The sequence below is a fragment of the Amorphotheca resinae genome (genome assembly GCF_003019875.1).
Source record: "Amorphotheca resinae ATCC 22711 unplaced genomic scaffold M430scaffold_5, whole genome shotgun sequence".
NCBI classification, from domain to species: Eukaryota; Fungi; Ascomycota; class Leotiomycetes; order Helotiales; family Amorphothecaceae; genus Amorphotheca; species Amorphotheca resinae.
The window spans coordinates 110,321-226,883 of NW_020194475.1; the positions used below are offsets into that span (position 1 = coordinate 110,321).

Here is a 116,563-nt window from a genome sequence, read left to right on the forward strand (position 1 = left end):
TAGTAGCTCTTACTACGTACACCCTAGAGGGAGCTAATATAGTAGCGACATAATAAACAAGACTTAACGATTAACTACACGTAGGTTATAGTAACGCTCTAGTATACTTATTAAGGTAACCTAAGGTATAAGGGATCTAACTACTATACCTAGCTAATTAAGGTTATTACTTAAGTAAGAGATCGCTAAGAGAGAGCCGTAGAGGTACTAGGATAGAGCTAGACCCTAATAGACAAAGAACTAGTAACGATTAAGGCTAAGAGGCTCTACCTTTCCTTAAAGCCGCTAGACACACCTTATAAGGTCGATAAGGTAGTTAACTTACTTACCTCCTAGCTTATATATATTACAGATATATCTACCTTAAGGAAGAAGGTTAACTAAGGGCGTACTAAGCCCTAGTAAAACAGTAAGGTCCTTAAGGCCGTCTAGTAAGTACGGGTAGCGCGCTATTAATACGCTACCGCCCTAACTAAGCTCTACTAGCACGACCTCTAGCAGGCTAGTACCTATTAACTCTATATAATACAAGACGTAAAAACTAGGAGCTAGCGTAGCGCCTTTACTATTACCTTAAAGGACTAACGGAAACTATAGAGTCTTAAGAAGTAGGCTAGGCTCTATAGCTATGTACCCCTAGAACCGGCCTTACTCTTACCTCTTTAAGGCGCTAACAAGAAGGTACTAGTTACGAGCTACTATAACAAAGTAATAGTGTTAGGCCGACAGTTCTTTCTAGAATTAATAGCTAATCTTAGTAACGTTATTCTAGACCTCTAGAACAAGTAGTACTAATAGTTTACTATTAACGACACTATAACAAAGGCAGATATTACTAACGTTCTCTAAAAGACAGGTACCTAAAAGGCGCTAGGCCCTAACCTACTACCTACTAGCTTCCTTAAGGCATACAGGCGCCCCTTAGCTAAGCTCCTTATAGTAATAGTAACTACGAGCCTTTAGCTAAGGCACTTCCTTACGTAGTTTAAAGTAGCGAAAGTAGTAGTACTACGTAAGCCCGGAAAGACCCTTAAGTAGTAACAAACCGCTAAGGCCTACAGGCCGATATTACTCTTAAACGTAATAGGCAAAGTAATTAAGTTAGTAATTAGCCGGCGCTTTACTAAAGCTATAGAGTCGTAAGGGCTCCTTCTAGAAACACAGATAAGGAACCGGCCGTAGCGCTTAACAGACCTTATAGTCAAAATAGTAGTCGACACTACGTATATAGCGTAGAGCTATAAGGCTGTAGCGTCCCTTTTTTAACTTAATATTAAAGGCGCCTTTAACATAGTAAACTATACACGCCTTCTTTATACTCTCTAGTACCTAAGGTTCCTTATATAGGCCGTACAGTAGGTATATAGCTTTCTTACTAATCGGACGGCTAGTCTCTTCTTTAACAAGGAGGTAGCGCCGCCCTAGAAAGTTACTATAAGGGTACTATAAGGTTTACCCTTCTCTCTTATCCTCTTCCTCTTTTATACTACTAGCTTGTACACGCTACTATAAGGTTATACAGGCCTTATTATAGTAGGGTTCGCTAACGACCTTAACCTCTTAGCTTTTAGTAGAGATACGATAGAGACACGCTAGTACCTTAAAAGGGCGTAGTAGATATATAGCTAGTAGTCGCGTATAAGAGGGATAGAGTTTGCCTTAAAAAAGAGTAAGCTCCTTTACCTTACTTATGCTTACACTATACTAACGACGCCTGTCTACCTTAACGACTAGGTTATACCCCTAGTCTAAGAGGCGCGCTTTCTAGGAGTTTAGTTAGACTAGAAGCTTAGATAAAAGGGCTACCTTAACGCTATTAAACAAAAGTTTACTACCTAGTAGTTTGCGCTTATAAGGCTTACTGCGTTCGCGTAAAGATATAGCCTGCTACGCGTAAGAGAGATCTATACAAAGGTAATCTAGAGTACTATAGTATATAGCGTAAGGGTCTAGTACCGCCCCTCTAGGTAGCGAGCTAAGAGGATTATAAAGGACCTCGCTATAAAGTAGTTATAGTGCCTTTACGTTATCGTAAGGACGTACTAGGCGACGCCTGTCTAGTTCCTTAAGTCTAAAACAGCTACGCCCTTACTTAACCTCTACCTTAACAAGTAGGTAACAGACTTTAAATAACGTCTTAAACGTATAAGTAAGAGAGAACTTATATAGTCTATTTATAATAAGGTAGCGGCCTGTCTTTAACAACGCTAAAGACACTACTATAGCGCTACTATAGCGCTACCTTATACGTTACTTAAGTATAAGGCAGGCTAAGCTATATAAGTAAAGGACTAGTATAAGGACTCTCCTTTAGAGAAGACCTTATAAGGGAACTAGAAGGCACGATAGTCTTAACACGATAGCTTACTAGTATACTACTAGGGCGCCGCCCTAGCCGCGCTACCTACTCTCTTAGTAGATGCCCTTAAGAAGTACTTACTCTTCTATAAGTACAAGAGCTCTCTTTTAATATAGATCTATACTAGTAAAGTTAGACTCTAGGCTTTCCTTTTTAAGTGTAGAGTACTAGAGGTAGCGACCTCCTAGTGCCCTTATAGTAAGGCCCTAGAGACAGTAGCTTACCTAGTCCTTAACTACTAGTAGCTAGATTAATAGCGGCAGGCCTTATAGTAAGCGCTTTACCTAAGAGCGCTATAGACGTTCCGCGACTTTACGGTAGTAACAAAGAAAGGTAAGAGCGCTTGTATACTAATCCGTTAGCTACTGTCTACCGGCCGATTCCTATAGTTCTGTCTAGCTAAGTACTACCTAGTAAAAGAGTTATAAGAGAAAGAGTAGCCCTAGCTAGTAGCCGGCGCCTTGCCGGCGCCTTACTAGCGTCCTGTTAGTATGTTTAGTATTACTAGGCTAAAAGGTTAAGTTCTAGTAGGGTAGCGATAAGGACCCGGCGCCCTAGTAGCGCTATAATAGTATAAACACAAGTAGTAGTACGTAGGTTTTTACCCGGCTTTAGCACGGTTTTACTACGTGATTTATGTAGTATAGAGGTTCTACATGTAGTAGGTATAGGCAGTAAGAACAATAATAATAAAATAGTATTTATTAAGGTATACATAACAGTAGACTTAGCTATAGTAATCGATTTCTAGGTTAACTACCTAGTACTAATTTTTAGGTAGCTAGAACAAGTATACTTAGACAATAAAAGTCATTTTACTATAGTTAAGACCTATACTTTATTTAAATCCTATAGATTATTTGTAGACTACGTACTTATTACCTATCTATAGTTAGTTAGCTTAATCAAGTAATGTGTTTAGTTAGTTTTAGTATAGCTTAGGAAATAGGTTATTAAGAAGGGGCCCTAGTCAGTACTAATATAGCCCTTTACCTTAGGAGAAATCTCTTTAGTAATTAACACTAGGCTAGTTAGGACACATTCCTTTTCCTTAGCTAAAATAATACTTAGATATATCTTAACATAGCTATAGATACTAGAAATCAAGCGACTAGTAGCTCTTAATAACAATAGGCATAAGGCTAAAAATACGACTAACTACACTAATTGTTAACTACATTAGTAAGTTAACTAGGACTATTAATCTAATATTATTACATTATTAGTAGTCCTAAGAGAGTATTAGTTATTCCTTTAAGAGAAACGTAAAGAGTTAAGAGACCGAGTCGTAGTATTAATCGCCTATACTTACTTAAAGTTAGAGAATATAAAGAATCCTAGGTTCCTTAAACCCTTATAAGGAGATCTAGTCTTTATACGTAACTATTAGCTAGACAAAGAGAAAGGACGTAAACTCGAGACACGATAGATAGGTCCTAGACTTCTAACTAGAATAACCTTAGACATCTTAGCTAAGGTAACAAACATATATAAAGACAGTCGAATTAAGAAGTACTATCTAGACGATTTAAAAGTATATATGCCTAGAACTAATTAAGCAGGCGTAATAAGGTTCTCTGTTAATACTAACTAGACCTATGATATAAGGATAGTATTACTTAATATTAACCTAGTAGTAATAAAGTTCGCTAGCTAACTAGGAACGCGATACTTAGATCTTACTAACCCTTACAGCTTCTAAGTTTAGTCGGGCGACTACCTTAGTAGGCGGGTAAGGGATTATAGGTACTAGAATTAGCTAGCGAATTACTATTATAGGATGTATACAGGTTACTAGAATAGTTTGCTCTTCTTTTATCGATCGTAGGTACTTACTATAAGTCTAGGGGTACCTTGTAGCGATAGGAAATAGTTACATGATAGTACTATTATTTAATAGGGTTCGCTTAGCTAGCTATAAGCCTACAATGGTGGCACTCTCCTACTTAGAGAATACAACCTACTAATAAACACGAACTCCCCCCCCCATTACAGTACCTAAGGTAACCCACGACCCATGCCATGCCTAAGCTTTAGGATCGGCAAGCTACAGATTTTGATACTCAAAAATACACCATCCAGGATTGTGGTCTCGACTGATAATCCCATCTTTCGTAAGGTGCAGGTGTGTAATCCATTACTCGGCATTGTTGGCTAAGGTAAGACCTTGGCGGACGACCCGACTTGACTTCATCTACTCATCTTGAGAACACGCTATGCGCTAGGTACGTACTGTCAGATCTCCATCTAATATTCCCCAATTAGACGAACCGACGGATATAAAATATCCTTACGGCAGCACCACAACTACCTAGCACCGCTGCAAGTCGATTGTAGACTCTCGGAAGTAATCGAAGATATTAATGTGATAAGGATACATGATCAATAGAAAGCGTCACAAAGGGGAAAAGCAAAGACGAGTTGAGAGAGGGGACCCACTAAAATAGTTTCCTTATATTAGCAGAGGTATATATCTATCTCATGGTTGATAAAGACCGATGAACTCCACACGCCATCCCAGCTGCTCTGAATGATGCTGCAGACATGGTCTCTTGGGGTTTTCATTTCAGACCGTCGACTTGAGGTTTTGTCCCCTGACCTGGGGGGCCAATCTCTCCTCACTGTCCTCAGTTGATCCATTCAGGTTTGTAATCTCTACTGTTTCTATTGCCAGTTTGATCTGATTTCCCACACTGTATGGTGAACGAAGAGATAATCGCAGAAGATACAAACCGAGGCTGTGGAAGTGATTGCGTATAAGAAGAGAAGCCGTGCTTGCGGTGCGGCCAATAAATCAAGGCCGGGAACAACAGACGGCCCAATTGCTATCATCCTTCGGTTAGAAGTCTAAATTCTTGAGCCCTCTACCGAAGCGCCCTACAAAATTTCACATAAATGCACCTGTGTTAAACGCGTTATTGAGATATGTAACAGTTATCTATTTCTAAGTAGCCTGGTTTATATACAGTAGAATAATACATTTGAACCTACCTCCATATCTAGACACATATTAGCAGATACTATGTGTAAGTCGTATCATTGGCTTATCTCAAAGCCACCCTCAATACTCCTGACGAATTCCATAACTTCAAAACCTAACCGCCTCGCGGTCTTCTCGTCCATCTTCCCCGTTTCAGCTACCCTTACTACAATCCCAGCACAATCTGCTCGGATCTCCACGCCACCATACCTTTCCATTTCTTCCTTATCGACCCTCTTCACGTAAACCGTAAGATCTGGGCCAATTATTCCCCGCCAGAGAGTAGCCATCCATTGCCAGTGGTCAACTGGGGCATAAGAGTCGTTGATAGGTATCCGGAGAGCAAATGTGTCGGACGTGGTGAGAGAGAAGCCCTGTGGAAGGAGAGCTATAGGAAGAACTTTCGCTGCAGGGGATTGCGGCGAGGATGCGCTGTCCAGATCAGCTCCGGGAAGAGCAGGAGTGGTGGTGATGTACTTCGTTATCTCCCGGGACTTTTTGTGCCACTCGGATATTATAGATAAATATTCAACAAAGGGTGTCTGAGTTGTATCCTCAATTGGAGAAGATTTATTAGAGGCGACACAGGCGTCCGTCATCTCTGTGTCGACTGCTGGGGTGGGTGCCTCCTTCACGGAGGGCGTGGAGCTAGTCCAGGTCTTCATGGCACAAGAGCTGTCCCTGCCGAGATGTTCATTGATGAAGGAACCGACTTCAGATAGAAGCGCACTGTCTGCACCTTCAACTGCAATCACGGCACCACGGATTTGTTGGGCAGGACTCGTGGGGCCAGGTGGTGTAAGGGGAGGAGAAATTTTGGTTAAAACCTTGATCTTATTAACATATGGTATTGTCATCACCATTGCCTCTACGCTCCTAGCCTGGCTATCGCGGTTCTCCGCCCGTGGATCTGTTCTATGAGAAGAGGGCTGGTTTGGACCTGAAAGTTGTGTTTGCAAGGGTGGCAATCGGAGAGATTCATCGAAAGTGTCTGAGCGACTCGGATACTGATGGCGTGACTGTTGGACCATGAGGGACTGTTGCGGAGATGCACTAACATTTCCAGTTCGGGAGAGCATGCCTGGACCTAGTAGTTGCTGTGGTCTATAGCCCGTAGCGGGCATTTGGACCCCACTACGGGAGAAAGCTTGTGGGGCTGTATGAGATATCGGCGACGAGGATGGATAGCCACGTTGGGGCTGTGGCTCGGTATTGTATCGACGGCGCTTTTGGTCTGATGATGGACTTAGTAGGTCCATATCCTCGTCTCGTTCACGGTGAGTTTGAAGCTGCTGCGGATGTGGATACGGAGCACGGCGATGGCCTTGTTGGTGCAGGGGGCCTGCTCGTGGGCTATCCATCCTGACGTTGTCCATCTGTGATGTATACCTTGGCTGCTCCAAGGCCGTGCTTCGAGAAATTGCTGGCGGGGTGAACGGCAGAGGAAGACGCTCGTTTCTGGTGGTAGATCCAACTCCAAAGCCAGGCGTGAAGGGGGTCAAGGGTGTACTTGGCGTGGAGATGTATCTGCCACCGCACTTTGGGCAGCGCACTGAATCATCGGCCGAGGAAGCAGAAACTGGACGTGCTCCGTTCGGTTTACCTGCACGTCGAGGTTGGTATCGATACCCTGGATATTGTCGCTGATGTCGTTGTTTTTCTTCCTTCTCGATGACGGCAATTAGCACCTTCCACACAATGCAGGTAAAAAGGACCTTATCTACTTCAGCTAATCTTTTCCAGTCACTCTTCACTTCAGGTGCCTGTTCTCTCCATCGTTCGCCGATTATCTTTGAAATTTCAGGGTTTGCAAGGCCTGGATTTTGAGCGACGACCTGCGCCTGATAATGTTGACGGTAAAGAATGAAAGCTACGATCAGGCGTCAAGTTAGCTATGGAGTCTGCATCAAAGAGCCTTTGAGGAGGTATGTAACAAAGGAAAAGATTGAAGCAATCCTTAGAAAGGCCAATCAATTGAGAGAGCCATCAAAGAGAGCAGGTCACGCACCGTTTCGTGGACGAGGGATCTTAGGATCGGGTTGACAAAGGCATACTTGCTCTCTTGTCAGGTCAGACGTGACTGGTCCTGTGGTACTCGCACTGTTGAGAGCAAGGCCTTCTATGTTCGGAGGAAGGTTTGCAGTCTCAGCATGAAGTGTTGCTGCTCTCTTCCTCGTCAAACGGGCGGGCGGAGAAGAGGCTGTTGGTGGTTCTGCGTGCTTCTCAGGGCGATGTACCGGCTTGATTGAGCCACGTCGGCTAGGCTCTGTCGAGATGCTTACAGGTGATCGAGGAGGATCCAGGTTCGAGGAGTCCAACACAACCGTATCTGGCATGATGGTGGATCTACTTGGAGAAGATGTTGAGGGGAACCTTCAGATCGCAGAGTATGGGGGAAGGATAGTCAAAAGGTCGGGCGTTGAAGAGGGTGTGAATGGGCTTCTTCTCCTTGTTTTGAAGACCCTTTGTATGGAGTGGCCATTGATGGAAAGGAAAACAATGATCTTTCCTCTCAACGACGCCAGCCATGGACTAACGGGACCATTATTGCAGGTGAGATGTCTTTGTTGTCTCGGGAGAGCCGTGATAGCTGTAACTGCAGGCGCAAGGGGCCACTTTCCTTTGTCCTCAGGGCCTTTCCCCAAGACCCAGAGGTAGGATACTGCTTCCAGACGGGACGTGATGTGCTGGTGCAACTTTTGCTGAGCATGCCCACTGGAACACGCCAAACACGCCAAAATACTCTCTGGCATCCATGTTCATTGAAAGGCGCAAAATATGCGAGGGCTGGCAAGTGAAGAATGTGAATAGTTGAACCCCGATTTGGTTTACCTCGCTTACTACAACAACAGCACGTACTGTACATACCAAGTACAAAGGTACTTCCCATTCCCCGGCCCACCCACCGCAAACGACCATCTGAGACAGGACAGGCCTTGACGCCAAACAAACGACACGTACCAAACTTTTTATAATGAACTACCAGACCAGACCAGACCCGACCTGTGGCATGACCGCCTGTTCGTCTATGAAATGAACCCGTTCTCTATCTGGGCGTTGTTCACGATAGCTGCAGACCGCCGAGCATCAATGAATAAATCCTCGCACTCACCCACATCCATCACATCAATCTGATTGCGCCCGCTTACTCGCGCAAGAATGCTGGATGGCGTGAGAAGCTGCAGCGCATACCTCAGGCTAATGCGGGAGCCGTGGTCAGCGATCTTATCCAGAGCAGCCTCTGTTATCGCGAGGCCTTCCACCGTAACTCGGATCCGTATGATTCTCTTGATTTCTTCAGCCTCGTAAGGGTTTGTAGGGATGATCAGGAGTCGGGCCAGGAGATCGGGAGGAATTCCATGGGCGGAGATTAGATCTTCGGTGCCACGGATGGTGCACATGCCACGGTTTGAAGCGAGAATGACGATAGGTGAGATGCTGGATTCGAGTGCTCTGTTGAGATACGTGAAGCATTCGATGTCAAGCATGTGGACCTATGGATAGTACTGTCAATGGTTGGACAAAAATAAAGCGGAATCAGTCATATACATACCTCGTCGATGAACAAGACGCCAGGCACAAGCTCCGCGACACCCTGATCGATGTACTTGTTGACGACCTTATTAATCTCTGTTCGAAGCTTTTCAGTGATCTCAGTCATCTTTGGTTTCATCAATTGACCCATCATGCTCATAATATCCTGTCCTCCTTGCGGTCTTGCGTTCGCAACGTCGAGATCGTGTAATGTGACGTCCTGTACTATCTCCTTCTTCTTGTGCACATCTCCTTTTGGTATTGGCACATATTCCTCGGCTTCTAGATCGAACTCCGTAGCGTATGCATCAGACCTTCCAACACGCTTGCAGGCTCCAGTGTTCGCTTCTATGTAGATGACATCCCCAACCGTAACTCTCTCCTTTTGGATGGCCTCATAAATGCTGGGATCTAATCGTAGCTTCTTCTGGCCCTTCGCACTCTTGAGACCAATTAGCAATGTGCTAATCGTCTTCCCATAGCTGCCCAGAGGATTTTCTGCTTCCTCCGGTGTCAACTCGGTGACTTCGCCTTCGTAAACCTCCTTTGTTTCGCGGACCTTCAGACCAATGGCCCTTCGAAAATTCTCCATCAGGGCTTCAGTCTTTTTGACTTCTGTCGAATATAGCTCGCTGCCAACAATCGGACAGAACGGTACCTTCGTCCCGAGTTCTTGGCTTATGGCGAGGGCAAGAGCTGTCTTGCCTGTTCCAGGTCCTCCTGCAAGCAATATTGCCCTGCCAGCCATCTTCTGTGCCCGAATTAAATCAACCACTACGCCGCATGCCTATGGAAAAGAAAGTCATCAGCCCATCTGCGAAGCTTTCGTCGGGGGAAACGTAATAATTCCTACCTCCCGAGCTGCAACTTGACCCACAAACCCAGCCGCTTGTCTCTCCGCAGTACCATCAGGTCGGAGACCAAGCCCCTTGATATGTGTATGCGCGAATGTACGGTTGTCGCGGGCGTTGCCCTTGACTTCGCTGATCTGAACCATGGTGTGGTTGACAATACGGGTATTGGACTGGAGAATAGGACGACTTGGAGGGAAGCGACTAGCAGAGATTTTCAAATCTCGAGGAAGGGCTGCCTGGTAAAAATCGGTAACGCGTTAATGCAACAGAGGTCGTGGATAATAAGATACTTGCGTTGTCGCAAAGTCAACGCGATCTAAGAAGAGAGCTCGAATTTCTGATCTAGCGGTACAAGTATTGAATGGCCTGTGGTCGCCTGATTTCGAAGGCATGAAAAACACGAGGCTGAGGCGGCTGGGGCGGCTGAGGCTGAGGCTGCGGGGCTGGCAGCTCCATTGGGTGAGCGATTACTGTACCTAGGTACCTTACGTACCTATCAAGTATATATGTACTTTTCAGAGCATCTATGGCTACCAAGGAGCAAATTCCTATCAAGTAACATTACTATTCATATTCATCACCATGGCATTCTCAAAGTACGATGATATTTTTAGTCATTATCCTACAGTACACACAGTCTTGCTCCCACCCTCAATTATAAGCATGACCCAGGATCAGTCCTTACTATAACCCTGCTTGCGAGGGTATGTGTCTGGTAAGGGCATTATTATACGTAGAATTCAGCAGGGAAGTCTGCAAGCGCAGAGGCATCAAGAGCATCCTTTGCGAACCAGCTTTTCGGCACTTCAATACCTAGGTTCCAGAATTGCTAGAGCACTTTCAATGGAATGGCTAACATCAACCAGGAGCATAAAGGCGGGCACTTTAGAAGCACGCATGAGGTAGCCTATGAGCAAATTGTTGGCTTGGCTTGCTAGCAGAGCAGGATAGCCAGAGATTGCACTTGAAAATCATTGCAGTCATCGTAATCATTGCAATCATGTACGAGGTGTTGAGTCGAGTGATGCTGAGATCAAGATCATGTCAATCGAGGTCAGAATCGTCAGATAGATCAATACGCGTGTAGTCGAGCTCCTCAGCAAGACCAAAGATCAATGATCGGAATCGAGGCTATCATCGAGGCATGTCAATCGTGGAGAGCAACATCCAGGGATCTAATATCCGGGCGTGAACTGCGAGAGCAATTGGAAGTAAGAAATAAGGACCAGTAAGCAGGAAATATAATCGTCATCAACTCGGGCATCAAGTGCATGCAGGCTGTCATATCGATCCATAGTCGAAATCATGGTCTCAAATGCAATCTCAGGCGAAGGTTTATGCGAATCATGCAAGTCAAGCAGTCAAGGGTGTTGTCCACAATCGAGGTCAGCGTCGTCTTACGAGGTTCCGGGTGGTTTGGAGGGATCGCCTTGGGCCTGGCCCGCCTGCTGTTGTTGAGCCATCGCTTGATACCAGAGCGCTACATATGCTTGGTATCCGCCGTCTAGATCTATTAGCATCGGGTTCTAGATAGGCGGCTATGGGGAATATCATACATGCTGCATAAGGATCATCTTGTCCAGTTGGAGGAGCAACCTGGGACTGCGCTTGCCCTTGAGGTTGAGAGTAAGATGAGTGAGAGTAAGCCCGATCGCCATAGTCGTTTTGGGGAGCACGGCCACGGCCGGCCCCACCACCGGCGCTCTTCTGTTGCTGCAAGAAGATCAATACATTGCTTGCAAAAGTGACATAGTCTGCTCACCACTGCTTCTACTTTATCTTCGATGGCACGCTTGGCGGCAGCGATTGCGTCCCGAGAGCCAACAAGGCCAATTTCACGCTCAATTTCACCTGGTCCTGATGATGGCGAGACATTTATCTTGCAGCCGGTAGTGCTCTGCATATCCTTGATCGTTTCTCCACCTTTGCCAATGATCATGCCAACAGCTTCTGATGGTACGAATATGGAATCGTTGACTTTATCCAAACCGCCTCCTCCGCCATGTCCACTCCCATAGCCCGTATCTCGAGCCTGATCTCTCTGCGCTGAAGTGCGATCTTTGCTTGTTGTACCCTTGCTATCGCTCTCGACGATTTCCATAATTAAATCCTTTGCACGAGCAGCTGCTTCCCTAGAGCCAATAAGGTTCACTGGTCGAAGGCCGTTAACACTCTTCTGCTCTCCAACAATGTTAACATGACAACCACTTCGTTCCTGTAGGTCTCTGATGGTCTCTCCGCCACGGCCAATAATAAGGCCAACTGTTCTGTCCGGAACCATAATTTGCATACTGTCTTCGCCATCCCTCAAGGCCGGCTGGTGTGAGGAAGTCCGTGCAGGTGGAGCATCTCGGAGTGTCCTGTCAATGGCTGCTCGTGAATTACCAGCCATGCCGCTGTCGTCAATAATACGGTTTATCTCAGCTTTAGCTTCAGCTCGGCGTGCTCGTGGCCCAGTGATTTTGCATTGCCTGTAAGGGCCAGTCTCATCAGGGCCAGTTATGAATTGCACTTTGCAACCTGTCTCAGCTTCGACACGCCTAAGATTCTCGCCTTGCCTGCCAATTATCAACCCAACAAGGTTTGATTCGATAGAAAGAGATTCAACATTATCTTCTCCGCCACGGGCTGGCGATCGCTCGCGAGGAGGAGCGTAGGCACCGTTACTGTGAGGAGGTGAGAAGGTACCGCCTGCTCCTCGTCCATGCAGTCCAGGAGAGAAGGAGCGTTCACGGTAGTCTCTGGCCGGTGGGGCTCGGTCGCCTCTTCGCTCGTCTCGATATGGGTTGAAGTTATCTCGGAAGGCATCGCGACGGGCGGGAGGCGGAGATCGGGATCGCGATCTCGAGCTTCTGTACGGTCTACCTGTAGCAAGTCGAAGGTCTGAGCCGCTGTAGGAAGAGGGTCTCTCGTACGAAACGCCCTTTTCTGCCGCAATTGCCTTTGCCTTCGCGATAGCATCAGCGATGCTGACGGTCCCCGAGTTGACAGGCTTGATGCTACTTAGGTCCACGCTACCGGAATTTGTAGGCTGCGGCAGTGCATATCCACCAGGTGGTGCCGCATAGGGGGCTTGCTGCTGGGGTTGCGCCGCTTGTTGGTATGCAGGTTGTTGGTTTTGAGCAGGTGCTGGGTTAGGACGTTGTGCCGCTATGAGAGATTCAGCTTTTAGAAACCAATATAGAGATCCCAGAGTTCTACTCACCCAGAGCAGCCAGAATGGAGCTGATGCTCGGTTGTTGGTCTGCCATGCCGTGAAAGTTAGTGTGCAGGTGCACGAGTGAGGGTGAGCAGAGATAGGCTGATAGTGTCGTCGAGAAAGAGAAGGCTACCGCAGGAGAATGGCGCAAATATGAAGGGCGAGTTGTCGCAACGGCAAGTCCTGTAGGGGACAGATACCCGAGTCATCCAGGTTTGCTTGAAAGCAAGAGGAAAAGCGTGTCTGTGTCTTGTGGCACTGCGCCTTGTAATGTTGGCCTTTGGGCTTTGCAAGAGTTCTGCTGTCAAAGTTTTGGAACACTTTCATGAAGTGGTGTAGTTCTAGCCGAATTCGGCAAAGTTCATAGAATAACTCCAGGGATACCTTGAGCCTCACAGTATAAAGAGCTAGGCGTTCCCAGCTTAACGACAAGCCTCGCCTCTCAAGCTGGCATGCCTTTGCATTCCAGTTTACATTCCCCTTTCTTTACTACTTGATGCTTGCTGTGTTTATTGTTCTTCTTGATGTTCAGGATGACACTTTAGTAGTGCTTGACCCGACAGATCTTGCCACGGCTATACCTTCAACTGTTTTCTCTAAGGCGATATTCACCACACATACCTCGCTACCTAGCTCAGCTATCATATCACCTTTAAAGCCAAGTCTTTGTAAAGCCCTAGTTTGTTATTGTTTGCTGGCAAATTGACTGCTTTCGTAAGTCAGTAGTATATGATGCCTGTCGTTGAAAGTATTCCAATCTACAGGCCCACCTGTGCTAAAGGTCTACAATTTTCACCCCCAAGTGATATTTGTGGTCCTAGACTGGCACTTCCACTATTCCAAAGCCCCTGTGTTATAGGTGTTTCTTTGTTCATATCCAAATTACGCAGCTCAACCCGCATAAGTCACTTCTGTGCTGGGCAAGGGGGTTATCTAAGAGGCTGTGTTGTTGTGAATAAGGGTTCATAAGTATCACTTTACAGAGAGGTCTTGGCCAACCCTAGGGATCTGAGATGGCCCGCAGACAATGTGTCTCTAGTAAAGAAAGGAAAAGGAGAGGAGGGGAGAGGTAGGTCCCATCAGATCCTGGACTTTTGTAGCCTCTTCTCGGCCCTCTGAGTCCACAACAGTCTAAGTTAATGTTGTTATTATTAGAGTACTTGGATATCAATATACTTTGGACATTCTCATTTTAGTGAGGGAAGGGAACGTAGATACAGATGCCATCCTTAGTCCCTCATCCTAGGATCGCTACGTTCTCATAGGAGCCCAAAGTTTGACGCTTCTCCCTGCTGCTAGGCACGCTGTTAGTAAAGGCTGTGCTATGGCTTAATTTCGCCTTCCTGTGTCCGTGTCTGTCCTGTGCCCGTGGCGTGCTAGTGATACAAGGATCAGGACTCACGTCGATGCTAGAGAGGAGGGAGATAAAGTGAGCTTCTCAAGCGTCACCTCGCTTCGCGCGCGCGCATGTAATATACCTAATAAATTCAATGCTGCGCGAACACCAACCTCAAGTTCTTCGTTCTCCTCCCCCCCACCAACTGAAATTTCGTAACACACCATCTGCCTGTCAACAAACAACGGTATCGCGCCCCAACTATGGAGGTAAGGATTCAACTCCTAGCTGTAGTCAACTGTCGTCAGGACGACAAGCACATCCAGAATGGGAAAGCCAAAAGTTCTACCCGATCTTCCACACTATACTAGACCACAACCCAAATCAAACACGTAACTGCATACTTACCTCCCTGCTAACTGTTCTTTAGGGATCATCAATTTGGTCGTCTTCAGAAGGCGCCACTGATCTCTGCCGGGAGGCTGACAGTGCGGATCGAATCCACGCGGACACGCCAGAAGATCAGCTTCTGCCATTGGCTTCTCTCCAATACCATTCTTCTACTCAGACTAGCCCATCCCAGCTTCTCCACGACTCTGGAGAGGCGCTGGCTTCTTCGAGCAATCCTACGACATCTCACAGTATCCTACGCGATCCCAATTTCTTGGATCTCGTTAGATCATCAGACGTGTCTACAATTGCTTCTGGATTCGGCTTCGCCCGCAGTAATCAACATCGCCAGTAAGTCATCTCTAGGACCTATGATAAGCCTGAGATCTTTGTGCCATACAAAATATCCGTCTCTAGCTGCTAATGAGTCTAGCAGTGTTGAATCCCTAGAGCCAAAGGATTTTTCTACCGGGGCAGACTCGGCCAATGATAATAATCTGACAGAGTCAATCTCCTCAGCACAGCTGGGAAGGTCTGAGTTCTTCGCCTCGGTCGATCATCGCAACAGGACGGCTGAAGCTATCTCTCTTGAGGAGCTCATTCAAAACACACTTCGCTCGTCGGCGTCAGCGTCAGAGGCTCTACGCCAATTTACTGTCCATCGACTGTCCTCGTATCTCGCAGACCTACCCCCCGACTGGAAAGCGATGGGGCTCTATTCGGCTTTCTTAGTGAACTACTCCAAAACAGAGCTTGCACTCCCAGAGGGCAAGATGTCAATTGAACCAAAAGTCTTTGAGGCTGTAAATCTGCTCTCCCCTTGATGTGCATCCCCTGCTAATGTATCAAAGGGTTTCAACACTCGATTATGCACTCGCTCACTGCGCCTTTACCCAGATAAACCCCCTCCGATGGTTAGGTATAAGCTTCATGGTAGTCATAGACAATTTGCCGCCTTCATGGGAGAAGAGACAGTGCACATGAGAGGGATAGCAGCATGGAGTGTGCTTGTCGGTGCGTTTTACCTCATCAGAATCCATTATCTTCCCACTGATAATCAGGTAGATGTTATGTCCGAGTCGTCCTACGTCTTCCCATTATCGCCAGGCTTCGAAAAACTCGCCGCCAATTTTTTCAATGGAAACACAGTACATGATGCGGACTATTACGAATCTATATCAGATGCAAAGCAGGAAAACGAGCTAGAGTCTGGTCCCCAAGACCAAACTTTATTACATGGAATAAACTATGTCATTACCTACTACCAGGGTGACTGGAGCGAGATTTTGAGGGGGGACGTCATTCACCGCGATTCGGTACTTGCCATATTCCTCCAAGATCTCATTATGAATAATGAGTTGGAAGAGTCCGTTCGCCGACGCTCTCCTTTTCAAGGTCTCGTGGTGCGGGAACAGACACAGCTCATCAAAGCCGCCGAGCGAGATTTGAGCGACGAGGCCGTTGCTTCGCAACGGACTGTTAGTACTACTGTTGATCAGACTAATGACCCGGTTACAGATACGACTAATACCTCCGCCGATAAAGCCAAGAGTATTGTTGCTAACACTCATTTCCCTTCTGTCGTGAACGAGAGCAACGATAGCTTTTCCAATGGCAACAATGGCAGTAAGAAAATTGCTGATAATACTGGTCATCTTGCTCTTGATCTTAGGATCAGTCATTCAATGGGCACTGCTGATTCATTGGCCAAGGATGAGCCTATGAAGATAAATCAGGCCGATGGAAAGACGCGTCGGAAGAGAAAAAAGAATAAGGGCAAATCCAAACAGGTCCCGGCGTCCGAGACAGCATCTGACACCAAATGTGTTCCTAGTGGATTCGCAAGGTCATCGTCTCACAAGCCCTCTGAGGTTGGGACATCAAAAGAAGACCAGCCTGGTACATCTGATCAACCATCAAAACAAGAACAGCCTGGTACATCCGATAAGCCACCAGATGATGAGGAGGGTGGGGCTTGGAGCGTTGTGCAGTCTAAATCATCTCGAAAGTCGAGTAAGCTCACACGAGGATTAGGAAAGTCCACAAGCTCGAGACACGCATCAGACCACTTGGCGGGACAGTCCTTTAAAGACGCAACAACACTATCTAATCAGAGCTTTCAAATGGTATGTAACTCGGTGTTACCTCGTATCCTGTATTTCTTGCTAATCTTTGCTTTAGAATCCCCCCCAGCAGCCGTCGCGACAGTCGCGGAAATATGGCACCTCACTAAATCCTCAGGGGCCCCATAGAGAGCAAAATACATCGACAAGAAAGGATGCACACCTTCAGAAATCCCGCAAAAGTCAAGCGACGTATAAGCCAGCTCTAAACCCTACAATGGGCCAGACAGAGAAGCTAGTCGCAAATATGGAATCTGTCGTAAAGGGTGTTGAAAAGAACAAGATCATCAATTCGGATGAGTTCTCTGCTATACCTTCCAAAGCTTCAGCATCGCCCACCCCAGCCGAGCAAGAAGTTTCGAAAGACGTAGAAGAACCACACCATTTCACAGCCTCTTCGTGTCCAATGAAGGATGCCAGCAGTGATCGAGGTACCGACGACAACAGTTCCAAAGGCAGTGGTTCTGGACCAAGCCACCATATTCCCACATCAATCAAAGATGTTGAGGATGGACCACACGTACATCTTGCTGCAGCTGATGGGGTGGTCGATCTCCCGGAGGTTCCAAACGAACCCCCTCCCACGGACCAGGACTTTCAGCATAGCCCTAATGCTTCATATGGCGGAGAACACGATCACGTAATGAGTGCTGGCCGTGCCAGTATCCCTACTGGCAACACCGACAACCACTGCGCACAAGATTCGTCTCTTTCGCATATGACGGAAAACATGGAAGCGGGTCTTAACCTCAACCCTGGTGTTTCTGGCCAGACTCCCGGAGCCTCTTACACAACCTCCCAGTACGTCGATCAAACATCTGGAACGAATGTTCATAATTCCGACGGTCACAATACAGGAATCAGAGCTCAACCTGATTCGCATCCTACTACCAACTTTCCCACGGCAACGGAGGCCACAGACTACCCTCATCCTCGAAGCTTGCCCGGCCATGGACATCAGCAGCGTGGTACGGTGCCGATGGAAAGTAGTTATTCTGTCAAGGAACCCTCGAACGAAGTTAATGAACGCCCTCGACATCAAGCTCCAGATTTTAGTCCTGTTCCATACAATTGCACCTATTGTCAGGAACGTACAATTGCTAGCAACGAAAACCCCGTGTTTTTATGTTCAGGTTGTGGTCCATACAGCAATATCCGATACTGCTCCATTGCCTGTCTTCTGGCCGACGCTTACGGTCATTCGCAACGCTGTACGCGGTTGTCAGCGTCCGAGAGATATATGACCCACGATATTCCAGAACCAACCTACGAACCGAATTCGATTGTTCCGCTGTCGGGTTACGACGAGTCGGCAGAGAGATTCCGCCAGAGGGCCTTCTCGGTGTATTGCTCTTCTGGAGACTTTCCTCGGTTATTCATGGCTTGGGCAAAGAAGTTCAATTACACTCGCCCACAAAGCTTTGATGTGAGCGAGTCATTCAAGAGAACCGGCGAGTATGCTGTGTTCAAGTCCAGAGCTACTGGTCCAGCACAGCGGAGCAATCCACATGCTGATGTGATATACACGTAAGTCCTTTTCGATTTGCACATTCCTTCCTACAATTGTTAAGAACCATCAGGATAAAACTCTTCAGCGGTGATCCGAAGAAGGAGGCTCTCAAGCGGACTCTTAATGCTTGCTTTCTGCTGTTCGATGTCCGCATTGTAGAGTTCCTATTTCGCTTGATCCGCTATTTGATTCTCAACAAAGAATACTTCGAGTTTTTCAAATATTCAGAAAAGCCGCCCGTTGTCTTTCAAGAATTCCAGCATCAATTTTGGCGCGAATTCAATTTTGACGCTACAATGCAATCGAATCCGTCAGATGTTTTCAACTTCGACAGAGAGTGGGAGCACGCAGAGCATCTAGTGGAAGATTTGGAGCGCAAACATCCAGTTTTGCAGCCTGGATATGGACACTAAACTGTGATTGGAGATGCTGTTGTGAGTCAAGGTTGGATCCCAATTGTTCCGTGCGCATTCCCCGTGCTTATGCAGCGAGTTACTTGAACAATGCTGCGGTCAGCTGGCCCAGAGTTTACATAGCAGAGGAGGTATGGCCAAAACTTTCCGTTACTGGTCTACTTATGCATATGGAGATGATTCCGCAGGCTGTCTGATGGTTTACTAAAGGGGCGTTTTTTTTTATTTCTTTTCACTGGCGTATCTTGTGCAGGGAGTGTTACAGATTTGATTCTAGAGACTCCGAGAGAGTAACCTTCCAGGACACCTAGTCTCTAAAATCAAAGGCATCTGAATGGGAGTCCCGTTTGTAGAAAAAATCAGGTTAACTCTCCAAGAATGTGATGCCAACGCATGTGCACTATTCCATCTATCGCCGCATTTGCTCTTGCCCATTGTCGTAGATATTTTTTCACCTCGGAGAGCACCACCACAAGTATGAGCAATCATTCTTAAGCATTGTGTCCTTTTTCCACACCCTCCAACGACGGTCTTCCGCTGTTTGAAGCCCTCGAGGCAGTGCGGCTGCGGATCAGGCTGATGCTTGCTCTACGCTGTTCCTTGTTGCTTGCACGCTGCTCCCGAGCTTCCTGGAGAGATGGCGGCGGATTCTCGCGCTTAAGGCGTTCAACGACTGCTGTCATGTCCTCGGCTTCCGTTGCAGCATTGCTGGACTCAGCGGCGGTGAATGATTTGGATTTGTGGAGAGAAGGTCCTTGATAAGATGGCAAGCTTGGGAACTGTTGTGTATTGGTATTAGAAGATGGTAAGGTTGACTTATAGGGATTCGAGTCTAACTTTCTCGGTCTGTGTATCCTCTGCCTGGGTATGCTCGGTCTGGGTAGATCCCAAGGAGGAGCCTTTGCCCTCTCCAGAGATTGCAGTGTCTGAATGTGGATTCAATTATCAATGCTCTGCTCTGCCAGGGGCCAAGAGAACGTACCGTTCTTGCTATCAGACATACTGACTCTGTAGAGGGGCGGGCTTTTGGGTACTGTAGCTTGCGTGATGTACCCTGACTAAAGATCAGAGAGGAGCATCCAGGAGTAGGAGAGCGGAATGGATGAAGGACGTGTCGATGATAGACTGGGTGCCAAAGACGATCAAGAGAAGCTGTCGACTAGATAGGTACCTTTGAGATTTGTGCTTGGTGAATTGTTTGAATATTTCTCGGCGTGGTTACGATTGTGGGTTGGCTGTGAGGTTACGACGAGGGGGAGCGGGGCAGAGCCATTGTATGGTGCTGCGAATAGCCAAAATAGAGTCTTCTTGACGGGTGAACTTTGACAGCTCTAAGTCTACATTATAAAAATAGTTGAAAGATCTATCCTTTTGAAATAAAATCAGAGGAGACTACCATGTTGAAACACAGACTTGCTCTTTAGACAACCATCACGACCACGGTCTTCGATAATCAGAGAGAGCCCAAGTCCCAGACTCTGACCAGAGTTGATGTGTTCAAAATAGACCTTTCAACTTGTCTGTTAGCCTAGGAAGATACCAGGGAAATATCTCAACATAGACACTATGACACTATGTGCTGGATAAGGAGTCCAAGCCAAGACAACATGAAGCACAACACTTCCCACCCTGTCGCTAAAGAAAGGGGTAAAGGGCTAAGCGAGCATGCGCAATCCATCTGCGGATTAACTGTTCTGCCATGGCCGGTGTACGGACGCTAAAAATTTATTTGATCCGACCTTCACCAAGCGATATTGGGGCTCGCATTAACTACACTCTCTTCATCAGACACGCGACATCTCACAAATCCCACACCATAATACCCGCCATGATCCAAAGAACATTACTCCGAAGTTCCCGGTCATTGACCTCATGCAAACCCTCTACATCCCGTGCCTCCTCGTTGATCAGACCCCAATTCAGAGCAGCATTTGCGCCAGCGTCGAAGCCGCTCATAGCTTCAAGATGGTACGCTACAGAACCCGAGTCGAAGGAGGCAGCAAAAGATGAAGCCGCTGCTCCGGAAGGGAAGGGGAAGGAGGCCGAGGCTGGAGCCGAGGATTCAGCGAAGGAGCTGGAGGCGAAAAACAAGGAGATTATTGAGCTCAAGGTTTGTCTCCTGCTGCCTACCCCGACCCTGATATTGAGATCAGCACCATCTAACATAAGATTTTTTATAGGACAGATATCTGCGCTCAGTAGCAGACTTCAGAAACCTTCAGGAGCGGACGAAGCGTGATATGCAGGCGGCGAAGGACTTCGCTATCCAGAAATTCGCAAAGGACCTGGTCGACACCGTTGACAACCTGGACCGAGCATTGGGGACGGTGCCGGCAGAGAAGCTGAACGCGAAGGACAAAGAGGAGAATCGGGACTTGATTGCTCTCTATGATGGGCTTCGGATGACCGAGACGATCCTGATGTCCACGTTGAAGAAGCATGGGCTGGAGAGATTTGACCCCAGTGTTGAGGGCGAGAAGTTCAACCCCAACGAGCACGAAGCAACATTCATGACGCCTATGGAGGGTAAAGAGGATAACACGGTATTCCACACACAGCAGAAGGGCTTCAAGCTCAACGGCAGGATCTTGAGAGCAGCCAAGGTTGGTGTTGTGAAGAACAACTAGGTCTCTTGGACGTCTGGTTATGTAAATGTACGAGTATAAATCTGGGTCGTGGTTAGGGACGCGGCGTTGGATGTGTGTAGATATCATATCATTGCTCCTCTCATAGCGGTTGCGCGGGATGTATACAATTGCCATGGTATCTTGTAGGGCACAACTAGGGCTTATCGAGCCTCGAAATCTAATGTACAATTCGCATCCGGCCTAACCTCTACCGAGCGACTTATGATATCCCATCGATATTGTGGAGAAACCAAGCCCCTAAACCAATTGAATTATAGCCAGAGGGCAACGGCGGTTGTGTAATTCCAGCAATGTCCAGCCTGCATTCATCAAAAGCAGACTGACTACTTTGCTAGCTAAAGAATCAAAAGTAAAACCATCAGCGATAACCTCTTGAACGAAAGCTGTGATTAGGCATCTTAGACACGGGGCCCTCTCGCCGCTCTCCGAGGAATGCTGTCCCTAAGTCTGGATTTCTTTTCTTTCAGGGCAGAGGTTGATAATCTCATCCACGTTCTCCACACCATGTAACTGAAGGAGCTTCTCATGTATCTGGAGCAACTCACCCATGCCTTCCTGCATTGTCAACATATCCTGATCCAGTCTTTGGTTAGTGAGTCGTGTCCTCGCGATACCGATTTGTTGCCGCTCTTCGAGTTCATCAAAATATCTTTTGTACTGAGTGCGTCGTGCTTGCCGCTGTGCAGACTTCCTTAATGGAGGAGGATTGGCTTCTGATGGAGATGTATTGACTCCCGTTAGAACTAGCCTAGGTTTTGGCAGAGGTGGTTGTGCTCCTGTGTGTTCTTGCTCTTCAAGTTTCAGATTCATGAAGAAGACCTCCCTATGTAGCTGTACGTATTTTTCCTGGTATTTATTTGTATGAATGTACTTTTGACGATTCAGTGAAAGACCCTCCTGATGCTTTTGGTGAAGAAGACTGAGGTGCTCCCTCTTCTGATCGTATCTGACCTGTCCGCTTTGAGGATCATCCAGGCTGGCAAGGTCATCGCAGACTCCTTCCTAGTTGAGAAAGTAAGCAATATGATAGGAACAAGGAAAGGCTAGATACTGACAGAATTGAAAACCTGCGGTGTTGAAGCAATGCTTGAAGAAAGCCACTGGCGTACATGTTCTATACTTTGCGCTATATATTCAGGAGAATACAAAGCTGCTCGATCGAGTTCAAGATTATCTCGTGGGTAGCTCCTTGCAAATTCTAAAGGACGTTTGACCAGATCAACTCCTAGGCGGGTTATCAGAATGCGAACCTCATTTGGAAATAGAAGGAACAAACCTCGAGCACTGTAAATCAAGCTGGGTTCTGGTTCTTCGTAGATGCCGGAAAGTACAGATCCCGTTTCGATATCGAATTGTGGCTGTCGATATATTTTGGGAGGCATTGTGATAGTCTTAGAGCGACGTCGGCGGCTCAAAGGTTCATCCTATTTGTCAAGTTAGCAATAACACTCGAAACCAGCAGGAAATTGGTGAGATTGGACAGAACTATAAAGAAAGTCCTTCATCTGGGAAATTTCAGGGTCACTTACTTTTATTTCCACCTTTGTTCTCACATAGCTATCCCCTCGGCTGACACCAGCAGCCCAGCGAGCAAAGGTAGCCGGTGATATGTACAGAGCACGAGGGTCTCCCTCAAAATCTCCAAAGTCTCCTGTGAATATGAGATCCCCGTATGGAGATCCTGGATCCGGTACGTCACAGAATAGTTCTTTGTAAAGGGCGTTCATTTGGTCTTGCGTCATGGAATATGGAGCTGATATCTCTATCGGAGCGTTTTGGAACTGGGAAGAATCTGCATGGCTGTTGAATGCATCAAATATTTTTCCTTCACTGTCAGGATCCACCCATTGGCCATTGATCAAGATATAGCCATAGTTCGCAAAGCCCTGCTCTCCACTATAGTGGTTTGGGTTGGATCGTGGCGGGTTCTGTTCTATGTGTCTGTCGAATATCAGCGGGTGCTGCCTTGGGCTCTGCGGCTGGTTATAGTCTCCCGATGCTTCGGATTCCCTTTGCTGTGCTGTCGGCATAGTAGCCGGGGAAGAAGGATCCCAGAAGAAAGTTTGCTGGTTGGAAATTCTGATCAGGCAGGTTTTAGAATCGCAAGCAAGTATATAAATGGTAACAACTCACCCTCTTTGAATGTACTCCGACCAGGACATCTTTGGCAGGTAGATTTGGCCCTCAGCCTCTAAGCCTGAGACGCTTCTAAGATCCAAGTAAAGGGCGTCATGGAGAGGACCATGATTGGGATTTTGTTTGTCACTATTGCCACGCATAGCATTATATGCATATAGCATACTATTCGTCACCACGACCCGTGGAGGGCGGTGCCCCAGAAGAGGACTAGACATCGGATAAAGCGCGACGAATTGACCGATATTTGTTATAGTATCTTGCGAGCTTTCGAAGAGACCTTTTGAGGTACTAGAAGACCTGGGTTTTCGTTGCTCCGTCCGGGGTGAATAGCTTAATGCAGTTGGAAGTTGAATTAAAACGTGCAGTAATCTTGATATCAGTCGCTTTTGTCAACTATTTGAAGGATAACATTAGTGTTGAGCAGATCGATACTCAATGTCCAGACGATCTTTTGGTATGTTATGAGAAAAAGATCAAGGAAGCGAACGGGCAAGATACCAAGGAGTGAGAGATACCTGGGATTCGGTGTCTTTAGGGCTGCAGTCTGTGCAAATATTGTGTAGCGCAGATCGGTCTTCTCTGCAGTGGAAAGAAGCCGCTGAGTGATAGAGCAAAGATAGGGGAAGGAAATTCAGTCTCGTAACGTCCACTGTATTGGGCCTCTTGTACCGCAAAAAGCAGCAGGCGAGCAGGAATATCTTTCCGATTATCACTGGTAGCAAAGCAGTTGTGTTTTAAAAGAGGTGTTTTAATTCATCGCTAAGAATTGTAGAAAGGGATCGATACATTATTCCTTCCAAGGGCAACAACCAAACGAGTGGTATTCAATAACTAATACACAGCAGGCAATGCCGAGGATTTCACTAATTACCTTATTTAGCTGGTTGCCTGTGACAATCTCAAAACCGTTCAATGCCTTGACCGCACTATACAACGCGAGGACTCGGTATAAATTGGAACTGGTGGCAAAGAACAACAATCAGCACCATTGAGAAATACGATAATACCAGGATTCGAAACTGAAAGGGTGTCCTGGGAGTCGGGCATAATTCAATAATACTCAGATCACTCGACATGGTCGAGGTCTGATGAAGAATCCGAGGCATATCGTGAACATTGGGCCTATGGAATTCTCGAAGCCGCTTGTGGGAATACATATCTCGGTTTACAGCAGACGCCTGGCCATTCGCTACAGGTAAATCCTCCAGAAGTCGAGGAGAGGTTAATCCATCGCAGGACGAGATGATGCTGGAAGTTGGTCATATGGGCAAAGCAGCGACATATTCCAAAGCCATATCTAAGAGCGACGCGGAGTAATGAGACAACCTTGTAAGCATACGGTAGCTAGTTAGGAGACACGCCCAAAAGCGCGGCGGCTGTGGTCTTCATCAGCCCTGGCCTAGAAAGGAATCCCATCAAAACAAAACAGAAGCTAAGGGCAATTGGCAGGCTTATCATCAGACTGCAATTCGGCGGGACTCATACACGAATCACACATGGCCCAACTTCGAAAGCTTCTTGATGATGTCCATAAATTACCAGCCCACTGTGCTACATGAACCCGCAACCTTCCTCTGACGGTATATGCATCGAATCATGAGGTAGGAAGCCAAGCATGCCGAGAGAGATCACAGATGAGTACTGACTCTCCGAGGCCCCCTAGGTTTTGTAGCATATTCAACTCAGCAACGCTTCCTTCGCGGAGACGATACGGTGCCACGACCCGCCCATTCGATAGCCGCCCGTGCAAAAAGGCACAAAACACACTGCTAATAGCGCGTACGTGGAACGAGGTAGAACAAAGAGTCAGCGTCAAACAGAAACGAACAGGAACGAAACATAGTAATTCGCTGGACAGCCTCCGGGATGCGCAAGGGCAGGCAAACAGCAAGAATACCACCAGCTCTTCTTCCCCCACCCGACACTATCGGTATAAGGCACTAAGCATCGCGGTTCATTCGAGTATGTACTGCTTTTTTAGGCAGCGTATGTTCCCGTGGTCTTGGCCATGCTCCCACACTTGTTTTGACCGGTACGGCATGTCTGCTATCGCGACCTAGCGTGATGGGCCTATATCTAGGTAGACAAGACTATAGACATGCAAGTTGAATAAGTAATGAGATGGTTGGTATCTTGACAGATTTGCATGTCTAGAGGTTGTGGATAGGTACAGCTAAGGTTAAGTGCGGGAGGTTTGATTAGAGTTGATGATACAGAGACACAAGCGAGGATGATTCGGCTAATCAAGAGGAACGGCAAAGATTGTAATGGACAAGTTATTGTAGGGTTAAGAATGTGTATATATTTGTAGGTACCTAAGGTACCTATGTATGGTATATATATCTGTCTGCGTTAAGCTCTTATATCATACCAGATACCAACGTTACTCCCCCTATTACCCGAAACCCCTCCTCACCTCATCTATCCATCCTATCTACCCCCATACTCTACCCCACCACCACATCAACATCCACCACCATCACCAACTCCCAAATCAAAAAAAAACCAAAAAAATGTCTTCCGCCTCATCCACGCCCCAGAGCCACAAATCCAGCAGCAAGAGCAAGCCATCCAAACCGTCATCCGCACGCCCACCCCACTCCCCGCCCCTCTTCACACCACGCATGCAAGACGCGCAGGCGCGGAACAAGGACCCTTATGCGTCGTCGTCTAGTGAGGGCGGGGTCGGCAGCGGCAGCGGGAGGAGATACGATGCGTGAGTTTTTTTCTCCCCCCATGCCCATCATTTGCAAGAAAGAAAGAAAGAAAGGATATATCATATATAAACCTCGGGAATTATATATATCAGATGAGGAGACTAATGCATAGATAAATATCAGATACGGCAACGATACCTACGAGAACATAACCAAGCGCCGCGAAGCGGCTATTATCCTCGACAGTCCCGAGTTATTGATGATGCATGCGCAGGCTCGGAATGATGTACGTTTTTCTCCTTCTTTTTCTTCACGCAACCCCCCTTTTGCCTCCCCCTCATCTTCAACTTCAACTTCAACTTCAAGATCACATGATCGCGATATAGATGGGGACGCTGGCTGAGACGCAAACAGAGTATTCCTGGGACGCGCCACTATTTCACGAAGCAGCTGTGCGGGTTCCTGGATGAGGAAGAGAGGGAAGAGGAAAGGGAGAGGACGAGGAAGGGAGGAAAGGGGAAGGGGCTGGGGTAGAGTGGTTTGGTTTGGACGCTTAGATTTTGTGTGAGAGGGAAGTGGGGGTTTCTTCTTGATCGTGATGATGGAGTTTGGGAGGGATTTGCGTAAGGTCTTCTAGATGCAGATGTAGCATCTAGTAGGAGGAATCCAAGTATTGGACGAAAGAATTACTTGGTGATGCAACGACAGATACATAGTAAGATAAGTATGTTGCGACTAAACACTAGATGGTCAACTGTACAGCTCCCACTAATGCGTACCAGAACGGAACTTCCATCTATCCAATCCAAACCAATTCTGATGCAATCCCGTATCCCAGACATGCCCTATGCTTCTCAAGAAAAACCCCCAACGCCTGAATCAAAACCCAAATCCCAATACTGTCATTACGCATATCTGACGCTTGGGCCCGGCTTCCAGGCCTGCTGTGGCGGTTGCGGTTGCTGCCACGGCCCCTGCCCATTTTGCCAGTAGTTATTAGCGACATTTGAGTAGCCATTGTTGGGGGCTTGATAGCCCCTCCCCCCTGCCATCTGTGGGGGAGGCATCCAGTTCCCAGCCCAGCCCGAGGGAGGAGGGACGACGACTGGCGGAGGGCGTCTCCCCACGCGTTGCCGCCTTCTGTATCGACTCCAGCAACATGATAGGATGCCAAGTATGAAGAGTCCTCCAAGGACGGATGCCAGAGCAATGACCAGTGTCTTATGATCGTCAACCCAGCTCTTGATCTCTTTGCCGACACTTGAACCTGTGCATTGCCCATTCTGACACCGCCCTCCCCCTTGGCAGGGCGTCCCATCGAGGAAGTTCTGCTGCATGGAATAGCAGACGTTGGGGCCAAATTCCGGGGAGGCGCAGGAGATCTGACAGCCCGAGGATGAACAGGCGTAGGTGTCGTTTCCTTGGGTGTTGGAACCCATAATGGCTTTGCATTGAGAATCACGCGAAGTGCACTGCCCTGATGCACATGACAGCGAGCTGGAATCGCCACACGATGTTCCTAGGATCTTTTAGCAAGGAGGCATTTGGGGGTAGAGAGTTGGAGGACTTACCATCAGGTGCAGTCTTGTCAGCTGGGCAAGTGGCAGCGGTACCACTGCACACCTCCTGAGGATCGCATGCTCCTGTACTCGGACGGCAAACGGTGCCATTTGAAGCGAATTGGCAACTCGATGTACAGCAATCCTCATTGCTGGGGTCGCAGACAGAGTTCGTCGTGAATTTGCACGTGGTTGGGTCGCAGCACGGGTTATCCCCGCAACTACTGGCCCCGCCACAATCACAGTCCTCGCCGGCCTCGACGATTCCATTTCCACATTGGCTGCCGCTGATCGTGCTGACATCCTTATTCGCGACAAGACAGCTCGTCTTGACGCTATTCCGGCCCATAGCAGAACAGACGTTCCCAATAGTGCAAGGGGAAAACTTCTGTACGTTACGTGCCGTGGGATTCATGATAAACTGTCCGCCAGCATCGCAGGTTGTAGTGCTGAAGGGGCAGCATTGTTGGGCTGCAACAGTGTGGCCATCGGAACAAGTCTCTGAGGTACAATCATGCTGTGAACCTAGGAGATGTCCAGTCTCGTGTGCAAAGACTTGCCACTCGGTGCTCGTTCTGACAACTACATTCGTGCCGCTGACAGTCTCGTTGGCGTTGGTAGATGAGGCTACTTGGCACAGCTGTCCCAGCCAAGCTAGCCCAACGGCAGACTCGGTAGGGCACGTGCTCATGAGAGTCCAGTAAGCATTGGTGTCGAGCCGCTGGCCACGCCACGCAGAGAAGAGGTTAAGTCGATCTTGAATGGTAACATTGTTACTGCAGCCTACATTCCAAGGGGCAGACGATGCAGCAGTAGCCGGGCAGGCGGCGTCGCTGATGGTGAGATTCTGGAGGCCCAATGTGATGTTGAAGCTGTCCTCGAACTGTACCGAAGCCGAGTTGATAACAGAGATAATGTTGGCCCGGGCCGATGCCGAAGAGTTAAAGGCGGCCGTGTAAGTGCAATCCGTCGCCACACCGACAAGAGCAACCTTCCGGGTGGTTGGGCATCCGGCCGTCGAACCAATCGTGGAAGCCAAGTTCACACCGGCGGAGTTTCCAGCAGTCGTTCCATCGATCTGCCTCCCAAAGATGGTTCGAGTCGAGATCGATCCCCAAAAACCCTCGTCCCGTTTCAGCATCGCCCTGTAAATCGGATGATCAGGCTGGGTATTGAAGGACAATACATTAGCAGAACAGGAAGGCTCTTCTTCAGCCGACCTCCTCAGCTCATGGTGTAGCAAGCCTTCGCTATCCTCGCCGAAGCCTGAAATGATATCCGAGTCCCTCCACACGACCATGTATTCCTCATCGGAGGGTTCCAACTCTGGGTCCAAGGGGTGCCTCGTCTGCAGGAAGTGCGTCTTCGTCTGTACATGATGGTGCTCCCCATCAATTCTAAACGTGCCCTCGAACAACGGATTCTCTCCATCGCGGTGGATCATGATTCTCACCCACCCCACATGCGTCCACTCCGCGCCCTCGTAACGTTGCAACCAGGCCTGACCCTTGAAGACCCTGTAGTCCAGTCTGTCCAGCGGCTCCGCGCTCCGCACCGACCCGTCCGCTGCGAGGTGCTCCACCGTCGCTCCGTCCGCGATGACATCGTGGTTCGGCGACAGCGTCAGCCGCACTGTTTGCGCCCCGCCATGGAGGTCGAACGTCAGCTCGAAGCTCGAGAAGGCATGCACCCGGCGCGCGGGGTTATTCAGGCGGGCATTGTCCACAATCGACACATAGGACAATGGGTTTCGCTCATTGGAATGTGCTGGGAGGCATGTCAGTTAGAAGGTAGCGAGGCGGATGATGATATAGTCTCTCCTCTGATCTTCTTACCTTGTGAGGTCGTGAAGAGGCATGCGGTGACAACGGCGGCGACGATGCTCTTCAGTATATACATATTCCACAACTCGCCGGGGAAGTATTCGAGTAAACCCGGCTCACATTCGTGGTGATGCAGCCGCGAGCTCGTCGTCGTTCAGTCCAATCTCGTCAGGCTCTCATGCAGCCTCGCACAAATCCGGGACCCCGACGGCTATGGGAACGAGAGAAAGCCAGTAATTCCTGGGATTATCTGGCAAGATTAAGTAGAACGAGTGACTGTCGTATATTTATATACAGGTTCAGCGTACGCGGTGCTCGTTCGAGCGAGAGTCCGAAGTGAAGTGTGGATCTACACTGCTACAGTAATCCGAGTCGTGAGCTAGGCGGGGGAGATTATAACAAGGCTCGGCGCGCAGCGAAAGCAACAAAGAAGAACGCACGCACTCGGCCAGTAACAACAAAAACCGATCAAAGATGTCGATAATCAAGAGAGGCAAGATAAATACCAGCTGTTGGGTATTGAACGCTTGAATAGATGAACGGATGAACAGTGTCAGAAAAGCGTTTCGAAAGACCAACAGAGAGTTATACCCCTGTTCACCCGGAAACGCGAGGCATATCTTGGCTCAACATCAGCGTCGAGTAAGCGGCCCTCTACCGTCGAAAAAACACACACAATACGAGGATCTCTGTATGGATTCTTTCCCGAGGCCCCCGAGCTGCTGTTGTTATTCGTCTGGGTTGCCACAGTCTATAGTGTACACCGTAAAGTCTACAGTCTACGTCACTTGGCACTCTTGGCCCTCTTGGCTCGGGTACAAGATTACACGTACGAAGGAAAAGAATTGCGTACGCTTAGCCTCCTAAGCTTCTTATAGCTGATAAGTGCCGGAATCGACCTTTCTTGAAAGAAGATAATAGGATTTCAATGGCGGATTTTGGAGTACATGTTATAACCTTCCCTTCCCGCAGACGCAGAGACAGATAACATGATAAATAGCGGTGCGGTACATCATCAACATCAACATCATCAAAGATAAGAGACAGATCGACAGTGAGAAAGAGACTCCTTGCTAAAAAAAAAAATGATTTCTTTTGCGACGCTAATCTTCTGCTAACTATTTCTTCCTAGACTCATGAACAATTGCGATAATCTTGTCGACGACGGTTGGATCCGACAGCTAAATTCACTCTCGTCAGCCTTGCTAGGAGGCATAGCGGATGGGGCATTGAAAAAACTCACAGTTGAAATATCACCAAGTTGGTCTTCTTCGCCAGCGAGGACCTTCCGCAGAATTCTCCGCATGATCTTGCCGCTTCGTGTCTTGGGCAGATCTGGGACGACAAAGATGGCCTTGGGCGCCGCGAAGGGCCCAATGCTCTTCCTGACTTGCAGGATGAGATCCTTCTTCAGGAGTTCGTTGATCTCATTGCCCTCCTTGATCGCAACGAAGGCGTTGACCGCTTGTCCGGTCAATTCATCGCTGATTCCAACGACGGCAGCCTCAGCCACAGCCTTGTGCTCGATCAAGGCGGCTTCGATCTCGGCGGTGGACAGGCGGTGTCCACTGACGTTGACAACATCGTCAACACGGCCTCGGATCCAGTAGTAGCCTTCGTGATCACGTCCAGCTCCGTCACCGGTGAACTGCCAATCATCAGCACAGAAAATCCCAAAATGAGAAGTGGAAAGATTGGACTCACGTAGTATCCCTTGTAGACGTTCAAGTACGTGTCCATATACCTGTTGTGTGCGCCCCAGACTGTGCGGGCCATGCTAGGCCATGCTTGCTTGAAGGCCAACACACCCTCGACATCGTTACCGAGAATTTCTTCACCAGAGACGGGGTCGATGATAGCCGGCTCGATACCAAAGAATGGAAGGGAAGCACTGCCTGGCTTGGTGGGAGTGACACCAGCGAGAGGAGTGATAACATTAGAGCCGGTCTCGGTCTGCCAGTAGGTCTATAATAGATTTGTTAGCATTTGCTCCTCCTTTTATTTCCTGATTTGTTTCATTTTTGTATCTAATAGCTCTTCTCTTCAAATGTGGAGATATATACTCCAAGATCCAGGGTTTACTTACGTCCACAACGTGGGCCTCCTCCTTTCCAATAACCTCAAAGTACCATTTCCAGACCTCGGCCGCAATTGGCTCTCCGACGGAACCCAAGACTCTGAGATGCTTCATCTGCGCCTTGACGTGCTCGTCTCCGGCACGCTTGAGTAACCTCAAGGCTGTAGGAGCGACGTAGAATTGAGTGACCTCGTGCTTATCAATGACATCCCAGTACCGCGAGAAGTTGGGGTAGGCAGGAGTACCCTCGAAGACAACCGTGGCGACACCGAGGAGCAGAGGAGCGTAGACAACATATGTGTGCCCGGTAATCCATCCGACATCACCACCGCAGAAGAACCTGTCGCTGTCGTGGATGTCGAAGACATATTTCCCGGTCATGGCTGCGCCGAGGAGGTAGCCAGCGGTGGAATGCATCACACCCTTGGGCTTCCCCGTGGAACCAGAGGTGTAGAGCAGGAAGAGGGGATCTTCCGAGTTCATCGGCTCAGGCGCAATGTACGAAGGCCACTTCGCAACCTCCTCGTGCCACCAGTAATCGCGGCCCTGGGTCATCGGCACGTCGGCGCCGGTGCGCTTGTATACCAAGCAGTGGGTGACGGCAGGGCATTGCTTGAGAGCATCATCAACGATCTTCTTGGTCCCAATCAACTTTCCTCCACGCTTGCCCTCGTCTGTGGTGATGATGACCCTTGATCGAGCATCGACAACACGGTCGCGCAGGGAATCACAGGAGAAGCCGGCGAAGACGACCGAGTGGATGGCACCGATGCGCGAGCACGCCAGGAATGCGATGAGGGCCTCGGGAATCATGGGCATGTAGATGGCAACCGTGTCACCCTTCTTCACACCCATCTGCTTGAGTACGTGCGCAACCTTGCAGACCTCCCTCAGCAGCTCGCTGTATGTCAGGGTGCGGCCATCAGCGGCGTCGTCGGCCTCGTAGATAATCGCAGGCTTGTCGGGATTCTTGATCGCATGGCGATCCACGCAATTGTAGGAGGCATTGAGCTGACCCTCCAAGAACCACGCATTGTCTCCGCCAGCCAGGGTCCCGGTGTGGACGGTCTGGAAGTCCCTGGACCAGGTCAGGAGCTCTCGCGCGCGCTCTGCCCAGAACTTGTTTGGCTGGGTGATGGATTCCTTGTAGAGCTTGTGGTATTCATCAAGGCCTAGAGGAACGCACGATCAGTCTTGAGCAGAGGCGGAGTGCGGGGGGGGGGGACGCGAGCGGGCAGGTGACATACCGCTCAAATGAGGCTTGCTTGGATGTTCTGTTACAACTGGTTAGTTTGCCGGGTCTACGAAGAGGTACACAGCGGGCACGCGACTTCGCGTGAAGCGTTGCGGCGTAGGAGAGGGGAGGGGCTTATAGTACTGGCGAACATCTTCTGGGGCGGGTCTAGAAATCCAACCAGTCAGCATGAGCGCATTTCCGGGCAAATCTCCACGCCGGACTCACGGAACGTATCGACCTCATGGGCCTCCGCGACCACATGGGTAGTGGGCTTGACATCGCCTTCGGACATGATTGCGTAGATCTCTGCTCGAGTGTGCCCTCTTTCTAACTTTGCGGTCTCTGGGTCTCGGGGGGGGGTGGAGAGGGGTTTTATGCCCTTTTGAATTCCGATCGAGGTCGCCGATCTGGGGGGTCTGGTTTGCCAGGAGCTCTCGCGGGGAGCGGGGTTCTTTTTTCTACTGGCGAGGTCAACACACGTCAAGCTCCGGCGGGTGCTACAGGGACCAACACCAGAGAAAGGGTACGGCAATCAATGCAGAGAGCCGACGGAAAAAAAAGGGGGATTGCGTAGATGATGTCTGACAACCGTGGCGGCGGGATGGCAGGATGAATGCGGGAACTCACTCTGTGAACAGGAGGACGCTTAGAGGCAGGTAGGAAGGTTGAGAGAGGAGAGGAGAGGAGAGGAGAGGGCAAGAAGAAGAATTGAGGGGAGAGCAGAAGAAAAGATGCAGATGCAGATGTAGATGTAGGAGAGACGGAGGGGGGTGAGGGGTGGAAAGGCTGATTGATACGTACAGACCAAGGAGAGTAGAGTAGCGGCCTGCTTGACCCTTTTGTATTATCCGTGTGGTAAGGTCTTATAGCACCGGTCGATTACGTCTGGCTCTGGGACTATGCTGTATAGTCCCGCGTACCGTAAAACGGGGCTCTGGGTTGTCCTAGGCGTCTTTCTTGGGAGCGTCCTGGAGCCATTCGCAGAGCCCTCGATGCGAATTTATGACCCTTTACCCCGGCTATGGCTCTCGCTGGCCCACCAGGATGTTGTGTAATGCCTGCGACCGCGGCGCTGGCTGTGGTTGGCTGGGGTCTCCCTCGCCGCGGGCATCTGGTCCCATCTGGTCCCATCAGGTATCCATCCATCAATCCGAACGAGGGCGACTTTCTCGGTGTTGGGGCTTTAGTTCGGGGTTTGAACGAGGGGCGGTCTTCGCGGGTATGGCTGTTGTATCTGACTGTGTTGAGAGAGTGGAAGACGATGGGCTTCGCAGAGGATTTACCGGATGTTGCCGTATCTACCGTATCTACCGTGTCTACCGTGTCTACCGTCCATTTCACTCACCTCAAGGTACCGAATCTTTTCCAAGGTAAAGGTACCTGAAGGTATTCATTCCATCACAAGGTTTCTTATCATGGATCCCATCTTCTACCAGCACATCGTACCCTGTCCCCATGTCGGGGAAACGTAACAATTCGATTATGCACCGGCAGACGCATCCAACATATTATTCTGGGGATAGAGGCATGTACTCTGTAAGGTACCCTTGGTCCCATTCGGCTCCAACTACTCCCTTCTCTATTCCTCCATTTCTCCTCTCCATTCATTCATCTACTCGGTCCTCTACCTAGATCACACAACCTCAGCGACGCAGGACCCTCTCTCGTCATCTGCCATCTACAGTTCTACGAAAGAAAGTCCTCCCTCCGAGCAACAGAACCAAGCAACAGAACCACACGCACCACCACCTCGAATAAAAACCATACGCGATATGGGGTATGGGGGCTGTGGCGGGGTAGCAACGAGCAAGGCTGATATCAGATGGACGGACGGATGACGTTGTGTGCGGACGGCCTGAACCCCGCCCGCCCGTTTCTCGTGCCAGTCGAGAGACAGCATTAATAAGGAGGGACCATATATATCACCCTATCCAGTGCCGCCCATTAGAAAGGAGAGGAGGGGAGAGGAGGAAGGAAGGTAAGAAGGAAAGGAGGCAATGAGGCAAGAAAGGAAATACAGAATGAATGAGACAAAGAAAGAAAGAAAGCTACAGCTGCTCTCTCTCCCTCCCCCCCTTTCTCCCGGTAAGCAGCGCAGTGCAGCGCCTCTCTTCCTTCAGAATAACAGTAACAGATAGAAAACAAAGTAGACAAGGTAAACAAGGTAAATTGCAGATCTGTCTGCGCCGTAACAATACAGTAATTCCTAACGTCCTCTCTCCCAATTACACCTTACCTGACTGCTCCCTGCCGATTATCGCCCCTCCTCCTCTTATCCGTCTCCCGCCTTGCTGCCCCTCCCTCCATCCCTCCATCCCTCCATCCCCCCGTACCCCGCCGCTCGCCCGTGTGACGCCCCGCTGCCGAGCTACAGACCGGAGCTGGAGGGCTGGAACAGGTCCCCTCGTATCCTCATCTACGGAGTAAAGAAACACATGTCTCAGGCTTGCTTGGCGTGCGCATTAGCCTCTCTTGAGCCGTCTACGAGATGCACAGGAAGAGGCTTTGGGACTCTTTGAAAGAAAGAGATGTGACGGATGCATGAGCTGAGGATATGGTGGTATGGCTCGCGGGGTATTGTATTGTACAAGTAAATGCCTGGTCGAGACATGAAATATACACACGTATAGTACAGATTCGAGGCTCAATCCCAACAATCTCCCATCTTCCTCGGTTCTTCTCATCGTAGTTCGACCCCCAGCTTCTCCACCAGGGCGTTCCTCACCCGTTCGTGGAACACGTTCGCTTCCTCGTTCGTCAGGGTCCGCTCCAGACTTCGATAGTTGATTCGGTAGCAGAGGCTTTTCCGCCCCGTTTTGGGATGCGTGAATTCGTCCACCTTAGTCACGTCCTCGACCACATCGCCTCCGATATCCCGAACAATCTCCATAACATCGTTCTCGTGGAAGTCTTGCGCATTGGCCCTCCCACCACCCCCAGCTGACGATGACGATGAGCGAAGCCAAAACGCGACATCCTTGTAACAGGCCGGGTACTTCGAGAAGGGCACGAATCGTTTCAGGTTATTCAGGTTATCTGAAAGTCCTTTGAACTGGCTCAGGAATCTCTCGTCCTGTGACCAGAAGAGACGGATGTCAGGGATCTCAAAGAGAAGCATTGCAATACGTTCCAAGCCTACTCCAAAGGCCCATCCCAGTTGTGATGGCACACCAGCCTTCGTGAGGATATCCTGCTTCACCACACCACACCCAAGAACCTCCAGCCAATCTCCCTGCCAGAAGATCTCCAGCTCCCAGGATGGGCTGGTAAATGGGAAATACGCCTCGACCCATCTGACCTTAAGTTGCTCATCCACGAAATCCGGGTTGGCGGCGATCGCCGCAGTCTTCGCGCGGGAGAATATCTCTGCGACGACCAGTTCCAGAGACCGCTTGAGATGTGCTGCAATCGCTTCTGCCTCCGCCGCAGAGTGTTCATCTTGCAGAGGGTTCCGTTCTGGATGGGTGGGCGGGTTTGGATCTTCAACCGTCATCGTATGTGTAGGGAGGCTTTCCAGATCTTTCCAAACAGCTGCGGCTATATCCCCATTGGGCACCTTCTCTCGATCCCACATTCGCGCTCCCTCCATCTGATGAAATATGGGGTAATGGCTTCGGTCAATTGCATCTCGACGGTAGACATCCGCGCTGATGAGGAAGCCTTCGCTCTCGTTCCTCCGGAATACGTCGGCTTGATGCGCACTGGTGTGGGTTCGTAGAACGGTGTCTTTGTTGACATAGTAAGTGTCCGTCTTACTCCGTCCGGGATGATCTGCTGGGAATCCCAGAGAATCAAAGTTTTGGTATGTAGAGACGACGGGGAAGAAGGTGTTATGGTATCGATAGGTCGGGGCGGGGAATTTGGATTCGATGATAGTTCGAGTTATGGAGATGGGGTGGTCTTTTTGGATATGCAGGCGCCGCGAGGCCGACGAGATGATGTTCGGCGTGAGGTTATGCCACTCATCTGTATCATACGACTTGCCATCTATACTGACGCTGCGCGGAGAGGGGCTTGCTCCTAATCCACGTCAGTAGAGCTTCCAGCTCGCGCACTGTTAACAAACCGGTCGAGCTGTATCTGCATTGGGAGTAGGGCTTGCAACTCCGCAAGGCCGCATTGCTCCAGCCGATGAGCGCGACCAATGCCCTACCACCACGCGTGGATAATCGGGGCGTCCTGGTTAGAGAGCTCATGTTGGGAGCTTTGGACCTCCTTTGGCTCTGAAGAAAGCGCAGCAAGCAGAACAAAAAGATGATTACTAAGCAGCTGCAGCACGGCGTGACTGCAGTAAACTGCACCATGTGGATGATCGATGCCGGAATGGTTTGGCGGTGAGCCATTTCTCGGTTCCTCGGACCTTTCTTCCGAATCGCGGGTACCGGGATCGGGCACCAGTGGTCCGATCGACTGCCGATCGTCCAGTAGAAAGAAGCACAGTCAGATTTCGGGAGCAGGGCCTCGGGAGACGGCGGGTAAATGCACGTGATGTAGTACCTCGCATTAGGTGCCTTATGTAATCAGCCGCGATGACCCGTAGTGCGGCGAACTTGAAGGAAATTTGATCTGAACGGCTATACGCGCTCATTCTCTGCAGGGAAGATAGGTAGATAGGTACTATACTGGGAAACATCCTGTGAGGGAGCTCTCTTTCAAGTGAATTTTTGTTTGTGCAATTGGTGTATCCACCATTTTTGTAGAAGTGTAATAGTCGGTGGAGGTTGAAGCTCTCTCATCGGAGGTAAGGCCTTCTTAAACCCAGGATCACTGGACCCGGAGCCGCTCTGAAAGTTTCAAAACTGGGCTGCTGTTGAATTGGACTTTTCCTGCCACCAGCCTCCCCCCCTTTGCTTCACGCCTTTACGCCTTCACGGTCGCGACTCCAGCGATCCGGAATGTTCTAACGAGGCCAATTGCCATCATGTCGTCGGCCCAGGCCCAGGAGCAATCGCGGACGCCAGCCCGCAAGAGGGAGCATGTGCACTACCCATTCTGGTTCGGCGGGAGCGCAAGCTGTTTCGCCGCCTGCGTAACACATCCTCTCGATCTTGGTGAGTTTGGTTCCAGCATCAATTCCCACAGCTAAGAGCTAACAATGCTGTAGTAAAGGTAGGTAGCTAGCCGGCCTGCCCTCCTCGCAGACGCAAATCATCCCCAAGAGAAAGAACCCACGCTGATAAGCCTCCTCCCTAGGTCCGACTGCAGACTCGTACGGGCAATGCGCCTACATCCATGATCGGCACCTTCGCGCATGTTTTCAAGCACGATGGCATTGTCGGTCTCTACCGCGGGCTCAGCGCCTCCCTGCTGCGGCAGATCACTTACTCAACCACGCGCTTCGGCATCTACGAGGAGATCAAGTCCCGACTTACCACCTCGACCTCTAGCCCGGGTCTCCTGACCCTGATCGCGATGGCTTCGACGTCCGGCTTCATAGGCGGCGTAGCGGGAAACCCGGCAGACGTGTTGAACGTGCGGATGCAGCACGACGCCGCCCTCCCCCCGGAGAAGAGACGGAATTACAAAAACGCAATCGACGGCCTGATCCGCATGTCGAGGGAGGAAGGCTTCAAATCGCTCTTCCGCGGCGTGTGGCCGAATAGCATGAGAGCCGTGCTCATGACGGCTTCGCAGCTTGCTTCCTACGACGAGTTCAAGCGCCTCCTGCTGCACCATACACCGTTGGAGGACGGGCTGACGACGCACTTCTCGGCGTCTTTCCTGGCAGGGTTCGTGGCCACGACTGTCTGCAGCCCCGTCGATGTCATCAAGACCCGCATCATGAGCTCACACGAGACGAAAGGCCTGGTGAAGCTCCTGGCGGACGTGTATAAACACGAGGGTGTGGCGTGGATGTTCCGGGGGTGGGTGCCGAGTTTCATCCGCTTGGGCCCGCACACGATTGCGACGTTCGTGTTCTTGGAAGAGCATAAGAAGATCTATCGAAAGCTGAAGGGCATAAGTGCCCCGGATGATGTGGTTTGAAGAAGCAAAACGAGAGCGGTCATAGAATGAGCGAACATAGACCAATAGACGTAGAGCATAGACGGACTCGGGATCCTGGAGATGGGGGGTTTAGTTGATGATATACTATACTATGTTCATAGGCGCTGCATCTTATTCTCGAGGACATATGGGTTGGAGTTTACTAGAACGTAGAAGCATACTGCGGCGTTTCTGCCTTTTAGGGTATCTTATTATTCTCGACGGTTTATTTTTGGCCCGTCAATCCCCCCTGTGCCTGAGCTTTTCCTCCAACGCCATAAGTCTTTATGCAAATAGTGATACATCTGAACCCCTTTGACACCTCCCGCGGAACCTCGAATTACTAAGAATTACCTTCCAGGTAGACATCCTAAACGAAAGGCCCGCCAATACTGAAGTGCCTTTCCATTCAGACGGCGCGTGATAATCGAGAGGGCATCTCTTCGACGTTTCAACTCCATCCGTCCGCACCATTCTGTCCATATGGTGTTGCTCCGTACGGCGTAGCTGCTCCAGCACCCCACGCACTCGCGTTTCCACCATTGCCATAGGGCGTGGTGTAACCCGGATCTTGCCATCCTTGGCCATTCATTCCGACATCTGGGCTTCGCGGCGCATCATAGCCGCCATTGATACCATTGGCTGGTCCGTCGTTCTCAGTCAGGTCCTGAATCACGGCAGCTAGTTTCTGCTGAAGAACTTTGATTCCCTGCTGGATTATTGCATCCGGCTCCAGATTCCCGATGCTTTCAACCTCGAAATAGAACCTCTCTGGTACAGCATCATAGTCAAATGGTTCGCCTTCTTGAGGCGGCTCTTCCCATTCTGCGTATTTGCTCTTCGGCCTGGGAATATTAGAATAAAGTCCTCCTCAAATAGGCTTACCAATCACTTACCATTCTTTGGCGGGATCCTCCTCATACCAAAGGTCCAGGTGTCGCAGCTTGTTGTGAGGATCGTATTCGAATCCCACCGCAGCAGTTGGTGCCCATTTGGCATGTTCCTTTGCGATACCCTTCTTGGCAATGCACTTCATCCGCAACTCCTGGCCTTTTCTCAGTTTGCAAATAACAGTCCCCAATCCCTCTGGATCCGTGATGACCGGGTTTCCAACCCACTGATTTGCGCGCATATTATCTACAACCAGATCTCGAGCGTAGACCTTCATGATCTCATCGCCAGTGCACCGAGCATGCAGGGTTAGTGTGACGCTGCAGAGATCGCAATATTGGTCGCAGTCGCAGTCGCGGGAGTAGATCACGTCGTCCACATTCTTCGAGTTCAAAGGGATCAGACCGAGTCGATGACAGATGAACTCGTCAGCAAGCACAGACGTATTCGCCTCTATTTCCACCAGGTCGATTGCCATTGTTGGGATCTCGGCAAGCATCGTTCTGCGCAGGGAGTTCGCAAAGGCGAGGTCGACGTTTTGCAACTCGAAATCAACGTGTTGTGCGCCGGCCTATGATCATGTGCATGAGCTTCGGGGTCTATGAGGCATAGCTTAGCAAACTAAGATTACCTCTGTGATCTTGACAGATGGGCCAAGGGCCTCATCCATTACCATAGGATCGTAATCCATTTTGAAGATAAGAACGGGGGGTGAACTGCGCAACGATCAGGAGCTCTGCCAGGAGATGCCGCGTACTAGGTCGGCGGAGCACAGGATTGTTCTCGAAGAAGACAGAAGACAGAATACAATCCGCCGGGGTGACTGGTTCAGTGTACGAAAAGCGTGGAGAGGGTGAAGAGTATGAAGGGGAAAAGATGTTGCGGCTGTTCGAGGGGGCAAAGCGTGGAGGCTGAATGAATGCTCGTAAGTTCTGGTGAACCTGCAAAAGTGACTAAGGTAAGGAAGGCCCATCAGGCAGATCTCGCGTCGACCGAGGATGTGCCGTCAGCAACGTCAAATAAGCGAGTCTATCTGATCACGTGCACATGACGGATCTGTGGCTTGTCGTGGGCGCAACTTGGAAGAGGAAGAGAAGTGGCAGAGCAGATTCCAAAGGCTTGCCCTTCAGGAAAGATGGGATGGGAGGATTGGAGGCTGAAGGGCCATAGGCCGCTGCTCCATGGATTCCATGGATAACAGTTTACCACGCAAGCTGGGGATAGGCAAGGCATGAGGAAGACTCCTTGCTGGAGGCTGGACAGAAAAGGGGGCGCGGAGTCCACGACAATATCACAAAGTCAAGTTGCGGAGCAAGACCCAGACTCAAGAGAAAGCCAAGCAGAAGGCCGACGGAATATGACTGTTGGACATAGTGCCATTGGTATGGTAGCATCTGGCATTACTGCGCCCTCAACAATCCATAAACTCCCAGATGAGGGGCAGCTGAGTTCATTAGCCAGATACCTTAATCAAATAACCTATCCGCCAAGGCTCAATCAAGGGTCTTGCTTGTCTACGTCTTGACCAGAGGCTCAGCGGAGGGGCTTGTTGACCTTGTCAGTCGTGTCTCCTGTGCCGGGGAAGAGGCTTAACAAAAAGCGTCTGAACACCAGGAGTAAGTATCCACTACTTCCTCAATCCCGTCAGTCCTCCACGGATGACACCGCAGCCGCGCACTTCCTTGCGGAGTTGACCCATCGAGGCGCGAGCCAATAGTCGCAATAAAGCGGGTGGCTATGTTGGGCGGTCGAGCTTCTAGCAATAAAAGGCAATATTTCTCCTAACAAAGCTTGAGTTGCGCAGCCCCGTTCGCCACAGAGTGCCTGGTACCTTCGGCTAGGCCGACATCATATCTCTGCAGTTTACCCTTTTATCTGCCTCGAAGGAACCCTTTTTATTCAAACAAACCAGCTCTGCATTCACTCTTCAACTCACTCTTCATCATCAATTCCCTCTTCCTCTGAGTACGAATACAACCTTTAAACATTCGAGTTTTTCAGAGCCTTCTGTCCAAATCGAAGCTATCCAGATGTCGTCCTCAAAGACTTCACCGCCCTCATCGCGCCCCACCTCCAGAGATTCGCGCAAGACCATGTCGATAGATCTCTCAAATGTCCCTCCTCTGTCGATGCCAACACCTCCCTCAAATACTCTCCTCATTACAAACCTCCAGGATGCCGCCATCTTCCGCCCCGACAACCTCCAGACCATCAGAGACCTCATCAACTCCTCAGCTCCAATCCATGCCTGGGCACCCCTCAAGTCCTTCCGCCGCATCATAGTCTCCTTCTTCGACGAGGCCTCCGCCATCCGGATCCGACAGATCCTCGATGGAGAAGCCATCATGGGCGAGATCGTGAGAGTCTACTTCGGCCAACCGACCCCCATCGAACCTAAAGATGAGCATCTCAACCTGCCCGACGCGGGCAAGCTATTCTTCATCTCGCCCCCTCCATCGCCGCCTCACGGCTGGGAAATGAGGTTGGAAGATGCGCCCAACAAGCAGGTTCACCCGGAGGATCTCGCCGAGGCACTGGCCAAGCTGCACCATAGACCGACGGCGGATTCGCCAACCAGTCCCACGAGCATCGGGGGTGGAGAGGGGAGACATAGGAGCGGGAGCAGCACCACGATATACGATCCGGAAGAACATGGCCATAGCCCGAATCTGCCAGCGATTGCGGTAGAAGACATGACGGGCGGGAATGATATCAGTCCGATTGAGCAGGAGAAGCCCATTTTTGCACATACGTCACGACCACCGGTTGAGTTGATGGAGCAGTAGAATTGGGTATGGGTTCTTCTTGGAGCATGTTTTGGCGTTGTGGCATGGCATGGCATATGGCATTCTAAGTGGGGTTCTGCCCCTGCATTAAGCATTGGTGTACCGGCGTTCTACACAAGAGGGTAATTTCTAGAAGTTGTCATTTTTAAGATAGATATATTGATAAGGATGGGTCGACGTCACTTGCTGAAGGCCCTCAAGATCATGAATTCAATTCGATTACTTTCCAAAACCCTATCATCCGGGAAACAACAAACCTTTGAGAAAACCTACCACCCTCCATGTGACCTTCATCCAGAAGTATAACACTACTGCTAGAGATGCACCCGCTATAATCAGAGTCCTGAAATTCCTCCTCTCAACCCCGCTCTTCGCCAAGCCAGAATCCTCATACGTCCCCAGCTCTGTAATCGTAGAATAATTCGGGACATACTTGAAGTCAAAATTCGTCTCCTCTCCTAGACCAAAATCCTTATTCTCGATAATCAAACGATAGAAGATCCTTCGCAGCGCCTATGGGTATCAAGTCAGATGCGTGATGGGATTAAAAGACGCAGGCGGGACGAACCTTTATCTTACGCCGATCCAAATAGGGGATTGAGCGGTACGTATAACAGAGACACATGAAGAAGACGCACTGTCCAGCGACGAGCGCCCAGTAATAAAGACTCGGATGGTCTAGTCCCAGGGCGTCTCCAAGCTCGTTACCGTTGAGCCATCGAGCACTTGCTGTCAGGAAGTCGCGAGAGGCGTAGGCTGGGGGCTGCCCCTGAAGAGACAGGATGATATTGTTCGCTAGGATCTTCGAAGTCTCTGTTGGGCGGATCTCAGAGGCGAGGAGAGACTCCATGAGATACCTGGCTTGCTGGGGAGTCTCAAAATCAGCCGTGGGAGTGCCGAGATAGTAAGCTACTAATCGCCAGAGAGCGAGGTAGTCTAAGATCTCTTGTTGCCGCAGGAAGATCCCCTGCCGGGGGAGGCCGACCCAGATGAGAGCTGAGGAGAAGGTGTTGATGGTTGCCTTACAGTCTAGGTCGTTGATAGGGATCCCGAGGTCAGGGACGGAGTAATAGGAGGGTCGTTCGGCTGCTAGCTTCATGATCCTCCTCCTGACAGCGGCATGGAGGAGCCGGACCCGGACTGACGAGGCGTGGCCTGCTCCTCCCGGCTTGATAGACTCGAGGGACTGCGTGACCTGCAGAATGTGCTGTGTCGTCTCGTACATTCGGTGCCTCGCAACCTTGGTAGAGAAGCCGCCGGTGCGAGCCAGAACCTCAGTCACCCGGGCAGCACCCATGCCACCGAGCAAGGACTGGTACGCCAGCTGTTAATAAATATCAGCTCTAGAGTCCTGCAACGAGGGGAATGGGTCGTACAGCAGTTAACGCTGCTCCACCATACCTATAAAATACATCCTGGCCCCGTGCTATCTGGTCCCAGTCAACCCAGGCCGGAATCGTATTGACCTCCTCCCATAGCTCTCCCAGTTTAGCATCTTCTGAGGCGTGCTCTTTCAAGATAGAGTACAAGTCTCGTTTTGGTCCACTCTCCCCGTTTCCTTTGCTTGGAATCCGGCTCTGGTTACGAGGCAGCTCGCCCGAGGTGGGTGGCGAGATCTCGTCCAGGCGATCCAGGCATTCTTCTCCTAATACATCATACGAGAACTTCAGAGGATGCATCTGCTCGGGAGCCAAGTGGTGCGGAGTCCATTGGAACGAATAACCCCAGAGATTCCTGGTGTTTTCATTGCTGCGTCTGAAGGGGGTTGGCCATGACATTGTAGATGCAGTGGCAGGGGGGTTGCTGGGCACGTGATAGATAGTGTTAAGGGGCTCTCGATAAGGGGGTCCGCGCAGCCTATCGCAGAATCGAACACGGCAATTTTCCAAGAGCCTCGACTTTTTCAAATCTTCCATCCACAGCTCACCGGTCAACAACAGGTGCTGCAATGCCTTGTCTCTGTACTACCAATACTCTGAAGTTGTTTATACGAACCCTGACACAGGTCGAGGTTTTCCCTTCGGCAATACGCGCCTCTGGGTTTTCGCAGAGCGCTGCGGGCAGGAGAATCGCGCCAGCCCGATCAATCCGCGGGCTTCACTCAACTCCCGCCAGGCTTGATTCTACACCCCCTGAACCAGCGGCTGCAGCGACAGAAGAACCACAAAGTCAATCGAAACAATGGACTGAAGGTCTTCGAGTGGAGAAGGGCGTTAATCTGAAGGATCCGGAGAGCGCTTTGGTCGAACTATCCCCGGAGGCAATAGACGCGATTGCGGCAGAAGTTGTCAAAGACACTACACCCTATGAGACATCCTCGACAGAACCCCCCTCTGAACCCACCACCGCGGGTGAGCCCGTGTCGAGGACAACCATAAGAAGAACCAAAGTCCAAAATACAGGCCTTGCAATACATTATAGCTCTCCAAGAGCATCAACGAATGCATCGTCAGAAGATCGCCCTGACTCCGGATCCTCAGACGATAAAGCTTCAGCGAAGTCCTCTAGCAAGGATGATTGGAAGCCCCCACCTCGCGAACCATGGCAGATATACAAACAGGCTCTGAAGGAGAAGTTTCCGAATGGATGGAACCCGCGAAGACGTTTGTCTCCAGACGCCCTAGCAGGAATCCGGGCCTTACACGCGCAGATGCCAGAAGTGTACACGACGAGCGCTCTCGCCGCCAACTTCAAAGTCTCGCCAGAAGATATCCGAAGGATCCTGAAATCCAAGTGGACTCCTGATCCGGAGGAGGAGTCGGATCGCCAGAGACGGTGGTTCAACCGAGGCAAGCAAATCTATGCCAAACATGCTGCTATGGGCCAGAAACCACCAAGGAGATGGAGGGAGCTTGGTATTGGGAATGGGAAGCCGGAGTGGATGAAGAAGAAGCAACAGGCTGCGGCTCGGTTGCCCGCACTCATCACCACTGCCAAACGAGCGCCTCAACCTTCCGAAGGCAGTGTTGACCCAGATAGCTTTGCAGATAAGATACTGTGAAGGAGCTTTATGCTATTGCCTGATGGATGTCATATCCAGCTTTATGGATATGGATAGGGGAGGGGGGAAGGCGTGCAAAATCGAGAAAGAAAAGTATAAGTGTATAATATAATCATTGACCTTGTTAAGGAAAGGTGCGGTACCTGAGACAGCGGGGTAGTCTGTAAGATAGGTAGATAAATATATGGCTACAACCATATCGCTCTCTCTTTCTCTCTCTGTACCTTGTAGAACATCAGGGTTGAGTTTGCCGCCGACAGGGAAGAGACCATCTTGGTGATTAGGGAGATTTGTATAATTTATATGATTTACAGATTTACATGATTTGCTTGATTTATACGATTTATCTCACAAAAAGGATGTGAATCCCTGGGGCAACCCTCCCCAACAGGTCTAGCGGGGGTGCACAGACCACGGGGCGACCCGAGCACCGTCAAGGCCATCGCGCGTTTCCCGTATCGGCGTGTCGGGGGCCGCATTGGCCCAGGGAGAGCGAAGAGCTGCATCTTCATCTTCATCTTCTCCATGGCATTGCAAACCTTCCATCGACCGTGATATTGGATCTCTGACCTCTTCTTTTCTTCTTTCATTTTCCTTTCCGACGCTCCTTGATCCTTCATCAGTCACTCGTTCACCACTTCATCAACCCCCCCGCCGTTGTGAGTTCCCTTTGTCTCTTCGGTCCCTTTGTACCCCCCCAGCCTCACTAACGATAAACAGCATTTCTCTCCCATGTTTTCCTCGACCAACCTGATCCCACCAAGACGGCACCACGTCCATATTTCTCTTCCACGACGCTTCTCGAGCTGCGACTACTCACTACTGAACTGGGACTTTGGTTTTTGATCTGATTTCTCCGGATGCTCATGGCTCATTATGTCGTCAACTCCCGCCAGCTCGAGGACTTTCGCGGCGAACACAGGACTTGGACTCAAATTTACCCCATCGAATTCTCCATATCCGCGCACGCCTAGATCCCCATATAAACCCCGCAGTCTTTACGAATCTGGCCTGTCCCTCAAACGAATTATAGGCACCACTGTCTCTTCACCGACCGCCTTCGATTGCCTCTCTTCTCGAATATTTGCCTACACCGCTGGCGCAGCAGCCGTGGTCGTCAACATCGACGACACATCTAATCTCTCCCAACGGTTTTTCAGGGCGCGCCCTACTGCCATTCCGCTTAATACCATCACTACTTCATCATGCGCCCCTGCTACCCCTACAAATACTGCCAATGATGGCAGAAACAGAGCCGTAGCAACCTTGAGGGATTCCGCGGTGCCCTACTCACCATCTACACCACATACCAGTCTCGAATGGGGGGACTCTCCAAGTTCGAAGACATGGACCAGTCGGGAGAGGATCAAGGCAGCTACTTGCCTTTCTCTTAGTCGGGACGGAAGATTCCTGGCTGTGGGTGAGGTATGTGCTGGGAATTGGGCACGCAAAACAGGTTCAGCTGCTAATTGATTTTGTAGACTGGATATTCTCCCCGAGTCCTTCTCTTCTCTTTACAAGACACTTCCTCGGATACTCCCTTGGTGATCCTGAACGAACATACCTATGGCGTTCGTGCGGTTGCCTTCAGCCCGGATCAGAAATATCTTGCGAGTTTAGGGGTACCAAGTGATGGCTTTCTTTACGTTTGGTCTATCAATCAGAGAACCGGTGCAGCAAAAATGCAATCCAGCAACAAGTGCACGAGTTCTATCAAGCAAATGATATGGCTGGGGAGTAGTATAGTTACGTGAGTATCCGATAGAACCACTTTTCTGCATAAATGACTTATTTCCCCCAGTATTGGCACCCGGCATATCAAAATTTGGAGGGTCGAAGATAATCGAAGCGTATCGCCATCAAAACAGAGGTATGCACTAGATGGCACGCCACAGCCTGTACCTACTCCGCCAGCACTTAAGGCTCTGGCTGGACGAAATGTGCTGCTCGGGCCGCTCGTAGATGCTACCTTCACAACTGTGGCAGCAATCTCTGATCATAAGGCGGTTGTATGTTCTGAAAAGGGAGACGTCTGCCTCCTAGATGATAGCGAAGGGCAAAGGCTTGTGAAGCTTGCAAACACCGGATTCCCAGTCACATGTATCGCGATCGATATCGAGACTCGGCGAGTCAGGATAGGAGGACGAAATGGGGAAATGAAGTCTCTGAGTCTGGAGGACCTCCTTACGCCGAATACTCCCCCGGAGTCTCCGGTTCCGCTTGGAGATTCCGCACCGAAGAGTGACCGTGGCCACCTGTGTGCAATGGGATATTCTGCAAGGTGTTTGATCACCATCGACTCGAAACATTCGATTAAAATATCAAGTCCGGACTCAGATCTTGCGGATCCTAAGATGCAGAACACACCATTCCCGGCTCATGGTGATTCGGTCTTGGGCGTAATGTCCCTGTCCCAGGACAATGAAATGAAGGCTGCTTTTTATACGTGGTCAGCCAACGGAACGGTTGTCTTCTGGGGCCTGGATGGCAGCAGCAAGGCGTCCTTGCAGGTCGAAGTTGAGCAGAGTTCTTCTGCCGATGAAGACCTAGTCAACCAATGCCAAATTGTTCGCGCCTCCAAAGGAGCGGCATTCATCGTCACTGGAGACAAATGTGGGGTTTTGAGAATTATCAATCCATCCACCCAGGTTTGTTCTTTCGAGGCTAGGGCACACATGTCTGATATTCAGGATATTGCCCTCTTCGAAAGTGATGACACCACACTGATCGCTTCGTGTGGACGGGACAGGACTGTTCAGCTATTTCGACGAGTCTCAGAGCAGTGGACTCTCATCCAAACATTAGAGGATCACTCAGCTAGTGTTTGCAGTCTTTTCTTTGCTGAAAACGGCAAGAAACTGGTCTCTTGTTCTGCAGATCGCACAATACACATAAGGCAACTTGTGAAAAAGGAGGTTGGTGGAGAGGATGTCATGGGAGCAGTGCCGAACCGGATCATCACGTTGAAAGCGACCCCGGTCTCTATGACAGCTTGTTTAGATAGTGAGAGGAGTAGCTTCATGGTCTCCTTACTAGACCGCACGGTCGCTACGTATGAGATCTCTAGCGGTCGACTTGTGAACTCCTTCCGGGTGACGGATAGCGAGGGAGCTGATTCAGTTGTTCTGGACGCACTTGTTATGGGTGCCCCCAGTCCTGTGCCGGCAAGACCTACAATACTTGCTGGTATATCCGGCACTGATAAGTCAGTGAGGGTTTATGATGGAATTACTGGAAACTTCCTGGATCGTGAATGGGGCCACACAGCTTCTGTAACGGATGTGGCGCTCTTGGAAAGTTCAGACTCGGAGCAAAAATTCCTGGTCAGTACTGGATCAGATGGTACTATTATGATATGGGATCTTTCGGCAAGACCTGCCGAGCCCCAAGACCCAGCAGACCTGACCCGGGAGCCGTCGCCTCCAAAGGAAGTCGCATCCTCCAGACCGCCTCTGAGAAGAGTCCTTTCAAGAGCCGAATTGGCAGAGTTCCAAAAGGCATCACCAATCTCGACACCAAGCAATAGGCAAAGCTCCCCGCCACGAGTCCTCCGGAAGAAGACATCTAGATATGGACTGTCTACTCAATCGCCTACTCTAATGCCGCCTATGCCGACTGTGAACCCGAGGCACTATGCCTCGACTTCCGATGACACCTCATCACGGCGAGGCTCCCTCCGTAATCGATCTCGAAGTCCTCCACCAAGTCCAAGGGCAAAGGAAACGAGCCGAACTTCTGCTACGCTCGAATTCCGAGGACGCACGAAGAGCACCGGAAACTTTAGTGAGTTTGGCTCACTCAATATGGCTACCGAGCAGGCTTGTCGTACATTACGAGCTTATAGGAAGAAGTTGTTGTCATCAGAGCCAGTGAAAGATGAGGCACTGAAAGAACTAGATCAGGAGCTACGGCTCACTGCAGTGGCGCTTGGGGAGAAAAGTCTCAAATCCAAGACGATCAGTGAGACAGTTCTGACCGGATTACTTGACCAGTATTCGGAGAGGCTAGTTTCTATGTTTGATGAGAAACTGAGGTTGACGAAATTTGTATCCAACGGAGCTTCTGAGGCAGGAGAACGACCGAAAACGTCGGGAAATCCAGTCGTTTCTACAGCTGGCGAACTTTGACTTTAACTTTTAATTTCTAAAACGAGGCGGGTTCTCTGGGGGTTTCTAGCGTTAAGTTATAGTGGCAGGAGTTCCGGGGTTGGTTTTGATATTTACTGAAGGCGTTGTTGGTGGGGGGGTTAGGGGGTTAGGGGGCCACACATTCCATTCTCGGAAGTGAAGCTGCTTGCTTACTTGCTATATTTCAAGGCGTCGAGCCTGGTGGTCTACCACGGTTGGGATTTGAGACGGGAGGTCGGGGGGGCTCTTGCGAGAGCGGGGGCTTGTGTAAGATTTTAACCTGTTTTTTTAGATATACACTGACCGTATCGTATGCTGGGAAGGTAGATGATGATGTATAATCTGAGTTCATATGACAATCCAAGAACCGCGTTTTCATGTAAATAGGAGTGAATACCCAGAGTGAGGGACCGAGCACAATAGAAAGAAGAGTAAGGTTGTTGACTAGGGGCGACGTTGCGATAGATAGATAGATATCTTTATTTATATCTATTTTCTTCGTTCATATCTATCTTCATCCTATTATTACAGTGAAACTATACATACAGGACCAGCACGACGCAGCACCTCGTCCACGAAACATCTGATCTGATATACACAGGCATTGTGCACTATAGTGTACTATGCCTATCTACTCCACTCCACCACAGTTCCCCCCGCCGCGACAAACTACAAACTACACTTGTATCTTCCTCACCCTACCGGCCTCCGAATCCTTCTCCTCGACCGTCGTGCCACCGAAGCCCAGACCCGAGGTCTTCTTCCTCCGACCCTTGCGATCGCCGTACTTCTCGTCGAACTTGCGGATCGCCGCCAGCGTGCTCATGTCCTCGCTGATACTGGCGCTGATCTCCTCCATCGCCTTGTCGAAGTGCTTTTTTGTCAGGAGGCGCCTCTCGGGGTAGACGTACGGCTCATCGCCCGTGTGCTTGGCGGCCATCTCGTTCTCCTCGCGGATGCACGCCAGCGCGGCGGCGACTGAGACGTTCTTGAGATCGGAGCCTGAATAGAAGGGGGTGTTCTTGGCGAGCTCGGCCAGGGAGACGGATTCGTCGAGGATCTCGTCTTTGAGGTGGATCTTGAGGATCGTCTCTCGGTCCTTTTCCACAGGGAGGTCGACCAGGAGGCGGCGTGGCAGTCGGCGGAGGACGGCTTCGTCGAGGTCGAAGGGTCGGTTCGTGGCTACCATGATGAAAGCCGAGAGATCGTTCATGCCATCCCACTCCCGGAGGAATTGGTTGATTATCTCTCTGTGAGAGCCAGCCCGTTTAGATTCTCCACGCGTGGCGAAGATAGCGTCAGCTTCGTCGATGAATACCACGCAAGGGCTAAGTTTCTTGGCCAGGGAGAAGATGGCTTTGACGTTCTTCTCACCCTCGCCCACATACATGTCGTTCACGTCGGCCCCACTGACCTCGAGCATGGTCGTACCACACTCTTTAGCCACTGCTTTTGCAAGAAGGGTCTTTCCGGTTCCGGGGGGACCGTAGAGAAGCAACCCGGGGATCTTGTCTGTGGCAAGTACACCGTAAGAGAACGCTTCTGGACGGATCAACGATAAAGTCGTCAAGGTCTTCAAAGCCTCAACGGTTTCTTTGGGAGCATGAACGTCGTTGAAGGTCGTATGGAGATCAGATGGAATTATTACTCCGCCGAGTAATCGCTTCTCATAAGATGTGCAGTTCTTCTTGATTTGTTTGATCTTGTCCTTCGTAATTTGACTGGTTGATTTGTTCATATCTTCCAACATCTCATCAACCTCCTCGTCTTCCTGCTTCAGTTCTGCCCCACCCCAAGAAAATTTGGCCTCGTCACTATCAGCGAGCAACTTCCAGGCTTTGGTGAAGACAGATCCATCAATGTGTGTCAGGGATGTGTCGAGTCCAAGGATTGTAGTCGCAAGTCGGTGGACACGAGCGTACGTCCATACAGAATCTTCCAAACCCGCAGAGTAAGCTATTGGATTCTCCAGATTTTTCTCGATGTCGACGACCAGAGGGGAACTCGGATTTCCGTCATTCAACTTCATGATCATGTCTTCAATATGGCGAATGTTCATTTGTCGAATGCGGGCTTTCTCGTCGGCATCAAATGCAACGTCCTGTTCTTCCCTGCGATCAGGAGGTACAAATATGGTCCTCCTATCGCCATCAACGACATCAGATTGAAGATGCTGAATCTCGCGTCTTGAAAGACCAACATCGCTACTCGCACTTGTTCCAACCAGTATGATATTTCTCCCTTCATGCCAGCGCTTATTGATAACAGAACGAAGCGTACGTATCAATTCGGGTCCTTGTTCAGTTTCACTCAGCTCCCTGTAATCTTTGAGTTGAATGATAAGGTCCCTCGCTGGAGGGTCTGTGTCGAGAGTTTCCGGGTTCTCTGGTTCGGCGGACGCAAGCCGTTTGGAATCCGCAGCACCTATCAGGGCATCCAAGGCAGTTGCTACCTTCAAGTCGTTCCACTGATCTGTCCCAGACTTTAAAGGTACTGAGGAACTTGGATCACTCCCTATGCCGAAAAACTCAAGTACTGGTTGTCCGGAAGATGCCTTTTTAGCTGATGAACCAGACTTTATTGGTAAGAAAGCTGATAATCCTTTCCTAAGGTATTCAGACGGATTAGACCCCTTGTCTGGGAAGGCTGCCCTGCCTCTCTTCAAAAAGCTGGGTATATCGTCTTCATCCTCTTCCCCCTCAACTTCTTCCGAAGAGTCCTTGTCATATGCATCCAGTTTTCCAGCAATCTTCTGCGTCTGGTATCCTAGAAGGGATGTCTGAGAGCCAGTCCAGGCCAGATTCTCATCGACGTAAGGGCCGACAATCTGCGCGATGTCCTGTGCGTCCATGCGTACGAGATCTGCTCCAAGCTTGGTCGCTATCGTCTCCACAATTGAATCCAGGTAATATGTCCCCCCTTCTTTCGGACATTGCAAGAGAGTGACCGGTCGTTGAATGGTCTTCCCAGTACGTGGGGGCCGTAAAGACAATGCAGCCTTTAATGAGGATAATATTTCCTGGTAGATGTCCACATGTAGTGTGTATTTCGCATCTTTTAGAGGAGGTAAACCACACTCAACAAGGGCCAGACTTTGACGTTCTGCTTCTGCCTTCAATGTGCCATCTTCTTCAGGATAACTACCAGCCCCGAATACAGTAAGAGCTCCACTGAGAGCAGGATCCTCGACGCGCTTGACATTTCTATCCCAGAACCAATCCGGCAGAACCACTGGCGGAAGTCCTTCAGGCTGCCTTTGTCGATTCACCCTTAATCGCCCCGACCCAGATTTTCCCTGCCTCGCCTTCCTAGCAACCCCCGAGCTCTCGATGTCCGCCGGGGAAGTCGAAGCGCCGGCCGCATCTTGCTCCACATTTCCCTGAACTTCTTGTTCCGGTACGTCTGGCGCTGCGTTTTCTCTCTCTGATCCTCTCCCACGATTGTCCTCTGGTACCCCGTATGAGATTGCTGAGCGGTTGAAGTTGCGACGGGGGAGTGGATGTCGTGTCCCTGCTACTATTCGACAAGCGGGTCTGGAGATTGGTCTGAGTGCCGTACGCAGAGCGCTGGATACTATGGAATGCATTCGGGAGAGGTTTGCGCTCAGACGAAAGAGCGTCGGAGCACAGAATACCCAAGTGTCGGTTCTGGTGGTTGATGCCGATTTGAAAGGATGGAGGCTCTGCGGCGGCCGACCAGGTCCGCACATGCTGACTAAGCCATATATAACGGAGTTTGCCTAGGTACATAGGAGAAGAATGGAAGATCAGGGAAGGCTTTAGTCATCCCATTGGGCATGGAAAAAGAAGGGATGAATTTCCAGCATATTATTATATTACATGTTGTAATTACATGCTGTGTAATATGTGTGCTACAAGGCAATGAAACCTGTCACGTTCTTCAGACCACAGTTGAGAAAATCACCCATACCTATCTATCTACTTCCTTCAGAGGCTATTCTGAAAATTCGAACAGATTCCCACAGGCCCCAAGACTTGTTACTACCATAGAAATGTCCACCTCAGAAGAAGAGATCTGGGACTGATCGAGAAGGCTCAGTTGAAGTGTCTCGCAGATTCTCAGGTAATGGACATGGATGCCCAGTCTCAAAGAGTGGTCGTCCAATTTCCAACACTTCTCGCAGAGTACAGACCCATAACTGTCCAAGGTTAATGCCAGCCCTCTTGGTTTCCTGGACACCAAAACCGCCGATGGATAGTCGACCACTGGCCGATAGCATCGCCGTGTCCATAGCTTGGTCCAAGCTCCAATTCTTGTGATCGTCCATGATCAAGCTGACGATATTCTTCACATGCGGCCCTTCAGCAACATCAAATGTAGCTACTTCACAACTTCCTTCACAACTGCTACTGAATGCTCGAACTGTCTGTTGAGAGAAGGTATTGAGAGCAACGTTGACCTCGTCCATAATTACAGCACCATTTGCATGCCGTTCGACGTATCCTTTGATAGCAGGGACAAGTGCAAGCCAGAATTGGCATGCAACAGCCATGATGCCTCGATTTAAAGGATGTATACCTTTGATAGTCGTCTGCCACAGGGAGTAATGCTTGGCAAAGCCATTGATAATAATTTTTAAAATATTCGCCAGATATCCGAGAGTGGCCTGTGCCTCAGAGTCGTTCCTCTCGAGAAGTCTGGAGGCGCGGTCCGCGAGAGGGGGCAGATACGTGGAGGGAAGAATCCAACCGAATTCCGAATTGAAGCCGGCATGAAGAGCAGCCGGAACAAAATTCGTGAGTATGAACTCGGTGAAGGCCCAGTGCTTCATGCCTTTAGTAACGTAAACAACATGGTTTTCGAGACGGCCGTTAATGAGATCGCTTCTCCAACCTCTGTATAAGTAGTGGAACAATTCAGATGACGTTCTTCCAGGCTGCTCGCGAAGGCGAAGAGAGTAGGAGATGATACCAGCGGCAAAGAGTTTGGGGTCACCTTCTTCTGGCCAGTAATGGGCAGAAGATCGGACAAAGAAACTTGTCAGAGGAAGAATTTCACTTCCACGAGATCGGATATCCTCGGCAACACCCTGACAGAATCCTACATACTGTTCATGGAGGACCGACCCAGGCGTCATTAATTCGAGCTCACGTTGCATTGAATCCATGACTTCCTTGAGTACGGAAGAGAAGTCTCTCCTTGCAATCCTGTTACCGGATTTCGCATTACCATCATTAAGCTGAGACGGTCCCTTCGAACTCTCTCTCATCGAGTCAATAGCGCCTACAAGTGTCATTCACGGCCATCTAGGGAGAGTATTATCTGAGCTTACCTTTGACCAAATGTCGAATCAACCAGGCGTCTGCACATAATGGAGAACGCAACGTCGCCTCTATCCCATTAAACGGCTTGATCAGAGGATGCTTTTTCTCATACATGGACAAGGTAAGACGAGTTAAAGAAGCCGGCTCTGACAGGGGCATCGTGAGTGCCAGCAGCCATTCAAGTCCTATGTCAAATCCAGCAGCCTATCTCCAAGTTAGCTAGAAGTCGGATGTGTAGTATTTGTACTACTTACTGCGAAATCTTCAATCGTCTTATAGTGTAGCAGCTCGCCAAGGAATAATGGCCAGTACTTATTTGCTCTTTCAGATCCGCGGCGACGTACAAAGACTGCGCATTCGCCACCTGGGAGGAAGGTTTTCAATTCCTAATCTCTATTAGCAATACCAAGGGTATTAGGATTATGGCTGACTTACAGAGGACTCCTCGGTGATAAGGGATACCATCCGAGCCCAGATCTCGATGAGAGTCTTCATGAACCTAGGCTCTTTGGCGGAGTAGAGACGGCACTCCAATATCTGGCGGACCATTTGGCAAAGGCGAGGCCGGATTTCTTCATACAGTGGCTATTTGGGTTAGCATGTTTATGCCGCGAGGAACTACAACGCCAAAATTTACTCACATATATCATCATTTGTCGATCTACATCCATGTCTATATCAAGACTCCCCTGACTATCTCCGGCGGAGCAAGGCGCGGATTGGAGTGGAAACGACGTAGGGGGGTGCAACTGCTGAATGCGATCCATGTAGGAGCCCAAGGTATCCAGGGTGTCCATAATGAGGCATTCGCCTAGATCATCACGACGAAAGTCTTCCGTATCTAAAATACCCTTTATGATGTCTATTGAGAGTCAGCAAGTACTTTCTTGTCTTTTTTTCTGTGGCATACTGGTATTGAAAGCCGCCATGACCGCATTGGTGCTTGTAGCAAAACCGACAGCGTAGCTGGTTGCATGTACACTAGAGCGCAACAACGCCATTGTGCTTCTTTTATTCTTGACTATCGTCTCCTGTAGGCGAGTCTCTGAAATCTGTGCTCCACCAAGTAGTGATGCCTGTCTCCGGGCATCTGGATCTTCTTCGAGATACTGATTCAGAAGTTTAGAGAAGAATGTGTTCTGCCAGAGAATGAACGGTTGGAATGCTTCTGAGGCTGTTGACAGTGTCAATACAAAACGAGCCAGTTGCTGCCATGCCCTTAAATTTATCATGCACGCTGCATTATGTGAACGATTTGCAATAACGAGTTCTTGAATGAGGGTCAGCGAAGGTTGTTGATCTGGCGGAGCGGCCCAATAGAGGGTACACAAAAGGTCGTGGTGATTCCTTAGGGACGCAAGGTCTCGTGTATCCAACTCCTCTTCCTTGGGATATTGTCGGTCGTGGTTGGGTAGTAATCGAGTAACAAGATTTCGAATACCCTTTCCCTCACCTGCTTGACGCATGTGCTTGACCCCAAGAGCAACTATCTTCAGAAAAATATGGAAGCAACGGTCTTCAGGTTCAACCGCTAGAGAAACGTCCTTATCAAGCTCCTCCAAGAAATGGGGTGATCTGTAAGCCTCCTCATTGCGTAAATGGCCTAGATTTTGAGACGCAAAGAAATCAAATAGGACACCGATGATTCCACTACATTTCCACCAGCCCCATTCAAGCATTAGAAAATGACAGCGGCCGACAAGTGCCCTGCAATAGTCGTTGAAGCTCGGAGACTGCCTGGAACCCGACAAGTACAACGTGAACACACTCTTCAACATCCTCTGGGGGAGTAGCCAATTGTCAAAAGAAGCCTCTTGTCGTTGTCCCGGAATAACAACACCAGACTCATCGAATTCGCACAAGGGAAGTAGAGAAAACATGGAATACCACAATTTTTCCATCAGCCGAGCGTCGTTCATGCTTGGCATATTGATGTCCAGCAAATGCGTGTTTGCCACGTCCCAGAATGACCCTCTGGGAATCCGCGCTGTGCCCAAGACCTTTATGAGGATTACCCATGCCTGAGCAGCATACCGGTCTCTCTTGATCCCGTTTTGACGAAAGGAAAGATACTGGAGATCATCATATAGCCCTCGAATATTCTCCAAGCCCTGGCGCAGAAGGAGTCTAACGCAATGGCGTGAAACTTCCATCAGAAGACCTTCCAGCCTTGAAGTTGTTGAAGGTTGCTTTATCTGGTTTCGGGAAATCTGGAGAAGTTGCATGACAAGAACCGTCCATATTGACATAACTTCAACTCTGTATTGGAATTGCATTTGATTCGCAGTATCTGCACCCAAATCGAGCCGAGACGAGAACTCACTCACTACCTCTATCATTCTGGAGAGAAACACACTTCGGTGTTGTAAATCAGCAAAACTCAAGTGGTGTTGCACATAATCAACAACATGTGTTGCTGCCCCAACTACATCGCCTCGTGCAGACGAGCTGATAGGAGATGGGCATTGAAGATTGAGCTGGTCGAGAACCCAATCAAAGCATACGCCAATATCGGACGAGACATCATCATTCCACGGACCCCATCGAAATTCCTTGTCACCCAGATGACAGGATATATATGGCCGGAAGACATCAGATGGGACAGGTCCAGGACTCTTAAGAACCTTCGAGAGACGCCCACTTCCAATAAAGGTGCTTTCATGAAAGAATATACCGGATTGTAGAGGAAATACGTCGAAATGAGTCGTATAATTTGTCCCAAACTTGCCTAACCCCTGAAGTCTATTGTCATCAATAGCTTCTTGTGCTTGCGTTAGGGCGAGAGACTCCAGAATTAATGGCTCGCTGGGCTGACGATACACTGCTGCGCCCACATCTATGCGTTGTGGAGGTCTCTTCCTGCACCTTGGGAATCTTTTTGCAAAGTCCGAATCATTGCCACCAATTCCACTAACCTCAGGAAGGGAACCAGTCTCTGCCGAGGGCTCAGCAACATCATCGGCAAGGAAACGGTTTAATTGAATATTTGATTGCGGGGCATGGCGTTTTGGGGCATTTCTGTACAGAGTATCGAGCGCTTTCTTCCTTGACACAAAAGCAGTAGCGGGATGTCGATGAGAATATTCCATCTCCGATAACTCGAGCTGTGCAGGTCTCGACTGGCGTGATGCGAAGGGAGGTCTCGACTGGCGCTTTCGAATGATATTTGCCCCAAGTTGGGCCGTTGCATGTTGGCCGCGTTGGTGGGGAGAGGGTCGCTCCGTAGTCACAAAGTCATTGAGAGATTTCTGTGTCCTTTTTGAAACGACAAGCTTCCGTGGCCTACGAATGTGCTTTTGGTCTAGATGTGGAATTTGGGCCCGATGCTTCATTTTAGCCATTGGTGTATGTAACATCGTCTGCTGATTGTCTGCAATTCGATTTAGGGGGTTCCTGGAGATTTCCAGGTCCTTTCTGACGGGATGATCAAGGTCTTTGGGAACAATCTTTCCATCCTTCCAATCCTGCAATACCAGATGGACGTCAGACGTATCCTCGCGATTGGCTAATCGGATGAACTTCTTGGATGGACTCTGTCTTCCATGATCCTTTTTGTGCTTTACGGTTCGGGCAGCGATCTTGATAAATTGCGGCAAGTCTCTCTGCCCCTGACCAATAACGTCCAATATCCCAAGTCTAGGAGGCGCTGGGCTCTTCTGATCACCAGAAATGTTCTGTCGAGAGGCTTTTCCAACATATCGATTGCTGATACCCTTTGAAGTATGCGACTTCCGTGGCTTAATGAGGTGCTCAGTTAATTTTGATTGGTGTCGATGCATTTGTCCTCCTTTTGGAAACAATGAAGAGGATCCTGACCGCCTCTTCTTTCTGGGTCGAGCGTCAGGGCCTCGTCCATGGCGTTTGCGGGGTGGAAGCATAGCATCGATTTTATCCTCCTCTTCCGCAAGCCCCATACGTTCCTCTCCGAAAGGGTCTTGTAGCTCGGCGCTGCTATCATCATATATAAAGCCAGATTGGTAGATTTCGTTTTCGCCCTCATCTGAGTCATCAGAAAGAAACGGTAACCTATTGTTGGTAGAAGGTAACAGGTTTTGTGAAGTTCTAGCTGGCTTTGGAAGAGCGACTCCACGTCGCATTAGCTGTTTGGCGGGCGAGGCACTCTGAGACTCTCTATGCGTACGACTTGGTGCTCTTGGCTTCTTGATACGTTGATCTAACCTAAGGTGCGAAGCTGGAAGTACACCACGAATTTTCCTACTTATTTTGCGGATCTCGACAGATTCATCTGACGAGGATGGAGAGGAGCTCAGATCTGTAGCAAATGGATCTTCGCCGTCCGAGCCGGAATCGATCAACACAGGATCAAGTATTGGCTTGACAGCACTCGTCGCCGGTGTCAGAAGGTTAGTCGGCTTCTGAGAATCAAGTCCATCTTCTTCAAGCCCACTTGGCGATGGATCTCTCGAAAAGGAGGATATTGATACAGCGCGAGATGCCGATCTACTCCCTCGAGAGATGATTGGTAATGGAGAACTTGTTGGAGGTGGCGAGGCAGGTACATCAAATATGCTATTTGATGTGCTTGGGCGGTTTGCTGTTTCGGCTGACTGAGTTTGGATTCTAGACAGCGGATGTTTGGATTTGGACTTTTGTCGGCGGTTGGACTGCAATCGACTTTGGATGGGTCGGCGCTCTTGAAATAACTTGTCAATGTCAGGAAACTCATCATCATCCTTGGTAATAGGTTCGCCAGCGTTTTCATCCGTTGGGACTTGCGCTGAGGACGATGGCATAGAGTCCAGATCAATATCCGCGGGTTGGCTCTCCTCCGTTTCCAGCTCCTGTGATTCTAACTCTGGCGAAGATACATCTCGAGACCTCTTTGAGTACTCGTCGGGGGTCGGAGCAAGTCTTATGGGTGTCATACCACGTGCCCTCAAAAATTGGCGGTACTTTTCTTGTTCCACAATGTACGGGTGGAGCTGAATGGGATTCCTTTGACGGAGGGAACGTCCAATACGGTTGACGGGCTCTTCAAATGCCTGCAGGGGGGGAGTCTCAGTTGCGGTAGTTGCTGAAGTGCGCTGGATTGGGGGGTTTCCGGGGCTTTGTAGATCTTGAAATATTTCCAATTGTGAGGCCTCAGAGAACTGGCTTCCAGGAACGGAGGAAAGGGGGCTTGACGTTGGTGAAGTGATGCGCACATAGCTTGTGGATATCTCGTCCTCTGCGGGCGGATCAAGAGGCGAAGCTTGGGTCTTCAGATGAGATTGACTTCTTGTTTCGTCACCGAGGTCAAAAAGAGTGCGGGGGTCCTTGAAGCTCCGTTGGGGACCTGGGGAGGAAATAGGAGAGTCAATCTGGCTGTCATCGTTTGGTCTCGAAGCCAGCGCCTCCGAAGGCGTGCTTGTGGTAGGTTGTTCGCAGGCAATGTTGTCCTCCGCCAGAGGCTTTTTGTAATCAATCCTTCCATCATTCTGAACCTCCCTCACTTCATTGATATCAAGGTCATGAAGAACCTTATCCCGCTCCTTGTCACCTTCGTAGCCACCGGTAATGCTTTGGCTATCCAGACCCTCCTCTTCATCGTCCGAGTCTGGAACCACCCCTTTCTCCTTCCAAGATGCCATGTGTATCGGCGAGCATGCTCGTTATATGTCGGGCTGATCCATAGATTCAGGACGCGGTTTGTAGAATCCGCTGTTGCGCTTCAGGTTCAGACGCGTTATTCGAGTGGTAGACGCGATTCGGCTAAATACCTAATTTATTCAACTGCATTACCCGTGTAGCGCTACAATTTATACACGCCTTATCGACCTCGGCCTGAGCTTCAACTTTTTGCATACCTTACTTTACAGGACTACTGTACGGTAAGGAGCCTACGGTATATGCTCCAGCTTGTTGGAAGAGTGTCAGAGTTGTTACGTGGGCTCTGTGAGTCTATCGGCCGACGTTGGTCATGTCCCAAATCCGTGGAATCTTCCCACTTTTCTTAGCCACGGCCTTTGGCATTGGGAATGGTATGTGGCATAAAACTGTAGTTATCGGTCCAGGACTAATAAATAGTGCAGGAATATGGGTTTTTGGCCCAGCTTTCAAAGAACAGCAGCGGGAGAAACAAGAGCAAGCACAGTAGGCTTTCTGGCGGATTAACTCCTCGAATTTTACTGAACTCGATACAGAAAGGCTCTAGAAGTTGCTCGTCATTCCGAAGCAGGGGAGGTACAAACATTAAGGGAAGCTGAAGCAGCGGCTAGTCGGAAAATTGCAACAGAGTCTGCTTTGAGGGCAGATAATCCGTCAAAATCTTGGTGGCCGAGTCTCAGTCTCTGGTCGAAGGAAACGAAGGCCGGCATTGGAAAGTCTGATGATACGACCCCAACGAAGGGCAATGATATGGAGAAAGAAAACTGATGATACATGAAGCAGAGAGGGAAACTCTTGTGCCAACTTAGTTTTGCTACTTTGCGGGACTCCCATAAGATCACGATCTGCTGACCGAACCGGGGAGGCCCCTCAATTCAAGTTAGGTTGCTTCTGTTTCCTGGATCGGAGGGCCAGTTGCTCCTTTCTTGGACTGATGAGCCCATCCAATATGGAAGTCTAGTGCAGAAGATGAGAAGCAGTGGGAGAGCCTGATGCTGTATGATATCTCATAGAGTGTGGAAGATCGGCGTGAGGGTACTACAACGAGTTCAGTTACTCGCAATCATCACCACTGGACCTTATTAAGTCGCCATTGTTAGTACTTCGAAAAGGGTTTCTTTTATTTCCCCCCCCCTTTTCTGCTCTTATCCTTTTCGGCGACATGAAGACTTGGTTTTCGAATAACCCGTTCATTCGACATACAATGGCTCTGCATACTGATCTTGCTATCTGAAATCGGGATGCAGACTCGGGCCCAGGCTCAACGCGATTTGAGGCTGGTTTTGGACGGACGAATTTCATCTTCACCAGGGACTCAGGATCTGTCACTCGTGAAATTCAATGTGGCACGTGACAACCGCGTTTCGCTTCCCACACGTCATCGGGGTCCTACAACTCCGTTGCATCTCCATTAACCTCCAGCAGCCATGGCTCCATCCACGGCAGAGGCTGGGTCCGCGAAAGCCCATGAAAAGGATCTCAGTCAGATCCTGACACCTGAAGAATGCGTCGAGTTGACCCTTCTCATTGCGAATATCGCAGAGGTAATGGAGAAGCAGATCCAGGATACGTTTGATGCGTCAATTACCTCCAAACCCCAACCTCAGCAGACCCCTCAGATCAAGACCAAAAATTCTGATATTGATGCGAGTGGGCCAACCAAAGAGACGGAGGAAGAGCAGAAGGCTCAAAAATTGCGGGAGAAGCGGGAGAAAGAATTATCAGCGCCTAAAATGCTAGAATTAAAGCGGGAGGCACTTCAGTTCTTTTATGAATGGCGTGGATCTGTAATTGTGCGGGTCGGAGTCGTGGTGAACAATCCGAAGGAGGTTGTAGACAAACAAAAGAAAAAGGCTTCCGTTGAAGCAACACCGAACACTGCACCCCCGCGTCCCAAGACCATTCGTAAGCAATCTACCTTTTTGATTGCCTTGTCTAGTTCAATTACAGTTTTCAGCTAATAAAGCTTCTACAGGTTCCACCACAAATATTGAAGAGGCGGATGCGGCATTGGTCGAGCTATATCCCCCAACATCTACGCCACTATGCTCTCTCCCGAAAGACAGAAGAGTGCTATTGCTTAATGCTATGTTATTGCTCCTCTTGTCCCTCGAAAATTATGTCGCGCACTCTCGAATCCTACTCCTCCACATTTCGACCTCGCTCCATTTGCCGCTGCATATCCTTGCCGAGCAAGAAGTGAAGGTGGCACAAAGCCTACTTGAAGCAGCCAAACAAATGAGTGGGAATAAAGAGACCGAGAAACGAAGTGACGAAAATAAGGTAGCGCACAGGTGGAAGGTTGGTCTTGCAAGTGTAGCTGGTGCCGCTGTCATTGGAATTACTGGCGGTCTTGCTGCCCCACTTGTCGCTGCTGCCATCGGAACAGTAATGGGTGGCCTTGGTTTAGGAGCAACAGCGGCAGCAGGCCTGCTTGGGGCTCTTGCTGAGAGTGGTGTCATTATAGGGAGCTTGTTCGGGGCATATGGCGGGAGGATGACAGGAAAGATGATGGATGCCTACGCAAAGGAGGTCCAGGACTTCGCATTCCTCCCTTTGAGAGGGTCGAAGCATCGTGAACCTCAGCCCCAAGATCGGCGACTAAGAGTTACGATTGGCGTTAGTGGTTGGCTCACCCAGAAGGAAGATGTTATCAACCCGTGGAGAGTTCTCGGACACGAGAGTGAGGTATTTGCGCTGAGATGGGAACTTGAAGCACTATCAAAATTAGGCACCTCCATGGAGGCCGTGGTCAAAAGTGCTGCTTGGACCGTTGCTAAAAGGGAGATCATCGCTCGAACAATCTTTTCCAGTCTTCTGAACGCTTTATGGCCTATTGCGTTATTGAAAGTCTCAAAGATTGTTGACAATCCATTCAGTGTCGCCAAAAATCGAGCAGATAAGGCTGGGCTGGTCCTCGCAGATGCTCTAATCAACAAAGCACAAGGGGAAAGACCTGTGACCCTAATAGGGTACAGTTTAGGCGCTCGTCTTATCTACTCATGCCTAATGAGTCTTGCAGAGCGCAGAGCTTTTGGCTTAGTAGAATCTGTCGTTCTAATGGGGGCTCCAGCGCCTTCGGATGCTGCACACTGGAGAGCGATGAGAAGTGTAGTAGCAGGGCGACTTGTCAATGTCTACTCAGAGAATGACTATATTCTAGCCTTCCTATACAGAACTAGCAGTATTCAGTATGGGGTTGCAGGCCTTCAAGAAGCCCGAGATGTCCCGGGGATAGAGAACGTCAACGTCTCTGATCTCGTTAGCGGTCACCTACGCTATCAATATCTTTGCGGATCGATCCTCGGGAAAATAGGGTTCGAGAATATTGATCTTGTGGAGGCGTCAAAAGAAGAGGAGACCATCACCTTGCTTGACGAGGAGGAGAAAAGGGAACAGGAAAAGAAGGTGGACGAGAAAGTAAATCCAGAGGCCGAAGCAATCGATATGGAGAAGGAGGTGAAGCGGAAGACGGATCTGACTCTGATGCAAAGAGCAACAGAAAAACTACGTCTCAAAAAAGATACCAAGGGATAATGACCGAGATAGCAATAGAGAAATGCCAGGAATTAATTTCGACTCAATTATGTCATTCTTTCCCACTCCTCACGACGAAATACTTTCCTAGGGGGGTCTCGACCTTGTCCGATGCCGTGCCCAATACATCCCAATCCTCCACACCTTTGGTGTTAACCGGTTCATCTCTCTTCCTCCTAGGCCTCTTGTTCCTTCCAATAGTCTCCTCTGCTGCAAACGCCTCCTTCAAATCTTCCATTCCAATAGTAGCCTCTTTTATTCCCTCCTCTGTCTCATCTCTAATACTCTGCAACGGCTCTACACCTTCTGTATTCACACTCTGTATATCCCTTACGAAATGTAAATGTGAATGCAAGGCCTTAAGCATTTCGGCTTCTTCTTCGGGGGATTTGGGTTGAGGGAGAGCGGAGAGACGAAGCAGATGGTGCAGTTGTTTTGGGGTAATCTCCTGAGTTGGGGGGATGGAGGGATCCGGGAGGAGGGATCGAACGGACCAGGTAGGCTTGGAGAGGAGGGCCTCGATATCCAGCGGTTCTTTAGGCGTGGAGCTATATGCGCGGGTTAAGGGAATTGGGTAACGTTGCTGGGCGTGGAGTAATTGTCTGAGTGATGCGCGGCAGCGCAGGCATAGAGACTTGGACATCTTGAATACGGCTTTTCCTTGGTTCTGTGCAGGTTAGCAAGTATATCGAAATTCTAGAAGGGGTCGTAGTCCTTTGAGAGACGGAGACGGAGACTCACGAGGCCAAGACCAACTATGACAATAAAAACTGAAGTCCCACAGGTATCTTTAAGAATATCTCATTGACGGGAACAAGAAGCCTCACAGTTTAATTTGAATTGCGATAAGGGTCGTTACATGCCTCCCACAGGTGGAATCTGGTTCGTTGCAAGGCTCAAGGTATAGTCGATGCAAAGAGCTCCAGCCTCACTAGCGCGTCTTCCCGCGGGAGCGAAGTTGCGTCAGAAGCATCTCTGGAACCGCTCCACACCACACTTGTTCCTAGCACCAACACATAACTGGCCATAAATAAAGAAGTATTTGTTGTGCACACTGTCCCATTCATCTGGGAATCCAACATACGACTGTGACCATGGCACAAGATCCTCGCGCCCTTCTACAAAAGGCATGCAAACAAGCCTACCCCTCTATCAAGACCCTGATAAGCTAACATCTTCGAAAGGCTGACAAGGCGGCAGCTGGCGCTGGAAGCGGATTCAGTTTCTTTGGTGGACGGCAAGAGAAATGGGAGAATGCAGCGGATCTATACACACAAGCTGCAAATGCATTTCGCTTGCAAAAACTAAGTATATCTCCATTGCCCCATCGGTCTACATTTCTAACGGTGTCCCCAACAGACAAAGAAGCCGGTCAAGCATTCGAGCTATGCGCCTCTATCCAGACAGAAAAATTGAATGAGCCCGATGATGCCGCCAATACCCTCACCGAAGCTTTCAAAGTTTACCGGAAGACGGATCCTTTAGACGCAGCACGATGTCTCGACATCGCGATCAACCACTACACAGCAAAGGGGAATTTCCGGAGAGCCGCTACACATAAACAGAACTTGGCAGAGCTGTATGAGACAGAGGTTGGCGACCAGAAGAAGGCGATGGAGAGTTATGAGTTAGCTGCTAATTGGTTCGAGAATGACAATGCTGAGGCGTATGTTGAAACCATTGCAACGCTGGGCAGGCCGCTGACGAGGGAACTAGATTGGCAAATAAGCTCTATCTGAAGGTCGCCGACCTTTCGGCTCTCGAGGGCGACTACTACAAATCTATCGAGCATTTTGAGAAAGTCGCTGCAACATCAGTCACCAACAACCTCATGAAGTATTCAGTAAAAGAATACTTCCTAAAATCCGGACTGTGCCTCCTAGCTGTTGGCGATATGGTGGCGACGAATCGAGCACTTGACAAATACAGAGATATGGATCCAACATTTACTAGCACAAGGGAACATCAACTGTTGGTTGACCTCTCTGAGACGGTGGAGGCGGGTGACCAGGAAGCGTTTGCGGATAAGCTGTACCAGTACGATCAGATCAGCAAGCTGGACAAATGGAAGACTACGATCTTGCTGAGGATCAAGAATGCTATCGAGGAGAAGGGAGAGGACTTTTCTTAAGCCATGAGAGTAGATGTTGGCGTTCCGGGTCTGGATTTTTGAGTTGATATAGCTGGAGCTCTTACAGCGGATGCACATTGTCATAAGACATTGTAGACAAGCGGTATTCTAATATTGTCGTTCACATCCACGCATCCTGAGGACTCTTCACATAAAATAATCTGGGGTTGTCTAAGTCTAAGTGAGGTTCTCATATGTAGCCCAGGTTTTCGAGGTCCCTGATAATACTGCCGCTTGCTTATGCGTCTCAAACTCGCCAAAAAGACAAAGCCCAAAAGCAAAGGAAGTGATTAAGTGAGAATTCAAAACACTAACGAGATGATAGAGGGCCAAAAAAAAAAATAAGAGCGAAAAAGATGAGTTTCCAAGCTATTGCTTGGGGTCGTGAACTCAAGAGATGACTCTCTGACGGGGAGTCGAACCCCGATCTCCCGCGCTTTGCCATCAGGTGACAAGCGGAAATCATGACCGTTAGACCATCAAAGATGAAGCTGAATGCTTTCTTTTTTTTGATAGCGAATCATTATCCAAATATATATACATGATTAAGCGCAAACCAGTTTAATTTTCCCCGCTGTATATCCAGCTCTTACCTTCAGCAACTGTTTGTTTTCTCGACTACTTGAGATATTCATGAAGCATCGCGATCAAAGAACCTGGAGTTTTTCTCCTCTTCTCCGGTATCTAGTCTCCATCCTTGGAAATCCTCGGAGCTCGCATGAATAAGACCACGAGCAAACCGCCGGTAAGGTAGGCTTTCACCATCTCTATCTCATTTTAAGATTCCCTCCTCTTTGCCTTCTTTACTTGAAATAAAGATATGGAGGTTCTATTTTACTCTGTTGATTGTTATATCGTCTTCCTTTCTTGTTTGTCACGTAGTGATTCTGGTCCTTACATACCTTGGAAATAGGTGGCACGAGTCCACATTGAGGGCTGAGGAACTGAGGAACACCCCGGATTTAGAACTTTCTGAAGCCACTCGGAAACAATGTGCCACACGAATTTTATTCCTTTTCATGATATCCCTCAGCTATCGATACGTCAGCTAGTGATCTGAAAGCGTGTTTACCTACCTATACGACCTTGCTTCTCCACGAGTTACTGATGGCGTAGCTGGGCCCGATTTCTGGCATGACTGTTCAGGATTATGAAGTAGATATAGCATTTAGATGTTGGAGGTTTTTGGCAACAAAGTCATGGAACACTCTCAACTGATCGGAAAGGTGCAAGGACTCGGAAATACTCTAGGTATTGTGGCGTTGAGTTGCTCTTTTATTATAATGGAGGCTTTCGGTGAAGTGGAAGGGATTGACGTCTTTTGATACCAGCCCCAGAACGTGGATAGACAGTACTTACTGTACCTACCTTACTGATGACGCGAGGAAGTAGATCCTGAGACTGATGCAGAAATTGAAGCCATATTGGCCAAATAGAAATCCAGCGGGTGATGAATAGAATGCTTCTACAACAAGTGCTTGGAGAAGGAAAAGGAGGTGGGGGGAGAGGGGGTACGGTTATGTGAGCTGAGCCAAAGGTTTGCTGTCATTTGGGCCCTTTAAGGTACCTTAAGGTAGGCACAAAAAGAATACTGTTTTATCGAGCTGTTATGATATTTGATTCAAGGAAATAATCCAAACCCATGTTCATTCGTTCATTCTCCTAGGTAGGTGAAAGCCTCGTCCAAAATCTATTTGAGAGGTCCTGCAGGTGTCGCTGACAACGCATCAATTTGTACCACCACCGACCAAGTGTACTGCTAGAAACCTCAATATATTAGTCTGTGGTTTCCATCATCATGAGTTATTTTTCAGACGTGCCAAGGTCGCCCATGTGCAACACCTCTTGACCTACCTACTGATAGGTAAGGTGGGTAGACGCGTGAACTACGCTCACGGAAATACTTTTTAATAGCGCACCTCTGAACCGAAATTCCCGTTGTCGGCGAGCACGCGACACTTTTCCCTTTCATGTTCAAAAATCAACAACCTCCTTCCACTCGGTCAGCGGGCCTATTTAGCAGCATATATTCTCCAGAAATATACTTTATGGGTTGCTGATCGACGGATTGATTCTCAAATGCCGGTTCTCTTGGGAAATGGGCGAATTAGCTCGGGCAGCAAGACGTACCTTTTTGAGTTGCTAAGAGACGGCCATTGACTGTGCTTGATTCTTCCGTTATTGAAGAGATATAGTAAGTGAAGGGTATCTAATTGATACAAAACTAAACCGCAGTAATACATTTATCATTACCCTCGGAGCTTTAGCTATGCAATGAACCCGCCGCTCAATCGACATTTTATCGAGAGCAACCTTTCCCAAACGCCTATCCCTCATATCCCTTTTGGCAACGGCTCTGCCGCTTTATCAAAGCAAAGTCATAAGTGGTCCCCGTTTTGTTTTCATACCCCGCCTTCCTCGCCATTGAACGCCCGGACTAGACCCATGGCAGCAGCAGCAGCAGCGCTTCCAACAATGACCATTTGAACCCCTCCATAACAAGCTGCTCGAATATTCCGACCGCCCTCCCATCCTACGACCACGCATGTCTTTACATAGCCGAAGACGAACAGGGCGATGACCATTACACCGATCGAGATATACAGGCCTTCGTATACTTGGTCTGAACCTACACAAAAGTATGGAATCAAAGGCAGAAGTCCACCTAGGAAGTAGCCGAGGGCAATGGTAATAGCGGAAGTGAATGCGCGGGAGGATGCAGGTTCCTCAGCACAGTGTCGGAATTGCATAACAAAATCAACGAGCCGGGGTGACTCTGAGAGGTGGCGTGTAATGTCTTCCAAGGTTTGCTTGGGTAGGTTGTATGGTTCAAAGACCTCTGCGATATCTGCCATGACAGATTGGGGGTTGGAAGCAAGGAGCTGCTGCGTCTCCTCTCTCTGAGCTTGGTATGAAGCACTTGGACCGTCAGCAAATACTGATAACCTAGGGATTGACGACTTACGTTTCACTCTGCGCACCGAGATATCCTCCCAAACCCATGGAAATGGCGCCAGCGATTAGTTCAGCGAAGCCCCCATAAACGACGACTTTGGTATTGCCCAAGGCAGAGAGACCGGCAGTCAGGGCGAAAGGAACCGTGAGGCCGTCCGATAGGCCGATTGTCGCGTCAGATATGACACGCGCATCTACCCTGAAGCCCTTCTTTTGGCTTGCCCTTTCGCTCTTGGAATCTTGCGACTCGACATCTGTGGCGTCTGTGTGTTGTGTTTCTGATGTACGTGGCGTGGGAACTAGAGCGATGGATTGACGGAAGAATATATTTTTCAGCCCAACGAGAGACATTGCTTTTATTCGAGAAGGTCGAGGGTATCCCCGATCGCGCTTTTGATTCAGGGAAGACGAGGATGTGGTGATAGAAGGAGAGAAGTGTCCGATGTTCGAGGAGGCCGATGGATGTCGTGTGTGGCTGTTGTCGCGATAGAAGTGTTGGTCATCTAACCTGTCGTAACTTGTAGGGTCACCAGCAATCTTCTTGGAGGCCATGACCGTAAATATATCCCGTGGTGTCTGTACTGTCTGTTGGCTTGCTAACAGCCAAATTCTGGCTCTTTTGAGCTTCGAATTCTTTGATGGAGCTTGAGGTGGTCAGCAGCATATAGCGATGGTCTGATTGGCTGATCGATCGGGGGAGTGCCTCACACAGCGCCGCTGATTGGTAGGCCAGTCAACGTTGACTTGCAACTAGATAGGGGATACAGCAGTAGTAATCCTCCGTAAAATACTCATTATACAATCAGAAAAGGCACGGATGGGATTGGTAGAAACAGGATTCAACGACTTATTATTGGATAAGTACATGCAGGCTACATCTGGTATATTGGTAGGCAAGAATGCCGGAGTTGGGGATCTACGTGGGATGTCACCGAGATAGTGAGAGGTGTATAGAGTAGGCATTGGCGTTGTTTTATTATTAGCAACATGAACATGAACAGAGTAACGACACATTCTCCAGAGAAGTCTGATAATCCAAACAAAGTGGTATTGATTGATCATTACGACGAGGAGGACCCAAGCCCATCACTATGGACCCCCTTGATGTCCTAACGCCTACAAACGCCCATACCCGCACACCGCAGCCTTTCTATCAGATCATCCCTCACGCGCCCCCCTCTCTCTTGGCATATTCCTCCTCCAGACGCTCCTCATAGAGTCTATCCGCGGCCTCTTGCGCCTCGGTCCTTGGGCTTGCTGGATGTAGGTTTGTGCTAGTTTGAGAGGCGGACGGTGCGGGAATAGAAGAGTCCGGTTTTGGATTGGGAGGGCCGCTTGACTGCGAGGAGGTCTCCTTAGGGTGAAATATTGGGATAGGCATGTTGCTTGCGTTTGACAGTTGTTTTTGTTTTTGCTTGGATAATGGCTTATCTTCAACTGCGATGATACAGTACTCAGAAGATATTGGGGAAAAGCTTATGAAGATGCTCTGAGCCTTTGCCTTTTATACCCCGCGGACTGTGGCGAAGGAACTGTGGCGAGTGTGGCGAATCAATGATGTGTGGCTGTGCTACCCGTTGTTAGAATACCCGAAGAACTCAAGGAACTTCGATGAATGAACTCCAAAGATAGAGTACATCTTCAACTCTCACAGGTATAGGTAGTATTCATCACGTCTTAGCCAAAAACTAAGTGGTAGGGACGGTCCTTATTTATTCTTTTCCTCGGCATTAAAAGTGCGAACGAAGTACGCAGATCAGGGGCTTCATGTCTTGAGAGCCAGACAGGAGCATTTACGCGGTAACATCTGTTCAGAAGCGTAGGGCTTATAGTTGTAAGCTTTACCTTTACCCTCCAGTCTACTAGCCTGTAGTTTGCGATTTTAATTCCATATTATCTTTCATCCCTTTTGCCAAGTTTTGGACGCATCTCATGCCGAATCCACTGGTGGAATGTTGGGCTACAGTTACATCTCCTCATAGCAGTTTTGGAACTGGAGTGCCTTACTGCTTTAGTCAGCAATAATGGAGTGAGCATATTGTTCTAGGTATGGAGATGGAAAGTGTAAGTTTGAACTACGACAAGGGCGAGCTTGAGGAGACTACTATTGGCGCTCGAAGCCCCGATTTACAATCAGGCGAGGATGGAATAACCACTTATCTTTCAATACCCTCTCCTTTCATTTGCGTTTACGGGCCGCTATATTAGCAAATGGTTTACAGTCGCTGCTGGTTACGACTTTGCTTTTGAAGCCTATCGTGGGGAGGGATTGAGCATTGGTGGTATACCCCTGATGGCAAATACTTTGGCTTTGGGGTATCACTACAATGATTGGTGATCGAGAATGGAGGAGGGAGATTGCCGTGACGAAGGTTCGTGGTGGAGAGTTGGATAAGAAATGAACTTGGCAAAAAAGGATACGTGGTTGATAATAGTGTAGATCTCATTCTCTTCAGGAATGAGTATGTGTTGCAAGAAACCACTGGCCTTATCACGTGGGGTTAGCAGTCACGGGACTAGGATGCTCCGAAGGCCCTAGTCTAACCTAATTAGGGTTAGTAACCCGCAAAAAAGTTAGTTGTTTACTATTACTATACAGGTACTCTATATAATTACTTTACTTAGTTAATTTAATTTAATAGTTCTTACGATAGATCGATTATCCTATATAATATAGTAGTAATACTATTTGATCTCCTCTACTAAACTCGAATTAATCTATTGTAAGATTCGTTATAGTAAAGCCTGTTTTTGATTATAGTACATCTGTTAATTAAATAGAGCTCTAGACAAGATTATAGAGCCTAGGGGATAACAACTATATTATAGAACCTTAGACTAATCTACGATATCTAACTTAACCGCGCTCGCGAGTAGTAAGAGGCTATAAGGCGAGAGTAACTTCTGTACTTAGAAGACAGATATATACGACATACTTAAAGCTAATAGGCTTAATAGGTTTATATCTAAGAAGTATCTTATCCTTAAGTCTTATAAGTATAGTAATACTACTATAATAAAAGAAGAGCTAGATTAGTATAACAAATAAAGAGCTAGTAATACTATAACGCGTTAGGTTATTAAAGAGAATATATTATTAGTTCTAGTACTTAATCTTATAGCTAAAGTAGACTTAGTAGAGGCTATATAGACTAAGCTAGCTAATTACTATAAGGGCAAAGGGTTTACTTAGTAGTATTAAGTAGTAAATAAGTTCTAGTTACTTAGATATAAGGACTATAATAATATAAAGAAGTTTATTAATACCTTTATAACTTAACTTAAATAAGCTATATAACTAAATGTAGCGCCTAAGAGCGACTACTTATATACTATTATCTTTATTAATCGACTTATAAAAGCCTTTCCTTAATAAGCTAAAAGACACTAATCCTTTTAAAACCTATAGAAGAGTAGTAAGAAAAGTACTTTATTACTTAATATATTAGTTATAAAGATTAGAGACAAAGCCTAGATAAAGGACAGTAGATTAGTACTTTTATTAGTATTACTATATAGTAGTAAGCCGGATAATAAGAATAAGGAAAAGGGTAAGAGTAAGGATAAGGATAAGAAGAAGCTTAAGAAAAAGTAGTGCTACTACTATAGTAAGCTTTACGTTATAAAGGATAAAGACAATTACTAGACTACGTTCCTAAAAAAGCGTCTAAAGAAGGACTAAAAGGAGTCTTTAAAGAGCGCTATATTACTTTATATAGTAAGTAATTAGTAGCCTTAGATTAATAGCGTACTAGGCCTTAAGGCTTTAAAGGTAGCGCTTAGATTAGCTACTTAAAAAGAGTTCTAAAAGGGAAACTAGTGCCTAGATATAAGGGCAACTTACTATATATATAACGATAAGTTAATCTTTTATAGCTTTAAGGTAACTAAGTAGTTATAACCTGTTCTAATAGGCGCTAGATTAATCTAACTAGAGGGTTATAGTAATATTGTCCTAAAGGCTAAGGTAAAGAGCGATTAGTATCGTAAACTATAGCTAGAGAGAGTTCTGTTTATTCTAACCTTTCTTATTAATCTATTATTAGGTATTAAGCTACTACACTATAGTAGATCTATTATAAAGAGAGCCCTTTTAGACAGAGAAGAAGAGACGCTTATACTTTATAAGGTCGACGATATAAGGGTATATCTATAGTTAGACTTGCCTAGCTACTATATTATAGTACTACTAGCTACTCTTTAATAAGGTAAACTAGGAATTAAACTATAGTATAAGAGATTAGGGTACTTAGGCTTTAATAACGTCTAAAAGACTATAAAAATTACTACTAGTATATAGATTATAGACAAGCCTATAGATACAGATCTTAGTATTATAGTTCTTTATAAGCCTTATAAGCTATTAAAGCTACTACACTTAGTTAGACGCTCTATTAAACACTAGCCTACTGTTATACTCTAAGAGGTAAGTATAGACGTAGTAGAGATTACTCTTATTAGATTTTATAGTAAGCGTTATACTATAATTATAATAGACGTAGCTATATACACTAGATAAGGCTACTCTTATAAGAAGAAAGAAGAGGCTTATAATAAGATCCTTAGCTTTATTAATATAATAGAGCGTTAGTTTACTCCTTTTAAGATCCTTATATTAATAGTTAATAGTAGTAACAAATATAGTAGTATTACGTTAACTAGCGTCTATAAGGTAAAGGGGATTTAAGTTAAAGAGACTATACTATATACCCTTAAGTAACTAGGCATATCTAAGATTATAAATAAGATTATAGCTAGATAGCTATAATCTACTATAATTAACTAGAACGTCTCTAAAGAGCTATAGCTAGAGTTACTAAAAGAGACAATTTATGTTGTTAATAGAATAGCTACATTAGCTATTAAGGGCAAAACCCTATATTAAGCCTTTATAGATTAGCTATACCTAAATTAAGACAATAAGCTATCTGTAGCCTACTTATAAGTACTTAGCTATAAGGTATATGTTTATATCCTAGATTAAAGATAGGTTAAGTTAGAGAAGTTTAATAAGCGCGCTAAAAAAGGGATCCTTCTTAGTTTTAAAGGCTACTAAATATACTACTATTACGTACCCTTAAGAGCTTATAAGATCGTTAGATCGTTAAATATAAGATTTAATAAAAGAGGTTTTATATTAGAAGTATTAGATAATAAGATATAGTTACTACTAACTAAACTGTGCCTACTAACTAATCTACTTATAGATTTAACAAACACTAAAGACGTAGATAAAGCTAAAGATTAAGAGCTAGCTAAAGATTAAGATCTAGCTAAAGTAGCTAAAATAGCTAAGAAACCGCCCCTTACTACTACTAATATTAATCTACTAGCTAATACTAACTTTACTATAAAACAGATCTAAGATTAGTTAACTACTACCTTACCTAATTTAGTAGCTATTAAGCGCGGCTAGGGGCGCCTAAAAGGTTTAAAGAATAAGCTAAAGGTAACTTAAGCTCTAGCTTAAGCCTAAGACTCTATATAGTTTATTAACCTTAAAACTACCTAAATAACTTAATCCTAATTACGTTATATAACTAAAGAGGATATAAGAAATAATACTAAACAAAAGGTATAGTAATTAGCTTATTCTACTATAGCTATAGCGTTCTATACTACTTACTAGACTATAGTTAAAGACAATCTAGAAAACGTCTTAATTATATATAAGAAGGTAGTTAGTAGCGTTAAGTCTAAGTAGTAGAAGAAGGCTATATAGAACAAACTCGACTTACTTATAAAGAACGATACATAAAGTCTAGTTAAGAGATTAAGCCTTTAAAAGAGTACTAAGGTTTTAGGTAGTAAGTAGGTATTTAAGAAAAAAACTAGCGTTAATAGTTTAGTAGTACGTTATAAGGCCTACTAGGTAGTTAAAGGATATAAGTAACGCTATAAGCGTAATTACGATTAGACTTACGCTAGTATAGCTAAAAGTATAACTTAGAAGGTAATCCTAGCCTTAGTAGCTAAAGAAGACTAGAAAACAGAATAAATAGACTACGTTATAGCCTTTCTAAATAAGAAAGCTAATAAGGATATATACGTAGAACTTCTAACTAGCTCTAGTAAAGATAATACTTATATCTATAAGCTTAATAAGGCTTTATATAGTTTAAAGTAGGCTCTATAGTTATAGTAGCTAAAGCTACGCTAAGTACTTATTAAGCTAGGTTTTAAGCCCTTAATAGCTAATAATTATATATATTAATACCTTAAGAGTAGATTAATCGTTATAACCTACGTAAACAACTTCTTATTAGTCGGCCTAAAAGAAAAAGAGCTAGCTAATCTAAAAGTAGCCTTATAGAACGCGTTTAAGATAAAGGATCTAGGTCTTTACTACTACTTTATAGGCGATAAGATCGTTAAGAATAAAAGTAATAAGACTATATCTCTTATATAAGACGCTTACGTTAAGAAGGTACTTAAACGTTTTAAGATAAGTAACTATAAAGCCTTTAAAATACTATTAGACCTAGCTTACGTAAAGCTTATAGTTTTAAACCTAGATTACGCTATAGTAGATTAAATTAAACTATATTAGTAAATCGTTAGTTTACTTATATACTTATTAACTTAAATACGCCTAGATCTATACTATTTAATGTCTGTACTATTACACTATCTTATAAACCCTTCTACTAACTATATAAGCGCTACTAAATACGTACTATAATACTTATAAGGTACGCCTAACTTAGGAATTATATATAAGGCTAGTAAAAGAGCGTTAAAAGGATTATATAGATATAGTAATTTAGACTATACTAGTTATATAAAAACACAAAGATTAACTATTAGATATCTATTTAACTACTATAGTAGCGTAATATCCTTTAGATTAAAGCGCCTATAAGTAGTAGTACTCTCTTCTATAAAAACAGAGTACTATAGGCTCTTTAACGCTATAAGAGAAGCTACCTAACTAAGGTAGCTATTCTATAAGTTAGGTATTAACTCTAAAGACACTAAAACGATCTAAATATATAGTAATAACTAAGGATCCTTAGCGCTAACAGATAACCTAGTTATCTACTAGAGAACTAAGTATATTAACGTATAGTACTACTATATTTAAGAGTAAGTCGCGTTAGGCAAAATAGAGGTTTAGTTTAAGCGTATAGAGAATATAGTAGTAGATAGGCTTACTAAAGCTCTAAAAGGACCTAAACACACTAAGTTCTTAAAGCTGTTAAATCTATATATAGTAGCTATCCTAATGTCAGGTACGCTAACACGTAGGACTACAATAGCTTAGAAATCAAGTACAGGGTAACTACGTACTACGACTAAGGTAATAGTAGGCATTAAGGAGTATAAGAATAAAGGGTAAGGAAGGAAAAGAAAAAGGGTTTAGAGATTAGTCTATAGTTAAAGTAGTGATATACTTTTAAATATACTACAACTATCTATTAACTCTTACCTCTTTTACTCTATAGAAATATACCTAACATTCTAATCTCTTACCTTTACTAAAAGGTTATAGACTATTAGAGTAAGAAGTAATAACGTAGACACGACAAATAAACCTTAACAAGACGTAAGCCTCTTTTTAAGTAACTCTTTAGAATACCTCTTTATAAGTAGATAGTAGTAAACCTAGTATAATACTCTAAATGTTAATAGAAATCCTTTCTTTAAGTAAGACTAAGTTAAATAAGAGGATCGCCTAAGTAAGGGTAGAGTAGCGCCTTAAGTAAAAGTAAGACTACCTTATAGCGCTTAAGAAGAGAGAGGCTCTCTTAATAAACCTATACGAATTCGATAACCCTCTTAAAGTAGAATAGCCCTTCTAGTAAACCTATATTAAAGAAACAAGAAAGAGCTATTATAATACCCTTTTTATTCTACTAAAAAACAAGATATATACTAGTATTACGACCTTCTTATTTAACTAGAAAACAAAGTTTAACACTTATCTAGAGAGTTATCTAACAGATACTAAACGCGTTAGTACTATAGTAGTAGTACTAAAGGATTATATTAAAGAGCGCTAGAAGTCTTTTATTTTCTTAGAAAAAGGCAGATTAGTTCTTAATATAACTTAGAGAGAAATAAAGGCGTAGCTTCTTTATAGTATCGTAAATAAGGGTACTTACTTTCTTAAAGTAGTATTAAAACTCTAAATATTAACTTAAAACTAAAACAAGACCTTTAGGAATTTCTTTTAATAGTATAACTCTTTAGTTATTAAACTCGGCTATACCCTCTTAGAGATATTCTATATCTACCTTCTTATTAATTATTTAAAGCCTAAGTTAAGGGCCTATATAGTAAGTAGTAAGGTCTTAGATACTTTTAAGGTAGTTAAAGTAGTAGCGTTAAGAAAGAAAACTCTTATTTAGATAAGGTAATAAGAAGGCTCTTATAAAGCCCTTTTAATACTATACTATACTAAGAGAGGCTCTTCTTATAATCTAAAGACCTTATCTACGCTAGTAAACACGTAAAGGGTATCTAGTAGCTAAACTTTAAATACGTAAAGAGACTCTCTTAGCGTTATAAAAACCTCTTTAGTAAGTAAGGTATAAGGTAACTACTACTAATACTAGTAGCCTAGTTATTAGGCAAATTCGTACCTACTATACAAATACTCTACTTACAGATAGTCTAAGTATACTTACGCTTAGTACCTTAATAAGGCTAGTACTTTAGGCGCTAATACTACGCTAGTAGCCTACTATGTCGTGCCTAAACAATAAGAAGAGAGACGACCCTTAATAAGTATTTAGGTAGAGATACGTATTAAGGGTAGCTAGGTAGCTATACTAGCCTTACTAGACTTAAGAGTAGAAGTTAACCTTATCTACTTACGACTATTAGGACAAGAGGTACTATAGTAACTTAATAATTATATTATAGTATCCTTACTATTCTAAAAAATAACGACAAGCTTTAGATTATATAATCTGTTTATTAAGGCCTAAGATAACTACTTAATAGTAAGGCGACATTAAGGTAGATTTGTTATTACTAACATTAAGGACTTAGATATTATACTTAGATTTCTATAGCTAGAGGCTATAGACCTAATCGTTTTATAAAAGACCTAGACGTTTGTATACCTTATGTCGTCTTTAACGGTCTAGCTATATATAATAAAGAAAGAAATTAAAAAAGTAATAAAAGAAGCTTAATTTGTAATCGTAACAATAGTATAACTAATTATAGTTAACCTAGAATCCTTAAGTAAGAAAGAACTATAAGAAGAACTATAAGAAGATAGTAAGGCTATAGCGACCTTACCTAGTAAGTACTAATAATTTATAGACGTCTTCTCTAAAGAAAGGGCTAGATCGTTACCTATAATTAATAGCCCTACTTATATAATAGACCTTAAAAGAGACGTAGTACTACTATATAGCTAAATCTACCTACTTATAGAGGTTAAGCTAGGTATCTTACGTAAATATTTAGACAACGCCCTAGTAAAAAGATAGATCTGTCTAAGTAAGAGCCTTACTAGTACTCTAATACTATTTGTTCTAAAGAAAGAAAGAAAGCTACGACTTTATATTAACTACTAGGCGTTAAATAGTATAACTAGAAAGAACTAAGCCCTTATTTTATTAATTAAGGAGATCCTTAATTAGCTATTATAAGCCTACGTCTATACTAAGCTTAACCTACGTAAAGCGTACTATTAAGTTTGTATTAAGGCTAGTAATAAGTAGAAAACAGCTTTCTAGTACTAATATAGCTACTTTAAGTACTATGTTATACCCTTTAGGCTAGTAAACGTACTAGCGACCTTCTAGTCCTTTATTAATAAAGTACTAAGGAATCTTGTTAATAATATTTGTATCGTATATCTTAATAATATCTTTATCTACTTTATAAATAAAAAAGAGTATATATAGTATATTTACTATATCTTTAAACGTCTCTAATAACATAACCTCTATACTAACCTCTTAAAGTACAAGTTTAATATAAAGTAAGTAGGTTTCCTAGGATATATTATTAACCTATAAGGAGTTTGTATTAAACCTAAGTATGTCTCTATAATCTAAGAATAGCCTATTCTTATAACTATAAAGGATATTTGTATCTTTTTAGGGTTTACTAGGTTTTATAAGCGCTTTATTAAGAATTATTTAAAGATTACTATACTACTAACGAATCTCCTTTAAGGCGACGTCGCTAGTACTATTACACTAAGTTCTAAAGCCCTAAAAGCCTTTTATAAGCTACGACTAGTCTTTATAAAGGCCCTTTTCTTATGTTACTATAACCCTAAACTACTTACGTATATAGAAATAGATATATCTGTCTATACTATTAGTACTATCCTTTTATAGCTATAGAAAGGCCGCTAGTACCTTATTACGTTTATTTCTAGAAAGCTAAAAGGGCTAGAGCTATACTATAATACCCTTAACGCTAAGTTAATAGCTATTATTAAGGCTTTTAGGTTATAGAGGCTGTACTTAGTATATATATAAAGTCTAGTATCGGTTTTAATAGATTACCTAAACTACTATTACCTCTTTATAAAGCCGAAGTTGTTATAGTAGTAAGCTAGATAGCTAAAAGAACTTTTTGTCTTTAACTTTAAGATTAAATATAAGAAGGGTACCTAAAACCCTACTAATAGGTTATTATAGTAGCCTGACTTATAAGATCCTAATAAGTAATTAGAGGCGTAACAAGCTCTCTTAGTAACTTTTCTTAATAAATTCTAGGTAAACGTAGTTACTTTAGAAGCTATTAGTCTTACTATAAGGCTTATTTAAAACAAAGCTTTTATTTCTTTTATTCTTCTAATTTCTTTTATTCCTTTAATTCCTTTTATTCTTTTTAAAGGTCTAGCGACCTCCTTAACGTATACTGTCTTAGTAGAATCGCTTTAGCGTAAGAGGCTAGACTTACGCTAGCTAGTAAACTAAGGTAATCGTAGGTCTTAGAGACCTTACGCTTTTATTACTAGAGTATTAAGTCACGAATTAAACACTCTTATACTAGTAGAGAACTCTACTTAGAGTTAGGCTAGTAAGAGTAATAGCTAGGTAATAGTAACGTTAACGTTACTACTATTACTATTAGAAGCCCTTTATAATATATAGTAGAAGAACGCCTTTATTACTAATAAAGAGTAGAAGAAGTAGTAAGGTAGCTAAGGCACTACTAGGTCCTTATAGACATTTAAGGATAATACACTACTATAGTATTATAGACATATATATATACCTAATAATCTAGGCTTACGTAAAGAGTTACTAAAGCTTTTTTATAACGTACTTACTATAAGGTACTAGAGAGTTAGTAAAACAAAGAAAAGGCTTTCTTAATCCTTCTTCTAGCTAAGTCTTAATAAAGACGTCTACTATTACGTTTTTACTTACGCTATTTATTAAAGAATAAAGGCAAGGACTTATCTACTATATAATAAGTTAGCCCTACTCTTTATTCCTTCTAAACCTTAGTAAGAGATCTTACTTAACTTTATTACGTAGCTACCTTACTCTTATAACGTAGTAAGTAAACTATATAATTTAATACTTATTATTATAGACTAATTTATAAAATTTTCCTTATATATTCTAATAACTAATCGTCTTACTAGTAACAGGCTAGCGTCTCTTCTAATACACTACGTTATATAATAATTCGGAATTCTAGATAGTATTATCTTAGACTAAGGCTCTCTCTTTATAAGTAAATTCTAGAGTAGTTTTTACTAGTACCTAGTAATATTATAGTAACTTAGTACTACTTATTACTTATAAACAGACAGGTAGACAGAACAGTAGAACTAAGCTATTAAGTATTACTTTTAAACTTACTATAGCTTTGTATAAGACAACTAGGTAACTAAGCTAGATCTTACTAAATTTATATATAATACCTTATAGTACTCTATAATAAACGTAACACTATTATACGTACTATATAAGTACTAGCTATAAGGTCTTAAGGATATACTCCTAAACCGGTTAAAGCTAGTAGAGGCGCTAGTAGCTAATATACGAGTAGAGTAGCTATAAAGTAGCTATAAAGAAATTATTATATTTCTTTAGTACTCTTAAAAACAGTATAAGAAATAGTATAACTAAAACTAAAAAAAGATTTTATTTAAAAAGAGAGACTAAGTACTCTTGTTAACAAAACACCTAAAGTAACGTTAACCTTCTAGGAAATTTATAGATAAGTACATTAGCCCTTACTAAATTAAAGACGTTATTAAGGACTATAGACTTACTTATAGACTACGCCTTTCTTTATTAGTATAGCTATATCTTACCTTTCTAATTATAAGCCTAGAACCCTATAGGGCGTAAGAAGGCAAAGTCCTTATAAGCCTAATAGACATCCTAGTCTTAGATAAAGAAACATTTAAAGTAAAAGCTATTCTTAACTATAAAGGCCTATAAAGAAACAGACTTTATCTTATAAAATAAAAAGAGTATAACGATTTAGAAAACTTATAAGAACTATAACAAAACCTTAATAATAGCCTACTTTTACGTAAATACAAACAAACATATTAAGATAATCGTTAGAAAGGCATAATGTTACTAGTGTAGTTATAGTAACGTAAGTACGACTTCTGTATTTATTATATAAAAACTTAAAAACCTAAGTATCTTAAAAAAAACACTAAACTACCTTTTTACTAGTAAATACCCTTTAAAGCTTTACTAACTTTATTATTATATATCTTAAAAAAGAAAAAAGAAAAAAAAAAATCTAAAGTACGATCTTACTTGTTAAAGACGCTTTAACCTTTAGTCGTCTATTATTTGTCCTTATTACTATCCTTTCTACTATTATTTTCTTTATTATTATCTTTTATAGTATCTACTACTACTTTATCCTTTACTTTCTTACTTTCTTTAGATCTCTATAATTTATACGCGTACTACCTTTAAGTTAGTAGTAACTTAGTATTAAGGTAAAGGATACTTATAACTTTCTTAAAATAAGACACGTACTTTTTAAAGATAGTAATATAGTCTTACTATACTTAGATCGCTTTCTTTATAAGCTAATTATAATAGTCTACCTTTATGTTTATAGTCGTAACAAACTTATTATAAAGCTCTAACTAATAAGTAATTTTTACTAGATAACCTAACTTTTACTTTACGTACTCCTCTTTATCTACTTTATTACTATAAAGCCTCTTCTCTACTAATATTATAGTCTAAGACTTTAAATATTAAAGGCTCTTCTTTACTAAAGTTTAGGCGGCCTAAATTATAGCCTATTTATATTAGCTTTAACTTTACTATAAATAATAGACTACCTTACCTTATCTTTTTTTATAATTACCTTTTAAAGTTTAATTCTTTTAGCTTAGAGAGTTAAAACAACCTAGTAACGTTAATAAAGCTACGATATAAGAGTATTGCCTTAAGAAAGGTTATACTTATAAAAATGTACTCCTTTTTTAGATTTTTGTAATAGACGTACTTTACTAACGTAGCTACTATACTATTAGGCCGTTACTTTTTACTAAGAAGGAATACTTATAGTTATTATTCTTATACTTTAGTAAGGTACCTTATAGGTCTTATAAAGCTATTTAGTTTAAGTATTACTTATAAGCTACTAAACGCTTTATTAGTACTATATTGTCGTTAATAGTTTAATAGAGGTACGTTAGAAGTTTGTTAAAAGAGTCGTAAAGAGAAGGAAGGTATAGCGGCGTTATATTTATATAAGGTAAAAAAGAAGAAAAGGAGGTAATAAACTAGTAAAAACAAGTCTCTATATACCTCTTAGTACTGTAAGGGACGGACTAAGTAAAGAGGGATAAAAGAAGTGTTTTTCTATATTTACTTAAAAAAATATAATTATAAGTAATACGGTTTAATCCTTATAGCTACCTACTGTTAGTATACTATTAACCTTTTAGTAAGAGGTAATAAAGGATTTCTAAAAGTAGTAAAAGGGTAAGGAATACTAGCGCGCCTAGGTAATGTAGTTTGTATTACGTATTAGAGGTCTTATAACTATCTAGCGACTTACTAGTACTTTACTATAGTATGTCTTTACTAAAAGTAAATATAAGAGGTACGCTAAGTAGAGATTTAAAAGTATAATATATAACAAAAATCTTACAGGTTAGCTACGTGCCTCTACTATACTATAAAGTCACTACTATTCTCTTTTTCTTAACACTACTAGTTATATAGTTATATAGTTACATATTTACTTACTAATTTATTCTTATATATTTATTCTTATTTCTAAGGAGGTATTAGCCTACCCTAGCCTTCTTATAATCTAACGGCTACTTGTAAGCTTCTAAGGACAGAAGCTAAAAAAGAAGGATACTATATTAGGTACGCTAACACGTAAGACTATAATAGCTTAGAAATCAAGTATAGAGTAACTACGTACTACGACTAAGGTAATAGTAAGCATTAAGGAGTATAAGAATAGAAGGTAGAGAGAGGAAAGAAAGGGGGTTTAGAGATTAGTCTATAGTTAAAGTAGCGATATACCTTTAAATATACTACGACTGTCTATTGACTCTTACCTCTTTTACTCTATAGAAATATACCTAGGCTGCGCAGAAACCCATAGGTCCCCACTAAATGGGTTAGGTACCTACCCTATAGGGTAGGTTATAGTAAATAAGACTTAACCTATAGGTCCCTAAATAAATCCACGACCTAACCTATAGGGTAGACCTAACCTATAGGTACAGTATATCCTAAGGCACTAAGGTACCTTTATACTTACGTAATACCTAAGGTCATAATCATTGATTAGTATAAAGATTAGTATAAAGATTAGTATAAAGATTAGTATAAAGATTAGTATAAAGATTAGTATAAAGATTAGTATAAAGATTAGTATAAAGATTAGTATAAAGATTAGTATAAAGATTAGTATAAAGATTAGTATAAAGATTAGTATAGTTATCCTAAGTTTAAACGATTATAAAATAAATAAATTAAAATAGTTTTATATATATTTATTTTAGTACTTAGGCTCTACTATCCTTAAGTCCTTGCCTGCTTTGTTACGTGATCTAAAATAGATCTTCTATCCTGTAATTCCTATACCTGTTTCCTTAGTGTATTAATACCTCTAAGAGTCTCTAGCTTAGATCCTAGAGGTAGAGTTAGTAAAACCGACTCTATACTATTACGATCTCTATTAACTACCGGCTTAAGAATGTCCTTATCCTTAAGGTCTTCTAGTAGATCGTAGATTAACAGATCCTATGCGGTATTCCTCTTCTTACACTCTACTATTTGTATACTACGTATTTTACGTGTAGACATAGAGAGTACTTAGGTATTATCTTAAGCTACAGAACGAGCCTGTAAGAGCCTCTTATGTGTAATAGCATTAAGGCGTCTCTGTGTCTATAGTGTTCGCGCTTAATAGCCCGGCCGGTTTAGTTCTCTCTCCTTATTACTAATATAGTGATCTACTACTTACGTATCGACTTCCTTTAGACATAAGTTAACAGATGTTTCCTGCTCCTTTAGCTTAGCTTTTATCTCTTCTTTAGTTATACTATTAACATTAATAGTGTTAGAAAGTATCTTTCTAAGCTTGTTACCTTACTCTTTCTAAAGTTAAGAGAAAAAAACTAACATAAGGGTACAGATAGCCGGAGGTTTAAGTTAGCTATAATAATAGCTACACATATCGCGTAAAAAATTAAAGAGGCGCTTAACACTAACGCTTATAAGAGGAATATAGAGTAAGTCTCTAGCTATTACTATAAGGCCGGGGAGACAAGTCTTAAGCTACTACTAAACTAAGAGGGGTGTACGGTTATTAGGTTCTAGTTTTAAGTTAGCGATTAGTATAAAGATTAGTATAAAATAACTTACTTATCCTAAGCTATGTATTTACCTTGTTATCTACTATATCTATACTTAACGATTAATCTTGATCTAATGCTAATACTATAACATTTATGTTTACTTCTTAAAGTGTTTAAAGACAATTAGAATTTCCTACGCGATTACAATAGTTCTTTTAGTATAGTTTATAAAACTACTCCTTAAACTCTAATCGCTAATCCTTTACTTTAAAATCAAGCTAATAATAGTTAGGATTAAAAGTCTCTAATTTTAACCTTAGGTTTAAGATTATACTTATCGTATAAATACTACTAAGATCTGTATATATCTTGTTATAGTATTAGTCGAGTTTAGCCTTAGTAGCGTTAATACCTTAGATAAGAATACGAACCTATAGTTTTTGATTAACTTTTGCCTTTAGTTAACGGTAGGATTTAGTTAGGCGTTTAAACAACTCGTTATAGATCTATAGAGTATATAGTAAGGTAATGCTCTTTGTCTTACTAATAGTAGTCGTAAAAAAATTAAATAAGTAAAGAAGATTAATCAAATATCTGATTTGATCCTACTCGACGCTTAAGATCTAAAACAGGTGTACTACTGTATAATCTTTATAAAATTTGTTAATAGTGTTCTAAAGTCTTATTACCTAAATTAACATTAAAACAGTAGAGTCTTATCGAGTAGCTACGTCTATAATTAATTAAAGAGGACGTGTTAGATTATTACGAGCTAGCCTGTTTTAAATCTGTTCGAAATGTTCCTGTCTTTACCTACTTAAGTTAACTAGTACTACGAGCTTCTAAATCTATATCTAATTAGTATAAAGATTAGTATAAAAATTATAACTAATCTATACCTTTACTAGTATATATAGTATGCCCTAGTTACCTGCTTGTCGTATCCTTTTAAGCTTGTCTATCTCTTACTTATTCCTCTAATCCTAAATAAATGTTTTATTCGTTAGTTGTAGTTAAATTATGCCTAAGAGCGCTTTTATAGTAAGCTAAAGAACATACAATAGACAAGGAATATGTTAGATTTACTTATTAAGAAAACGACTGTTCTTTAGTACGTCTTTAAGATACGAATTGATTTTATCTACTATCGTATAGTTATTACTAGTATTGTTAGTTATAATCGATATTACTTGACTAGTTAGGTTAAGATTTGTTAGTAAATCATTAACAACTGTCGCTAGGGCCTATCCTAAATAAACATTACGTAGGTTTTTAAACCTAATTAACTCCTCCTAAAGTACCTAGTCTTTATTGATGTAATATACTATAACGCCTATAAACGAAAGGCGTATAAGACTCGACTAACAATTAAGAGACAAGGCTACCTTACTGCCCGGCACTAGGTTTGTAAGCATGTTCTCTTTAACTTAGGCAACGCGCTATGTTAGGCGGGTCTATATAGTTGTTGCTAATAGTAATTAAAAACGAGGATTTAACAGCTTTAATAGCTATTAGAGATCGGTATTTTCTATAGCCTAGAAAGGGAGTTGTAAAGAAACGATCGTTTTAAGGACCTAGTCTTAAAAAGCCTTAGTTATAAGGGCAGTAGACTATATATACTAGTTAGTTTATACTAATCTTTATACTAACCGGTTGTACTTATAGTTATAGATAATAAAACAGCCTTATAAAGGGAGAGTTGTCTTTATAAGCCTTGACTTCGACTTGTAGATACGTTAACACATTGTTTAGACGTTAGGTATTTCGTAAGGGTAGTAGTACTAGTTACAGGTACTCTTGAATTAGGATAGGCAAGTATTATAGAACACTTCTAGTATATAACTACCGGTTTACTAGTATGCCGATTCGTAGCCTAGTAGAATTATTACTAGTATACTAATCTTTTAGTTGTGTCCTAACCTAGCTGTTTTACTACGTTAGTATTATTTAAACCTACTGTTGTAGCTACCTAATCTGTCTGTAGCTACTAGGTAAGGAATTAGTAATGTTAGTCTTTAGTCTACTAGAAACATTGATTTCTTTAGCTAACAGTATTTAGCGAAGGTCTGTTAGTAATAGTGTTATTACTAAATAGGTTCGTAGCTAAGAAGGAATCAGGAATAAACATAGTAGTAGATAATAAAGACATTGTATAATGTTGTAATTATAAGGGGTAGTTTTTAATAATACAAATGTTTAGAAGAGTAAGTTGTGTTTAAAAAAAAAGGTAAGTTGTGTTTAAAAAAGGAGGAATTAAGGGGATTAGTATAAAGATTAGTATAAATATATAATGTAATACATTAAGTTATACTAAGTACGTCCTTATAGTAACAACGAATTCTTAAAGATCCTTTAAAGGCTTTAATTCTACTACTATATACTGTTAGTAACTTAGCCGTCCTTCTGTTTATTTATTTTAGGAATCGTAATCTCTACTATATGTAGTACGCCTCTAATAATCCTTGATTTTAGACATCTTAATTTCTACTACATAAATTATAGGCTATGCCGTTATAGATAGGAGTATTATAACTAAATATAAGTCGTACGTAAAGAAAAGAACGATTATTCTGTATTTCTTTTTTATAGAAAATTAAACGCGAAAAAACGCCTTTAGTATCTCCCTAGTCTTAATCGAATCCTCTATTATAAAGAGGTCTGTACTAGACAGGAAGACGCGATCGTACGTCCTGTTAGAGGGCTCTTTATTAGCGTAGATTAGTCTGTACGCCTAGTAATGCCTAGAGCGCTAGTTAGAAAACGTAAACCCTATATCGTTAATCTCTAGATCTTCTGGCTACTAATCTATAGGCCTTAGCAAATCTACTTATCTATTATCCTCTTTGTACTACGTAGCTATGTTCCTTTATATAGCTTTCTCCCTTAATGTAAAAAATCGCTCGGGTAGTAAGAAGTCTCGTAAGTCTCTATTATTTATAGTAGATTAGTATAAAGATTAGTATAATAATTACTAGGACACGTACCTGTCTACTATTAGATAATACGGCCTATCCTTCTTTAGCTGTTCTATTCCTTCTCTCTTAAGCTTTATTACCTTATAATAAAAGCTTCTCTTACTCTAGCGCTATTTCCGCTACTAGAGGCGGAACTCTCGGGCTATATTGCCCTAGGCGTAGTTAGCGTTATACTAATCTTTATACTAATCTAATATAGAACTAGTATACCTAGACGTAGCTCTACTGTACCTCGACTCCCCTTTTATTAATATTGTCGCTAATTTCGTTAACGCTTTTGTTATTTAATTTTTTATCCTCTTACTACATCTCTTTATATTATATAGTATTTTCTTCTTTAAAGTCGATATCTTCTTAGGTAGGATTTCTATTATCTTTAATAGCAAATTGTCTGCTAATCTCGCTATAGCCTAGCTCTTAAGCTAAGGTCTTCTAGTCCTTTCCTGTTCGCGATCTAATATCGATTAGTATAAAGATTAGTATAAAATACCTTAGTATATAGAAGTTAAACATACCTTTATAGTAGAACTCGGTCTCTTATATCGTTAAGTATCTGTTGTTTCTATACATTAGATGTACTAATAAATTTAGATGTCTCTTTTACTTTCTTCTTAGCGTATGTTACGGCCCCCTAGTCGGTAGCTTTTACTTTATTAATCTTTTTAACGACTTTGTTGTCTGTGTCTTAGCGCTTTTATACCTTAATTGTGTTTAGGTTTGTTAAGAGCTCTTCTATAGCCTTACGCTTTAAGTTTCTGCCGTTACTGTTATCTATTATTACTATTATAGTTGTTAAAATTTAACTATGTCATTAATTAGTATAATGATTAGTATAGATCGATACGTAAACTTATACTTACTATGTGCCTTCTTGTATCTGTGTTAAAGGAATTCTTTAAAAGGAGGAAAGCTACGGATTAATTAAAGGAATTCTTTAAAAGGAGGAAAGCTACGGATTAATTAAAAGAATTCTTAGAAAGGAGGAAAGCTACAGATTAATTAAAAGAATTCTTTAAAAGGTAAGCTACGGATTAATTAAAAGAATTCTTTAAAAGGAGAGAGCTACGGATTAATTAGAAGAATTCTTTAAAAGAAGAGAGCTATAGATTAATTAAAAGAATTCTTTAAAAGGTAAGCCGCGGATCAGGTCGTTGTTATTATTAATTAACTGTGTTAATGATTAGTATAATGATTAGTATAGATCGACACGTAAACTATACCTGTTGTTGTTGTTGTTATTATTGTTGTTGTAGAGGTAGGGTAGTAGTAGAAGAGGTAGAGTAGTAGAAGTAAAAAATGTTTAGTAAAATTAATTTACTTTTAAACTCTTTGTTTAATATTTAGGCTATAACTTTACTTTTAGACTCTTTGTTTAATATTTAGGCTAATTTAATAGACTCTTAGTTCTTTAGACTCTTTGTTCTATATTTAGACTATTAAATAGTATAGGTGTAAAATAAAGGTAAAAAAAGAAAGGGGAGGGGGGGGTTTAAAAGTAAATTAGTAATAAGTTTAAATAATACTTTAAAATTTTCTATATAATGTTTTATAATACTCTTTTACGCGATTAGTAGAAATATTAGTATAATAATTAAAATAAACAATAGATAGACGCGTTTAACGCGTCTTACTATCCTTATTCTTATTATATTATATAGTGCTATTGTTGTAGCGCTATAAGTAGGGCAGTTAGTCATAAAGTAAATTGATTTTACCGAAAATTTACCGAGCCTTTATTTTTATAATATATAAATAGACAACTCTTTACTACTTACCTACCTTTCTTTTATTAAGCTAACCTTAATTCGGTATACAGGCCCCTTCTTACCCTCTTACCCCCTACACCTCTTACTATACTAACTTTGTTAGTCTTCTTATCTACTATTCGTCGATCGCGATTGTAAAACAGCGTAAAGCCTAAAGCTAAAAGCTACTCTAACTATACTACTAAAAAGAGCTGTAGTACGCCGCCCCTAATCTAGTAAAAGGCTCTCTAGACAGCCTAACTAACCTAACTAGCCTAACTAGCTAAACGGTCTAAACCCTTAGGCTAGAAGACGAAGATTTAAACTAGGTAGTAAGTTAATTAGTATAAAGATTAGTATAAAAACTCTACTAACAAATTTAATAGCTATAGTACTAAGAGAAATAAGAAAGTACTAAAAGACTACCGAACTGTTAATACTATAGGCCCCCTTTGTAAGGCTAGTAAAGGAGATCATACTTTAGCTACGCCCTAAATTCCGAGTCTAGAGAAGCGTAATAAAAGCCTTACAAGAATCTATAGAGGCTATGTTAACTACTAAGTTTTCCTGTAAGTATTTGATCTATTATACTAATCTTTATACTAATTAAACAACATATAGTAACAAATCTTGCCGCTATCTATACTAAACGAGTCACAATTTAGTAAAAGGATATAAAGCTCGTGTAGTCTATACGTAATAGAATTCTCGGGTATACTATACTAGGAGGTAAAAGGCTATAGGGCCAAATTTAAAATAGAACAGTAATAAGATCATAAGTTACGAGGTACGATTCTGTCGTATATTTTCCGTGAATTCCTAAATGTGATCTATTAAATAACGCCCTATAAAGTAATTAGTATAAAGATTAGTATAAACTATAATCATTATACTACTACGTGATATTATTAAGGCTTAAATCACGTGTTAGGGTCTTGGTAACCTATGGGTTAGGTCATGGGTTAGGGCCTACCTACTAGTCTAAACCTACCCTATAGGTTGGATCCCTATGGGTTAGGTCCTACCTATAGAAACCTAACCTATAGGGACCTATTGCGCAGCCTAAATATACCTGACACCTAATTACCTAATTAGGACGATTCCTTGTTTCTATTTCCCTTTTTTAGTATTAAAACAAGAGAAAACTTACTAGTTTACTATTTTTATTTCCTTTTATAGTAATAAGATAGTAGAAAACTTACTAGTCTACTATTTCTATTTCCCTTTTTAGTAATAGTAGTAGCAGAATCTTACTAGTCTACTATTTCTATTTCCTCTTTCGGCATCTTACTTAGTAGAACGGCAGGCAGTATAGAGTTTAGGCTAGATAGATAGATAAGACGTTATAGGCGTAGATTTAGGGGTGTGTTATAAGAAACCACTAGCCTTATCACGTAGGGTTAGTAGTTACGGGACTAGGATACTCCGGAGGCCCTAGTCTAACCTAATTAGGGTTAGCAACCCGCAAAAAAGTTAGTTGTTTACTATTGCTATACAGGCACTCTATATGATCACTTTACTTAGTCAATTCAATTCAATGGTTCCCGCGATAGATCGATTATCCCGTGTAACAGTATGTAAAACATAGCTCGGACCGTTTTTTCTTTGAACCTACCTTTGTGTATTATCCTGCTAAAGCTCGGAGTCAAATCCCCTTGGCGCCAAATCCTTCACTAGAGGCAAGGGGGGCTATGGCAAGAAAAGGTACTGAGCAAAAAGACAAGTATTCTAGGGGAGAAAAGGGGGGATTTTCCAAGTGCCGCAAAAGTATATATTGGTGTAAGTTTCGAACGCATTGACCTTGTTCGCCCTGTCGCTGGACCCATCATTGTTTTTGACTTGGCTATGTGTCTAATGAGAGAGCCATTCAAGTGTGCACTCTTAAGGCTATCTTCTGCGATACAGATTGTTTATACGTGGTGTAGGCATGCTACTGACAGCGGTGGCTAGAACTCACCCCAAGGAAATAGCTTCTCAACTCATGAATCAGTCCATATGTCGACTGCTAGGTGGGTTCATAGAAGTCCGAATCCGAATTCGATTACTGAATGTTTTGATAAACGTAAAAACATAAAAACATGGGTCATTAAATCCCAGCTCGAATGTGCCAATGCTGCTCAGAGATTCAACAGGGCTTTATTCCTCACCAGCCGTGACCAAACGCCTATTGCTGCATATCTCATAGTTTCACAATGGTAAAAGTCCAGTCCACATAGCCTGCTGGCAACCTCTTATTGTCCAACAGCAATATAGCTCTGCTGGGCACCTCCTCTTCGACCGTTTCCCTCTTTCCTTATTTCTAGTATCTTCCTTACAGCGGCCCATCCAAGCAACCCTGCAGTCACCATGATGAACGTCACCACAACGATCTGGTCCTTCCTGCTATCCCTCTGGAAGCATGTCGTGAATATATCCTTCTCCTCGGCGTCTTTACATATAGGGAGTCTCTGGGAGACGCAAAAAGCGCGATTGCAGTTCGCACATGTTGCAGCAGGCGCACGTAGGCTCAGATGAGGCGACGATTTATCCGCTGAGGAGTGCGAGGAAAGCGGGATGATGGTGCTGTTGGAGAAGCATGTACATTTGCAGAACGACGGAGGTGCTAGAATTTTGTTAGCACTATCCGCCCGTCGATATAATATATCCAAAACCACTTACAATCAGCAAGTACTGATATGATGAGGGCGCAAAGCGCAACAAGAAGCATGCCCAGGCGTGCCATGATAATGTCCCGCGAGGGCGCGGTGATTGGTTGGCTGGGGAGGCGCTGTTGATAACAATAGTATTTTGACTTGTGGTTCGATTACATCTTATGAGATTACATATCGTTGGAGCGCGTTGTATCAGAGGATCCTATTACGGACGATGTGGGTTTGTGATGTCGTTGCCAAACGTTCATAGTCGCCGCTCGCTAGTCGTGGAGACCGGGGAATATACAGTAGCCGACCTTTCATCTCGAAAAGTTTATTACTGTAGAAGCGGACCTCCTCTGCCACCTCTCCCGCAACCAACACAATGCGTCGTATAACAAGAATAGAGAGGTCGGTCGACCTTCTGCGACCGAGGACAATTGCGAGCCGATCATCCCCGTACCTCTGTTCGGCGTGCAACCATCAAGCCTCCTCTTTTTCGACTTCTGCTTCTCGATCCGCGGACAAGAAACTTCCATTCACAGAGAGGATTCGACAGAAAATATGGGGGACAGATCAACCTCCGGGATTGGAAGATCCATATGGTGATGCCAGTGTCTTCGATCAAACTAAGAAACGAGCTGCTGTGGAGAAGAAGGAGAGCGCGGAATCTGCTGCAGAACCCGCACTGCCAGATGACTATGAGCCGGCCTCTACTTGGGATGGATTGCTGAGAGTTGGAGGCTACGGACACTGGTGGAGTGAGAATTGGGACCCCGACCATCAATTTACTGGGTTTCTGCCTCGGAAGAGAACTACGGATAGTGAGGTAGTCGTTGCTGCATTGCATCGAGCCATGGTTGAAGTGTTCGCACTCCAGCAGGCCCAAAAGCCCCTCTCCGGAGTTTCAAAGAACATATCTGAGTGGGATCCCACCGATTACGTCCAGATTGTACCTTCAGGCAATGGCGCTACGTTGCAATTTTCTTCCCAGGCTTCGATTGACGATATTCTTCAGTCATTGGACCCTGTTGACGAGACCGCCGTGAAGAAAGCTCCTACGGAATCGGAGGCAGATGTCGCGGCCGATAGATCAACAGTGGATCCCCTAAATCCTGATATGGAACCCGAGGTCGAGGACGAGACATCTGTGAAGAAAGCCCCTACAGAATCGGAGGCAGACGTTGCCGCCGATAGATCAAGGGTAGATCCCTTACCTCGTGGTTCCCAAAAGCCTAGCAACAGTGAGACCGCGGAGAAGGAAAAGTCTACAGCATCCGAGAAAGATGTTGATGCGGATAAAACTGGAGATGATCCATTGTCACCGTTTTTTCAAGCTAAGACCTACGCAGAAGTAATTGCTACCTGGGATCCTGCTTGGCTTGGAGTCTCCTTGGAAAATCCCGAAGTCAAATTCGCTGTGAGTGCCATAGCGCGGAATTCGTTAACAGCAAGCTGATGGTATATACAGGTTCTCAAGCGCACCATGCAATTGACTGGTATCAGAATTCCAGACCCCGTTATCAAATCAGCAAACACTGCACAAGCTCTCCTTCGACATCTCATTGCCCCTCCCAAACCACGAAAGCTCGCCCAAGCTCTTGTGCAGGAACAGGGCTTGAATCGTTTTCCCAACGTCAAGATTTATGGCAAAAGAAGGACACCTGTTGACAAGGAGCGAAGTGTTGGCAGATGGAAGGTAATTGAGAAAGAACTGAAGGAACGGGGACTTCCAGTTTTTGGCCGGGAGGAGCTTGCAGTAAGGGGGATGCCATTGTTTGGCCGTAACCGTTAGAGACGGAACTTGTATACTACTGTACTTATCAACATTGCAGGAATGTAGGAATGGGGTTGGTTGTATGGGTATAACCAAAACAAAGATAGGGATCAACTTGAGAATGTCGAATGTAATTACAAGTCGATCAGTTATAAGCGCCTCTGATGTCATGCAGGTGAAGATTTGAAGTTGGCTTCGGTTTCGTAAAGGTACCTGGCTGTGGCTGATGCCTTTCTCAAGATTTCCCTCATTCTTCCTTGGCTATGCAGGACTAATTCCTAGCTCCGGGGTTCTGATGATGCACATAAAGCTTCATGCTGATGGCGGCGCGGACAAGGAAGACAACCCGCTCAGGTGAAAGGAAAAAGAGAACCTGATGAACAGGAAACTCTTGTAGAACATGAAGAATTGGGCCTTGAAACGTTAATTCTCCAAGTATCCAGATTGATTTCACTTGTTAATATCTATTTATGCGTAATTGTTTAACAGAAATATTAGGTGCTTACGGATTTCCCCTCCAGCCCGCGATCCCACAGCCAAGAAGCTGAGCTACAGGTCTGTCAAAGACTATGGACTATTTACCGTACTATAAGATCCCTAAGATCTCCTCGACAACATGCTCAACACCAAAGCTCCGGCGGCCAAAGGTCAATGGTCTGTCCTCTTCGTCCTCTAGTGATACAATGGCCCTCCCACCCTTGACGATTCGCAATTTCACAGTCAACTCAATTGAGTTGAAGCTCTTAGACCGCTTCGAAGCTCCTCGGTCAGTTGAGAAGGCTCCGGGAGGGTTCAATATCACAAGCCTCACTAGATCATTCAGTGGTCTTATGGGCAATTTGACAACTCTATCTTCACCTCAACTAGCTTTAAAGTCCGAGAGCTTCAGTCATCAAGAGGTCTCAATCCCGATTGGCGCATTCGAGACGAAGACCACAGATATACAGCCAAATCCGAACGAGATCCTGCGATTGACCTTTGAGACGGAAGGGCAAAGATACAGAGTCGATACGCCGACTCCATCCAAACACTCAGCAGTTCTCGTGCCTCTCTCGCCCGACCCGCGCTTCGAATTTACAGCTGTATATCTGCCAGCGTCCTCCTACCTAGCCATCTACTCCTCTGCAAAGCTCGAATCATGGATGAGCAGATTCAGGAACGAAACTCCCCTATCCGCTCTCAGTATACCCGGCACGCACAACTCACCAACTCACCATACTGCCCTTCCCTCAGTCCGCTGCCAAGCCGTCAGCATCAAGGAGCAACTCAACAACGGGGTGCGGTTCCTGGATATCAGAGTGCAGCCTGAAAACCCCGAGGACCCGGAGAAGGATGGGCTCATTCTTGTCCACAGCGCATTCCCAATCGCACTCACAGGACACAAATACTTCCGCGATCTCGTCAACACCGTGCTGGCGTTCCTGGATGCGAACCCCAGCGAGACAGTCATCATGTCCCTGAAGCGTGAAGGCGTAGGGAGAGCCACAGATCAGCAACTCAGCAAGATCCTCCACGACCACTACGCCACCGACTCCACGCGCTGGTTTACTGAGAACCGCATCCCCGTGCTGGGCGAAGCCCGCGACAAGATCGTTCTGATGCGGCGGTTCGCCCTCGATGATTCGTTAAAGGGAGAGAACAATGGCACCGGATGGTGCATAGACGCCGAGAGCTGGCCAGATAACTGTGCAGATGGGATCTGTTCTAGCGGGGAGATCCGCGTCCAGGATTTCTACGAGGTGGCTGAGAGTGAGAATATCGAGAAGAAGATCGCCTTCTCGACGGCGCAGCTGGAGCGGGCGGCGCAGGCGGTCTGCGTGCTTCCGGGAGATATGAATGCTGCGACTGTGGAAGCTTCGAAGCAGCCCTTCTTTATCAACTTTCTGAGCGCGTCCAACTTCTGGAGAACCAATTGCTGGCCGGAGAAGATCGCCTCGAAGGTAAACCCGAAGATTGTTGACCATTTGTGTCGGGTGCATCATGAATCTGCGAAGATAGGGGCCAAGGATGGAGGGGAAGAGGGGAAAGGCAAAGGAGATGGAGGCACTGGCATCGTGGTTTGTGATTGGGTTGGGCTTAATGGCGATTGGGACTTGGTAAGGTGTATTGTGGGTATGAATGCTATGCTGGAGTTCAAGGAGAAGAAGATCAGCACTTGACGAGTATCGATGCAACGAGAGCAACGATAAGATGATTATGCTTTGTATGATATACAATTCTGGAATTTGGATTTTACACATAGAATACACGGCCGCTGAAACATGATCATTCGGCCTTGCTTTCTTTCTTCGAGCCTTCACTTGAACCTCCCTTTGCTTCATCCTCTAACATCGTCCGTCTGCTCTCCACAGTGAAATATAAGTTCTTCCCAGCGCTCTCCAGGGTATTCGTAACGCCAGCCCCAATGCTCTGTAACATAGCGACCAATTGTCCCCGTAAGCCTTCCAACCCGCCCTCAATACTCCCAACCCACTTCGTACCCTCGACATCGAACACATTCCCCTCCACACGAGCTCCCAGCAGCAACAGCTTCTGGATGCCAGCCTGGACCCCCGGGTCGTGCCACCCGGGACTGGCTCTCCGCGTGGGCGGGGGAAACTGCGGCGCGCTGGGGGCCAGGATCGACAGCGCGGCTTTCAGATGCTGCGGCGAGACCGTCGGGAATGTGAGGAGCACAAGCGGTCCGGACAAGAGAGGGGCCAGGGGATGAACCTTCTTGGTAGCGGAGACGGCCTCGTGCGCTGCTTTCGAAAGGACGTGCGTCAAGCCATCACCGTTTGGATCAGCTTGGGGCTGTTTTTCCGGCTTGTAATACTCGACGATGCGGAGAGCGGAGGAGAAGATGCCGGTCTGGATGGTCTGGAGCTTGATGGCGTCGGCGAGGTTCTCGGGCGGGAATCCGGCCGCGACCCTGGCCTGGTCGACCTTCTTCAGAGCGAGGGAGAGCTCGCGCCTTATGCCAATCCACTCCGTGGACTTGAGGTTGTTGTGTTGGAAGATGAGCATGAGCGGCGTGGAGCGCAGGACCGATGCATACTGTCTGAGAAGTTGTGATTTGCGGAACTCGGGGGGTTTGTAAGATGGCGGTTGCGTGGCAGGGAATCGAGAGATAGCTGGTGAGCCTCCGGTCATCTGCTCATGAGAGGCAGCGGGTGTAATCGCTGCTGCGGTGGCATACTGGCGTTGATTCCGGAGTGGTCTTCGACATCGTAGGATCGACGCTATTGCCTTTGAAGGCGGCTGTATTCTTGGAGGCATCCTGAGAGCAGGAATTAGCAGAGGGTAAACCGAATGATATATACTCTTGTATCAATTGGTTTTGCTTACCTGTGATATTGTTGTTGAACCAATCTGAATATGGGCTCTGAGCTCAGGACGAGTTGAAAAGTTCCAAAGAGGATTAGCGTGCTTCTGTTCAAGCCTTATCCTTTTTTCAGGTATCACCACCACCAGTATCTCTTTTGAGTCACTACCTAAGGCTAGAGAGATTTTGCATTTCTTTGGTCAAGATTTCAAGTACCAATTGGGCTCCTGAATTGAGGAAGTATGGCCTCTCAAGTTGAGCCAAGTGCTCCCCAGACCATCTCAATTACTCCGCTACTCAAGCGTTTATGGCCATCCCCTGCTGAGGCCAACGTCACGGCAGATGAGATTGCCGTAGCAATATCACACATATTTACAAATCAATTATCCCCTGTTCAAACCGGAGCCTTGCTCACTTGTCTGCATTTCACTGGGTGGGATCGGAGAGCAGATGTGATTGCAAAATGTGCAGAGGCCATGAGAAATGCTGCTTCTCGCATAGACAAGGAGAACTTGGAGAAAGTTGTTAAAGCACGTGGAAGACCAGAGGGTCATTATGAGGGAGGTCTTGTCAGTAGTACTCCAGTTGCTCTGGCAAGCCGTTCACTGATTTTCTTTAGTGCGATATCGTGGGCACAGGAGGTGATTCACACCACACATTTAACATCTCTACTACATCATCTATTCTGGCCTCATCTCTCCTCCTCCTGAGCAAGCATGGAAACCGAGCTTCCACCTCAAAATCAGGCTCAGCCGATCTGCTCACTTCTACTTTACCGACTGCGCCAGATCTTATGGCGGTTACCCCTGAGACCATCGCCAAGATATACGAGAAGAGCAATTATGCCTTTCTATTTGCCCCTGTCTTTCATCCAGGCATGAAATACGTTGCTCCTATTCGCAAAGAGCTTGGATGGAGGACAATTTTCAATCTCTTAGGCCCCCTTGCAAATCCCGTGGAGGGAAGTATAGAGGCGCGCCTTCTAGGAGTGGCTCGAAAAGATATCGGGCCTGTGTTTGCTGAGGCATTGAAGATGAGCGGTGCCAGGAAAGCCATGGTAGTCTGCGGTGAGGAAGATCTCGATGAGATCAGTTGCGCTGGCCGGACTCACTGCTGGAACTTGGTTGACCGGACGAACGGCAAAGCCGCCTCACCCGACGATATTGAGGTCGAGAACTTCACCATCAGCGCTGAAGATTTCGGACTCCCCGCGCATGCGTTGGCGGATGTGTCACCGGGCAAGGAGCCACACGAGAATGCAGCCATCTTGATGAAGCTTCTCCAAAACCAGCTCCCCAGGGACGACCCCATCTTGCATTTCGTCCTCATGAACACGGCGGCCCTGTTCGTCGTTTCCGGTATCTGTGAAGCTGATACTAGTAATATGGGCGATGGAGACGATGGGAAGGTCATCACAGAAAGGGGACCTGGGGGAGGAAGATGGAAGGAAGGAGTCAGACGTGCGCGATGGGCAGTGGAGAGTGGCGCGGCTTGGAGGCAATGGAGGCAGTTTGTAGAAGCCACCAATAGCTTCAGTAGCTAGGCTGTGTAGAAGCTATTCACAATAGAAGGGATTGGTATAGAAGCGTCGGTTCAAGGGTCAAGGCCAGAGTTAAGGCGAGAGTCAAGCCCAGGGTGAAAGACAGGCTCAAAGTGCTCAGTCATACACATCACGGCGTAACTGTGCGGCTAGAACGGCGAAGAAGGTCAGGAAGCATATAGTATCTTTCTCTTCTCTTACAGTAAAGCATGGGAGATATGTCTCTTCGATTATTATCTGTTTCTGAGGCAAGATATTTGAGGGGGGAATATTCGGGATTACATACTCCGGGATGGTTTTACTGTATCCTGTCATAATTCGATCGCACGCCGCACCTCGCACCGCGGCGCTTCTGGCCTTATCTAACCTGCAAGGGGAGATATTATCCAGAATCCAAGCGGCCTAAATGCGTAGGATAGTGCCTGGAATAAGAACAAAATAACAGAGTACCTTGCGGACCTTACCTAGCTAATATGAGTAAAGATACCAAATACCGAATTACCTCATCCGCTGTCCGCCTTGGTAAATAGCCTCCCTCTGTCGTTGCGGGCGAGAGACGGCCGAGTCAGGGCCGCCAGCTCCCAAACAGCTCCATATAAATTAGAACAGGAACCTCCGACCTTTTCTCTTTTGTCCTTTTCCCGTCACAACCCAGCATCCATTTTTCCGATTCGCATCTCCAGCCATCTCCAGTTCTCCCCGTTTCTTATATGCGTGAAGCCGCTCTGTTCTTCGTCCATTGATTTCGCAGAAGCTTATCTCCCGTCTTGATTCCGATCTCCAGCGCGGGGCAATCTCTACCCCACCATACCGAGTAAACACCAAGCAAAACCCAACTTCCAACCCTCCTTGATCTTCAACCCTCTCATCAGAACCTCGCCCAATCTTTCAAAATGAGCAAGCCTCAGGTTCTCCTCCTGGGAGAAATCGAGCAGTAGGTTTCTCCCATGCCAAAGTCCCAAGCCTCGTACCAGAACACCACAGTAGTAACGTCTTGTCCCACTATTCAGTGCGCACAAAGAATGGGCTGCCATCTCCGAGATCGCCGATGTTATCGAGCCCAAAGCTCGGTCGCGCGCGGAATTCATAGAAGAATGCAAGTCTGGCGCTTTCGACAAGGTGCTCGTTGCGTACCGGACCTTCCAGAGCGTAGCCATCACGGGAATGATTGACGAGGAACTCGTGCCCCACTTACCCAAGAGTTTGAAATTCATAGCTCATAATGGTAGGGGAACTGGCTTTATTTACTTCTGGAGAGAGTGACAGGAGTTGAGGACCTGGGGGGATGTCGAGGGCTAATTTTCTGGGGTATAGGGGCAGGATATGATCAGATTGATGTGCACGCCTGCACAGCTCACGATATCCGGGTTTCTAATGTGCCAACTGCTGTGGATGATGCTACGGCTGATGTCAACATGTTTCTCATCCTGGGAGCTCTACGGGGGTTCAACACATGTTCGTTTCCTCCCTCTGAACCACTCATGCCTCTGTACTGACAGAAAATCTAGCAATGATGGCTCTCCGCAATGGCCATTGGAAGGGATCCCCACCACCGCCTTTGGGGCATGACCCGCAGGGCAAGGTCCTAGGCATCTTGGGTATGGGAGGCATCGGGCGGAACCTCATGAAGAAGGCCGCTGCATTTGGCATGACGACCCAATACCACAACCGATCTAAACTATCTGACGAGTTGAGCGGCGGTGCAAAATACGTTAGTTTTGATGAGCTGTTGAAGACCAGTGATGTCCTCTCACTAAACCTTCCCTTGAACGTAAGTATCCTTCCCCACTTGACGTCGAACAGAGCACAAGATAACCGGCCAAACCAACAGAAAAACACCCACCACATAATCAGCACCAAAGAATTCGAGAAGATGAAGAAAGGTGTCGTGATTGTCAACACCGCCCGCGGCGCTGTCATGGACGAAGACGCCCTCGTCAAAGCCCTAGACAGCGGCCACGTCCTCTCCTGCGGCCTTGACGTCTTCGAAGAGGAGCCCAAGGTCCACCCCGGCTTGATCGCCAACCCACACGTGATGCTCGTCCCGCACATGGGCACATGGACGGTCGAGACGCAGACCAAGATGGAGGTGTGGTGTATCGGGAACGTGCGGAGTGCCATCGAGGCCGGGAAGCTGACGAGCCCCGTTGCTGAGCAGAAGGATATGTGAGCTGCGCTTATCCGTTCACACATAGAAAGGGACCTCGACAAAGCAGAGACGAGGAAGGTAATCCCGAATTGGCAGTAACACTGACCCCAAGAGCGGAGGAAGATATGTTTTGCTCGTGCTCGCTTCAAAAGATTCTTCTTTTAAGTTATTATTATCAGGTAGATCGATCCTAGAAAATAGCAACCAAGACGAAAAATGAAAAATAACGGGTGTCATTTTGCTTACTATTCTTCATCTACCCTCTTTCTATTTTCCCCCTGACACTGACACTAGGTACCCATCCACCTACCTACCTATCTATATATCTTATAACGCAACGGACCAGTCCAGTCCAACCAGTAGCGGGCTGCACCGTCCACGATCCATTCTCATCCAGTGAACTCGTCAGATAGCACAGCTGCGCGCACCCAACCAAGGAATCTCATGGTCCTTCCCTCCCTCCCTCCCTATCCTAAGTATATTCCAAGGATAGTCAAGACAGCAGGAACGCGCGCAATCTATACTCAGCGATCCATCTATTTTCTACATGTGTAAGTTGCGGTGAAATATCACATTCAGTCTCAACAAGATATGTATGTGTGTATATGTGTGTGGAGGAAATCTATTGGCTCTTCATGATAGGCAGGGAGCAAGGAAACTAAAGTACAGGAGCGTTTTTGTTTTGAAGAAAGCTTTGTTCGTCTGCGTTTCTCCTCGCGCGATTGATTGATTTCATTTCCACCCCGGGGTTTTCTTTTTTTGCTTTGTAGCACAGATGATCTTTATGATGGGAAGGAGGTTGAGGTTAGGGCCAGGATAAGCAGAGACGCCACGCCCGTGACCCCCACGCCAGAGCAAGCAAAATAGAAAGAAGAAAAGGTTTCCTCCCGGCTGCTTATTCTTAAGGTCACATGTAGGCGCTTGCAGGAAAAGAAAAAAAAAAAGACAAATCAGAAGCAGAATAAAATCCCTTTCCCATAATAAAATCCACCATAGCATCAGTGTTGACTTAGGTTCTTTTTTGCAGCACCCGTGCCTGGAGTGCCGGATAGAGAGCAGGGGGAGATAAAACGGAACGTAGACGAGACCCAGATGACCCTTTTTGATGCCACAATAAAAAGCGAGAGGCAAAATGCAATGCTGCGCCGAGAAAGAGAATTCGTTGAGATCCGTGACGGGATGCCGGCATATGAACAAACTACTTTGCTTCCGTGGCTGTTTCCGTAGCCGTAGCCGCAGCCGTATCCGTAGCCGTAGCCGTGGAGGTGCTATCGGGAGCAGCAGTATCAGTAGTAGTATTATCGGCAGCAGTGGTGGTGGTGTTGTTGGCGGCGGTGTCGGCGGTGGTGGTGGCCGCGGGAGCAGCAGTCGTGACTGGTGCAGTCCAAGAGCGTGCCGCAAGCTCGCAGAGTCGTCGAATGACATTTGTTGTGCCAGCTCCAGCACCCTCATCCATGATGAACTTCTTGGCAACAAGGAGCTTGCTCTTGTTGTCGCTCTCGTCGAGGTGAAGTGGTTGATCACTCTCGGTGTACTCGGAGACACGCTGGCTGAGAGCACGAACAACGGCAACCGAATACAGAACGTCTCTGTTCTCCCTGCCGTCCAGTAGGTTTCGGAGGGCTGCGAGGGTGTCATCGACATCCTTGGTAGAACCAGGGTCGTCGTACGAAAGGCACACGAAGTTGCCCATGGTAAACCAGAACTCCAGCTCTCGAAGTCGGTGATGGTCAGTGCTTCCGGGGACAGGTTGGGTGAGAGGGTTGGTGCCAGCGACTCTGCCGGTCAACAAGGATTCGAAAACAGTCAAGCGGTGGGCAGCCTCGACAGGATCATCGGTGGCAGGAACAAGACCGGGGTTGACACTGTGCATCTCGGCCGCGGCGTCTCGAACCATAAGGGCAAAGGCCCAGACAGTTCTGGCCTCGACACTTGAGGTGTATGCCATCTCGGCTGGATCATTCCCGGCGTTGGAAATCGCAAACTGGTCCAGTAGGTTGCCGAGCTTGTTCAATATGTTCCTGTCATTGAGGACATGAGGGAGACCCTTGGAGGAATACCACTTCGATTCGAGGAAACTCTCGAGGCCCGGCGCATAGATGCTGTAGAACAGGTGCTTTGCCTCGTCAAGCATCGTATCCGACTGCATCAGGTTGAAGGGTGGTGGGGTTGGAGCGACTCCTCCGAGATCGAGCAGTTCATCGACGGTTCTCTTCGCTGAAGCAATCGTGTAAGCGACCTCTCCTGCAAAATCAACGGAAGGGGGGATGATTGAAAAAGCGCCCCCTCTGAGATGGGGGGTATGGGTATCGGATGGGCTTGGGGGATATGGGCTTGGGCTTTGGATGTCCCTTGAAAAGACTCCGGGGCGGTGGGCCTGCATACCTGGTTGACCTCCATAACGATTTCCTGGCGCACCCGTAGGGGGGGCAGCGGCTTCAAGAGCTGGATCGATGGCCGATGCATAGTCAAACTGCTGGCCGGCCGAGCCAGGAGAGCTGACGCCGGCGGAGAGGGCTGGTTCGTAGGTCATGCTTGGGGCTGCAGCGTAGCCGCCTCCGAGCATCTGAGGCTGGTTTCCGTAGGGGTTGGCGATGGCAGAGGTCGAGGTCATCGACGGCGCCGCGCTGGGGGCGGGTTGGATGGGCGCAGGACCAGGAGCTTGCTTGAAGATCGGATCGTATCCCAAACACTCGCGCTTCGACTTCTGGCAGTTGCGGCAGGCTGGGTGTTGTTCGTCACACTGAAGGGAGAGAGAGAGGGTTAGAATGCGCGCGCGTACTTCTGACGGAGGGGGGGTCTGGGAGTGGAGGTGGAGATGGAGGTAAAGACGAAGATGAAGTTGAAGTTGAAGTTGACGATCTCCAAACACGACGGATCGCGCCTCTTGCCCAGAAGCTCGCTCGTTCGGCTTGACCAAGCTCATGTGCCTTCGCCTACTTAGGTAGATTCGCTTGCATATAGACGAAGAGACTCATCGCGAAGGAACCTCAACTTCAATCCAACATCTCTCGTACCGAATATCTGCACAAAGGGAAACGCCCGTCGTGTACTAACCTTAATTCTTCGCTTTCTGCAGGTCAGGCATCCTGTCTTGGTTCTACGCTTGATTTCCTATGGGAGCCGGCATGTTAGCACCGTACGAGCGAGGCCGGTCGTGACTGCGATGTTTTTCTCACCTTCTTGTGTCTGCCGCCGCTCATAACCCGAGAGTCGGTGAGAGGCAGCGCATATCGCATGCCCTGGCCCGTTGGATCCGAGGTGACATTGGGATACTGGTGCGAGGGATGCGGGAGCGTCTGGCCTTGGTTGTGGTAATACGGGCCACCCATCTGAGCGACCGGAGGAGGCAGAGGCGAACCCATGTGCTGCTGCTGCTGCTGCTGGAGCGGATCCAGAGATCGCATACTGGGGAGAGACAAAGAGCCGTTGCTGCCGGTAGGACTTGCGCGGTATGGTTCACTGACCTGTTGATTGTTGGGGGGAGGGTAGTTGTATTGGGCACTCGAGAGTGAAGGTGAAGGATAGGAAGTCGGGCTGGGATAGCTCGCTGGTTGACGCGACTGTCCGCCGGGCTGCTGCGCGTTGGACATTGAAGGTGATGACGGCGCGGAGCCGTTCAGCTGTGCAGAGAGATGTGGACTGTTACGATTGTTCTGCTGCTGCGCCATCTCGCAACTGACGCGGTCGCTGACAGGCAGGATGATAGTTCAGGACCCTCTGGAGGTTGAACGTGGACAAGTTGACAAGTTGAGACGGGGGCACCACAACAAACGGCACGCGGGCCAAACGAGCAGAGATCTGCTGCTCAAGTCAAGATCGAGTTTTCGAGTCGCTGCAGGGCTTCCAATAGACGCTGGATAATCGAGATACCTCGGATTCAAGAGCCTCTCGATGAGAAGGCGACGGAAGCGAGATGGGTTACCGAGAGGCCTTTGACGCGAGCGAAGCGGTTCAGATTCGTTTGGGGGGTGGGATCGTACGTATCGTTTCGTTTCGTTTCGGGGGGAGGCGAGGGATGGATCAAGGATGGATGGTGGACTGATTATGTTAAGTGGAGTGGAGAGTTTTGGGGGGGGTGAGTGGTGGAACTGGAAGAAGTTAGAACTGAGAGAGGTGAATGGATGGATTCACTGGGCGGGCCAAGACAGGTCGACTCGTGAGTGGTGAGCGTACTTTTTTTCTGCAGAAGGCGGTCAGCCACGGTGATATCGCCGCACTGGGGCGTGGTGCTATCCGACCGCAAAAACTCTGCATTGCCAAGCTGGGTCTAGCGCTCCTCGTCTTTTGCCTTGAGCTTGCGCCGGCTGGGAAAGCTTCAGAGACTGGAGTGGACCTACGGACTCTACAGAGCATAGTACAGAGGTATATTATCCTCTGCACGGCGCAGAGTTCCCAACTTCCTGTACAGCACAAGGCCGTGCCCTTTGCACAAGGGGGATCTTCAAAAGGCAGGTCACGAGGTTGTTACAAAGAGACACTGACGGTGTACAGAAACACAGAAGAGTAAGGTAAGGTAGGCAAGTCCTCAACCATCCACAACCCATCCAACAAGGTCACCGTCCCTGTCTATCCCTCCTGTAACTCCGGAGTCTCAGGCGTAAGCGATGGAAGGGCAATAGAAGCTTTTTTGCCCATAACCTTCCACTACCTATGCACCCTCGAACGGCGTCTCTTAGCCATCCTCGGGGAAGGACAGGCGAGAACCGTACCGCGCCGTCCATCCCGACATTCCTGTACTCCGCATCGTTAGGATCATTTACCGATGATGTGACAGGTACAACTACAAGGACTGGGACTAGGGGTGTGATGTCTGTATCGCGAGAACTAGCTACCGGGGTCTTGCTTTAAACAGAGTAGGTAGGATTCAAGCATTACACAAGTCGTATACCTGGATTATTATTTGCCAGCTACAAAGTACTCACTCACTCACTCACTTTATATATATGTATATAATCAAGATAGAGACTGCTAAAGAAGCTTCACTCACTTACTCACCATTACTATACCAAAAACTCACTCCTAGTAGTTCACTCACTCGGGTGACACCAGCCAGATAATCAAACCCTGGTACCGTGAGTAGGTAGGTAGGTAAATAGCTACACCAAGCATGCACGCTTCAATCCGAGCACGCTGCTGCTGCTGTCCGTCCATCCTCATCTCTCAAGAACCCCCCAGAAAAAAAGAAAGGAAAAAACAGCTAATCTGGAGCTGTTCACTGTTGTACACCAGCTAGCCAGCCATCTATCTGTATTCGTCCTCCTCGCTCAAACATGGTTTATGGGAGAAGGGAATGGGGAAATCGATATGCGCCGTACCTAGCTAGGTAGATAGCTTGATCGAGATATGTGTGTGATGGGGGTGGGTGCTCGCATGAACGTTGTTGCGGTTCAACGTTGTTGATCTTGCATCACTATATACTTCATTGATAATAAATGCCGTTTTGAATTCATCTCGGTCAAAGAAGGGAGTGTGGGAGGAATCAATCATTACTATTAGTGGTCTCTTTTTATAATTATTCATTCCTATGAAGTATTTAGATCTTTGATTAAAGATCGAGTTATTCGCGGCTGATGCTACTAATCAACTGCTAGAGGCATAACCGTTGATGGGAAGCTGCAGCTGTAACTAGGTACGCCGTCGAAGGGGGTGCTTGATTTGATTTACCACGAGATCATTCTCGAGCCATAAGACCATGGACTAGAGTGTTTGTCCTGCTACATAGCTATCAAATAGCGACGCTTGGTACAACGCCCGCATGCGTACTTGGATTGTATCTGATTTGGCCCGGCTCATCACTTGCTCTTCGGCTCAGCTTCAAGGGAGAGTTGGAGTTTGGCACGCAATCTGAACCTCTCTGAAACCACACGAGAGATACTCTCAGGCCGTCCGCAAAGCAGTATTTTCGGCCATCCGAAGAGCACGCAAGCAAATTCCCTGCCCAGTCCCGAGTGCTTCTCCGATTGAGATTGAAGCGCTTGACGCTCAACCATCCGTCAAAACTCGAGTCCAGTCGAACTTTCTCCAGCGCTTTTTGAAATCCTCCTGCCGTCTGTCCCCTCGGGTCCAACGACCTTGCCTCTTTATCACATCAGGTTCACTATCGAGCATACCACCGATAACCTCCCTCGCGAAGAGATCCCCTCTCGGCCATCGATTTGAATCCTCAACTATGTGGCCTAGTCCGCCGTCAATCTCAAACCAGACATGGAAGTAGGGCATTTCCTTGGCCATCGATCGACGGAAAGCGAGTTTGCCCAATCCATCTCGTGCTCGGGCCGCAGTATCAATTAGTTTCTTATGCTGTGTCCATTCCTCATCGGAAGATAGGATGGCTTCCTTGAAGAAGGCAGGTGCTGTCTCGCCCAGGCTATAGGGTAACGGTACAGCTTGCATCGCGGCATGCATCTTCCTATGTGGTGCCGCGGCATTTTCGTAGAACACGACATCCCGACCTTGATCGTGATACATCCGTGTGAGACACTTCATGAAATTTCGGATCTCTTCCCATTCATCATCGTCACACTCCAAAAGATTCGTTCTATGCTCGATCGGCACAATGACTGCACCGCCGTCACTGAGCTCGGGTTCCGTTGGCAAGGTTAGATAGACCCGTGTCGCCAATGATATCAGCGGTGCAATGGGTGGTTGGTTCTTCTCGGGGTGGTGACACAACTGGCAGGAATCCAGGATCCGATTCATCTTCTGGAACTCCCCAACGGCAACGTTCTTTAGGTTGATTTCGGATTTTTGAACGCGCTTCGCAAGCTTTTCTGCGTTGTCGTCCATGTATTCCAGATCATCGTCGAATTTGGCGTCCTTCGCAATACGCTCGGCAGCTCTCATGCCTTCGCCGCCAGCTTGCCCCCTTGTCCTTCTCTCTTCACGGACCATGTCCTCAATACTCATATCCTCGTTGTCTTTGACCAATCCCCTTTCTCGACCTCTCTTATTATCAATTGTCTTGACTTCGCCTCGAGTCCCTGCCAACATCCGGTTTTCCATCACTGGTAACACAACCACACCAGCTTCCGGATTATTGGAATAGCTAGACATAGCCTCATTATACTCCGCTTCGAGCTTTGCAACATCAGGGGAGTTCTTCAATTTTGCCTTCATCAGCTGGGCTTTCATCCTATTCAACGTTGTAGGGTCTGTCACTACTGTCTTTCCTGGGGCCGGCTTCTCTTCCATGACTTCTCCCTGTGGTAGTTCCGTATCATTTGCTCCATGGGATTGACTGGCGTCTTTTCTGATACCTAGCTCCAGCTTTCTTTCCTGGAACAGCTCACCACTGGGCTTCTCCTTGCCTACATAGCCTTCCCCATAGAGCTGCCGACGATCCAACTCGATTTGCTCCTCTCTGGCATCGTCAAATTCACGTAAACTCCCAAATCTCTCTATAGCAATCTCATCCACAGATCTGCCGGTCTGTTCAGCCTGCGTATACACAGCTTTGAGCTTGGTCATACGCCATTGAGCCCCTGAATCTCCAAATGTGTATGAGACCTCATGTTGCGCTTCTTCGTCTCCAATTTCTTCTAGCTTCTTCCCATCCGCCAAATCTTGTAAATGGCGATTAAGCTCATTCTTGTGGATTTTCAAGTCGTAATCGGGTTTTGAAGGAGGAGGCTTCGCGACCTTGGCGCCCTTCTGCGTATAATCAATGTCCAAAGCTGAAGGCGCTGTCATCCACGAATCGCGAACAAGTTTGGTCGACTCTGACTGAGGAACTTCATCATCTGGGATTGGTAGATCTTCGTGCGGATCTGAGGTCTTTTCGTGCTTGGAGCGCCGTTGATGCCTATCTTCATCATCATCTCTGGAGTGCCTTGAGCGTTTACGTCGGTGCTCATCGTCCTCGTCGTCTCTTGATCGGTGATGCCTGGAACTATGGTGGTGTCGATGTTTGCGATCGCGATCCTTGTTCGCATGCCTCTCACTCCTCTCCCTTGCCCTTTTCTCTTCGGCCAAAGCCTTCTCGAATTCGTCAAGGCCGTCCATTGCGTGTTTATCGGGTGGGGATGGCGTGGAGGTCGACTTCTGGAGAAGCGAACCAAGCTTGAGGCTTGAGCTCGAAAAGATTTCCTTTTGCCGACAGCCCACCTCGCGGGCCACCCCTCCTCTACATCCAACAACACTCCAGATTTAGAAACCAGGGGAAGATATGGCAACTTCTCAGACTTCGTCGGGCACTCAGCCTGTAGCTATTGTCTGCGTGGGCATGGCTGGTAGGTTTCCCTCTTCAAATCTGATGCGTTCTCACTGACATCATTCCAGGCTCAGGCAAAACCACCTTCATGCAGCGAATAAACGCCCATCTCCATGCCCAAAGAGATCCCCCTTATGTCATGAACCTCGACCCCGCAGTCCTAAATGTCCCTTTCACGGCCAATATCGACATTCGTGACTCAGTCAACTACAAAGAGGTCATGAAAGCCTACAATCTAGGCCCCAACGGCGGGATCCTCACATCTCTAAATCTGTTCGCCACAAAGATAGACCAGATCCTTGCTCTCCTCGAGAAACGCGCACAAGGCGACCCCGAGAAGCCCACGGTAAAGCCCATCAAGAATATATTGGTAGATACTCCTGGACAGATTGAGGTTTTCGTGTGGAGTGCGTCTGGAAGCATTCTTTTGGATTCCCTGGCGTCGACATTCCCTACAGTCATCGCATATATCATAGATACGCCCCGCACAGCTTCGACGAGTACATTCATGAGCAATATGCTGTACGCGTGCAGTATCCTCTACAAAACGAAGTTGCCCATGATCCTGGTCTTCAACAAAACAGATGTCAAAGACGCCGAGTTCGCCAAGGAGTGGATGACGGACTTCGAAGCCTTCCAAGCTGCATTAAAAGAAGAAGAGGAGATGGGCAGCTTTGGGGGGCTTGAAGGTGGTTCTGGCGGGTTAGGTGGGGGAAGTGGTTATATGGGATCCTTGCTGAACAGCATGAGTTTAGTGCTGGAGGAGTTTTACAGTCATCTGAGTGTGGTGGGGGTCAGTTCTATGACCGGAGCAGGTGTTGACGAGTTCTTCAAAGCCGTGGAAGAGAAAGCGGAGGAGTTCAATAGGGATTATAAACCCGAACTGGAGCGGAGAAGGAAACAGAGGGAGGAAGAAAAGGCTGCAAACAGGGAGAAAGAACTGGGAAGGCTCATGAAGGATATGGCCGTCTCGGGCGAGCCTTCTTCAAGGAAGCCTGAGGAGAAACCCGAGAAACCTGACATGGATACCCTTAGTGATATGGAATACGACTCAGATGAGGAAGAAGACGATGCTGGAAAGGATGAGGATGATGCTGATGGCCTGACGGCGAGGTATAAGAAGGCCTTGGAAGAATCCGGGGGATCAGCGACCAACGAGGATCATAGCTTCACAAGATATCTCCGAGCTAGTCAGATGAATATGTAAGGATTTGGGGCGGGGGGTAAAAGGCGTTGTGTTGGATGGTAGCATTGCACGGCGCATCTTTGATACCATAAGTAGGAAAAGGCCTGCACAATTCACAGATTCTAAAATCACCAACAGCTAACCTCTCCCTCTGCCGTTTGTGACCCCGCAGGAAACCATTCCCTTATATCGTGTAACCAGTACGCCTGCTACCCGCTCATCCCCAGTTCCATTCTTGATGGTATTTGGTCCCTTGTCTTGTGGTATTGTCGCAATCGCCCATCTCCCCGGCCTCGTCATCTTGCTTCGAACTGCACCATTCTGCACCTGGAGTCAGCAACATCGTTGCCATTTCCCAAGCCGATCCCTACTCACCTCTTTGTTCTCTCCTTGTACAGCACACGGTGACCGCACTCCTTGCATCGGATAGGGTCGCCCTTCTTCAACGGGACCTTGGAGTTGCAGTCGCCGCACAGATAGTTGATAGCGGGGCCATCGCCAGCCTGGAAAGCATCGCGACCGGGCGTGGGAGCCACGGTTGGGACCTGGTATGCTTCGCGAGACATGTCTGATTGTATTTGGATATTTGGACTGCGGTTCTTGATATGTGCGGATAGGGATGTCTCGGGGACGTGTGGAGGGGCTGGAATCAGAACGTAGCCAGAGGAAGATGGAAGTTTTTGGGTGGCAGAACTGAGCAGCCTTTCCTTTCTCGGCGAGACTCACCGCCTTCCATTGCCTTTCATCACAAAGCAATCGACTTGCCTAGATCCTGGGCCCTTGCTGGCGGGTCAGAACCCACAGAGACGGTCTCTTGGCTTGAGGAATTTCATCAGAACATCCGATATTATCCACCCTATTCTGGCAGACGTCTTACGACAGTCCTGCCCACAAAAGGCGGGCTCTTGATAACAAATAAGAGCAACGTATTAGACAGCGGGAAAGGAACCCAAACAGTAGATAATAGAGATGGAAGATAGAAGACAAAAATATAATAATAGGCTGTAGACACGGGCCCATTATATAAAGCGTCTGTGACTGAGTTGGCCATCTCTTTCTCTCTGCTCTGGACCTTCTCTCTCCTCCATAAGCTCAACTCCTTCCACTCCCTCGACTGCCCCTCAACCCCTCCTCAAACTCCCTCTTCTTCCTCATTCCCGCCTCTCGCTTCTCTCCCTCTCCCCTCTCACCTCAAGTAAAGATGCGCAAGACTCCTTAGTCCAACGATCATACCGTCGTGACTGGAGGGCTCTTTCATTATTGTGGTCGAATCATTCGTTGCAATCGTCCTTCTACAGTATCCAAGCCCTTGCGTCAAGCGGCTTGTCTGGTTTATCGCACGAGGCGAGTTTGTTCTCGTTCAGCGGCCTCGAATACGACGTCAGAATCTCGCCCGGCAGTGCATCGAACCACAAAGGATTGTGCCGCCATGGTAAGGCCCTCTACTTCTCATTGTCTATAACTTCCAAGACTCTATCGTGGAAATATCTCTGACAGGATCATCTGTAGGGTTGCTGTGTCTCCAGCCCATCACCCTACCCCGCGCAACAAGCCAATTCTTCCTCCCGCGCCATAAACTCCTCAGAACCTCAGTCGCAGGCTACCTTCCCAAGACCTTCCACCCCCGCCTCCAACTTGGTTCCTGGCATACCCCACCCCTCCCATATTCACAGTCGCAGGCACCGCCAACATGGATCTTCACGACCGCTCTCCTATGTCCTCAATCGCCCTCTGAAACCGCATGTGTGGCGGAGCGACGATCGCACCTGGACACGAACAGAGTTAGACCGAGAACGTGTGGAATTCTTTGACACCCGTGTGACCGGGCGCGCAGAAATATGGCAGGTGATACACGCGGCTCTGGAAATATTATGGAATGGGGGCAGTGATGGGGACCAAGATGGAGGGTGGGCGACTGCGCAACAGATTCTGGACGCAGCTGGGGTCACTGTTCCAACTGGTGACATGGCTAGTGGGGTATATGATGTTTTCGGCGCATTCTACCAACTGCCGGAGTACATTGTCTCAGATCCGATAAACATGATAGAATCAGACCAGGCTGAGAGGAGTGGACCTTCCAGTGAGGATGAGGAGGAGCTTTTGAGGCGCGGGGAAGAGGATGGACAAAAGCCTCTTGAGCCAGAAGATATGATGACTGTCAAAGCAAGGCGCAGTGACGGTCAGGCTCAAGATCTATGCATAGACGTTCCCAAGGGATGTTCTGTGCGTTTGTTGATTGAGAGGTTCACCGAGGAAGCAAAGGTACGTCCCTCCACAAACCTTCTCAAGAGCTCTAACTAACAGCCTTGAAGATCTCGCCGCCGCAAGGTCTCAAACTCGCATACCTGGGCAGAATATTGGACCCGAAACGGTCTCTCGAATCCCAAGGATGGCGGAACGAACATGTGTTGAATGCATTGGTATTTGGGTGAAGCTATACATACATAGTGTTTCTTGTTTCTTCTCCAGATTAGGCCCTCCTTGATGGGGGTCCAAGGACGTTTTCTCTGCATGATCCTCACGTTATAGGAAGGACATTGGGTATACCCCGGGCGTTTTTGAAATCCTCAGGTCTCGTTGTTGTCACGGCGTTCTTCAACCAAGCATTTTTTAGCGTGCTGGCAATCTGGCACGCATACATAGTTTCTCTCCAGTATCCAATACCCATTTGTTGGTTGAACTTTGATTTGGTTGGCTGTGACTGAAAAGACAGCCGACTTCGTAGTAGTAATTACAAGAGTGAAGACAACGAGACGCGCTTGATGCGGGCAGATGGTTCACGTCCAATATCTCTTGCAGAACATGTATGATCATCACATCACGGAAAACGAGCAGAGCGGAGAGGAGTTAAAGTTGCAAATAATTTTCTATTCCTATTCCTTTGGCCACCTCCCGAAACATGTCTTTACATTGTACAACAAGAGCAGTAATACTCAAGGTTTGATCTAGGGTATTGCCATTAGCTACGGATCTTAAATCTCTCAAGCGACAATATGACGGGAGGTTGGAGGGCTATCTCAGTTCTCCAAGGTGAAATATAGGTTTCTTCAATGAATGTACTCGGAAAGAACACAGCGAATATTTGGATTCATCAGAGCTACCAAGGCGGTGTACGACGCTAGGAAAAGGAGTGCTCACCTTTGGTATAATAATACGTTTACATTTCGGAGCATACCTATGCGACAATCACATAGTGTTAGCCACGATCTTATGACATGCTAAGCATTAATGCCAAAATGCAAAGAACCATAAACAAATTTCAGGCTAGAGAATGGTTAGCTGGGGTTCCATTACAGGTCAATGGTGCTCCACATACCTCATTAAATCAGATTTTTGTAAGTATGTTCATCGGCGAAGGTAAATAAATACCAACGTCTCAAACAGTGTGAATAAACAGTTCATCATATAGGTTATGGTCCAATAGGAAGATAGTTAAGAGAAGTTATATGATGTACCTAGAAGGTGAGGTTAGCAATCATGCTCGGTATCATGTGGTTCTCGATGATTCCAGAGTCGTTTGCAATGGATCAGCTGACGAGTTCTCAACAAGCAATTCCAAACTGTCTACTCTCACAAGGTTTGTACGCCTTGCTTTGATGAGAGCAGGAGCAGGAGTGCGCAGTCTGTCCGCCCGTTCGTTCAAAGTTCGTCATAGGATGCGGAAAGATGGCAAGATAGGGGTTTAAAATGGGTGTATATACCTGATTCCGCGACGAGGTTAGCAAAGGCATACCAAGAGCAGAGCAAAGACAATGATAGAACATTTGTGAGGGTCAGACAAGGCTGAAACTTAAAAGAGACAGAATCAACATGATAACTTCAGAATGAGGAATTCCTATTGATGTCTTGAGATCATCACACCCGAGGTGTACGCGAATGAGAGATTGACCTTTCACTAACCTTTTGAGTTGGATTGTAAAGAGGGTCGGGGCGCGACCAGTGCCCTTCCATCATGATGTAGAGTTTTACATGGTCTCATTAATTGCTGGATATGTAAGTTCCTGCGAACTAGTCAGCAAAGTTCCCCTCTAGGTTGTAATCATTGAGTCGAAGCCAGGGACACTGATATTTCAGAATAGATAATACAAATCCCCATGGTGATGTAAGAGTTGGATTGTTCAATTGTGTTATACTCTCATCATAAGAGGGCTGCCAAGACGAGCGATGGGAAGGCTTACCTTAATAGAGTTGTTGTAGCTGGCCACTGCTCATTGTATGCTGGGACGAGCAGAAGATTTGGGATAATGCCCAGTGTTGGAACACATATTGAGAGAAGGTAGGAATATGGATGGAAGAAAAAAAGCTGGAGAAGAAAAAGAATAATTTATACCGTGGAGTGAAAGAACGGTAAATCCCGCTAGCTTCCAAACTAGCGCGATAAGCGATTGGGAGTGGCTGTGCAGGACTGTGGCTTCAGAGTGGCATCTGACGCCCCTCGATGCTTCAGTCGTGAACATCATCTCTTCACTCTTCTATCAATCCACGCAACCGTCACAATGGCACCAGCCGGAGGTGTCCTGGCACCCATAGCCATGAGGGTGCTCAGGTAAAATCCCCCCTTGAATTTAGAAGAGGACGAAGAGCCTCGTGTTCCGCTCCGGCTCCTCATGTGACGCATCTGGATGCTAACAACCAAGTAGGCAAGCCCTCAAAAAGGCCTCACAAGCCATAAAAGAACGTCTTGGAGAGATATCACGCCCTGTCAACCGCGAACTACAACCTGTTCTTGTCCGAAATGGACCACGTCAACCTATTCCCCGTGCTGCGGCCCTTCGTCAAGGCAAGGGACGGTGGTACAGCACCCACAGCGCCGTAAATGCCGCTCGTCGATTTATGAGCACTGGCCCAGGCAAAGCTACTACATATAGCCGTGCATCATTTCCAACATCTGCAACTTCAACCGCTGTTTCACGGCTCACGACTCGGGCTCCCTTCGCCTCAACTCTACGACCGAACTTGACCGGCGGGGCCATCCCCCGAACCGCTGGAGGCTATACCATCGGTGGAGGACGTGTAGGTGGGGCTCGATACTTCTCCCATACACCTGCTGCTCCAGCGCAAGTTGTGAACAATGTTTCAGCAGCAGTTCGAGCCTTCTGGCTCTCTGGTCAAACTGCTCACTTTGATGGGATGACTCCAGCCGGAGAAAAGCGGTACCGAAGCGTGACCAATCTCCAGGAAGAGACATGCCGCAAGATGCGTTCAATGCCTAGACACGTCCCAGGTTCATTCATCGACTTCAATCTCAACCCAACTGTCACGGCACTTAGTCCACTCAACGTCACCTTCCCCTACGGCTCGAATATGGAGCAATCCGCCCCAAACTTGAACACCGAGGGCTTCTTGGATGTTCTCTCTGTCGATTTCTCACGTGCCCTGAAGGACCTGGCCATTACAATGAACGATCTCAAGCGCTTATCCGCTCTTGGTGATCTCCCTATATCCCTGGAACAGAAATCCACTCTCCGGGTTCGGTTTCCGGGCTGTGATGCCGAGACTGTAGAGCGTCTCTGCGATGAGGTTGGCGTGGAGAGAGGGGTTGTTCACCAAGATCCAGATTTTGACGACAGCCTTGGAGCGAATGTCGCCTTGATATTCCCATTCGCCCCTAGTACTGAACACACCATGACTTCGCCAGGTGGCTCATTGCGCTCAGAGACTGGCCACGACTATGACGCGGTGGAGGATATCGTTGACAACCCTTGGCTTGAAGGCTATGAGAGTATGGACGCAAGTGACAATGGGTCTGCCTACTTCACAAAGCCAGCCGACCTCCAGAACTCATCGTCGGAATACGAGGGTCTGGAAGGCCTCTACCGATTTTTAGAAGAATGTGATAATGCTAAGAGGATATAATGGTTAGAAATTTCATTTGTCGACATGTTTTTTCTGGGGCTCGGGATACCACGCGATTGCAAATAGTCTTTCTTTAAGCTGAGGCTGGCTGGATACGGAATGGGGATGGGAGTATCAAGGCGCCACAGTTAACACCACTCACACTCACTCTCCCACCAACGTTGGTGGGTTCTGAATTTCCTTAGGTAGTCTGTTAATATCGCAATACTACAACATTACCATTGCGTGAAGTTGACTGTTGTAATACTGTGCTCAAGCTGGACATTGACTTAGTATATATCGTGCTAGACGAACCCCCCCCCCC

General features: G+C 46.4%; 37 protein-coding genes across 37 annotated transcripts; 19 read left to right on the plus strand and 18 right to left on the minus strand.

Moving 5' to 3' along the window:
• Positions 1 to 5,395: 5,395 nt before the first annotated feature.
• Positions 5,396 to 7,675, minus strand: M430DRAFT_18149 (hypothetical protein; the record flags this gene model as incomplete). Its single annotated transcript, XM_024863803.1, has 2 exons — positions 5,396 to 7,209; positions 7,348 to 7,675. 2 exons carry the CDS (start codon positions 7,673 to 7,675, stop codon positions 5,396 to 5,398), a joined length of 2,142 nt encoding a protein of 713 aa, XP_024721234.1.
• A 690-nt stretch (positions 7,676 to 8,365) lies between these two features.
• On the minus strand, positions 8,366 to 9,870 carry M430DRAFT_101339 (hypothetical protein; the record flags this gene model as incomplete). Its single annotated transcript, XM_024860697.1, has 3 exons — positions 8,366 to 8,833; positions 8,893 to 9,660; positions 9,727 to 9,870. 3 exons carry the CDS (start codon positions 9,868 to 9,870, stop codon positions 8,366 to 8,368), a joined length of 1,380 nt encoding a protein of 459 aa, XP_024721235.1.
• Positions 9,871 to 11,124: 1,254 nt separating this feature from the next.
• M430DRAFT_57885 (hypothetical protein) lies at positions 11,125 to 12,978 on the minus strand (the record flags this gene model as incomplete). Its single annotated transcript, XM_024868698.1, has 4 exons — positions 11,125 to 11,237; positions 11,284 to 11,440; positions 11,490 to 12,877; positions 12,933 to 12,978. The coding sequence occupies 4 exons, from the start codon at positions 12,976 to 12,978 to the stop codon at positions 11,125 to 11,127; spliced, it is 1,704 nt and encodes a 567-aa protein (XP_024721236.1).
• Positions 12,979 to 14,525: 1,547 nt separating this feature from the next.
• On the plus strand, positions 14,526 to 19,003 carry M430DRAFT_274953 (hypothetical protein; the record flags this gene model as incomplete). Its single annotated transcript, XM_024865631.1, has 7 exons — positions 14,526 to 14,531; positions 14,693 to 15,003; positions 15,089 to 15,455; positions 15,504 to 15,666; positions 15,718 to 16,778; positions 16,834 to 18,302; positions 18,347 to 19,003. The coding sequence occupies 7 exons, from the start codon at positions 14,526 to 14,528 to the stop codon at positions 18,696 to 18,698; spliced, it is 3,729 nt and encodes a 1,242-aa protein (XP_024721237.1). The 3' UTR covers positions 18,699 to 19,003.
• Positions 19,004 to 20,466: 1,463 nt separating this feature from the next.
• M430DRAFT_65734 (hypothetical protein) lies at positions 20,467 to 21,325 on the plus strand (the record flags this gene model as incomplete). Its single annotated transcript, XM_024869197.1, has 2 exons — positions 20,467 to 20,808; positions 20,879 to 21,325. The coding sequence occupies exons 1-2, from the start codon at positions 20,527 to 20,529 to the stop codon at positions 21,323 to 21,325; spliced, it is 729 nt and encodes a 242-aa protein (XP_024721238.1). The 5' UTR covers positions 20,467 to 20,526.
• Positions 21,326 to 21,787: 462 nt separating this feature from the next.
• On the minus strand, positions 21,788 to 23,566 carry M430DRAFT_274957 (hypothetical protein; the record flags this gene model as incomplete). Its single annotated transcript, XM_024865632.1, has 5 exons — positions 23,480 to 23,566; positions 22,876 to 23,425; positions 22,623 to 22,770; positions 22,456 to 22,571; positions 21,788 to 22,348 (listed from the first exon to the last, which is right to left on the minus strand). Exons 1-5 carry the CDS (start codon positions 23,506 to 23,508, stop codon positions 21,788 to 21,790), a joined length of 1,404 nt encoding a protein of 467 aa, XP_024721239.1. The 5' UTR covers positions 23,509 to 23,566.
• Positions 23,567 to 25,771: 2,205 nt separating this feature from the next.
• On the plus strand, positions 25,772 to 26,833 carry M430DRAFT_227697 (hypothetical protein). The gene is made up of 3 exons (XM_024864766.1): positions 25,772 to 26,201; positions 26,326 to 26,428; positions 26,557 to 26,833. Exons 1-3 carry the CDS (start codon positions 25,816 to 25,818, stop codon positions 26,674 to 26,676), a joined length of 609 nt encoding a protein of 202 aa, XP_024721240.1. The 5' UTR covers positions 25,772 to 25,815; the 3' UTR covers positions 26,677 to 26,833.
• Positions 26,834 to 27,047: 214 nt separating this feature from the next.
• Positions 27,048 to 30,060, minus strand: M430DRAFT_137999 (hypothetical protein; the record flags this gene model as incomplete). Its single annotated transcript, XM_024862546.1, has 3 exons — positions 29,537 to 30,060; positions 27,714 to 29,468; positions 27,048 to 27,661 (listed from the first exon to the last, which is right to left on the minus strand). The coding sequence occupies exons 1-3, from the start codon at positions 29,598 to 29,600 to the stop codon at positions 27,048 to 27,050; spliced, it is 2,433 nt and encodes an 810-aa protein (XP_024721241.1). The 5' UTR covers positions 29,601 to 30,060.
• A 582-nt stretch (positions 30,061 to 30,642) lies between these two features.
• On the minus strand, positions 30,643 to 33,130 carry M430DRAFT_49696 (hypothetical protein; the record flags this gene model as incomplete). Its single annotated transcript, XM_024868083.1, has 7 exons — positions 30,643 to 30,705; positions 30,768 to 31,172; positions 31,229 to 31,489; positions 31,611 to 32,773; positions 32,849 to 32,875; positions 32,980 to 33,003; positions 33,064 to 33,130. The coding sequence occupies 7 exons, from the start codon at positions 33,128 to 33,130 to the stop codon at positions 30,643 to 30,645; spliced, it is 2,010 nt and encodes a 669-aa protein (XP_024721242.1).
• Positions 33,131 to 33,892: 762 nt separating this feature from the next.
• M430DRAFT_27070 (hypothetical protein) lies at positions 33,893 to 34,222 on the plus strand (the record flags this gene model as incomplete). Its single annotated transcript, XM_024865513.1, has 1 exon — positions 33,893 to 34,222. The coding sequence occupies one exon, from the start codon at positions 33,893 to 33,895 to the stop codon at positions 34,220 to 34,222; it is 330 nt and encodes a 109-aa protein (XP_024721243.1).
• A 432-nt stretch (positions 34,223 to 34,654) lies between these two features.
• On the plus strand, positions 34,655 to 35,393 carry M430DRAFT_227796 (hypothetical protein). The gene has a single exon (XM_024864767.1). The coding sequence runs from the start codon at positions 34,864 to 34,866 to the stop codon at positions 35,263 to 35,265; it is 402 nt and encodes a 133-aa protein (XP_024721244.1). The 5' UTR covers positions 34,655 to 34,863; the 3' UTR covers positions 35,266 to 35,393.
• Positions 35,061 to 37,034, minus strand: M430DRAFT_57890 (hypothetical protein; the record flags this gene model as incomplete). Its single annotated transcript, XM_024868699.1, has 2 exons — positions 35,061 to 36,858; positions 36,905 to 37,034. 2 exons carry the CDS (start codon positions 37,032 to 37,034, stop codon positions 35,519 to 35,521), a joined length of 1,470 nt encoding a protein of 489 aa, XP_024721245.1. The 3' UTR covers positions 35,061 to 35,518.
• A 725-nt stretch (positions 37,035 to 37,759) lies between these two features.
• On the plus strand, positions 37,760 to 38,823 carry M430DRAFT_27072 (hypothetical protein; the record flags this gene model as incomplete). The annotated part of the gene is made up of 3 exons (XM_024865515.1): positions 37,760 to 37,889; positions 37,943 to 37,947; positions 38,032 to 38,823. The coding sequence occupies 3 exons, from the start codon at positions 37,760 to 37,762 to the stop codon at positions 38,821 to 38,823; spliced, it is 927 nt and encodes a 308-aa protein (XP_024721246.1).
• A 451-nt stretch (positions 38,824 to 39,274) lies between these two features.
• Positions 39,275 to 40,405, minus strand: M430DRAFT_100358 (hypothetical protein; the record flags this gene model as incomplete). The annotated part of the gene is made up of 3 exons (XM_024860627.1): positions 39,275 to 39,668; positions 39,720 to 40,285; positions 40,346 to 40,405. The coding sequence occupies 3 exons, from the start codon at positions 40,403 to 40,405 to the stop codon at positions 39,275 to 39,277; spliced, it is 1,020 nt and encodes a 339-aa protein (XP_024721247.1).
• A 1,076-nt stretch (positions 40,406 to 41,481) lies between these two features.
• M430DRAFT_34406 (hypothetical protein) lies at positions 41,482 to 42,610 on the plus strand. The gene has a single exon (XM_024866545.1). It carries the CDS (start codon positions 41,745 to 41,747, stop codon positions 42,498 to 42,500), a length of 756 nt encoding a protein of 251 aa, XP_024721248.1. The 5' UTR covers positions 41,482 to 41,744; the 3' UTR covers positions 42,501 to 42,610.
• A 127-nt stretch (positions 42,611 to 42,737) lies between these two features.
• On the minus strand, positions 42,738 to 44,278 carry M430DRAFT_27075 (hypothetical protein; the record flags this gene model as incomplete). The annotated part of the gene is made up of 3 exons (XM_024865516.1): positions 42,738 to 43,013; positions 43,069 to 43,824; positions 43,877 to 44,278. 3 exons carry the CDS (start codon positions 44,276 to 44,278, stop codon positions 42,738 to 42,740), a joined length of 1,434 nt encoding a protein of 477 aa, XP_024721249.1.
• A 142-nt stretch (positions 44,279 to 44,420) lies between these two features.
• On the plus strand, positions 44,421 to 45,696 carry M430DRAFT_34409 (hypothetical protein). Its single transcript, XM_024866546.1, has one exon. The coding sequence runs from the start codon at positions 44,449 to 44,451 to the stop codon at positions 45,499 to 45,501; it is 1,053 nt and encodes a 350-aa protein (XP_024721250.1). The 5' UTR covers positions 44,421 to 44,448; the 3' UTR covers positions 45,502 to 45,696.
• A 681-nt stretch (positions 45,697 to 46,377) lies between these two features.
• M430DRAFT_101400 (hypothetical protein) lies at positions 46,378 to 49,628 on the plus strand (the record flags this gene model as incomplete). The annotated part of the gene is made up of 3 exons (XM_024860703.1): positions 46,378 to 46,926; positions 46,983 to 47,251; positions 47,303 to 49,628. The coding sequence occupies 3 exons, from the start codon at positions 46,378 to 46,380 to the stop codon at positions 49,626 to 49,628; spliced, it is 3,144 nt and encodes a 1,047-aa protein (XP_024721251.1).
• A 496-nt stretch (positions 49,629 to 50,124) lies between these two features.
• Positions 50,125 to 59,261, minus strand: M430DRAFT_138021 (hypothetical protein). The gene is made up of 7 exons (XM_024862547.1): positions 55,824 to 59,261; positions 55,555 to 55,775; positions 55,349 to 55,498; positions 55,168 to 55,299; positions 54,922 to 55,117; positions 53,929 to 54,872; positions 50,125 to 53,049 (listed from the first exon to the last, which is right to left on the minus strand). The coding sequence occupies exons 1-7, from the start codon at positions 59,008 to 59,010 to the stop codon at positions 50,305 to 50,307; spliced, it is 7,575 nt and encodes a 2,524-aa protein (XP_024721252.1). The 5' UTR covers positions 59,011 to 59,261; the 3' UTR covers positions 50,125 to 50,304.
• A 1,572-nt stretch (positions 59,262 to 60,833) lies between these two features.
• Positions 60,834 to 61,288, plus strand: M430DRAFT_27080 (hypothetical protein; the record flags this gene model as incomplete). The annotated part of the gene is made up of 3 exons (XM_024865518.1): positions 60,834 to 60,894; positions 60,946 to 61,006; positions 61,057 to 61,288. The coding sequence occupies 3 exons, from the start codon at positions 60,834 to 60,836 to the stop codon at positions 61,286 to 61,288; spliced, it is 354 nt and encodes a 117-aa protein (XP_024721253.1).
• A 659-nt stretch (positions 61,289 to 61,947) lies between these two features.
• Positions 61,948 to 64,057, plus strand: M430DRAFT_100553 (hypothetical protein; the record flags this gene model as incomplete). Its single annotated transcript, XM_024860641.1, has 2 exons — positions 61,948 to 62,425; positions 62,496 to 64,057. The coding sequence occupies 2 exons, from the start codon at positions 61,948 to 61,950 to the stop codon at positions 64,055 to 64,057; spliced, it is 2,040 nt and encodes a 679-aa protein (XP_024721254.1).
• Positions 64,058 to 64,083: 26 nt separating this feature from the next.
• Positions 64,084 to 64,936, minus strand: M430DRAFT_227866 (hypothetical protein). The gene is made up of 2 exons (XM_024864768.1): positions 64,799 to 64,936; positions 64,084 to 64,724 (listed from the first exon to the last, which is right to left on the minus strand). Exon 2 carries the CDS (start codon positions 64,698 to 64,700, stop codon positions 64,110 to 64,112), a length of 591 nt encoding a protein of 196 aa, XP_024721255.1. The 5' UTR covers positions 64,701 to 64,724; positions 64,799 to 64,936; the 3' UTR covers positions 64,084 to 64,109.
• A 140-nt stretch (positions 64,937 to 65,076) lies between these two features.
• Positions 65,077 to 66,272, plus strand: M430DRAFT_138032 (hypothetical protein). The gene is made up of 4 exons (XM_024862548.1): positions 65,077 to 65,184; positions 65,242 to 65,365; positions 65,417 to 65,723; positions 65,774 to 66,272. The coding sequence occupies exons 1-4, from the start codon at positions 65,152 to 65,154 to the stop codon at positions 66,186 to 66,188; spliced, it is 879 nt and encodes a 292-aa protein (XP_024721256.1). The 5' UTR covers positions 65,077 to 65,151; the 3' UTR covers positions 66,189 to 66,272.
• A 2,318-nt stretch (positions 66,273 to 68,590) lies between these two features.
• Positions 68,591 to 69,494, minus strand: M430DRAFT_100566 (hypothetical protein; the record flags this gene model as incomplete). Its single annotated transcript, XM_024860643.1, has 2 exons — positions 68,591 to 69,107; positions 69,154 to 69,494. 2 exons carry the CDS (start codon positions 69,492 to 69,494, stop codon positions 68,591 to 68,593), a joined length of 858 nt encoding a protein of 285 aa, XP_024721257.1.
• Positions 69,495 to 70,086: 592 nt separating this feature from the next.
• On the minus strand, positions 70,087 to 70,620 carry M430DRAFT_34414 (hypothetical protein). The gene has a single exon (XM_024866547.1). The coding sequence runs from the start codon at positions 70,522 to 70,524 to the stop codon at positions 70,309 to 70,311; it is 216 nt and encodes a 71-aa protein (XP_024721258.1). The 5' UTR covers positions 70,525 to 70,620; the 3' UTR covers positions 70,087 to 70,308.
• Positions 70,621 to 91,616: 20,996 nt separating this feature from the next.
• On the minus strand, positions 91,617 to 92,481 carry M430DRAFT_57903 (hypothetical protein). The gene is made up of 2 exons (XM_024868700.1): positions 92,264 to 92,481; positions 91,617 to 92,207 (listed from the first exon to the last, which is right to left on the minus strand). The coding sequence occupies exons 1-2, from the start codon at positions 92,325 to 92,327 to the stop codon at positions 91,837 to 91,839; spliced, it is 435 nt and encodes a 144-aa protein (XP_024721259.1). The 5' UTR covers positions 92,328 to 92,481; the 3' UTR covers positions 91,617 to 91,836.
• A 139-nt stretch (positions 92,482 to 92,620) lies between these two features.
• M430DRAFT_18174 (hypothetical protein) lies at positions 92,621 to 94,030 on the plus strand (the record flags this gene model as incomplete). The annotated part of the gene is made up of 2 exons (XM_024863806.1): positions 92,621 to 93,655; positions 93,707 to 94,030. 2 exons carry the CDS (start codon positions 92,621 to 92,623, stop codon positions 94,028 to 94,030), a joined length of 1,359 nt encoding a protein of 452 aa, XP_024721260.1.
• Positions 94,031 to 94,695: 665 nt separating this feature from the next.
• On the plus strand, positions 94,696 to 96,171 carry M430DRAFT_100960 (hypothetical protein; the record flags this gene model as incomplete). Its single annotated transcript, XM_024860670.1, has 1 exon — positions 94,696 to 96,171. The coding sequence occupies one exon, from the start codon at positions 94,696 to 94,698 to the stop codon at positions 96,169 to 96,171; it is 1,476 nt and encodes a 491-aa protein (XP_024721261.1).
• Positions 96,088 to 97,353, minus strand: M430DRAFT_119312 (hypothetical protein). The gene is made up of 2 exons (XM_024861739.1): positions 97,340 to 97,353; positions 96,088 to 97,271 (listed from the first exon to the last, which is right to left on the minus strand). The coding sequence occupies exon 2, from the start codon at positions 97,268 to 97,270 to the stop codon at positions 96,278 to 96,280; it is 993 nt and encodes a 330-aa protein (XP_024721262.1). The 5' UTR covers position 97,271; positions 97,340 to 97,353; the 3' UTR covers positions 96,088 to 96,277.
• A 126-nt stretch (positions 97,354 to 97,479) lies between these two features.
• On the plus strand, positions 97,480 to 99,123 carry M430DRAFT_41359 (hypothetical protein). Its single transcript, XM_024867471.1, has 2 exons — positions 97,480 to 97,885; positions 97,936 to 99,123. The coding sequence occupies exons 1-2, from the start codon at positions 97,559 to 97,561 to the stop codon at positions 98,857 to 98,859; spliced, it is 1,251 nt and encodes a 416-aa protein (XP_024721263.1). The 5' UTR covers positions 97,480 to 97,558; the 3' UTR covers positions 98,860 to 99,123.
• Positions 99,124 to 99,553: 430 nt separating this feature from the next.
• Positions 99,554 to 101,498, plus strand: M430DRAFT_65756 (hypothetical protein; the record flags this gene model as incomplete). Its single annotated transcript, XM_024869198.1, has 6 exons — positions 99,554 to 99,790; positions 99,867 to 100,081; positions 100,171 to 100,311; positions 100,365 to 100,627; positions 100,688 to 101,022; positions 101,483 to 101,498. The coding sequence occupies exons 1-6, from the start codon at positions 99,750 to 99,752 to the stop codon at positions 101,496 to 101,498; spliced, it is 1,011 nt and encodes a 336-aa protein (XP_024721264.1). The 5' UTR covers positions 99,554 to 99,749.
• Positions 101,499 to 101,949: 451 nt separating this feature from the next.
• On the minus strand, positions 101,950 to 104,900 carry M430DRAFT_227962 (hypothetical protein). Its single transcript, XM_024864770.1, has 3 exons — positions 104,185 to 104,900; positions 104,063 to 104,119; positions 101,950 to 103,748 (listed from the first exon to the last, which is right to left on the minus strand). The coding sequence occupies exons 1-3, from the start codon at positions 104,674 to 104,676 to the stop codon at positions 102,204 to 102,206; spliced, it is 2,094 nt and encodes a 697-aa protein (XP_024721265.1). The 5' UTR covers positions 104,677 to 104,900; the 3' UTR covers positions 101,950 to 102,203.
• A 1,787-nt stretch (positions 104,901 to 106,687) lies between these two features.
• On the minus strand, positions 106,688 to 109,025 carry M430DRAFT_138059 (hypothetical protein). Its single transcript, XM_024862549.1, has one exon. It carries the CDS (start codon positions 109,007 to 109,009, stop codon positions 106,991 to 106,993), a length of 2,019 nt encoding a protein of 672 aa, XP_024721266.1. The 5' UTR covers positions 109,010 to 109,025; the 3' UTR covers positions 106,688 to 106,990.
• Positions 109,026 to 109,229: 204 nt separating this feature from the next.
• M430DRAFT_27093 (hypothetical protein) lies at positions 109,230 to 110,424 on the plus strand (the record flags this gene model as incomplete). The annotated part of the gene is made up of 2 exons (XM_024865520.1): positions 109,230 to 109,236; positions 109,286 to 110,424. The coding sequence occupies 2 exons, from the start codon at positions 109,230 to 109,232 to the stop codon at positions 110,422 to 110,424; spliced, it is 1,146 nt and encodes a 381-aa protein (XP_024721267.1).
• A 190-nt stretch (positions 110,425 to 110,614) lies between these two features.
• Positions 110,615 to 110,990, minus strand: M430DRAFT_138063 (hypothetical protein). The gene is made up of 2 exons (XM_024862550.1): positions 110,779 to 110,990; positions 110,615 to 110,724 (listed from the first exon to the last, which is right to left on the minus strand). The coding sequence occupies exons 1-2, from the start codon at positions 110,967 to 110,969 to the stop codon at positions 110,700 to 110,702; spliced, it is 216 nt and encodes a 71-aa protein (XP_024721268.1). The 5' UTR covers positions 110,970 to 110,990; the 3' UTR covers positions 110,615 to 110,699.
• A 505-nt stretch (positions 110,991 to 111,495) lies between these two features.
• On the plus strand, positions 111,496 to 113,068 carry M430DRAFT_138067 (hypothetical protein). Its single transcript, XM_024862551.1, has 3 exons — positions 111,496 to 111,835; positions 111,913 to 112,665; positions 112,716 to 113,068. Exons 1-3 carry the CDS (start codon positions 111,833 to 111,835, stop codon positions 112,833 to 112,835), a joined length of 876 nt encoding a protein of 291 aa, XP_024721269.1. The 5' UTR covers positions 111,496 to 111,832; the 3' UTR covers positions 112,836 to 113,068.
• Positions 113,069 to 114,856: 1,788 nt separating this feature from the next.
• M430DRAFT_119334 (hypothetical protein) lies at positions 114,857 to 116,487 on the plus strand. The gene is made up of 2 exons (XM_024861740.1): positions 114,857 to 114,949; positions 115,044 to 116,487. Exons 1-2 carry the CDS (start codon positions 114,900 to 114,902, stop codon positions 116,257 to 116,259), a joined length of 1,266 nt encoding a protein of 421 aa, XP_024721270.1. The 5' UTR covers positions 114,857 to 114,899; the 3' UTR covers positions 116,260 to 116,487.
• The last annotated feature ends 76 nt before the right edge of the window (positions 116,488 to 116,563 follow it).

Coding starts and splice junctions, on each gene's coding strand:
- M430DRAFT_227697 (XM_024864766.1), top strand. CDS start 25,816: ATGGTATATATATCTGTCTGCGTTAAGCTCTTATATCATACCAGATAC. Junction 26,202..26,325: donor AGCGGGAGGAGATACGATGC/GTGAGTTTTTTT, acceptor GATAAATATCAG/ATACGGCAACGATACCTACG. Junction 26,429..26,556: donor ATGCGCAGGCTCGGAATGAT/GTACGTTTTTCT, acceptor AGACGCAAACAG/AGTATTCCTGGGACGCGCCA.
- M430DRAFT_227796 (XM_024864767.1), top strand. CDS start 34,864: ATGAGACAAAGAAAGAAAGAAAGCTACAGCTGCTCTCTCTCCCTCCCC.
- M430DRAFT_34406 (XM_024866545.1), top strand. CDS start 41,745: ATGTCGTCCTCAAAGACTTCACCGCCCTCATCGCGCCCCACCTCCAGA.
- M430DRAFT_34409 (XM_024866546.1), top strand. CDS start 44,449: ATGCCTTGTCTCTGTACTACCAATACTCTGAAGTTGTTTATACGAACC.
- M430DRAFT_138021 (XM_024862547.1), bottom strand. CDS start 59,010: ATGCGACGTGGAGTCGCTCTTCCAAAGCCAGCTAGAACTTCACAAAAC. Junction 55,499..55,554: donor ATCGACAAATGATGATATAT/GTGAGTAAATTT, acceptor TAACCCAAATAG/CCACTGTATGAAGAAATCCG. Junction 53,050..53,928: donor GGCCGCATGTGAAGAATATC/GTCAGCTTGATC, acceptor AGAGGATCAGAG/AGAGAAAACGCAGCGCCAGA.
- M430DRAFT_227866 (XM_024864768.1), bottom strand. CDS start 64,700: ATGTCCAAGTCTCTATGCCTGCGCTGCCGCGCATCACTCAGACAATTA.
- M430DRAFT_138032 (XM_024862548.1), top strand. CDS start 65,152: ATGGCACAAGATCCTCGCGCCCTTCTACAAAAG. Junction 65,185..65,241: donor CTCGCGCCCTTCTACAAAAG/GCATGCAAACAA, acceptor CATCTTCGAAAG/GCTGACAAGGCGGCAGCTGG. Junction 65,724..65,773: donor GAGAATGACAATGCTGAGGC/GTATGTTGAAAC, acceptor CGAGGGAACTAG/ATTGGCAAATAAGCTCTATC.
- M430DRAFT_34414 (XM_024866547.1), bottom strand. CDS start 70,524: ATGCCTATCCCAATATTTCACCCTAAGGAGACCTCCTCGCAGTCAAGC.
- M430DRAFT_57903 (XM_024868700.1), bottom strand. CDS start 92,327: ATGGCACGCCTGGGCATGCTTCTTGTTGCGCTTTGCGCCCTCATCATA. Junction 92,208..92,263: donor CATATCAGTACTTGCTGATT/GTAAGTGGTTTT, acceptor ACAAAATTCTAG/CACCTCCGTCGTTCTGCAAA.
- M430DRAFT_119312 (XM_024861739.1), bottom strand. CDS start 97,270: ATGCCTCCAAGAATACAGCCGCCTTCAAAGGCAATAGCGTCGATCCTA.
- M430DRAFT_41359 (XM_024867471.1), top strand. CDS start 97,559: ATGGCCTCTCAAGTTGAGCCAAGTGCTCCCCAGACCATCTCAATTACT. Junction 97,886..97,935: donor GTCATTATGAGGGAGGTCTT/GTCAGTAGTACT, acceptor GATTTTCTTTAG/TGCGATATCGTGGGCACAGG.
- M430DRAFT_227962 (XM_024864770.1), bottom strand. CDS start 104,676: ATGGCGCAGCAGCAGAACAATCGTAACAGTCCACATCTCTCTGCACAG. Junction 104,120..104,184: donor GCGGCGGCAGACACAAGAAG/GTGAGAAAAACA, acceptor CGGCTCCCATAG/GAAATCAAGCGTAGAACCAA. Junction 103,749..104,062: donor GCAGAAAGCGAAGAATTAAG/GTTAGTACACGA, acceptor CTCTCCCTTCAG/TGTGACGAACAACACCCAGC.
- M430DRAFT_138059 (XM_024862549.1), bottom strand. CDS start 109,009: ATGGACGGCCTTGACGAATTCGAGAAGGCTTTGGCCGAAGAGAAAAGG.
- M430DRAFT_138063 (XM_024862550.1), bottom strand. CDS start 110,969: ATGTCTCGCGAAGCATACCAGGTCCCAACCGTGGCTCCCACGCCCGGT. Junction 110,725..110,778: donor TACAAGGAGAGAACAAAGAG/GTGAGTAGGGAT, acceptor CTCCAGGTGCAG/AATGGTGCAGTTCGAAGCAA.
- M430DRAFT_138067 (XM_024862551.1), top strand. Junction 112,666..112,715: donor GGTTCACCGAGGAAGCAAAG/GTACGTCCCTCC, acceptor ACAGCCTTGAAG/ATCTCGCCGCCGCAAGGTCT.
- M430DRAFT_119334 (XM_024861740.1), top strand. CDS start 114,900: ATGGCACCAGCCGGAGGTGTCCTGGCACCCATAGCCATGAGGGTGCTC. Junction 114,950..115,043: donor ATAGCCATGAGGGTGCTCAG/GTAAAATCCCCC, acceptor ACAACCAAGTAG/GCAAGCCCTCAAAAAGGCCT.